Genomic DNA, 144,179 nt, shown 5'->3' with positions numbered 1-144,179 from the left:
TCCAGATTAATCCAAAAATACAGCTTGAGTTGTCTGATTTTCCTATTAAATTCTTCCTCTGATGCTTATTATTCCAGGGATATACCAGAGCAAGCTTGTCTTCACCTAAATCCTAAATTGTATTTCTGTTAAAACATGTCAACCAGAGCGCCGCGCAAATCAATGAAAACAACTTCTTGTAAAAAAATCCCTCAGAAAATGCAATAAACTCAATTTTGTATGTTTATTTTTACACTTATTTTACCACCCTTGTACTTCAAGCTTGAATTATGAGTACGCTTCTCAACATATTTTAAGCAAATGAAAAAACATTCATCTCACTACAAAAACAAATATCCCAAAATATCTTCTATGGTCACAGTTTTCATATCTGAACACTTAAGTATAACTCTGTATATGACCAGTAATGCTTGTTTTTTCAATCATTTCTAATTTGACTTGTAAAACTATTTCTATTTCTGAAACATTGTCTAAAAAAATAAGAACAAGCCTTTCTCTTCAGTGCTACACATAAAGGAGCTTCTTTGTCACCTTCTCTCCTGGAATGGTGACAGGCCGACCCTACCTTCACTCCTCTGAACAAGGTACTGATGGTTTGCGCAATAAATCTAAATCGGGCCGGAGGCAGACGGGTGATTTTCCAGATGGAGGCAGAGGGAGAAAGAGCTAAGAGGCTCTGCATTGCTCAACCGGCGCCTGCAGTCACAGAGCTGGGAGAAGTCTGCCACCTGGTGGAGGATGGAGGCCATGGCCAGTTACCTGCAATGGCAGTTTGGTGCCAGGACCCCATGGGCATCAGGAACTGCTTCTACAAATGGAGTCCTGGGCAGAAGCTTCCATTCGGGACATGGTGCATTGTCAAGGGAACACCCAACAACAACGACAAACAATGTCAACCCCCAGACACAAAATGTTCTTTCCTAGAATGAAAATCACAGAACACTGCCCTATACATATAAAGTGCCTCTTCATAAAGTACTGTTTTATTTAACAAATCCCATCTCATTTCTACAGTGATTACCAATGTACTTGGTGTGCCTTTTCCTACGCAACGGCAAAAACACAAGAAGGGATGTACACTTATTCTTCATTAGAATGATTAAAGTTGTACTTTTAAAATTTCTGTAGACAATATTTTTCATCTGTTCAGATCCGTGCAATAATCTATCTCAGCTTATGGCTGCTTTCAAAAGCGCTTGACATGTCAAGTAAGGTTAAGGAATTTGGAACTGGAGCCCAGGTCAGGCCATGCAGGTATATTTGTGGTCTCTTCTTTTGATTTCACTTGTCGCATTATTCCAGTTTGCTTTATGTTTAAAAAATTGTTTTTAATTTATATTAAAGTCACGCATGTACAGGCATCTGTTTGAGGTCATCAGTCCCCTGTTCCACCCCTTCCCACGTCTAGTCCTGTTCCCTGGAGGTAACTACTTGTAGGTCTGTTGGCTGCTTCTTTTGGTATTTTCTTCCATAATCTCTAAATAAAATGCTTCCGCAGCTATTTCCAGATCTGGTGGTGGTGGACTGCCTCAGTTTGGGTTCCCTCAGAGGCAGATCATTAGACAAGGATCCAAGGGCAGGATGGGGAAGGAAGATGAAGCAGGGAAGGCAGCCAGAAAAGGGCACATCATTAAACCAGCTGCCCAGTGGGGGCACCTGGAGCCAGACCCCCGTGCAGAAATGGGAGGCAGTGGAAAACGGAGACCAGGGTCACTGGTTTAGGGCTGCTCCTATCACATGGGCAGACAAGAGTGCTCCAGCGGCAGGAGAAACTCTGAAGCAATAAAATGCAGAAGCTGGCAACTGGACACAGAGCCACTGGGTGCAGCCATGGTCAGGGTCAGGTGTCTGTGCAGGGCCCTGGTGGCACCTGCTACAGCCATCTTGATGAGCGAGTCACTAGCACACCTCTGCCCCTTCCCATCCTCCCAATGCCACTAGTTTGAGGCCTTCTTTGGAAACCTTTGTGACTTTAAGGGATGTACTAACAGCTTTCTTTTTTGTTCCATGCATGATAGGCTGTATTAAGATACTGACTCTAAGACGAAGACTTTAGGACGCCCCCATACACATGCATATACACACAGCCCCGCTTCCCTTTAGCCTCTCCTCCCCTCTTCTCTCAATTGCTGATTATATTTGCTTTCTCACTTACGTTATTCTATAGCCGTACTTAAGTCCTGGGTGTTCAGCATATAGTTTGATTCTAAACGCACACTGATGGGACTGCACAGCATTTTTCATGGCAGAGCTAATGTTCACTGTAATCACATTTCTTTTGTATTTGAGCTTTTCAATTTTTCCTGAAGCTTCCGACTGCCTTTTAATTCTCCTGTACTTCTTGCCTTTATTTCACATTAACATTTTTTCCTAATCTCTCCTACCCATCAGGGCTCAGGTGTCCTGTTGCGCCCCCTTTCCTCCGTGGAGTTTCTGTATGGGGCCCTCCCTCATGCTGCTCCAACCTGGAGTCCCTCCCTTGTGTCTCTGGTCATCCTGGGACTTCCCGACACTGCTTCCCCAGGTTGGAGCCACTGTTGCCTGTATCGCGTTCCTGCTTGTTTCTTGGTATGCTTACTCTCGGTTTTGCTTGAATATAGCCTAAGTGTGTGCGGGAATCATAGAGTGTGCGAAGTAAATTTCTTTTCTCTTCGGAAATTTATTTTTCTTCTCTTTAGCTTAGTAAACAGTTTGATTGCTTCTAGTTCTAGATCAAACATCACATTTCTACTTTCTAGGGACACCGTTGCAAAATCTGACGCATGTTGATTCTTAGTCCTTTACAGATGTCCTGTTCCCCCCTCCACCTCAGAAGCTTTTAAGATTGTTTCTCTTCATCCTTAGTGTTCTGAACTTCGCAATGGTGGGTCTAGATCTGTGTCTTTTTGTATTTATTGTGCTGGGCAGTATCTGCCAAAGGTGCTTCCAGAAGCAGAGGAAGGAGAAGAAATACCCTGGCTTCTCCAGTCTCCGCCCTCCAGTCTCCTGCCAGTGCCTCCCATTGGCCAGATCCAGCTGGAAGCAGCAGACCCGGGAGCCTGGGAAACAGCCTGGCGGAGCTGGCCCCTGGGAATACAGAGCAGGCAGTGGAAGGGCAAGGAATGGATCTGAGGGCAGACGAGCCCAGGACCAGCACAATTAAGATGACAAAATGTCATAAACAGTATAGTCTCATTTTGCTTTTCATGGTTTTAAAGATTATACAAGTAAGACATACTAGCTGTAGAAATTCAGACAATATGTAGGTCTACATTAAAAAGTGAAAGTCCTCATGCCTACCCCACACGATGACTCCCACCCGGGAGAATAACACCGCTACGTGTGTTTCAATAGAAACCCTTATCTATGCATCTTTATAAACACAAACTTTATAAACACATGTGTATGCGAGGGCTGTTAGCAATACAGTCTCATTGTTTCTTTTCTATCTTTTTTTTTTTTTTTTGAGGAAGATTAGCCCTGAGCTAACAGCTGCTGCCAATCCTCCTCTTTTTTGCTGAGGAAGACTGGTCCTGAGCTAACATCCGTGCCTATCTTCCTCTACTTTATATGTGGGACACCTGCCACAGCATGGCTTGACAAGCAGTGTGCAGGTCGGCACCCAGGATCCGAACCCGTGAACCCCGGGCTGCTGAAGTGGAACATGGGAACTTAACTCCTGCGCCACCAGGCCAGCCCCTCACTGTTTCCTTTACATCCTTTTGCTCAGTTCTATTAGGCTGGTTAAGTTCTCATGTTTCCTTTGTTTTCTTTGAACAGATTAGAAATTATACAGCTATTTCCAGTCTTCTGGTTTAGACTCAAGTATTTCAGTAAATATTCTATACCAAAAAATGATGACTGTGTCTCCATTACCTAGCCTAAGAAACTGCACATCACAACAGTGTTGAAGTACCCATAATACCCCCAATCATAACCCTCTCCGACCCAGCAGTAACCACTAACATGAATTTTGCTTTTCTTAAAACTATATTTTAAAGTATATATTATTTTTAAATAGTGTATTGGTAACTAATTGTGCTGGTTTCCTTTTAACTTTACGTGAAAAGTGACATATCACAAGTATTCTTCTGCAACTTGCATTTTTCACTCAACAAATGGATTTTTGTTAGATTCATAATATTGCTATGAAACTACAAAACTTTACTGAGAGAAATTTTAAAAATTAATAAGTGGAGAGATATATGTTCTTCATGGGTCAAAAGATGTCATTTCTCCCAAATTAATCTATAGACTCAGTGTAACCCCAATCAAATTTCCAACAGGCTTTTTTGTAGATATTGACAAGCTGATTCCAAAATTGATATGGAAATACAAAGGAGCCAGAATAGCTAAAACAACTTTGAAAAAGAATAAAGCTGGATGATTTACAGTATGTGATTTCAAGACTTTTGAAGCCACAGTAATCAAGACAGTGTGGCATTGACCTAAAATACAGAAATAGATCAATGGAACAGAATAGAGTCCAGCAAGAGACCCGCATATGGACTTGACTGATTTTCAACAAAGGTGCAAAGGTGGTTCAGTAGAGAAAGGACAGTCCGTCCAACAAACAGTAGAACAACTGAACATCCATCTGTAAAAGCTTGAACTTCAACCCACACCTTGCGCAATATCCAAAAATGAACTCAAAATGGATCATAAACCTAAGGCCTTAAACTACAAAACTTCTAAGAGAAAACATAGGAAAAAATTTTTGTGACCTTAGTTTAAGCAAAAGTTTCTTAGATACAATACAATAATTCATAAAGAACAAATTGATAAATCAGATCACAGCAAAATTTAAAACTTCTCTTCAAAGACACAGCTAAGAGGATGAAAAGACAAGCACCAGACTGGGAGAAAATACTTGCAAAGTATATACCTGATAAAGGACTCTCATACGGAATACATAAAGAACACTCGCTACTCCACAATAAGCAAACAACCCCCCAAAATGGTGAAAAGATCTGAAAAGACGCTTTACCAGATGAAACTGTCAGCAAGGATACAGAGACTCCCCCCAAATAGAGGCACCATTCTATTGCCTGGAGAAAAATGTCGTCTCTCAGAAGGAGCATATAGTATTTGGATTAAAACTTACGAGTCTAGAGTATAAACTTTGGACCCAACAGCTGAGGTGAACGTGGCCCTGCTTTGGCTGTAGATCACCTTAATCTGAATCAACTGAAAATGAACAGTCTTATCTGGTACTATGTGAAAAGTTAATACAAGATGGACAGGCCATGGTGTTGAAAATCAAATCGAAAACTGGATGGTAACAGTTTATACTCATAGGGCTGCCATGGGGAAAGCTCCCGTGACCAGCACCTGCGAAGCCTTGCTGTGTGGGCCAGGTGTCATTCTCTCACTGGTCCTGTGCTATTGCCAAAACAGGCAAAAACCAGTCTTCCTATTTCACTTTGCATTGGATAACAGACCAAATATAAGGAGCTACTTAAAGAGTTTTGTAATTCCTCTGTTCTCAGTCAGTAAGACAAAGGGTAGAATATAGCAGGAAACCCTTGGAAAATGCATCTTTGGGCTGAGGCTCTTGGCCATTTGCTGTGTGACTATCCATCCATTCGAGAAGGGCTGAGCTTGAGTCTACTAGTGTTTCCACTCCCTGCACTATTCATTTCCCAAGACATAATTTATACAAGCTCAAAAAGGGAAGGCATGAAATGGGCTGCAAAATTCATAAATCAATCCTCTCTCTCTCTCTCTCTTAGAAATTATGTATGTTTGATAGTTGGATTATCTGTATTAGTGAGTAGAGAACCATATTTATGGTCCTTGGTGCCCCAAATGGGAAAATCTGTAATTGAATAACATCATGAGCAATTATCACAGTTATAAATAAGGGCGTCAAGTTCACTTCTCACCTTCAAGGCACGTCCACAGAGCTGTAGTGAACCAGCCTCTCAGGGTCCTTCTGCCCGGCCCTCCTGACCAAGGGGAGCTCCACTATTGGGAATTCTAAAAAGGGGAGGGAAATACCTCACCAGCAGTCACCATCTGATTATGAATTAATAGTACCATCTGACGATTAATAGTACACATTTTTTAATAGAAAAAATAGAACTTTCCTGAGTAAACTTCTGGATCAACGTATGTCTCTTGATGTTCCAAATCTTTCTGCCCATTACCTTCTAAGAAGAACGAGTGAATTCTTAAGACGTGACAAAGAGAGGAGAGTCTTCCGTAATCTCTGATCAGAACTCCCTACAACAACAGCCATACGTTTTACTACTCAAAGAAAACAAACATATAAAGTAGCAAAATTTTTCAAACTACAGCAAAATTCTTGAATTGTCTACTGACTGTTTCCTTCCCTTAATATAGTTTGATTACCTTGTGGAAGATTTTCCCATCTCTCTCCAGAGGGGACATCTTTACAAAGAGGAAAGTGAGAAAGGAACAAAATCAGAGAAGAACAAAATCACAAATGGATGGACTTTAAAACTTCTTCCTCACCTTGACTTTTCTTCCAGAATCTTCTACTTTAAGAGTCTCAAGCACTTGACTCATTAATATTACCTAGCATTCTACACTTGCACTTTGTCAGCCATGTCTTCTGGGAGCTTACTCTCATATTCCCCAAATCATCCAAAATCTAATCAGACTTAGAAACAGTTCTAGACTCCAAGGTATCATCCTTCTTTTCCACATTACAACTATTTTTACTCTATCCTCTACTTCCCATCTCTTCCCAAGTCCTTGAAAATTGTCCATCTCAGTTATATTGTTGACTTTTCAATCTGGACACTGTCCACTGGACTGTCCGGCTGTGAAACTACACTGCCACATATTAAAAGGTTTTTGGGATTCAGAGATTCAATAGGTGGACAATGTGTTGTTTATGTTAAAACAAACAACCCCCACGTGCGCAGAGCCCACTGCTCTGTGGCACAATAAGGAATAGGCTCACTCCTGACACACACAGAACCAAGGGACAGGAGGCAGTGTGAGAGCCTATGGCAGGATAACTGAGTGAAATACTAATTTGTATTTATTCCTCCGATATGTTCTCTTTCATCCCATTTCAGATGAGGAGCTGGGCCTTTATCATTTCCTCTGTCAGTGATATTTAAAACTGGAAGACAGAAGTCACTTTCAATCAAAGACTCTTCTGTCTTTTGCAAACATCTAAATTACCTGCAGAGAGGATGCCAGGGGTCCCAGGGGGAAGAGGAGAGGGGCGCTTTTAAGAGCAAAGATCAAAAGGGGTGAGCCCAGAGGCTGGGAAGAAGACCAAGTGTAGTGGGTCCCAATGTCAACAGAGATTCACCTTTGACTCCTCACCCCTTCAGAAGAGAAAGCCCCGACCCCAGAAACAGATGCCCCATGTCTTCCAAACTACTCCCATGCCAAGCAAGGCACAGCCTCTGGATTCAAGGGACCATGCAGGCTGGAACAAAGGGCCTCTTAGCAGAAACCTGTGGACTATGACAGAGTCCAGAGGGGCCAAGACCCAAGGCTATTGGTACAACACTGAATGGTATAGGAGCTTCCAGCTGGACTTAAGCAGATTTAAAGAAAATTAGGAAATGTCATGTTTTTTACACATCCCAGTTGGTACACTAAGATTCATGTGGCAGCTCCTGTGGGAGGTGAGTGACGCATATTTGCTGCTGACATTGATTATGTGCTGGAATTTAGGATAATTCATCCAGAGCCCGTGGTCGTGACTGTGTTGTAAAATGGGTGTAAAGAGTTGAGTGTGAACTCTTGGAAAACATGGCTGATGAGTGAATACCAAGGGTCTGTGATAAACTCAGATTTGAATGAGTATTTTAGAATCTTTTAAAACCCTGGGCCAGACCAGCACCTCTTTCAAGAGCAAAAAAATACAAATCACTTCTTTGTTACTGTTATCTTGACTTTGTGGAAGTGAATTCAAAACAGGACAGTATCAACTAACAAAAAACAAATACATAAAAGGACTGTTTCCAATATTGAAAGATTTGTATAAATTTAAAACAGAGAAACAAATTAACAAAGCCTGGGCAGATACACAGTGGTCAGAGAAGGAAGTGAGGACAACTGTAGCCTTGTTAATTTGCTGGGATTAAAGTTCTCTGTAGTTCTTAGAAAAGTATCTGGAAAGATTTTAAGTTCTCTAAGTTAATTTCTCTTTTTAAAAATTAAAATTCTTCCTGGAGAGGGAGAGGCATAGAGTAGCCAACAGACACGCCACCTGGGGAAGCGGCCCATATGCTGAGACAGCAGCAGGGAAAACTATCCTGCGAGTGTTGGAAACGACAGTTACGGGAAACTGCGGGGGCTTTCCAACAACATTTGCAAGGCTGAAACTCCCACCCCCAGGGGAGAGACATTGGAACCTTGGTTAGGAAACACCACCAAGAAACTACCGCTACTGGAGACGGAGACGGAGAAGCGCTTGGTTGACCCGGCTCCCTCTCTGGCTTCACGGCTCACTACCCGCACTCTTGCTCACCTCGCTCCAGCCACACTGGCCTCCTGGCTGGTCCCTCCGCCTGCAGCCTTTACCTGCATTCCCTCTGCCTGGAATGCCCTTCCCAGACATCAGTATGGCCCATTCCCATCCCCCCTTCAGGTCTTTACTCAAATAGCACCTTCTCAGCAAGGCCTTCCCCCAAACGGCAACCCCAGCTCCAGCACTGCCTTCGGCACTCATCCCATCTGACATGTGACATATTTTACTTTGTTGTCTGTCTCTCCCCACTAGATAATCTCCATGAGGAAAGGTACTGACTCTTTTGCTCAATGCTGTGTCCCCAGCCCCTAAGTGTCTGGCACACACTAGGTGTTTAATAAATACCTACTGAAAGAACAAATAAGTGCATAAATGCTTATGGAATAAATCTCCAAGTGTCTGCACTTTCACAGCAAATAATGCTATGGTGGCCGTGGCCGAGCATCTGGGTATAGGGCGTGGGGCCCACTGACAAGCAGAGAACACACACATCTGCTTAAAAAAAACCAAACAAACCTCCTAACAGCCGCCAGAGGGCTGTGAGCAGGCGTCTTCAACTGACTGTGATGAGAGGGCAGCAGGGGGTCCAGGCCCAGGGAGCTTGGACTCAGCACAGCTCCGTCCTGCATGGAAGGGAGGCCAATGGAACACTGCGGGGCGTGCCCTCCCGGGGAGGGGTCTGGATGACTTGTGTCCACTCCACGCTTCTCCCAACGAGGGGCTAAGGCAAAGGCGGGAGAGGGGGCTCGCTGGTCGCTCCCCTCCACAAATATCATTACTCCTCTGATGCTCTTCTCGAAAATGAATTCCACAAGAAGAAAAGGGCTGGCAAAATTCCTACTTGGCGATAGGGAAACCGTGCGACATTTTTACACATGTGACCTGATGTAAAGCTCGAAGAACAAAGCAGTACAAAATATGATCCCTGCTCGCAGGAAGCTTCTTCTCTTGATGTGAACACAAGACTAAGAGGCAAGAAATGAATCTGGCAGCATTTTTCTAACAAGGGGTCCCTGAGGGCAGAGGGGGGCAGAGGATATGTTATTCCTGGAATCTGGGTGGCATTTGAGTTGGATTATAGAATTTCTTTGCAGTCTTATGTTTTACTTTATTTATTTTTTGTTTTATTTCATTTTTTAAAATCAAGTTTTGTACAGACTTATAATTTGCATTGTAAAAATTTTTTTAATGACTTACCAGTAAACTTACTTAGCGTCTGTCTCCCACACCTTCAAGGTAAACTGACATTCCACCAAGATGTGCCGAGAAATCCTGCGATTGTGGATCCTCCTTGGCATGGTGAACCCCTAGAGGTGGAACCCTAATTGGTAAATGTGGAATTGGGGTATCCCAAAAACCATCATCTTATACCAAAATGTGTGATACAGACAACAACCGCTGTGACTGTTCAGGAAAGGCCGAAACATCTGGAAAAACTCCATGGAGCCAAATAGGAAAAGTATTATTCTAACCGCAGCCACTGATATAAGCTCCAGGACACAGACATTTTTTTGTCTTAGTTACACTATTTTTTGAAAATGAGGAAACAAGTCATTTTAAAAACAAATACATATATGTTTTTTAATAGAAATGGAAAGTAAATACGCAGTAATGCCAGAGATAAACTATCTTCAACTCTGGGCTTTTTTCAAAAGATACAAGATCATTTTTTCAAAAGATAGAAGAGCATAGGTAAATCACATTCATACTTGAGAAATGTTAAATAGCAGACAATTTAAATTCATAAGGAACAATGACTATTTTTCAGTAGCTTAAAATTTGTTATTCATTCCACAATTTCTATGAGTAAAAAAACAGCTAATCATGTACCTTAATATTGTCATCTACATGTTACTCAAAAGTACAAGCAAACCTGAAGATAGAGTCCCATGCTTGTCATGCCTATTATAAAAGCACTGAGACATTTATCTGGCAAAACTAATACAATGGAAACTACATTTTAGAATACGTTTCACAAACAAAAGTCCAACATTCCTCTTTGGTTCAGAAAATATAAGAGGTAGGTTCGAATAAAGTAAATGCCTATTATGTCACTACATTTTCATTAAAATTTTGGCAATTTATACCAGAAATTACTAGAAATCAAACACATGTTTAGGAACTAAATTAAAAAGTGACAAGAATAACTTCAACTAATAAATGCTTTTCTAAGTCCTAATGACTTAATCAGAAAAAATAGTTAACTCAGAAAAAGATAGTTGACTACAAAAATGGCTTTAGTAAAATAAAAACATGCTATAATAATATAAATTAAGTCTTCTATATCATAACATATTCCTAAAACTTGGGGCAAGAGAGAACATCAATGTATATGTTTATAAATTGGGCCTTTCATTTGAATATAGGTACCTAATATACAAGATTAATATATACTACTGTGAATATGTACTATTCTTCTAAGTTTGTGCTGCCCAAATTAAGAATTGCAGGTTCAAAGAAATTCAACAGTAAGGACGAAATGAGAATGTCATTCACCCATGATCAGCCCACTTCATGCAATTAAGAAATTTCAGATTACCAAGAAGGGTCCCCAGAAGCTTTCCTGATTAAAACAGAATCTGATTCAAGTAGGAAACAAAGGACAAAGAAAAGAGAGATGCTCATCAGAAGCTAATATAAAGAAAAGGGTTTTGTTTCCTGGTGCTTTTCAAAGCAACGACAGAATAAACAATCTTTCAAATAAGTTGCCTTGTATTGATAATTTAACAGTAATATACTGATGATCAGTATGTCATCCCAGGAAGCAAATAACAGTGTAAGGAAAGTGGGAAAGGGCCAGCTGAAATAAATACTATTTCATCACTTCTCCTGACACAAAAATGATATGAATGGACTGCAGTATTCTCATGCCTTGAAATTCTGCCACTTATGTTCACTTTTATTCAGCTTAAAGAAAGATAACAATACAAACACTATACTACTTATTGGTTGCTGTAAGGCATGTTTTCATGCAATGATTTTCTACTAATGGTTCTACAAGGAAATTTTAAGAAATCTATAAAGACATTCAAAACATATAAAACAACTTAAGTTTCAAGGTTTTCTGATCATTTTGCTTTTAAGAAAACGACATTTGAGAATAAAGGAAGTGGCATAAATTTGAACCAACCAAAATAAAGATTACAATTTATAATTCTACCACACAAAACAAATTTAATGCAAGTAAGTACATTTTTCAGATGTAGGACTCAGTGCAGAGATTTGTAGAAAAGGACTAGTAAGAAAAGATAAAATATAACTTTGTGGCCTTTTCAAAATTGTATAAGCTTATCAAAACTATGATTTTCAACATTTCTGTTTATATAAAATTGAGCCCAAACATTTGAAGTGATCATTGAGATGCTCTTCCCTTCTGTGAAAAAAATACGACTCCTTTTGCCATAGATTTGTTGTAATTCTAGGAGAAAAAGTCACTCCAGAGATTGCTGGAAATTTCAACAATCATGCTAAAGCCAAAAATTCGACATGTCATTTCTGGGTTATTCCTAAAGTTTGTTTCATATTTTCATAAACCACATAACTGATGCCCACAGCAGGGAGCACCTTCATGAAGTTTGGGGTGATGCCTCGGTAAAGACCTGGGATTCCTTCTTTGGAAATTATGCGGCGAAAGAGACCAACCATGTTGAGCTGTGGGCTTCCTTCTAACATGGCTAGAAGATAAAAACAGAAACAAGACTACTTTAATATTCCAGCACGTTGTGTTATTATTACTATACACAATTATGATTCAGAATGATATTCTAGAACACAATGAAAAGATAAAATTTACTCCAAGGGGCCCAAGAAATGCCCCCTTTATATAATTCTCCCTGTATAGAACCTAATAGTGAGTGCTCTGATTGTAATAATGATGGTAATAACATTTATTTATTGAGTGATTACTATGTGCTAGATATTGGGTTAATTACTTTATATACCAGTCCTGCAAGGTAAGTATTATTATACCCATTTATTTATTTATTTATTTATTGAGGAAGATTAGCCCTGAGATAACTGCTGTCAATCCTCCTCTTTTTGCTGAGGAAGACTGGCCCTGAGCTAACATCCGTGCCCATCTTCCTCTACTTTATATGTGGGATGCCTACCACAGCATGGCGTGCCGAGTGGTGCCATGTCCGGACCCGGGATCCGAACCAGTGAACGCCAGGCCGAACTGCTGCGCCACTGGACCAGCCCCTATTATACCCATTTTATAAACGGGGAACTGGAGGCTTAGAAAGATTGAGAAACTTGTTCTAAGATACTTAGGTAGCAAGTGGAAGAGCTGAGAGCTGATGGTCTTTCTGACTCCAAAACTCATGCACTTTCTACCACCTGACATGGCCGCCGCCACCCCGTCCTCATTAACCAAAGTGCTGAAGAGAGAATGGTTCAATCTTAGGAAGTAAGAGGAGTATGGGGAGATTAGGGAAAATATGGGGTCCCTAGGCCTTGAAAATAATCCCAATAGGCAGGAAAGAGAGAGGGAAAGCCCACGCTGTTGACACAACAAAGAGGGTGGGAACATGCATGTGCCATGGGGATACCACTGGTTGCTGCATGTGATGATTACACAGAGGATACCAAGTGGCTGGAGCTGGGCAAGGCAGGGGTGGAGAAACGAAGACAGAGCAAAAAAACAAAGTGGGGATTACTAAAGGCTTTGAAATTCCCACTAAGAACTTTGGAATTTATTCTGAAGACACTGAAAAGTCACAAAGATTTCTGAACAGGAGTAAAATGATCAGACCCTGACCTTAGAAACAACCATGCTACCAGCCATGTGGGGACTGGACTAGAGCTGGCAGACAGCAGGGGAAGACTGGTTCCGCGATGGTTTGAATCAGATCGCCTGGGTCTGAAGTCTAGCTCCACTATCTACCAAACATACAACCTCACAAAGTTACTCAATCTCTTTTTGCCCTAGTTACTCATCTGCAAAATGGGGATAAAATTAGTCTCACCCTCCAAAAATGGTTGCGACGTTTAAATAAGAGAATACCCACGAAACGTTTAGTTTACCACTTTGCATTTTTCTCTCCAGCTACATAATCTTCTTTCAGCTCCTCAAATACACCACATTTTCTCCTGCCTCAGTGCCTTCACATATGCTTTTCCCGGGGCTAGAATGTTCTTTCTACGTCCCCTCCACCCCTGCCACCTTTGCCCAGCTAACTCCCACTTGTTTTGCAGGCTCACCTTAAACGACAATGTTCTCTGCCTACCAAGTTAGGTTAGAGCCCCTTGCTCTATGCTCCCCTAACAAAGGGGAGGTGGGTTAATGAGGTTGTTTACTTGCTGAATGTGTGTCTTCTCCACTCCACAACGGCAGGGACCAATCTGACTTGTGGACTGCTCTAACCCCAGCACCTGGCAGAGGGTCCAGCACCTGACAATGGCTCAGGAAGTATTCGTTAATTAAGGATTGACTGCCTGGGTGAGGCAGGAGTGGTTGGTACTTGGACGAGAGGTTGGGGATAGAGCTGAAGAGGCCCAGGGTGTACTATTTAAAGAAATAACAGTGGATATGGTTGGCCAGGGAAAGAGCAATAAAGAAAAGAAAGGCACAACATGCACACTTCAATGTAGCAATAAAAGCCAGCAAATCATAATAAAAGAGAATAATCAATGAGATGGCAGAAGAGTCAGGAGGGTTCAGTGTAGTCAAAGCCAAGGGAGGACACAGTGTCACAAGGGGGGGTGATTGTAGGTCAAAAGTTGTAGGGTTAAACAATAATAAACAATTCCAGGGGCCAGCCCAGTGGTGCAGCAGTTAAGTGCACACGTTCCGCTTCTCGGCAGCCCAGGGTTTGCCGGTTCAGATCCTGGGTGCAGACATGGCACCACTTGACACACCATGCTGTGGTAGGCATCCCACATATCAAGTAGAGGAAGATGGGCACGGATGTTAGCTCAGGGCCAGGCTTCCTCAGCAAAAACAGGAGGATTGGTGGTAGATGTTAGCTCAGGGCTGATCTTCCTCAACAAAAAAAAAAAAAGAAAATTTCCAGCCACCATTTACCAAGAACCTGACAAATGCCAGGTGCTTTACACATATTGTTGCTAATTCTTACAACACTGCACAGCTTTCATTCCCATTTACAGATGAGAAAACAAAAACCCAAAGCGGTTTGGGGCAAGAATCTGAACACAAATCCACCTAGATACTAAAGTTTATATGCTCTTAAAACATGTATTCTCAACAAACAAAAACAACGTACTCTGGTGATGCATAAAGCACAGATATACATCCAGTACACGTGCAGTGAATCTGTGGTTAAAAATTTCATTAAAACAGAGCATTTAGGAAAGAATTTGTCAGATGGTTCCATAGGGAGGCAATAATGAAAAACAGGTTGAGAAACACTATCTTGAAACTACACTCCGCCATCTCAGTGGAACTCGAAGTTCCAAAAACAAGTCCCTGACGCAGTACTATTTATCAGCATGATTCCTTCATCAAAAACTCACCTTGAGCCTGCATGCGCGTTCGCACCAGAGCCAGGGGGTAGCTGGCCAGCTGCCCACAGGTGCTCGACAAGGCACCACATCCCAGCAACACCATCACTCCAGGGTTTACAGAGTCTTTGGCGAAATTATCCAGCCAATGGGACTTCAAGAGCTGCCAGAGAAACAGAAAAGAAGAAAAATAATGAGCTAACTTTACAAGTGCTTTCAATCAACGTGAAGACTTTCACAGCGACTCTCATCCTTATGAGGGGACCATTTCTGCACGATCGGGGGGCACACTGCCAGGAGCAGCAGCCACCGTAGAGGCAGCGGCCTGCAGAGAGGAAGGGAAGCTGCTGGGGATTCAGAACACGTGAGGTTTGCACTCGCTGCTCATCTTCTTCTAAATAAATAACAGCACGCCAAATGTAGGCTCTAAAGAACATTTCCTAGCCGGTACTGATAAAAATAACACAATACGACTGATCGCATCTAATTTTGTACTTTACACATATGTAATTTCATTTAGTCCTTTTACAAAGCTCTGAGGTGGAGCTATTCTTTTGATTTCAGAAATGAGGAAAATGAGTCTCAGGGAGATTTTTAAACAAGCGTGCAATAAAGTGTACTGATCCCCAGGCCATGCTTTTTACCCTATTATCCTAGGTCCCTGTATTTCCATTAGAAGGCAATGATTGAGAGAAATTAGATAAAATATAAATGCTAATATATTTTTAAATATAAAATATTTTAAGTTAAAATTATATGCTAATATGTGGGAAAAATTACATTTTGTATGGTAGCCAAGCATACTAATACACCACCCAGAGCAAACTACACATTCAGTGCAATCTCTATGCAAATCACACTGACATTTCTGAAGAAACAGAGAAAACCATCCTAAAATTCACATGGAATGTCAAGGGACTCTGACTAATCTTGGAAAAGAAGAACAAAGTTGGAGGCCTCACGCTTCCTGATTTCAATATACACTGCAAAGCAACAGTAATCAAGATGGTGTGATGGGGGCCAGCCCCGTGGCTGAGTGGTTAAGTTCGTGTGCTCCACTTCGGTGGCCCAGGGTTTCGCTGGTTTGGATCCTGGGCATGGACATGGCACCACTCATCGGACCACGCTGAGGTGGCGTCCCACACAGCACAACCAGAGGCACTCACAATCAGAGTATACAACTATGTACCGAGGGGAGGGGGAGCTTTGGAGAGAAAAAGAAAGATTAGCAACAGATGTTAGCTCAGGTGCCAATCCTTAAAAAAAAAAAGAAAGAAAGAAAAGAAAGTTGCTAAGAGACTAGATCCTAAAATTTCTCATCACAAGGAAAAAAAAATTTAACAAAAAAAGATCATGTGTTACTGGCATAAAGACAGATAAACAGATGAAGGAAATAAACTAGAGAGCCCCCAAATAAACTCTTGAATATATGGCCAAATGATCTTCAACAATGGTCCTGGGCAAACTGGATATCCACATGCAAAAGAATAAAGCTGGACCCTTACTTTACACCTTATACAAAAATTAACTCAAAATGGAAAGACCTAAACATAAGATCTAACACTATAAAACTCCTAGGAGAAAACATAGGCTAAAAGCTTCAGGATACTGGATTTGGCAATGATTTCTTGGATATGATACCAAAAACAGGCAACCAAAGTGAAAAATAGACAAACTTCAACTTAAAAACTTCTGTGTAGCAAAGGAAACAATCAACAGAGTGAAAAGGCAACCTACAGAATGGGAGAATATATTTTCACACCATATATCTGATATGAGATTAATATCCAAAATATATAAAGAATTCCTACAACTCAATGACAACCATAAAAAAATAAATAACCCTATTACAAAATGGGCAAAGAATTTGGATAGACATTTCTCCAAAGAAGATATATAAATGGACAACAAGCATATGAAAAGATGCCCCTCACTTATCATCAGAGAAACGCAAATCAAAAGCACAATGAGATATTGCCTCACACCTGTTAGGACGGCCACTACTGAAAAAAAGAAAAGAAACAAAAAACAGAAACAAGTGTTAGCAAGGATGTAGAGAAATTACTATTGGTGGAAATGAAAAAGGGTACAGCTGCTATGGAAAATGCTGTGACAGGTCCTCAGAGAGCTTAACACAGAATTACCATATGATCCATCAATTCTACCCCAGGCACAGTGTATACCCACAGGAACTGAAAGCAGACTCTCAGATACTTATATCCAATGTCTATTGCAGCATTATCCACAACAGCCAAAAGGTGGAAACAACCCAAGTGCCCATGAAAAGATGAACAGATAGGGGCCAGCCTGGTGGCACAGTGGTTAAGTTTGTGCGGTCTGCTTCAATGGCCCAGAGTTCATGGGTTCGGATCTCGGGTGTGGACCTACACACTGCTCATCAAGCCATGCTGTGGCAGTGTCCCACATACAACCTAGAGGAAGACTGGCACAGATGTTAGCTCAGGGACAATCCTCCTCAAGCAAAAAGAGGACTGGTAACAGATGTTAGCTCAGGGACAATCTTCCTCACCAAAAAAAAAAAAGATGAATAGATAAACAAAATGTGGTATATCTATACAACAGAATATTAGTCAACCATAAAAAGGAATGGTGTTCTGATACACGCTACAACATGGATGAACCCTGAAACCAATACGCCAGGTGAAATAAGCCAGACAAAAAAGGATAAATATTATATGATTCCACTTACATGAAATCACTAGAATAGGCAAATTCACTGAGACAGAAAGAGGATTAGAGGTTCCCAGCGGCTGGGAGGAGGGGAGAGTGGGGAGCTATTTTGTAATAGTTACAGAGTGTTCGTCTGGGGTAATGAAAACGCGTGGGAAATAGATAGTAATGACGGCTGTACAACAGCGTGAACGTAATTAACGTCCCTGAACTGCACTCTTGAAAATGCTTAAAATGGCAAATATTATGTTCTACATATTTTACCACAATTTTTAAATTATATTTTAACTTAAATTCCAAAAGCCATTGAATTGTACACTTTAAATGAGTAAAAGGTATGTGAATTATATGTTAATAAACCTGTTACAAAAAAAAAAAAAGTAACGTCCTCTAAGAAAGCCTTCATTACACATCCCACCCCTCCACTCGGCTACAGGTTGAGTCCCCTCCCAACGCGCCCAGGCTTGCTTCTATCACGGCACCACACTCTGTGCTTTCGCTGTTTGCATGCCTATCTCCTCCACCACATCTTCAGTCTTTTAAAGGCAGAAACCAAGTCCTTCTGTCAATCTCTAGGTCCAGCATCTAACCCAGTGGCTTGCAAATAGTGTGCGCTCGACAAATGTTTGTCAGAGTCATAAATTATTAAATGGTTTAAACGGCACAGTGAATCTAAGGTTTGTAGTCTGAGCTGTCTCTTCAGTACAAGGGATGAATCTGTGCTACCCACATCAGTCTCTTGGCTTTATCAGATTTCAACAAATCAAAGAAAATGTGCCATTTTTGCTTATTGCCTCTCCCTTCAAAAAAATCCCTAGTGGCCCATCCAGTGGCACAGCAGTTAAGTTCGCACGTTCCGCTTTGGCAGCTGGGGGTTTGCCAGTTTGGATCCCGGATGCGATCCTACACACCACTTGTCAAGCCATGCTGTGGCAGGCATCCCACATATAAAGTAGAGGAAGATGGGCCCGGATGTTAGCTCAGGGCCAGTCTTCCTCAGCAAAAACAGGAGGATTGGCAGCAGATGTTAACTCAGGGCTAATCTTCCTCAAAAACACAAAAAATCCCTAGTACCATCTTCTAAGCTGAACAACTATATCTGAAGATGAGTCCACAGTCTTCATTAGTAAAAATAATTCACAGGGAAATCTAATACAAAAGTGACCACAAGAACATGGGAGAGTCTCATATCCAAGGTACTTGAAAAGAAAGATCAAATAACACATCCTTGCATATACTTTTGCTCACAGAATATTTCCTGGTATATGTGTACTTATTAAAAAGTCAAATTCTAACAATAAAAACTATTGAACTATATTTTCAGATTCAAAAGACTGCTACAAACTCACCTCATACACAGCAAGATCTATACCTGCATAAGGTATGATGCCTAATAAATTGGGAATATAACCTTTGTAAAAAGCTCCCACACCTTCATGTTTCAAAATCTTCTTAGCACAATCGAATATTCCAGAGTATTGTCCAGTTTTGCCTACAGCCAGCCTGGTCTTCATAACCTGGTTAAGAAAGAATATAACAAAATATTATTGTTCATATTAACTCTGTCATCACGGAATTCAAAAGAAGTAATTTTATAGAGAACAAATACCTAGTACATACTGTCACGCAAACGACTGTCTGATTTGTTGATGTGTTCTCCCTCACTTACTATCTCCATTGAGGAGCCAAGACGAGGGCCAAGAGGACCCATTTATGGCAAAGAGGATCTGAATGAGGGCAGTGGCAGAGGAAATAGAGAGAAGATAACCTATTGATGCCTTAACAAAATTGACTGGTGACCAGTTAGATGCAGAGGGTGAGGGAAATGGCAGTGTAAAGGATGATTCCAGTCTTTCTAGCTTGGAACAGAGGATGGGGGCAGCAGGGACGTGGGAAAGTGAAGCTATTTACTGAGATGGAGAATAGAAGAGGAAGACTAGGTATTGAATTAGGACATTTTTTTGAGGGGTGGGTGGAGTAATATGAACAATCATATTAAGATGCTTCAAGGAGGGGCTGGCCCAGTGGTGTAGCAATTAAGTGTGCACGTTCCACTTCGGCAGCCTGGGGTTTGCCAGTTTGGATGCCAGGTGTGGACATGGCACTGCTTGGCAAGCCATGCTGTGGTAGGCGTCCTACATAGAAAGCAGAGGAAGATGGGCATGGATGCTAGCTCAGGGCCAGTCTTCCTCAGCAAAAAAAAAAAAAAAAAAAGATGCTTCAAGGAAAGCTTTATTAATATGCATACCACAAAGGTGAAAATTAAGAGTTTACGTCTTGCTTAGGTCTTATCAGTTATTGCAAAATCCTTTGTCATATCAATAAAGACCAATCACACCTACAATAATAACTTTGTTCTAAAGCAGGAATTGGCAAATTTTTTCTGCAAAGGCCAGATAGTAAACATTTTCGTCTTTCCAGGCCTAAAATATCAGGTCTCTGTTGCATATTCTTTTTGGGGGGATTTTTTTTTCTAACCACCTCTTTAAAATGCAAAAACCATTCTTAGCTCAAGGGCTGTACAAAATAGTCCACAGGTCCATGGTTTGCTGATTTGTGCGCTAATGGAAGGAAGTCTAGTTAGGACTACCATCACCTAATCAAATCCTGAAGTTCCATTAGGAAACTTATGATACAGAAACTCTTTGGAAATGAATGGGTGAATTCTGATCCACATTTGGCAGCCAGCCTCCAAGACGGCTTCCAAATACCCCAGCCTCCTTCTATCCACACCTATGTAGTTCCCTCCCACACTCTACCAGGAGTGACCAACAGGTTGCAGCAGAAGTGATCAAAGATTGCAGCTTCCATCTTGGGGCCTTTCTCTCTCTGATCACTCAGATGTGGAAACCAGCTACCATGTTGTGAGGAGACTCAAGCAGTTATGGAGAGGCCCATGTGACAAGGAATTGACGTCTCCAGCCAATAGCCAGGGAGGCCTGGCAACAAACACATGACTGAGCTTGGAAATAGATCCATCACCAGCTGAACCCAGAGGTGACCATAGCCCTGGTCAACACCTGGACTGTGGGCTGTCAGAAACCCTAAGCCAGAGGCAACCAGCTGAGCTACTCCAACTTCCTGACCCACAGAAACCATGCAATAACAAATGCTTGTTGTTTTAAACTGTTAACTTTGGGATCACCCGTTATACAGCAATAGATAATTAATACAAACACCTTTCATGCAGTCAGACTTCACAATGGTCCTTACCTCCATAGGATAAATAAAAGTCTGTGCCGTTGCTCCAGCCATGGAACCAGAAATAAATCTCTCAAAAGTTCCTATTTTCTGTCCTTCCTCAGTAAGCAGCTTCTTGTACTGTATAAATAAATTTTTAAATGCACATTAATACCTCTTATAGACTTAATTGTGTCCCCTTATAAGTTCATACGTTGAAGCTATAAATCCCAATGTGATGGTATTTGGGTGGGGCCTTTGGAAGGTAATTAGGGTTAGATAAGGTCATGAGGGTGGGGCCCTCATGACAGAATTAGCATCCTTATAAGAAGAGACACCAGAGAGCTTTCTCTCTCTCTCCCTCTTTGTGCCCCCACCCACTGCCACCACGCATGCACCAAGGAAAGGCCGTGTGAGCACAGAGCAAGAGGGCGGCCGTCTGCAAGTCAGGAAGAGAGCCCTCACCAGAAACCAAATGAGCCAGCGCTTTGATCTCGGAGTCCCCAGCTCCAGAACTTTGAGAAATTAATTTCTGTTATTTAAACCACCATTTTTTGGTATTTTGTTATGGCAGCGCGAGGTGACTAAGACAATACCAAAATACAAATAAGCTCCTAGAAATCAATTAATTGCCAATGTGATGATGTTTCTCAAAACGCATACACTGCATTAACACCTAGCAGAAAAGCAAGGCGTAAATGCTAACATCCAATTTATCGGCCAGTGGTTTCCAAGATCGCTTTCCACAGAACACAGACGTCTTCCACAGACGGGACCCAGTTGCTCCTTTGCTAAAACAGAATAATAGCATTCTTTCCCAGGTGTACAGAAAATACACAGTTAATAAAGTGTTGGCAATTTTTGGATATTTTCCCCATCATTATTTCTTTTTTTAAGATGAGTTTCTTTTCACCAGTACAAATAAAACTAACAAGTAAGTGACAAGAAAATATTAACAAAACAATTTATAAAAACAGTTTTTGTAGGTAATACATATAATTATACCAACAAGTCAAGCCCAGTGCCCACCTGGCCCACCAGAACCAAACCAACCGACACAGCTGATCAGGCCAAGGGTGGAATCTGACCCAAATGCAGCCAAAATATCGACAAGGCAGGAGGTCAACATCGCGGGCTCCACAGTCAGGCAGAACTGGGCTGGACCCCCAGAAACGTGTGGCCCGGGGCAAGTTCATGGACACGTCCAAGCTGCGGTTTCCTCATCTGTGATAACAGTGCCTATCTCCCCAGGTCGTTGAAAGGATTAAATCAGATAATACTTGTAACACACTGAGCACAGTGCTGGACTCACGGGAAATGTTCAGTAAATGTTACTGTTATTATTACTAACATACTACGTTTCTACTTGGAGAGAATAGCTCTGCCCAAACACCGACTATGGTAATAAGCCAGACAAACCAGATTCCTTCTCTTAGAAATGGCCAATTTTCTTCACCTCCTGTTTGCTTTAGCTCATTTCAGTATGGTTTCTCCTCTCATTACTTCACTGAAGTGTTTATACCAAGCTTTCCTATCTGTAGGTTGATAAATCCTAAAAGATATTTTTTCTTATCGTATTTACCATTTTTTCTTATCGTATTTGACCTTTCATGAAACCCTTTTCTTCCTCCGACTTCTAGGCCCTCACTCTCTGTGGATTTCCTCCTGTCCCGCTGGCTATTCCTTCTCAGTCTCCTTTGCAAGTTTCTCCTCTGCTTCTCCCGGGCATGTTCCCAGGATTCTTCCCATTCTATAAGGCTTCCTGAGCGGCCACTCCAGTGGCTCCAACACAATAACAACCTCTCTCTCAAAGATCTCTCCCCTAATTTTTAGATGATATATCCACTTGCCTACTGGACAACTCACTGTACATGACAGAGATAGCTCAAACTCAGCGCGTCCGAAATGGAACCTGTCATTTTACCCCAAAATCCATTCCTTTCATTGTTTTCTGTATGTATTTAGTTGCTCCAGTTAGGAACCAGAGTATCATCCTTGGTTCCTCTTTCTTTCTCACCGCCACATCCACTCAATGAATGAGTCTGTTAATTCTATTTCAAAATATTTTTCTGTCCATTGCCTTCTTCTCCAGTCCCTATGGCCACCACCTTACACTGGTGCTCACCATTGCTTACCTTAATGACTGAAATATTTCCTTTAATAGTCTTCCTGCCTCCAGTCTAGCCTCACTCACCTCCAATACATTCTCCACTCTTTTTCCAGGTTGATCTTTCTTAAATGTAAACGTACTCATTTCACTTCCCTACATAAGATGCTTCAATAGCCCCCTCACCATATTCAGGATAAAAATCTAGACTCCTATTACACTGGGCTCCTGCCTATCCGTCCAGCCTGCTTTCATCATTATCTTCCCAGAAATACATTCCACTACAATGTACAGTGAATGATGCTCTCCTGTGCCTACACTTCCGTCAACGTACTGCTGCTTCTGCTTGAAATACCCATCTTTCCCTTCATCTTAATGGGCCTGAGACTCAGGAAAGATCAGGCTCAAACTCCAGCTCTGGCAGTTCTGTGTTTTCACTCATTTAGTAAGGTTTTACTGGCACTTGGCAAGGTGCTGGGAATACAAACCTGAAAACAAATATTGCCTAAGGAAACTCACAGTCTCATTAAGGAGATAGGTAAGTACTGAGATAATCAGAATTCATTGTGAAAGTGTTACAACAGAGGGAAACAAAGGGAACTAGAACAATGAAGGTTTCCTGGAGGAAATAACTCCTGAGCAGTCTTGCAGGATGTCCGCCCCTATTGACATATACAAAGAGGAATGGGGGGTGTGTTCACTGGAGGGGGGTTGGAAGGATGACTGCTGCACTGTGGACATGTTGAGCTTGAGACACTCCCGGGATATGAAAGCAGAGATGCACAGATGAGCAGTACACAAGCGGATGTGTAGGTATAGGGATGAAGAGAACGATGTTAGAACAGAGGCAATTAGTGTTTATATGGCAGCTGAAACCATGGGAACATTGCACCACACTGCCACCCACTGCTATGCTATGGTGCCACTGCACTGCTACGGGAATGACAACCCAAATGGACCACAGCTTTATCCCATATGGATGTGGTTAAGAGAGCTACATACTAAGCTGAAAATATCCTTTTCTTGGATTTCTAAACTATTAGTTATTCAATGAACAAGACCTATCTGAATCCAGAAGTGAGCTAGCCAGGTACTGTGGGAAACTGGAGAATTTATATGGCATAATATCAATCCTGAAGTAATTTACAACTCATTGGGAAAACAATGGGTTTTCCATTATCCAATGGAAAATTGGCTATTCTGTAACTCAGTGCTCTAAGGAAGCTGGGCAGGGGAGGCGCTGGTTTTGGTTGGAGTGCTGGGAAAATGCTTCTCATGGGAAGCTGGTCTTAAGAGAGCAGGGAGGGATGAACAGATCTTCAGCAGGAGGGGAGAAAATGGACAGGCATAACAGCCCCCAGAGACCATAAGAACACTACAGCACACTGTGCAGAGAGCTTTCTCTTGATCTCTAAGAAAAGTTAGCAGGCAGAAATTAGAATACCGTGAAGAGGGCTCGGAAAGAAGGCTGACCAGATGGAAGCAGAGGACGCCTGCTGGTAGTGTCCAAGTTAAGAATTTGACAAGTAGCAAAAAGTGTAATGTACACATTTGCTTGCAATAACACAGACTTTCAAAAACACCAAACTTTCTGCAAATTGGAATAATGATTTTATACTTGACTATTTATTTATTTTAGGCTCTGGCTTCTGTATCATAAAATCCAATATGTGGTCAGTATCTACTGGCAGCTAAAATGCTAGCCCCTCTAGTCATGATTTGAATCCTCAAACATTCACAGAAGGAAGATATCCTTCCCAAACATAGGCTCTAATTCAAGCCCTGGAGGCTGGATTTTCCTCAACCTTTTTCTTTGCTTCTCTGTCTCCTGAGCCAAAGAAAAGGACACCACTAGACTCTGCAATCTTCTCAAGAGTGTTCTGTGGCTCAAGAACTAAACGCTCTCCGAAATAATCAAAAGTCTATTTGAAATAATACAAAATATGAGGTGGAGCTAAATTTCAAGGTTCTTATGGTTGATGATAAACAATGATGGAAGAATTAATGGAAAAAATAATTTTGTGGATGCTCAAGTAGACAGTTCTGCTAATGACCATAAAGAGAAACCAAACTCGAAAACTCACTGCTGTGTTTCCTCTTAACACTAAGTCCCGCTGAAGCAGCATGCTAAACAATGTAATAGAGAAGTTAATTCAGAGGTAAATGCACTCATTCATTCACTCACTCATTCAATCAACAAACACTTACTGAGCACTTATCATATGCCAGGCTGTCTAAGTGCTGGAACACAAAAGAAGCCCAGCCCCTAAATCCACGGAGCTTTCACTCTAAAACCAAACTCAATTTTACAGCCACGTCAAATTACGCAAAGGACTTCAACCTAAAAATTTTCCTTCCAGACGTTAGAGCGGGATACTTTCATAAAACTTATGTTAGTGTTAGTGTTATGTTAGTGTGCAGCTTCTATTCTGAATTCAAAATGAATAAGATAAAATTCAAATTTTCCTTCAAGAGCTACTTAGAAAAGAACATAAAAGTCTTTCTTTACAAATAATAGGAAATTCAGAATCCCAGAATTTAGTCACGAGGAATTTCTGAGTTGATCTTGTCTAATCTCCTGTAAGAGAAATTCCTCATGGAGTATATGTGGTAAACGATCATGTATTAACACAAGAATCCCAAAAGCATGGAAGTTAATTGTTACTGAATCAGTGTAATTCCTCTTTGTTAATAAATTCCACAGGTGATAACAATTACCTGTTCGTATGCCCAGAACTTAACAGCTGTCTCAGGAGCAATTTTAATGACATTTGTACCATTTCCTCTCCAGAGGGAGCGGATACCTCCTTCTTTCACCATCTGTCGAAAGCCATCATATATGTTCATTTTGTGTGATTTTGAACCATGGACCTAAAAATAAAAGAAAAATGATATAAAATACTGGTAGCATGTTACTGTTACTATTTCTAAAGTAACCATACAAACCACTCTCTTTCCTTGAATACTGTTTATTACTGCAAGAAGATGTATTCAAAAATAAAATATAAAAGGTTGAGAAAATATATGATGATGGGAAGAATTATTACCACCATTTTAGAGGCCTGACTTTGAATCTAAAACTAAGAAAAATTTATATCCTCAGCATGGGAAAGCAGATAGAGAGGACATGATCAAAATTAAAATTATTATGAACACCATTCATAAGATGACATGAATCAAATTATGTACTAGGCTACAGAACACCCTTTGGAATGTGAACAGGTTTAGTTTAAGAAAAATAAGAAGATATGCTGCAGGGAATATATAATCCCTCCCCCCAAGAAGTAATACTGGTATGAAATATAAATGGGTCTGACAACAATTTGGATATTATGTACATCAGAGGCACAGACACTGGAATGCACACAGCCTGACACTAAAAATAAAAATTGCACCTTCTATGACTCATCTCAGGGTCTCTCCAGGCAATACGTTCATGACAACATGTAACAACCGCCTCACCCAGTCAGTACTGATGAATTACTTGGTTTATACCACAGATGTGACAGTTGTTTATACATAGCAGACCTTATGATTGCCTCTATATAAAAACTGATTAAATCTAATAGACCTAAATTAAAGAAATCAGCTATTCTTCTGATTGTTTCAGCTTACACAAAATCAATGACTACTATAAAAAAACAATAACAACAACACGGGGGGGCTGAAGACTAAATGCTGGCCATTCAGGCAGTACATGATTGAGCCACAATAAGAACTCTAGACGCCAAAGACAGGTGAGCTTCCCTGGTTGGTTTGCAACACTCTGTGCATATTGTCACACACTGATGCCAGCTAAGTAAGACATCGTGACTCCACGGGTAGAGGACAACAGACACTCTGCATTTGGTACTTCCCCAGACACGACCCTGTGATCTTCTTTCCTTGGCTGATATTAATCTGGATCTTTTCCCTGTGATAAACCATAACCATGAGTATAAAAGCTTCCAGTGAGTTCTGTGAGTCCTTCTACTGAATGGTTGAACTGGAAGGTAGTTTTAGGAACTCCCCGAACTTGCAGGAGCTGAAGTTCAGAGATATCCATTTTATTTTAAATAAACTTTACAATAAAATATGACAGAAGAAAAGATGAACGCTTACTCAAGCTCTCTCAAAGTCAATTTACTATTGTTCCTAAAGAAAAACACACACACTAGTTCTCTCTCCTGTTTCTTTAAAGCACCATCTTTACTCTTAAATATATTTTGAGATTTAGGGACATTCTGAATGGATGCTAGTTTAGAATATTGTCAGAAATCTTTTTTGTACAGAAATCTAAGGAGAAATGCAAAACGTGCTGACCATAGGTATAACAACACAACTTTCTAAAATATTTTAAGCAACTACTATATTCCAGTTTATCAGGACTTTTCACATATCTTACATCATTTAATTCTTTCACCCACCCTTATGAGATAGTCCCATTCCAGCATGAAGGACAACGAGCCCTCATGGCTTTCACGCAGTGTGAGAACCATGAGCTTTGGAGCCAAAGATACTCCATTTATCATCTAATTTGTTGTAAAGTTATTTAATTCTCTGAGCCTCATGTTCCCCACAGATAATATGAGGATAAAATACCCTCCTCAGCGGGGTGCTGTGAGGATTAAATGAGTTACTATAATAAGCATCAAATAAATATTAATTTCTTTCCTTTCTCTCTTTCTTTCCACTCTGACCAGCCAAGTGTACAGTGGTGGTAAGTAGAGAAGTCCGTCTATAAATCCAGGTCTTTTTCTGCTAACCTAAGCTTTGAATAATTTTTAAAATTACCTCCTTATTCCAAGATTCTAGATTTCAGAAATATCCCACTCTTGAGAAAGTACATAAAATAGAAGGAAAATACAAATTATCTAGGGAGACTACTACAATAATGGCTAGAGAATTTTTTTCCTAATTAAACATCTGAATGGTTACAGAAGGCCAAAGATTAAAAGTTCATCACACACATGGACCAACAATTTAAGGTTTGGTAGAAACTGAAATACCTACACGGACTGAATTTAGGGTTAAAAGCAATAAAATAGAGATTTGTTTTAAAGGTATGAAAGACTATTACTGAGAAATTTTACAATTTCTTTTTCAAAGCACCATATTTTTCACTGTTCAGAATATTTAGGACAAACTCAGACAGACGATCATGAGGTTCACCTGCATCATGACTTTCAGCCGGTCCAACGGGGCGGTGCTGGTCCGGGAGACAGCGCCAGCGACACCTCCTGCCAAAAGCTGCCTCCACCACTGTCCAGACTTTTTTTCATCTTCCGTGAATTCATCCGGAATAGTTAAACTATCTCCTATGTCAATACCCTGTTAAAATGGAAAAATGATCCCCATGCCCCTTTAATTAAAGATAGATCATTCCAGAAGGTTGGTTTGTTTCAAAGAAAAATCACATGTTGTTTTATAGTTAAGATCAGCTTCATTCCTTAGAAAGTATACTGAAAGAATCTGAGCATATAAGTGATTATAAATAGCCTATCACACTAAATGAAGTACAGTATCCGTTCACAAGAAATGAAAATTAACAGTAATTACAAATTTACAAAACCAACAATGACAACTTTCTTTCTTAATAGATTCAGAGTAACTTTTCTCCTTTTGATCTATGTCAGAATGAAAGGGCAGCATTTTACCAGATGTAGTGAATCCTTTTAGCTACAGAAAGAAATTAGTTTTTCAATTCTTCAAAGATACTCCCTTTATCTCAAAATTATATCCACGTTACAGTTTGTACCATGATATATGCTTTAAATATGTAAATAAAAATTAAATAAAAACTAAGTATGTGAATACCCCCAAAGTTATTTCTTATATAGATTGCCTATAAATTTTTTTTTTTTTTGAGGAAGATTAGCCCTGAGCTAACTATTGCCAATCCTCCTCTTTTTGCTGAGGAAGACTGACCCTGAGCTAACATCCGTGCCCATCTTCCTCTGCTTTATACGTGGGACGCCTACCACAGCATGGCTTTTGCCAAGCGGTGCCATGTCCGCACCCGGGATCCAAACCAGCGAACCCCGGGGCGCCAAGAAGCAGAACATGCACACTTAACCGCTGCACTACGGGCCGGCCCCTCTATAAATATTTTTCTAAATCTGACTTGTCATTTAAAACACATAATAGATTCTATATAAAAGTTAGCTAACAGGGAGGAGTTGTTTAAAATGATCCATCCTCCAATCTATTCTAAGCATTCCCATAGATCACAAATATAGCTTGAGAGAAACAAAGTTTTATAATGATAATATTTTTATAACTTTATTATTTAAATGATTCTGATGTAACATTTTATAGGTAAGAGTGTAGGGCTCAGGAGCTATACTATCATAGTAACTCTTTCTCTTCATTTTACTGTCAACGAAATAGATACATGATTGTAGCCTCAACTGTTACTATCGCCAAAGATACAGTAAGAATTTGATTATGTAAATGCAACTTCACATGAGTATAAAATTTATATGGGCAACTAAACTAACATAGTATTATTTTATACGCATAGTTGAAAAGACATTAATCACCAATAATTCTACAATGCTCCATGTAAGTTTAGGCATTGTTACTAGTGGCCCTGTGAAGTCTAGGCTTCATTTAATTGATATAAAATTTACTGAAATCCACAAATAAATAAAGAAGGCAAGCCCATTAGGAAAATAAAAATTCCCTCAAAGAGCTTTCCTTGGTTTCAGGAGCAGATTACACAATAAACTGAACTTCATTTATACCAGTGTACTTTAGCAGAATATTAATGAAGTTCCATTAAAATTTGAAAGTTTTGAGGAATACAAACAGACAGGTGTGAAAGGCTGAGCAGATAAGCTAAAGATTTTTAACCTTCAATGATTATTATTCTAAGTACCTCATGCCAGAGACAAATCCAGGCAATTGACTAAACAAGCAAAAGTTTTAGGAGGGGTCTTTGGCCATCATCAATGGCCAAGGAAAGAGACCCTCAGCAATCATGAGGTGCTGAGATGGGGCAATATAATATCAATACAAAGTGAAATTCTATGACTTCTACACTTCCCTATGGCAGCATACTTAAAGGCCAATAAAAGCTGGGCAGCTTATCTTTGTAAGATTTTTGGAAGACAGTACCTGTTCCAAGCTTTGAGAACAGCAAAAACAGGTACTATATCTGCAGTGTTCATGTAGTCTTGGGGTTTTCTAAGATACTCTGAATACACACCTAATACAATAAGCAGAACTCTACAAGTTAGGAGCTACTGGGACTTGGGCACCCTGGCCCCTAAGTGTTAGAGTGTTTTCGGATGATAACTATACCTATGGCTTACAGCTCCAAATAAGTATAAATTAATACAAAAAGCATACTTACAGTAGAATGTTTCCAGAAACGGATAATTTCCTCAATGTCTGTCACAGGATTAAATAAGAAATAGTCCCTCCATTCATTCCAGTCTACTGTCATCGTTCCATCAGCATCAATGCTGAAAATAAAAAGAAGCTGATTAAAGAACGAAACAAGGGGGCCAGTCCCCACAGCGTAGTGGCTAAGTTCAGTAGACTCCACTTCGGTGGCCCATGGCTCATGGGTTCAGATCCCAGGCATGAACCTACACCACTTGTCAGCCATGCTGTGGCAACAACCCACATATAAAGTGGAGGAAAACTGGCAACAGAAGTTAGCACAGGGCTAATCTTTCTCAGGAAAAAAACAAAAAAAGAACAAAAAATTTATAAATAAAACTTACATTATCGGCCATTTTTCAGAATGACAGTTTCTTTTCCAACTTAATATTCTTATTAAATGAAAAAATCTCAATTTACAATAATAGTTTGTGGGAAATGGCAGCAAGCATTTGATGGTCAGTTAGATAATCATTTAGATAAAAATGGACCCCAGGGGCCAGCCCCATGGCCGAGTGGTTAAGTTCGCGTGCTCTGCTTTGGTGGCCCAGGGTTTCACCAGTTCGGATCCTGGGCATGAACACTGCACTGCTCATCAGGCCATGCTGAGGCAGCATCCCACATGGCACAACTAGAAGGACCCAACTAAAATATACAACTATGTACTAGGTGGATTTGGGGAGAAAAAGCAGGAAAAAAAAAAAAAAAGATTGGCAACAGTTTTTGGCTCAGGTGCCAATCTTTAAAAAAAAAAATGGACCCCAAAATTACACAGAGATCTCACTAAAGACTACTTTTGGCATGCTGTCAAACTCTAAGTCAACGAGCTATCAAACACAAAAGCTGGAAGATAAAATACTGGGAGGTAGTAATGAATGGATTTATGATGCATTTTTTCATGCACTGGCTCAGGAAGATTTTTCTTAATGTTCTGTTGTAACATTTGGATATGATTTTTGGAATATACTCAAAATCTGCTATCAACTTCCTTCTCCAACTTCCTGCAAGCTAAGAAAATCAGCAGTGATTATAAAAAAACCAAATTTGGCGATTGGGCCTTTTTTGAGTCTTAAGAAATCCTAGTACCTCATCTTTAACATTTAAAATTAATATACTGTAGACTTGAATATTTTTCATTAACTTTTTGCTTGTTTTACAAGTTACTTGGCAGTAGGGCCATTTGTATCTGTTTTTTCCTAAGATCAACTCTGAACCATGCCAGGATTCTGACTGTTTTGTTCCTGTCTGTATACCCAGCACCTGCAGTGGCTGGCACAAGCAAAGTGCTCATTTATTTGTTGAATTAACGAATGTCTCTGAAAAAACACTTCGGTGTCTCCACCAAATTTTATATTAATTCTATGATTTGTGTGAAAATAATGCATAAAGATGGCAGTCAAATCAAATGCAATTTTTAGATATTATCGTGTTTTCTAGTGCCACTTTTAATTTTGATCTGCATACGTGAAATCACACTTAAACTTTCATTTGTCCCAGCACACAGGTATTAACATTCCATATTTGCATGCAAGTCCTGTTTACTACTTATGTTTATAATATTATTCTGGGTTGCAGTAACTATCACTCTATTTTTACCAATATTTTCTATTATAATGCAACTATTTATTGTCTGACCCCACCGCCCAACCTCCCACACACACATGCATAAGCATCCTCCACAAGGCAAGGATTTTGTTGATTTTCTTCACTAATATGACCAAAGGGTCTAGAATAATGCCTGGCACAGATTAAATATTTATTTAATGAATAAATGAATTGCAAATTCTGTAGCTTAAAACCACAAAACACTTAGTATTGACAAACTTCTTAAGTAAGATAGTCTCACTATGGGTTTAAATTGCATTCCTCTTCTGAAGTTAAACTTCTCTTACCATATTCATTTGCTATTCATGCTTCCTCCTGTGTGAAGGTGTGTGCCTGTTGGTGTCTTTTCCCCCTTATTCTAATGGGTTGTGTGTCTTTTGCTTATATAAGTATAGTTCTTTATATAGTTAATTTTAATCCTTAAAGTTATAAATTAGCAAATACTTTGTCTTTGTCTTTTCACTTTGTTTATGGTGTCCATGAATAACAGATGTTCTTGATTTTAATATAGCTGAATTTATCAACCATTTCATTTATGGCTACTGCCTTTTGTGTGTGTTTTTTTTTAATTCTTCCCTACACTGAGATAAAGACATTTCCTTTTTTTACCCTAAAAGTATTATAATTTAACTTTCACATTTAGGTCGATCTTTGTGTATGGTGTGAGGCAGGTATCCAACTTCACTTTTGTCTGCATTAATAACCAGGTGCACCAGCCCTATTTATTACCTAGTCTCTCCTTCACCCAGTGATTTGCAAAGCCATTTCTCTTGTGTGTCTGTTTCTGGGATATCACGTTCTAAGTTTCAACTTGTCTCTTTGTGTAGCAATACCACTGTCTTAATTACAGCTTAATAACAACTCGATATCTGATAGGGCAGGTCGCCAACTTTGTACAGCTCTTCAAGAATGTCTTGATTATTCTTGGGCCTTTGCTCTTTGATAAAAATTTGAAGCTCAGCTTGACATCTTCCTCCAAAAAAACTGTAGGTTTTTTTTATTCAATGGCACTGAATCATTATCTTCAATTTGGAGAGAAGGTACATCTTTTCTGTACTGAGTCTTCTAATGAAATTTTTTAAGTTGCTCTTTTAAAAGTATTGATTGTGGTGTATTATGCTTTTTATACAGATAATTCAGTTTGCCAATATTTTCTTTAAAATATTTGGGGGCTGGCATGGTGGTGTAGTGGTTAAGTTCACGCGCTCCACTTCAGTGGCTCAGGGTTCACAGGTTCGGATCCCGGGTGGGGACCTGCACACCACTCATCAAGCCATGCTGTGGTGCCATCCCACATATAAAATAGAGGAAGATTGGTACAGACATTAGCTCAGGGCCAATCTTCCTCACCAAAAAAATATATACATTTACATTTATGTCACAAATGGTATTGGCTTGTAATTTTCCTCTTTCATTATTTGCCTTTGGTGTTATGATTATAATAACCTCACAGAATGGATTGGATAGTGTACTTCTGCACTCTACAAATATTTGTAAGTCTGTTCTTTGACAGTTTGTAAGAACCACCTGGTGCTAAAGTTTTCTTTATGGAAAATTGTTAATTTCTGATGCAATATCTTTGCTTGAGTACTACTGGCTATTTCTTCTTGATTTAGTTTTCATAAATTATATTTTTATAAAATCTTCTATTTCTATGTTTTCAAATTTATTGGCATAAAGTTATACAAAATATTTCATTATCTTTGAAACTTTTCTGATGTGTGTATCTGCAGTTGAACATCATTGATTTACATCTCATTTCTCTTTTTTCTTCATCAATCTCTCCAGAAGTTTGTCTTTTCCAGCAGCCAATGCTTGGCTTTGTTGATCCTATTACTGTATCTCTGCTTTCTATTTCCACCAATGTCCTAATTATCTCCCTTCCATCTTCTTTGAGGTTATTCTGGTTTCTCCCCTTAAATTAGCACTTTAATTTTCAGCCTTAATCCTTTTCTAATACAAGCCCTTGTCAGTGTTGCAACCCAATGTACACAACAGGATAGATGCGGAGAGGGCTGATGGCCACTCTGAGTTTATTATAACCAGCGTTTCAATATATACATAGCTTACAGCTGTTAAACATACACAGGTGTTCTGGATGAAGTAATTAGCGAATGCCAAGAATTCTTAGTGATTTCTCAAGGAGCCCTCCCTTGACCTCTGTTTTGATATTATCATGTTATTGCTGTGCTCATATATTTTTATCTCGGAGCAGGCAAGGTCTCTTAGGCAACAGTCCCGCCTGCTCCCGATATCGATATCGTTTCTCCATCTGTGCCCCCAGGCAGCCTCCGCCTGTCTTAGGTTGCCACCCACCCCCCCACCCCCACCCCCGGAGGTCTTACCCGTCATTGGCTAATCGGTCTTCTCACCTCTGGGTCACAGTTTGTTGGCAAGCTTTTTCCAGTGACTATTAACCCTTCCTGTGTCAGGGGTGGCTACAGCCCTAAGGCTATAACATTCCCCTGAAGTACCACCTTAGATATATCCAATTTTAATATGTGATATTTTCATTTTTTTCAAGTCAAAGTATCTTTGAATGTTCATGTATGATTTCATCTTGACTCATGAGATATTAAGAAGTGCATACTATTTTCAAAAACCATTGGAATTTTTAGAAATTATTCCTGTTACTGACTTCTCAGTTAACACACAGTGGACAAAGAAGGTAGTCTTTGTGATACCAATTCTTTGAAATGTGTTGAGCCTGGCTTTATGGCCTACTGCGAAATCAATTTTTATAAATTTTCTATAAGAACTTGAGAAAAAATTTTTTTCTAATTTTTTGGTGCAAGCTTCTGTTGTATGACCATTACCATCAGGCTTCATATTTATTTAAATCTCTGTCTTGACTATATTTTTTCCCTGCTTGTCCATCAAATACAGGAAGATGTATGTTAAAATCTCTCACTGCCATGATGGATTTGTCAACTTATCCCTGGAATTCTATCAATCAGCTTAAAACTTTTTTATGTCTTTGTGGTGAATTTGAAAATGTGATGACACTCTATTTTCATTAATGTGTTTTACCTTATTATCATATCTGATATTAATTTAGCTATCTCAGCAGTCTTTTAGTTAGCAGGATTTTTGTTTTACTTTTTCTTTCATCTGATAATCTGGGTTCTGACAAAATTTATGTTAATTTTTATTTTAACATACATTAAAAGTTCACCATAGTAGGGATCATAAAAAATTTAATATAGCTTCATGTCACTGTGAGGTTAATAACATTTTTCAATCAGTATATTCGGTCCCAAAAATATTAGTATGAAAATACTGATATTTATATGTACCCATCAGATTGTACACCCAACTGAGAAAGTCCTGTCTGATCAGAAGGCAATTACCTTCTAACTTACTCTTTTCCCACCTCACACCCCTGAGGAAAGATACTAACTTTATTTAACCCACCCCACTTGAGAATGGAGGGGAAGGGAAAATAGGACCTAATTACTGCAGGGCACATTTTGGTGAGGTTTTATTGTACTTGACCTTATTTCTCCCATCTTACCTTTCGCTTTCTGTTTATTGCATTCTTTCTTTGAATTTTTTTCCTTTCTTCTCTTTGTTGGATGGTCTGAATTTTGTGCTTGTTTATTTATTTTCTTATTCTATTTCTTCCCTCCCTGGTTATATACTCAATTCCTGTACTTTTAGTGGTTTACCTTGAAATTTGGTCACGTACATATAACAAAATCTAAAATTATTATTTGACCCCACTCTCCAAATAAGATAAGAATCTTAGAACTGTTTAAAACAAATTATCCTATTTAGACTTACATACTATTATTATCTAGTATTTCTGTTGTCCTTTTTCTTCAATCCCACAAATTGGTCATTAGTGTCATATTCATGGCTGTTTCCATTGGACCACTAAAAGAGCCCACAGACCACTAGCTAAGAGACAGACGACCAGTGGTTAGACGGCATCCTGAGAAACACCGCTTGACTCCTTCCCCGAATATGCTGTCGATATGCTTCCGGTCTGCACATGTCCTTTCCTCTACCTACAATGTCCTTCCTCCCGCCCTTTTACACTAGCATAACTTCTACTCATTCTTCAACACACTCTTCAAGATTTTCTGAGGGCACGCTATTGCAAAGTGCTGGGCATAAAATGAGATAAACATGGTCTGTGCCCTCAAAGCTTACAGCTTGGTGGGAAAAACAGCATTAAATATAGCAAGTAATACATTCATTGAGCATTTGCCAGGCATCATTCTAAGCACTTCACCTGTAAACTCATTGAATCCTTAAAACAAGCCTATGTTCTTCGTATCGTCTCCATTTTATTCACAGAAAGAGGCTAAGTATTTTGTCCTGGGTCACAGGGCCACTAGGCAGAGTTAAGTATTCCAACCCAGGCATCTAACTTCAGAAACTATACTTCTAACCACTAAGCTATAGAAATAAGCCCATGGTTACAATCCATAAGAGCCATGAAACAGAGAAACAAATTGTATAAATAAAGAATAACTGCTGTAAAGGATGGGAGAGGGCTAATTTAGATTGGGTGCTAGATCTCCTTGAGATGAGAACTAAAGGCTAATAAAGGATGGAGGAGGCCTTCAGTCCTTTAAGTATTCAAGTACAAGGATCCAAGTTGGAAAAGACTTTGGTGAATTCAAAGAATTGAAAGAAACATGGCTAGAGTATAGTCAATAAATTTCAACAACGCCTATCTTACCTTCTTTGAAGCTATAGAGAATGGCCAGTCACTAAGAGAGCAGGAGGTTGGAATAACAAGGGGAAACATTTGGAATAGTCACTGTGGGAACGGAAGACACAGGTGACCAGGAACAGAAATACACAAAGCTTCAACCCAAAGGTCCAGTTGAGAATAAAGGCTGTACATTTCAGGGGTACTAATCTGTACATTTTTCTTTTTCTCTAGAAATATTTAATAGCCCAAATGTTGGGGCAAAGAAAGCAACTGGTAGGATGCTTCAGGATTGGGGGAAAGCAAGAAGGAATCCGATCAAGAAGAGATGGATGGACTGGTGGAAATGAAGTGGCCAGAGATCTGTAAGTCAAAAAGCAAGTATAGTGGGAGCAAGGCAGTGTAAAATCTGGAAGAAGAAGGGTAAGATACAGCTGTTTAACACTTCCGAGGAGGAGCAGCCTCCAGTTATGATACAATCCTGAGAGGGAGTGGGCTGCAAAGCCAAATGGAGATGAAAGTCTCAGGTGTTGTGGAAGCCGAGGGACACTAAAGCTAAGGCAAAAGATGAGTCACCAGCTCAAACACTCAAGTTTCCTAGGACTTAGGATAAAGAGAAAATGACTGTGTGACAGGTGCCAAGGTCCTCAATAAACGTGGAGAAAGCACTAGAGATAAGAAAATGAGAGGAAAGAGGGATGGAGATGAAAGCCTAAAAGGAAAATGGATTTTTACTTGAGAGCAAAAGATAAAGATACATGCAGCACACATATTTGGGAGAGACTGTCTATTTCAGCTATGCCCCACCCATATCTTTGACTGAAAAAGTCAAACTAGAGGACTATATTTCAACCAAGGGACTCCCATCTCGTGCCCTGATGAGCTAGCCACAGCTGCTTCAGTCAGCACCTTTCAGGTCGCTCTCCCAGGAAGTCAGGTTTGGGACACCAAGAGGCAGTGAAACGGCAGCAAACAAGCCGACACTTGGAGTATATGAGTCACACTGAGGCTGAGCACTCAGGGGAAGGGCCATGATGTCCACTACTGAACACCCGAGTCACATTCTGCTTTTACAACAGGTGAGACAATAGAAAATATATAAATTGGTCTCGGTCCCCTGTTCCTGGCACAGAGCCCTTAAAGCCCTTGAAATTTCCTGGTGATATCTTGTTCTAATGTTTGTTTTTGACCTCCTCCCTGACACAGGGCTCCTAAAACCCTTGTAACTTCCTTAGTGATAAGAGCACAAGGAGCATCCTTTATTCAATGAGTCAACCCTGGGTGGGCTCCTGGATGGCTCCTGGATGGGGGTTGGTTACTAGAAAGATCAGGCCATGATTAGAAGCTTGGAATTTTCAGCCCCACCCCTCCACTTCTCCAGAGAGGGGAGAAGGGCTGGAAATGGAGTTAATGATTGATCACGCCTATGTAAGGAAGCCTCCATAAAAATCCCAATAGCATAGGTTTTGGGGAGCTTCCAGTTTGGCGAATACATTCACACCAGGAGGGTAACACATTCTAACTCCACAAAGACAGAAGCCTCTATACTCAGGACCCTCCCAGATGTCGCCCTATGTATCTTATCATCTGCGTATTTATCTGTCTCTTTTATCGGATCCCTTAATAAACTGGTAAATGTAAGTAAATGTTTCCCTGAGTTCCGTGAGCAGCTCTAGCAAATTAATCCAGTTCAAAGGGGGAGGGGCACGTGGGAACCTCCAATTTGCAGCCAAATCAGACAGAAGTTGTAGGTGACCTGGGGACCTATTACTTACGATTGGCATCTGAAATGGGGTGGGGGGCAGTCTTGTGGGACTGAGCCTTTAACCTGTGGGATCTGACACTATCTCCAGGCAGACAGTGTTAGAATTGAGTTAAATTGTAGGACACCCAGCTGGTGTCGAAGAGAATTGCTTGTTGTGAGGAAAAAATCCCACACATTTGGTGACCAGAAGTACCAGAAGTGAAGTGTTCCCTGTGAGTAACAGGAGACACAAAGGAGGGGAAACTGAGGTTTTTCTAACACAAACCTATTCTGGTATTTTTACTGAAGAAATATAAATGCTGGTAATAATAATAATAGCCCAACAGTGCAAAAGGATACACAACTCATTGGCCATCAGGAAATACAAATTAAAACCATGATGAGACACCAGTGAATACTCACAAAGATAGTTAAAATCAAAAGATAGAAAGTAACAGATGTTGGGGAGGATGTCTCATATAGTGCTGCTAAGATTGTAAAATGGTGCAGCCACTTTGGAAAACTGTCTGGCACTTCCTCAAAATATTAAACATAGAGTTATCACATAATCCAGCAATTCCATCTCTAGGTGTACACCCAAGAGAATTGAAAACATATGTCACACAGAAACTTGGACAAAAATGTTCATAGCAGTATTATTCATAATTGCCAAAAAGTAGAGACAACCCAAATGCCCATCTATTGATGAATGGACAAACAAAATGCGGTACACACTTACAATGGAGTGTGACTTGGCCCAAAAAAGGAGTGAAGTACTGACACAGGTTACAACATGGATGACCCTGAAAACATCGTGCTAAGTGAAAACTTTTGGCCAGGCACAAAAGGCCACATACTGGATGGTTCTATTTTTATGAAATGTCCAGAACAGATAAATCCATAGAGAAAGAAAATAGATCAGCAGTTGCTGGGGGCTTGCAAGGGAGGAGTAAGGAATGACTGCTGATGGGTACAGGGTTACTTTTTGAGGTGATAAAAATGTTCGAAAATTATATAATGGTGGTGGTTGACAACTCTGTGAATATACTAAAACCCACTGAATTGTACTTCAAAAGAGTGAATTTTATGGTATGTGAATGATATGTCAATAAAGCTGTCATAAAATATTTATATATACAATTATATAGCTACTTTTAAATATCCATCGCTCTGCATTACCTATGGTCCATTCTGGAGCTTGGGCTTGGAATGTGCATTATTCCTAAATCTATCAAAATGAATACAGGAATATGATTTCTGCCCGGGAAGGACCAGAGAAAAACCCTCATTTTCCTGGAAGACTGTGACTTTAGAAGCAGAATATTACATGCCTCATATCTCACCGTCAAAATGCTGTTTATCTCCTTTTCATTTTTCAGCTTTTCATTTCCTCAGGAAAGCCTTTCTTACTCACCGTTAACAAAAGTAACATCATGCTCAGCTCTGAGACCTGGGGCCTTCCTACTGAGCAGCTGCTTATAGAAGAAATTCTAAACCGACAAGAAGGAAGAAAATGCTACTGGCACAAATACAAAAGAAGATAAGTTCAATAATAAAGCCATTAAGAAGAAACTCTTTAGACAATGAAGACTGAAAACACTCACAGGAATATTAATATAGGGGCTGGCTCCATGGCCGAGTGGTTAAGTTCACGTGCTCCGCTTCGGTGGCCCAGGGATTCACCGGTTCGGATCCTGGGCGCAGACATGGCACCGCTCATCAGGCCACACCGAGGGGGCATCCCACATGCCACAACTAGAAGGACCCACAACTAAAAATATACAACTATGTACTGGGGGGATTTGGGGAGAAAAAGCAGAGGAAAAAAAGGAAGATTGGCAACAGGTGTTAGCTCAGGTGCCAATCTTTTAAAAAAAAAAAGAATATTAATATAATATAACAGCCCTTTTCTGTTTTCTGTTATCATAAAAAAAAATTAGTTCCTATGGTGTGTTTATAAGAAAAGAGTCTTTCAGAGATTATTGCTCTATTCAGTGAAATAAAACATTAAGTCTGCAGAGGTCTGACTTATTAAATAGTTGAACTGATGACCCTGGCAATAATGTTCGAATTGGCGTCTCTGTTTTCTGAAAGTCTGCATCAGTGTTTCTTTGTCAGTTAGCTAGGAGAGCTCTGGAATTTCCCTCTTACCTAGTCACATATGGGTTAAGTACTGTGATGAACCTGCTAGACTCCTTATTTTGAAACAATGAGTTCCACTATCATATTAAGAACCAAATGGGAAAAACAGCAGCACTAAAACTCTTAGTCTTTTTTTCTATAGATTTAAAACCTTCCTGCCATTCCACGGCCCCTTGAGGCCTCGCAAGAGAGTCCAATCTGAGCTTACATTTCCCATTCTTACACTTCAGACATATGTGTACATACAAAATGAAAAGGAAGAAAAAGAGAAGAAAGACATTGAATGTACGTACTGAGGAAAGGCGAGGCACAGAGAGCTATTCTAAGCCACACTTACGAACGTAGACCTCTAATGCAGGATATTAAAATGAAAGTCAATAAGATGAAGAGCTTACCTTTGAAGAATCAACTCTGCTTGTTGCTCAGAAATAGTCAGACCTAGTATCTGGAGAGACTGGACAATTTCGGAAGCATCAATTTTTCCTTCAAAAAAATAAAAAGAGCATAAACTCAGACTCAGAACTGGTAAGGACCTTAGAATTCATGAATTTTTCAAATCCCTCATTTTATAAGCGAAACTCTTGAACTAATTAGGCAAAATTCTGAACTTAGGTGTTCTAGATTTGCTTAAATACATGTTGCAACACCAAGTCAAAATTTAGCAAATACATTAAACAAGTATGTACACACTATGTCATTCAGAAATCCTAACAGTCGTGTAAGTAAATGATGATATTGCAGAGACTGAGAGCTTACGTGGCCTTACCAAGCAATGACATTAAGAAGCAGCAGAACTGAGAGTCAAAGCAAGATACTCTGACTTTGAGGTGAATTCAATTACACTAGGATCTATTAATTTTTAAAGCATGCATTTCTACATTTAAGTAAAGGACTAGGCATTTATTATGCATAACGATGCTGTGCACTGGGTTAAAAGGAAGTGGAAAATGACTAAATGGAGCCAAAGGGTGTGGACTATTCTTTTGAGGAAGCTGGCAATAAAAATAAAGACAGCAGGGATAGTAGGCTGATAGAAGAGGGAAAATTATTGTGAAAGAAATTAGAGCATGTTTGTAGACAGAAGAACCAGAAGGGAGGAAGAAAGAGAAAATATAAGCAATGACTGTCAGCCATGCTGGATTTCTCTCAAGAAGCTCACAGACTCATGAGGATCCAAAGACTAACATTCATGGAATAGGATGAAATAAAACAAAATAAGAGAGGGTCTGATGGCAAACCAGTATTAACAGCAAAGTTCTCCAGGAAAAGAAGAAGATAAAAACTATTGTTAGTGGTGAAAGGAAAGACTTCTTTTTTATTTATTTATTTATTTTTTTGCTGGGAAAGATTTGCCCTGAGCTAACATCTGTTGCCAATCTTCCTCTTTTTCTTTTTTTTTCTCCCCACAGTCCCAGTGCATAGTTGTATATCCTAGTTGTAACCTGTTCTAGTCCTTCTATGTGAGCTGCCACTACAACATGGCTACTGACAGACAAGTGGTGTGGTTCCACGCCTGCGCTGCCAAAGCGGAGTGTACTGAACTTTAACCACTAGGTCATCAGGGCTGGCTGAGGAAAGACTTCATTTAAGAGAAGGACTTTGAAGAAATTACAGGACTTGGAGAGAATTCTCCTGGGGAGAGGAAAGGAGCAGCATGAGATTCTGGACAACGTAAGGACAGTTAGAGGAATCTCTCTGTCAGCAATGAAATTCCTTAAATACCACTGTGAATACTCTCCTTTATAATTGCACCTTAAGGAAATACAGTCAGTTCTCATTATTCATGGTAGTTACATTCTTGAAGGTCACTGTTAACCCTGAATTACCAAATACTGAACCATTGTTCCTACGGGAAATACAGGGTTATGTTCCTGTGAGTCTCTGGTTAGAACATTTTCATTAACCAATCAACACAAAACCTCGTTCTGGGTGTGCTGCTGTTCAAGGACACCCTATTTAATATATATATTGTTGACTCATTAACAGTGAGCTCACAGCCAACAGCACCGCAATGCATGCCTGAATGAGGCTCATCTAACACACGTGTTGTCTCCCTAAGGCACATCACAGTCTTCCTGCACTTAGGAATGAGAGACAGCACTTTCGCGCAATGCTTGGGAGCCACTTTAAACATCAAAATCACCCCAAAAAAAGCACAAAAATGCAAAAAACATGGCACTAAGTATACTGCAGAAGGACACTTGTTAACAGTAGGAGAACTCACACAAGAAACTGAGCAGCACAGAGCATAGCCTTGCTCTATCTCTGCTGGAAATGTGCTCGTCAAGCAAATGAAAGTTGTTGCTGCTCTGTACATGTCCATGAATGACCGCAAAAGTGCCGCGAGTATTGATTTGGGGTTGCTTTTGGGGTTAAATTTTAGCAAGAAGGCAAGTTCTCAGATACAGAACCCACAAATAATGAGGATGTGACTTTTTGCTTTTCTTTAAGGAAGTCTGATAAACAAAAATATGAACCTATAATGAGAAACTGTTTTAAAATATCCAAACAAGATAAATCACGGGGAAACTATGCATTTACTACAAATGTATCATTAAAATTTCATCTTTAATTATTTTCTCAGCTCATTTAGAACTTTCTGAAATGGACAAGTGATGTGTGCACAACCTATGTACTGGGATGAACAACCTCTACTTATCTGGCAGATGATCCTGAGGTGGCGCCATCTCCAGCTGCTGCCCGACCCAACACTATACAGACAGCCCCGTCCTGCAACTAAACTGTAGAGGGTTCCAGGTGGGATAAAAGTTTGCGGGGAGGAAGTTGATTGTAAGAACTGAGTTTTGCTAGAAGATTGGACTAAAGCTAGACTTGGGGCATAGAAAGTGAGGTTTACGGGAGGTAACGACGTTCCACCAGCACTACTTTCTGCTACAAACTCAGCTCTTCCTGGCTGAGAGTCACAGACTCGAAAGATCATCAAATCCATTCAAAGAGTTTAGTTGTTTGTTTGAATCTAGAAAGAGTTCAGTTGCCTTGACTCTAACTGAAGTGAACGTTCAGTATAAACCAGAGGCCAGCAAACTAGAACCCTCTGGCCAAATAAGGCCTGTTGCCTGCTTTCGTGAATAAAGTTTTATTGGAACACAACCATGCTCATTCATTTACATACAGCTGGTTTTTGTGCTACGGCGGTTGAGTTTTTGTGCTATGACAGCAGAGACGAGCTGCTGAAACTAAGACCATAGGGCCCACGAAGCTAAAATGTTTACTATCTGGCCTTTTGCAAAAAAAGTTTGCCCACCTGTGGTATAAGTCATATTTTCTCTCAATCTATTTACTTGTTTCTCCAATAACAAGTCTGTGAATGGAATGGCCTTGACCACTCATATGTGGGGAAGGGTTTGAGGCTGCATTACAATTGTTTAAAATAAATTCTCTCTTCCTATTAAAGGTTGCCTCTGCTGATAAGGGTTTTGTAATGCCCCCCTTCTCCTTCTGCGGCCGTCGCTTTCTGCTCTACACAATTGGACTCTCACTCCAAGCCATTAACCTAAATTGAGAAACCATAATCCCGATCAGAAGGAATATATTTAAATGTCTATCTGCTATTTTTTTTCCCTAATTTTCAGGATCAGAGAGTATCTTCTCTAAATTACTTCTTTCAAAAAGACTATGAAATGCAAGAGAATCTGAAAGTTTTTTAAATTTTAGAATATACAATTCTTATGCCTACACATGAACAAAAATAAATCTCTCTTGCCAAGGAAGGAAACATAATTATTTTTAACCCATAGCTTTAAGTCAAACCAGCATAATGTTCCATAGTTAATATTCTTTTTTTGTTGCTGAGAAAGATTAGCCCTGAGCTAACATATGTTGCCAATCTTCCTCTTTTTTCCTTCTTTTTTAGCTGAGGAAGATTAGCCCTGAGCTAACATCTGTGCCAATCTTTCTCCACTTTATATGTGGGTTACCACCACAGCATGGCTGAAAAGTGGTGTTGGTCCATGCCTAGGATCTGAACCCACGAACCTGGGCCACCAAAGCAGAGCATGCCAAAATTAACCACTATGCCATGGGGTCAGCTCCTCATAGCTAATATTTTACAAAAAGCCCTATTCACAGTTTATAATTCAGTGGGCAAAGCTGTCTATAAGTTTTCTTCATTAAAATATTCTATATAAAAATCACATTACTAAAAAAAGCAATTACTAACACTAGTAATAATTATCTAAAAAAAGAGAGACTAAACATACATTGCTTTAGATACTTGGAAGTATGAGAAGTGCTTCTTCACAGTTGGTGATGAATAGAAAATAAGACATACCATCATTATTTTTGTCCAAACTCTTAAATGCCAATTTCATTTTTTTCTCATGGTCTTTAAGGTACTTCATAAATTCTTCAAAATCCAGCTTCCCATCTTTGTTGATATCACCGGTAGTAAAAATTTTCTACAAAAAAAGAAAAAAAATAGAGATATTTTTATATGGGCTAAAACATAAATTATTTGCACATACACTTCAAGCAAATTGTCTGTTTTCCTATAAGATTTGCATTTGATAAATCCCAAGCCAGAAGACAAACATTTGACCCGGCATGAAATTTAAATATCTAAAATATTATTTTTCCCTTTGATTTGCAAAATTAAATAATCTTTTCCTGAAGATGACCTTTATAAAAAGCTGTCATATCAAACTACTGTCATATCAAAATCATCACTTTTGAGAAAGAAATAAAAATCACGGTATTTGATATTACATGTAAGCCCTCTCCCACTGCCACCCAAAACATAAATAAACCTTCTGCCTGTTAAGACACTTGCAATCACCCACTCAAAGCTTACAAATTCTATTGGTTTGATGGTCATGCTCTTCTGGGAAAATAATGCCTCATTGTGGCAGGATAGTATAATGGTCAGTCCTCCACGCTCTGGACTCAGAGAGAAAAAAGTCTGAAACTTACAAGGTGCAACAAAATTTATGGCTTAAAATGCATAATTAGAAAAGAAGGAAGGCTGGAAATAATGATGAATCATTGAAGCTTACCTTGATCTCAAGCAATTAGAAAAAAAAGTAAACAAAAAAAGGTTGAAGAAAAGAAATACAAAGTAAAAAGTAATAAAAAGAAAACAAATATACTATTGAGAGGATCAACAATATTAAAAGATGGCTCTTTGAAAAGGCCAATAAAACTGATAAATGCCTGAAACTGGCAAATAACCAATGTCAGAAAGTAATGATGAAAATCACTAGAGACAATAGATATTAAAGATGTTATGAACAACTTTATATCAAAAAATATGAAAATTGAAGGGCCAGCCCCATGGCCAAGTGGTTAAAGTTCCACACACTCTGCTTTGGCAGCCTGGGGTTCACAGGTTCAGATCCCAGGTGCAGACCTACTCCACTCATCAGCTGTGCTGTGGAGGCATCTCACATACAAAGTAGAGGAAGACTGGCACAGATGTTAGCTCTGGGCTAATCTTCCCTCAAGCAAAAAAAGAGGAGGATTGGCAACAGATGTTAGCTCAGAGCAACTCTTCCTCACACCCACATACACACACACACACACACACACTATATATATATATATATGTATATATACATGAAAATTGAGACAAAATAGACAAATGCCTGAAAAAAGAGAACTAACCAAAAATTGACACAAGTCAACAGAAAATCTGAGTAGTCCTATAAGTATCAAAAATTTTAATCGGTAATTTAAAGACATTCCCATGAAAGAAAATTATAAGCAATGTCATTAGTGAAATAGATGCAAAAATCCTAAATAAAATGGCAGCAAGACAAATCTAACAATATATAAAATGGATAATACTATATATGAAATGGACAATACTCTCTCTATATAAAATAATATATGGATATAACAATATATAAAATGGACAATATCATACATACATACACACACACACACACACACACACATACATACATACAAGATGAATACATTCCACTAATGCCAGGTTAGGGTAACATTAAAAACAAAAAATCTTGTCATTTACTACATTAACAGAATAAAAGAGAAAATCATAGATCATCTTAATAAATATAGAAAAAACATTTGATGGATTCAACATCATTCATGATTAAAAACTCAGAGCAAACTAGGCATAGAGTGGTGCTTCCTTAATCTGATAAAGGGTATCTACAGAGAATTCTAGCCTTTTTAGTTTAAGCTAGAGTGAGAAGGATTATCTTATCTGCAACCTAAACAGCTTGATTCCAATACCATCAATTATTATTTACAGTTTTAAAAGCAAATACATTTGTGCTGTGACTGAAAAATAACTATTGCTATTTAATTACTTTCACAAATTAGACTGAGGATGATTTTCATCTGGAAATTATTTCCTGATTATTCAACACATATACTGAGATCTGCCTAATCCAAGAGAAAATGTCACAGCATTCTGGGGCCCCATTTATGTACTAAAGTTTCATCTAAGTAGTTTATATCTTGGTCAATGGAAATGTCAGTGAACACTTTCAAAACCACAAGTTACAAGGCATGACTGACCCTATCTTTGCATAGCTTGACTTTTTCACCCATATTTCTTTAACTTTTCTTATAGTAAATAAGGACTCCCAGAGTTACAATTGCCTAATGATTTCGATTTATAGTAATATGAAAGACTAGGACTTGACTTTTGAATTTTCTTGTGTCTTCCTACGTGGAAATAAATGAAGACCAATCAAATGAGAAAAGCAAAGGCTGAGCTTGCTACAGCAAGGGAGTCAGCCACTGTCCCTTGCGTTTTGGCAGAGGATGGGAAGCCTTATAACGGAAAAAAGGAGGCTTCAGATGTGCCCTGATGAAAGGCCGGTGGCCTGGGGAAGCTGTAGGTGAGCTAACTAGAAGAGGGGCACACTGTGTAATTGGTTAGGGGTCCATATTTGGCTTTCTCTGGTTGGTCCTAAGTTGGAAGTAGGACAAAAATTAGGGAAGCTGTCCGTTATTAATCAACTGCTAGCCATTTTGGGGCTGCCTGTTTCAGAAGTTATTGTTTAGCTTCCCAGATTGTCACTAGAGACAGCAATCTGGTTTCCTGTCAGTCCGACTTATAGCAGGCTAGTTTCCTGGGCTGTTTATGGTAGATAAGGTGTTGGTTTCCTGGGCAGCCTGCTGCAGGTTGTGGGTCAAAGTTCAGTTTTAAATATGGTTTAACCATTGTCCATTTGTATATTCAGTCTCTCACCTTTCAAGGTAAAAAAACAAAACAAAACCAGGGGCCAGCCCGGTGGCATCGTGGTTAATTAAGTTCGTGCACTCTGCTTTGGTGGCCCGGGGTTTGCCTGTTCGGATCCTGGGTGTGGACCCACACACTGCTCATCAAGCCATGCTGTGGCAGGCGTCCCACGTATAAAATAGAGGAAGATGGGCACTGCTGTTAGCTCAGGAACAATCTTCCTCAAGCAAAAAGAGGAAGCCTGGCAACAGACGTTGCCATCAACAGATGTTTCCTCACCAAAAAAAAATCAATTGAATTCTCAATCTATATAAATGAATTTTCTACTAAGGAAGCTGGAGACATGCGGGGGAAGATATCAGAACTTCCTAGAGATGTCACTGTCACCTGAGGAAAGGCCACATCAGTGTTCCCTAAAACATAAGGTTCCCTGCGGTTGGTGCAGGGCCCTCCAGAGAGGCCCCTTCCTCAGTTTTGATATGTGAGCCCTCATCAGTCATCACTGGGTATAAAAGGCCTTTATATGGTCACATCATCTCTTGCCAAAAACAAAAGACGCGTTTGCAAAAACTTTTGTTTTGATAAGGAAAAAATGTGTTTTAAAGGATTGAACTTGTTTATGCACAATCCAGAATTTCTTACGAAAGGTTAGTTTGTATCTAATAAACAAGTCATACTTGAAAATCTAAGTATAACCCAAGTACAAGAAAATCTAAGTATAATAAGCATGAAGGACATTTAGCTTTAAAAGGAAAAACACTTTTGGGGGGAATTTAAAAAACCAAGTGAACTTTACAGAGATAACGTTTTGGACTGTCCTGGTCCACATACAACATCCAAGCCAGGCCTTTGATGTTTCAAATGAGGAAACCAGGACACAGTGCTTGGCACATAGAAAATGTGCTAAAAATGTATACGATCAATTACCGAATGGATGATTACAATGAACACTCCTATACCTCACACAGCTAATAGGAAGAGAGTTACTAAATCCTAACATGACAGAACTCAACCAACAGTTTTTTGAGCACAAAGTACCAATTATCTGAAATGAATTCAACAGTCCTTACTCTCGTGGATCTCCCAGTCTCGTGGGTTAAACATCCAAAGGGCAAATATAATTGGAAAGTAAGAATTATATTCAATAATAACTTCCAAACAGAAAATAACTTGGAAATACAGTGACAGAAACATGTATGAGGCAACACATACTAAGAAGGAGCCTGTAACCTAGGCTTCTGGGAAAAAAGGATTTGCAAAGGAAATGATGCCCAAATTCAGTCTTTAAAAGTCTGATAATTAAGCCTTGTTACAAGGAAACATCAGCACTGGTGAAAACGCAAGAGGACAAGCCACTCAGACAGAATGTCCTCCTTCCAGGAATGGAAACCAAAATATAATATTAGAGAATTTCCCATTACTGCCCTACTCCCAAACACACATATAGTGATTATCTCAATTCCCCATAGTGGGGAAAGAGCACCTTTGGCCAAGATGCCCATCTAGGTTACTAATAACAGGTAAGTACACTGAACAAGGTGACCCCCAAAACAAGGTTGCAATCAACATCTTGAGTGCAATTTGAATTTGGAAGTTTTATTAGAGCCAGGGAGAAAACTAAGAAAAATGCTTGAGAAAAGTATTAACTGTGTTGAGTTATCCTGAATACAGTAACGTTGGTAACGGACTTGAAAACTCTAGTGAGGCCCAGGTCAAACTTGCAATTGCGTAAATTTGGCTTCATCCGTCTCTGCCCAAGTTGTCTCCAGGGCTCCCAGCACCAACATCTCTCTGACCACAGCCCCACTGAGGCCCACCTTCACTGCCCCCTGGAGCTGAATGTTCCCTACATCCTGCAGGCATTCCTGAAGCTCAAGGATGTCCAGGGTCCCGTCTTCATCAAGGTCCAGGTACCAAAAGAGTCCTTTACAGAGGGCATCCATCTGGGATGTCTCTGGTGGCAGAGGTGGTCCTGCAGCCCCCATAAGTCTCTCAGAGGTGGAAATGAGAGGGAAGAAGGGGATATGCGCCCACCACACGTGCAGCTGGCAGAGACCTAAGATAGCAGCATCCTCTGAGGCACCAAAGACAAAGCCACTTGGCAGGTAGAGCGCAGGGAGGAGAGGGGGCATCACAACCGCCCCAGGGCAGAGGCAGGTGTTGCGCAGGAGGCTCGGCCTGGGAGCCTCAGGTGGGGGCCGGGCTGGGGAGCGGGGAGGCCATGGCATTTTGGCTGCACCCCCAGGTAAGCAGATCAGATGCCCTAGTCCCACCCCACTCCAGGAGGAGCCTAGAGGGGACAACTCATGCTCTTTCCCCAGAAACTTCTGGAAAGACCTCTGCACAGGACTGTCTCTAAAGGTAGAGCTTCTTTTTAGAGAAAAGTGCATAGGGGATGTTGGAACAGGGACTGTGGGGCCATCATGACTGGTGGTGAGGTCCAACATTTTTTTAAAGTTGTTTGGTCACACCTTTCGAAGAATTCTTCGAAGGTTGAAGCACTTAATTGTTGTAGTGAAGACTGGGAATTGGGAACCTAACGGAAATCTGCCCACTTGGGCCTTTCCTTCTGCACTCTCTCCCACCTCCATCCCCAGTTCCTTCTCTTCACCCAGCCTCTGCGGTGGCTCCACCAACACCGCTCTAACAGCCAGGGTCCCCGCTCTGTCCTTACAGATGTTGGCAGTGCACGTGGGAGGATAAGCTCAAAATGCACAGAAGTTAAGTCAGCTGGGATCCCAGAGAGAAGTGAGGAGATACTCATAAATGATGTCTGTGGCTTCTTCTTAACCCCATGCTAGGGAATATGCAAAGGGAGGCCACAGAGAGCTCTGGATTCCCTGTACATATACCCGTGGCTCCTCATCCTACTCCACTGGAAACCCGGAGGTATAGTTTCACAGTAAAAACTCTACTTTTTTATGTAATTTATTTTCCTAACTATAGAGTACTCTTTAATTAAAATTCATGTGGAGCAACAAGAAGTCTCATTCCTTGCTGGTGGGAATGCAAAAGGGTACAGCTACTTTGGAAGACAGTTTGGCAGTTTCTTACAAAACTAAACACACTCTTACCATACAATCTAGCAGTCATGTTCTTTGGTATTTACCCAAAAGAGTTGAAAATTTATGTCCACACAGAAACCTGCACACAGATGTTTACAGCAGCTTTATTCATCACTGCCAAAACTTGGAAACAACCAAGATGTCCTTCAGTAGATGAATGGATAAACTGTGGTACATCCAAACAATGGAATATTATTCAGCGCTAAAAAGAAATGAGTTATCAAGCCATGAAAAGACACGGAGGAAACTTAAGTGCAAGTTACTAAGTGAAAGAAGCCAATCTGAAAAGGCTACATACTATATGATTCTAGTTCTATGACATTCTGGAAAAGGCAGAACTGTGGAGACAATAAAAAGATCAGTGGTTGCCAGGGGGTTGGGGAAATGGATGGGAGAATGATTAGGTAGAGCACGATATGCCTATAAAAATAGGCCAAGGAGGGTTGACCCCCGTGGCTGAGTGGTTAAGTCCCCGCGCTCTGCTGCAGGTGGCCCAGTGTTTCATTGGTTCGAATCCTGGGCGTGGACATCGCACTGCTCATCAAACCACACTGAGGCAGCATCCCACATGCCACAACTAGAAGGACCCACAACAAAGAATATACAACTATGTACCAGGGGGCTTTGGGGAGAAAAAGGAAAAAAATAAAATCTTTGAAAAAAAAAATAGGCCAAGGATTTTTTAGGTCAGTGAAAATACTCTGTATGATACTGTAAAGATGAATACATATCATTGTACAACACCAAGAGAGAACACTAAGGTATACTATGGACTTTGGGTGATAACGATGTGTCAATGTAGGTTCATCAGTTGTAACAAATGCACCACTCTGGTGAGGGATGTTGATAACGCATATGTAGGGGAAGGGGCAATATGGGAAATCTCTATACCTTCCTCTTAATTTTGCTGTGAAACTAAAACTGCTCCAAAGAAATAAATTTTTTTTAAAAATTCACAAAGAAGATTTAATCAAGCCATGATCTGTTGGCTCTTGCTCTATTCAGTCATCATGTCAAGTACCGACAAACCAGAGAGGACCATCACGTGTCCTTAAAATGCCCACGGGGTTGCCTTCAGGAGGAGGTTGTGCCATGGTTAGTCATAAGTAATACGGTAGGCTTTGCGATAAACGTTTCCCCCAAGAGCTGTCGAGCAGTGGCAAACTCTAATTCTGTTTGACAAGACGTGCTGTGATCCAGTCAAGAACAAATTCTCCCACAAAAGAGAATTTTACAATCACAGGAGACAGTCCTTCCCTGTGCACTGCAGAGAACGCAAGTAGTCACAAAGAGTCATAGAAGACAGACATCCAGGCAGGGCATAGAGTCTATAGGACCAAGTAGAAAAGACAGAAGTCATGGCCAGCGTAACAAGAAAGACAGATAGCATTTTACAGAACTGATATGAGAGAGCAAAACAGAGTTGATAGTTCACAGTGAAAGAGGTCCGGGAGTGGGCCCATGACCATGGGATCCCCTGGCAATATCACATACCCCTGAAAGCACAGCTGAAGTATCACCTAGGAGGAAATATTTGGCAAAGATGGGTTGCCACCCTTGGCAAGAACCATGAGTCCAAGAATCAAGAGGTGGAAGCAGGAGTGGTTCCCTTACTATTACTCCCAGTGGGAGACGTTTTGCTTCCTGTGCCCACAATTCTGGGCTCTGCAGGGTTAGTTTCTGGTACCCAAACAGGATACACTCTTGCCAGAGAACACAGCAAGGGTCCCATTGAACTACAACTGCCACCTGGACATTTGGAACTCCTTGTGTCCAGGGACCAAGAAGAAAGAAAAGAAGTCACGATCCTTATAGGTGTAAATCGGCTCTGATCAGCACGTGTAGGCTGCTTTTACCCAGGGAGACAAAGAGGTATATGAATGGCACTCAGGGGATCCACACGGATGCTGCCCGCTACTCCCTCGCCCAGTTATAACTCTGAATGGGCACATGCAGCACCCCTGGCCTGAGAAGCTCAGACCCCTCATGAATGAAGGTGTGAGTCACACCACCAGGTAAGTCACAAAGGCCTGCAGAGATTATAGCTGAGTGCGAGTGGAATTTAAAACGAACAGCCAGTAAAGGAAATAATGAGTACCATCTGTAACCAGCTGAAGCAGTGGGGGCTGTAGTCTGTCCCACTGACCTCCCTCAGGAAGAGAGGCTGAGGACCATGAAGGAGCACTCCCCAAATGTACGCAGAGAAGCAGATCTGTGTGGCACAAGGTGTGGTCTGTGGTGCCCAGGTTAGATCGCCCTTCAAGATAACCCCACCCGCTGTGGGAGCAGAGTTGACTGAAAGCCTACCCTGCCACACCTTTGGACCTTTGGACCCGCTGCAGCACTCACACCAAGTCCACACTTGCCTAGGCTGCTCCAACCAAGGACCAGCCACTGCAGGGTACTAGCCCTGGGCCGCCGGATGCAGGACTCCACTAACAGACAGCATTTCCTCAGTGACGCCCCATTAGCCTAGCAGAGACTTTCTAAGAACTATGCTCTGATCTGAGGTTCTTCCTAAACCAGTCCTTCCTGCTTGCACTCTGCTCACAGGGATTAAGCTTGCATCATGGTCTAAAGATGCTCTCGATTTACTCTTGTTCCCTCTCCCTTACCCTTACAGACATTTCCCTCAATAAATCTTTTACACACCCTTCCCATCTTGGTTTCTGCTCCTTGGAGGACCAGAACTGACACAGTTAGTGCCAGGAGTGGTCCAAGACAAGAGGCGGTGACATGGGGTTTGGGAACTGGTTTGCTCACTGCCCAGCAGGCAAAGAGCCCTGTGGGCAAGGATAATGCCTTGTACAAGGCAGGAGCCCAAAAGCTGAAGATTTTCCAGTGGTGACCTGGCAAAATGACCCTGGTTACTGCAATGACTCAGGCATTTGAAAAATATGGGGGAAACTATGCTATAAGGGTAGGCAAGCAAGCATAATGATAAAAGGAGCAATCCAACAGGAAGATACAACAGGCTAAATTTGAATACACCAATAATATAATCTCAAAATGTAAGAGGGCAAAATTGACAATTATAAAGAAAAGTTGGCAAATCTACAATCATAAATTGCGCAGTCTTTCAGTAGGGATTGTAATAATAGTGTTAGGTAATTAAAGGCTAACAGTTAACTGATTGCTTATTAGGTACCAGGCATTCTTCTAAGTACTTTACATATTTTAATTCATTTATTCTTCATAATAACCCTTTGAGGCAGGTAGTCATGTTACCTCTGTCCCAGATGAGGAAACTGAGGCTAGAGAGATTAAGAAAATTGCCCAAAGTTAACTAGTAAATAGCAGAACAAAGATTTAAACCCAGGCAGTTTTGACTAGATTTTTCTTATTTTCTTACAAGCCAATCTATGCGTGTAAAAAGATGTTTGTTTGGCAAAACTACAGAAGCAACAAAAAGATCAGTGGGAGGAGGGGGCGATGAGGCAGAGCACAGAGGATTCTTAGGGCAAGGAAAACAGGCTGTGTGATACCATCATGGTGGATGGATGCCATTATACATTTGTCCAAACCCATAGAATGTACAACACCAAGAGTGAACCCTACGGTAAACTGTGGACTGTGGGTGATTATGATGTGTCAATGTAGGTTCATCCTTGGTAAAAAATGTACCATTCTGGTGAGTGATGTTGACAATGAGGGAGGCTAGGCATGTGATGTGTAGGGACAGAGGGTATATGGGAAACCTCTGTACCTTCCTCTTAATTTTGTTATAAACCTAAAACTGCTCTAAAAGAAAAATAAAGGTATTTTTTAAGTGTTTATCTTATTTTATCCAGCATTTCTAGATATCTTGCAACAGGTGGATTTTTTATTATCTTATCCTACATATGCTGGAACTAGAAGCACTAACAACTGCTTTACAATTAAATTTTGCCCTTTTTCTCTTTGTTTCAAAGGAGCCCACACCTTGTTTAGGGTATTTCAAATCACAGTCCTGAATCTTTTTGAATTACTTTGCTTAGATGAATAAGACATGATCCCCTTCCTCAAGATGCTTGGTCTTAGTGGAGTGCACAGTCAACAAAGATAACAGTATTTGAAAATTCTAAGAGTAGTGACGTGTGAGACAGACAACCTACACACAGCAGGGTGTGATCAACTCGTCTACAGAAGGCGGCCTAGAAAGCCTCATCCCAAAGGAGGTGATATTTATCCAAAATAAAAACTAACTTCCTTTTTTCTCTAATCATAACATAGTGTACAATCATTTTATAAAATTAAAATACAAAAATTGTGAAGAAAAAACTGAAAAAGTGATTTAACTCCTACCATCCAGAAATAACCATTATTAACCTTTTACTGATGAATGTGCCAGTCAAAAAAGAGTACTGGCAATAGTTATTAATATCTGGCATGAGTACAGGGAGTGGTATTATCTATGCGTATATGTACGTATATATATAATATATTTTAGGTATATGTGTGAAATACATTTAGTGATAAATATATGCCATCCTGTTCAATGTGTTTCAGACAGTTTTATACAACTTACTTTATAATTTTAATAAATTTTGGAAAACTAAAGACATTTTTCTATTCCTGATTTTTAGTTCTTCTCTCTTTATCTTAATCAATCTTGCCAGAGGTTTGTGTATTTTATTCATATTTTCCAAGAACCAACAAAAAAATATGGAAATTTAAAGCACATATTTAAATAATTCATGGCTCCAAGATGAAATCATATATGAAATTAGAAAATACTTAGAGTGAAATAACAACAAAATACAAACTTGTGGGAAGCAGCTAAAGAAGAGCTACTGTAGCTCAAAATTAGTGAATCAAGCATTCAACTCAAGGAATTAGAAAAAGACCCAATGAGGAAACCCAAAGAAAGTAGAAGGAAATAATGGAAGAAATTAATGGAAGAGAACTTTAAAAAGAGACATTCAGCAAAATATACCAAAGTTGGTTCATGCAAAGTACAAATACAATAGATAAACCTTTGGCAAGATTGAAGGGGGTGGGGAAGACAGATAGCAGGAATGAAACAGAGAACATAAATACAGATACAGTCAGAACTTATCAAATCGTAAGTGAATATTATGAAACCTTGACAAAATGGACACTTTCCTAAAAATTGTAACTTAGTAACTCTGACTCAAGAAGAAACAGTAAACTGAAGAGGCTGTAACTACCAGAGACATTGATGGGCAGTTAAAATAGAACTGTAGAACAGTTGTCGGCTATTCTAGTTACCTAATCACTTTCCGTCTTGGGACACGGAATGCCAAAATGTCCTCTGAGGTTTCAGTGGGGTTGGAGAGGTTCCAAATTTCTCCACCCCGCTAAGGGACCTCAACTTCAGGGACACACTTAAAATGACTCAGAGAAGCTGAAATTGCTCAGCGACGGGCTAACCCTTCAGATCAATTTATGTACTTAGGGCACTAAGAATGCCTTAAACAATGGAATGTCGTCTGTCCTCCTCAACAGGAAGTTGGGGGAAACATACGATGGGTTTTCAAACAGTTCTGAAACAGCAGACAAAACTAGCTGGTGTAACAAAGCAGCCTCGAAGAGATACAAAGTGTGAGCCTTGTTACAGAACTTGGGGCCCACTGAAGTCTGAAAGCTAAAAAACTGATTAAATGTTTGCAAAGGCTGAGAGCTAAAAAACTTGACTAAATGTTTGCAAAGGCGTAAAAAGGCAGGTAAAAGACCTGGAATGCATTCAGATCAAAAATATTGTGGGACAAGGTTTTCCATTGTTACGGTGGGTGGGCCAGAGTGTTCGCTGCACTAATTTTGTCTGGAAAAACACCGGTAGCCTTTCAGACCCCGACTCGCATCCGTTCCGGGGGTACCTGGCCGCGCGCCCCGTTCCTGAGCTTCTGAACCCCTTCGAGGGCTGGAAGCCACAGTTCCGCCTTCCTCCCGGCAGAGCCGGGGCCGCCCCCCTCGGTCCTGCCAGCGCCGAGTCCCCGCAGCCCTCCTGGCCCTCAGGCTGCGCCCAGCAGCGACCCACCTCCTCGGCGTCCTGGCCCAGGGGGATGCCCAGGCTCCTGAGCCCCTCCTGCAGCTCGCCGATGTCCACCACGCCGTCCCGGTTGTGGTCCAGCTTCTGGAAGAGGGTCTCGTAGCGCGTCGGCGGCTCGGCATCCTGGCAGGCCGCCGCGGGCAGCACGAAGCCCCGCAGCCAGCGCAGCATGGTCCCGGAGGCGCGGGGCGGCCCAGCCGAGGGGAGTCACCGGGGGTCCGAGCGCTGCGCGGGCGCGACGGGGACCTACCCGAGCCGGCTCGGCGCGCAGGGAGTGGCCGCTTGGCGGCTGCGGGGGAGGAGCGCGCCGGCGGCCTGCGCAGAGGCGGAGGGACGGGCCTGCGCTGCCCGGGGCCGGCAGGAAGTGAGAGGGCTGCGGCGGGGACCTGGGCAGGGAGTTCTGCTCGCTCCTGGGGTCCCGCGGTCAGGGATGCGGTAGGAGGAGGAAGCCCCCAGAGGTCGTGGGTTTCAGCATCAGCGTTTTAAGGGGTTAGGGGCGGAAGATTTGAAGCTCAAGCTACTTCAAGCCTCCCTTCCCTTCCGGCTTGGAGCCTTGGCGAACTGCCCAGAGGTGGTTCTCTGCATGGAAATTGGACCGTATCGGGCTTTGTCTAGCACAGATGTATGACTTTTTCGTGTGACTCCACCGACACTACAGTCTCTGGGCCTGTTTTCCATTCACAAAAATGAGGGAGTTGGGTGGTGGCACACCTGGGATGCGAATTCTGCTTTAAGACGCAGAGGCGTTAAATGTGAAAGCAATTAAAAAACAAAAGGAACACCTAAAACTAATACTGTTATATATCAGTTACATCTCAATAAAACCGGCGGAAAAAATAGGAGAAGTGTCTTTTGCGGAAAAAATCAATGTTCATCCAGTTGGGCAGTGGTAAAAAGAGGGATTACAGTACTTTGCTCTACAGCTCAGCACGATCTGCCAACAGCACTTAGGACCTCAGGCCCCTCCCTCTCAAGATGGGTGCAGTAAGGGCTTGGGGTTTATTGCCCAGGTGAGACGGAACTTCTTACTGCATAACATGAGACAGGGGAAGGAACATTGGACTTAGAAAATAGCAGGGTCCTAATCCTTCAGCTGGGTAAACTTGGAGATGTGGCATGGCCTCTCTAAGTAGCCTCTCATCAGTAAAATGAGAGTATAAATATCTGTCTCATAACAAGGTTGTATACTGTATGTGAAAGGTCTTAATACTCTCAAGTGCCAATCAACTGAGATATCATTAAATGCAGTAATTCTATGCTCATCCACAGCTGCTGAATAGAAACTATCATTGTATTCCTATTATCCGCAGGAGATACAACTCTGTGCTTGTCAGGAAGGCTCTTCCCACATCTTCTGAATCACTAAACGGTGGCCAGTTTTTCCAACAAAATCCAGGAACTCAGACCCTGTATCTACCTCCTCTCATATCACACATCTAAGACTTTTTGTGAATCTAGAGTTTGTAAATTGAGGACTGTCCGTTTAGTAAAATAATTTTGAACTTATTCGTTGGCTTATATTCCTTCCAATTTCCAGTCTTGTTAAGCGTTATCCTCTTCCTTTGGAAAGGCCTTCAAATGTCATCAAATTTTCTATCTGTCCTCAAAAACCTTTCTTCAACCCCTACTGTAGATATCCTCTACTTAAAGAGAAGCTGCTTGAAATAGTCATCCCAAACTTAAATGTTTTTATTTTCCTCTTTTTTTTTTTTTTTTTTTGTGGAGGAATTACCTGTCAAAATTTTGATGGAGAAAACTTAAGTTCACACCAAAACTTGTACAAGAATGTTTGTAGCAGTTTTATTCATAACTGCCAAAACCAGGAAACAAGCAAAATGTTCTTAAATGGGTGAATGAATAAGCAACGTGTGTTGCATTCATACAGTGGAAGAGTAGTCAGCAATAAGAAGGAATGAACTACTGACACATACAACCATACGTTATACAACATTCTGGAAAAGGCAAAACTATAGGGACAGAAAACGGATCAGAGGTTGCCAGGGGCTGGGGGGCGGGGTGGGGTGTTGACTGCGTAAGAGCATAAGGGAGCTTTTGAGGGTGATGGAACTGCTCTGTGTTTTGATTGTGGTGATGGCTGCACAACTGTATGAGGATGTTAAAATGCACAGCACTGGACACTAGAAAGGTTTCATTTTACTCTGTGGAAACAACCCTCCTTCCTTCCTGCCTCCCTTCCTGCCTCCCTTCCTTCCTTCCTTTCTTCCTCTCCCTTCCTCCTTTCTTCCCTCCCTTCCTATTCTCTCCCTTCCTCCCTTCCTTCCTTCCTTCCTCCCGTCCTGAATCACCAGTGAAAAGCCATTAGGCAGGCTTGAAGAAAGCTGCCCAGCAGGGGTCAAAGCTCAAAGAAAGAAGCTGGCTGAGCGGGGTAGCAGCCTATTGGGTTGGGAGATTGGTTGCATACAAGGGGATTGAGCAAATAAATAACTACATTGAGGATAACGAAAACTAGGCTTCTTGCTGTCAGAGCATGAGTCACAAATATGCAAAGGGGAAAGCTAGAATGAACCCTATAGCATTGGCTTTGAATTAGTGGTATTGGTGTGTAGTCATGGTTTTAAATATTTTCAGCTATAGAAGTATAAAGGGGTCTCTGTCCTCATGGGGCATACAGTTTACTCAGGGGAACAGAAAATAACTTAACTTCCAAGGTTCTGTAGCTAGAAGAAATTTGCATCATATAAATAATAAAACTAAGAATCTATGAAACAATAAAAAATTGCTCCTCTAACGTTCATTTTAAAAATTATGCTGTGCAGAGAGAAATTTCAAATGCATATTTCTCATTTTAAAGTGTTCATCATTTATTTTTAAAACAGGACTTTTTGCTGTTTATCTTTCATGCCTTTTTGCTACATATACTCAAAAACTGAATGTCTTTTACATTGAAGTTTGTTTGCTTGTATCTTGGTAATATCCTCCAACTCATGATCATTTGTTTCTTTGTAGTAATGTGACCCTACTTGTAGGTAAAGGAAAAGCAGCCGCTATTGGAAAAAATGGCCACAATGTAATGTTGCTAACAGCTCAGTAGAGGGTGCTGTAATGTAAAGATGAAGAATGGCTTTGGGATAAATACTGAAAGCTGAGAGGGGAATGCAGGCTGGAGGGGATCAAAGGAAAGAAGGAAGATAAGTGGGTCTTTATGTTTTTAGTCATCAGTATAGTTAGGGCCCCCTAAAATACACTAATAAAATATACGGAACTAAAATATTATTTAAAACCTGGGTGTAACAGAACATATTTTTTTCTGTTTTAAAAAATATTCTCTGTCTATATTCATTCACTGTGCATTCCAAGAAAACTAAAGTAAATCAATACAAGAAATGTAATATATTTATCTTTAAAAATTATTATATATATATTTTAAAGATTGGCACCAGAGCTAACAACTGTAGTCAATCTCTTTTTTCTTCTTGCTTTTTCTCCCCAAATCCTCCCAGCACATAGTTGTATATTTTAGTTGTGGGTCCTTCAAGTTGTGGCATGTAGGACGCCACCTCAACGTGGCCTGATGAGCAGTGCCATGTCCACGCCCAGGATCCAAATCAGTGAAACCCCGGGCCGCCGAAGCAGAGTGTGTGAACTTAACCACTCAGCCACAGGACCGGCCCCATAAAAATTAGTACATATTCTTTTAAAACAATTTATATCACATCAGCATCCTTCCATCAGTAACAAAATCAAAGGTTCCTCTGGAGTCAGGAACTTCATAATCCCTGTGAATGATTTCTCAGTGACTCAGTCATCTATTTAAGCCATGAAGTATATAACGTAACTTTGTGCTGCAAAAAAGGGTGGGAGATAAAGTTCATTTTGTAACCCTTGAAACTTTGTGTCAAAATATAGCACTTTTTAAAGTTACAGTACTGATTCTTCATTATTGTGGCCGATTTTAATTAACCCTCCCTTTTAACGTCTATACGGCTTCAAATGTCTTCTAGATGTTGACTCTTTATATGACATGTGTGTGTACTGTACATATTATTGTACTCAGTAAATTTATAGTCATATTAAATCCTAATTTTTATATTTTCTATTTTCAATAAAAGGTTTTTTTTAAGAAAGCTTAGTGGGCTATAGAGAGATAGTGTTTGGAGAGTCCAAATGCCAGAAATCCAGTGTGAGTTAACTTAGCCAAAAAGAGAAGCACCACCGCTGGAACTCAGGTCAAGCAGGAACCATGACCCGGAACAGCCTCAGGATTCTCTGCCTCGTGTCTCTGCTCCTGTCTGTACTCCTGCTTCATCTTCTCCCACAATGCAGATCAGTTTTCTTCACATGGTAGAAAACGTGGTTGTAACAGCTTTCAGTTTTCTATCTTACTACCTCAGGCACCAGACAGAGCCTTGCTTAATCTTCTTTCTGGTGTGTGCTAAATTCTCCAAATCCTCAAAAGGGACTCCTTGACTTATCTCAGGTTAGGTACTCACCACTGGAACGATTAACAACGTCCATGGGACAAGGATTATGTCAATGCGTTGCAGTTCTCAGTGAATCCAAATAAAAGGAAAGAGGAGAAGGGCATTTTCTGGAAGAGGATATAGATGTACAGATAGATTTCCCTTATTAAATTTAACTGACTTAAATTTCAGTATATCCGATTACATATAATTTGTCAAATTTTCAAGTCAGTTCCACTTAAAAATAAATCAGAAAAAAACAATAAAGCATCTCTGAAATTATTAAGTCAATGGCAAAATGGGGTTCAATTAACAAAAATCAAATTTACAGGCAACTTCATAGGAACACAGATTTTATATAAAGTAATGCAGAATTAACAAGCCATTAAATAGAAATTTAGATTAAGATACCAAGACATTTATCCTGTTCCAAAATGAGATGCGAGACCGTAATGTAGAATTTTTCAAAGAAGTGGTGGTGGAAAGTCAGTTTTGTGACCCTTGACGCCCTACCTGCATTGAGGGTAAAAGGGCTGGATCACAAAAGGACTTTGAAAGAGCCGCTGCTGTGCTGAGTTCCCCCCTTCCACCCACCCCGCCTCCCGCCCCGGGGAGGGGGACTTGCCCCCCAGCTCTAGCTTAGGGCAAGGAGCTTCAATGAAGCTGCCTAAAAAGTGTGGTGTAAGAATCACGGGTTTTGAGGGCACGGTGGACTGATGTCTGATTCATGCTTAAGAAATGTTTACTAACCATTCTCACGATAAAGTAAAAGAGAAGCTGCTGCCTTAGGCAAGTTACACTCCCAGAGTTCATTGAAACAAAGAATATGTGAATATTTCTCCAATCCCAGATGCGGGCTGTGCAAGGGACCCAGGGCAGGGTTGTCTCAGACCCTGTCTAAAAGGGCTAAAGGGCTATCGGAAGAGATCAACTTCAGCAGCACAAAAACGGTGGAGGCCCCATCACATGCCTAGAGATTGAAAACGGAGACAGAAGTGACCAGCCAAAGGGAGTGCATGATACCCAACAAGAAACCACAGAAGAGAGTTTCCTAGTAACTGGATGGGGTAGGGAGTCTTTAAAGAACCCACAAAACAGCCCCCTGAGAGAAAGAGAGAGCTTTGAAAGATGTCAGAGCAGAGAACCCAGTGTGGCTCACAGTATTAGTCAAGTAGGAATTGGCCTGCCAGCCCTTCCCTCTCCTTTCTGTTCTGTTGTGACTCTGATGGGGCTAGCAAGCTAGAGAGAGAAGAGTCCTAAAAGGGAAAAAAAAGAGAAGAAGGCAAACATACCCATCTCTCTCGCCACTGGCTTTTTGTCCACAGTAGGCCTGAACGGAAGTAGAGTTTAGCTTTAAATCAAGATCGAAGTTTTGATGACTAACTAAGTATGGGCCAAACATACTAATTACTTTTTTGAAGAACCTTTTATTAACTGAAAGTGGTAAGGCAAGTCATGAGACTTGCCCAAAATTTCATCTAAAGCAAGGGAAGAACCAGCCCCACAAAAATAAATTCAAAGTGACTCTGGCAAACACAGTGAAAACTGCCTGGTAATTACATCCCAAGTGTTACACTTGTTTCCACACATAAAATATTCAGCTCCAACTGTCTCAGAGAATATAGAGATATTTAAGAGAATTGACTGGAGACAGCTGGTAGAGACATATCCTAAGGTCTAGATACTTTACATATATTATTCATTGAAGTCTCATAACAACCCTCCAAAACATGAATTAATACCACTTTTGTACATATGTGAAAACTATCAACAAGATTGAGTGGCTTTCCCAAATGACAGCCATGATTCATATTCATATTTATCTGGTTCCAACAACCACGTCCTTTCTAAACACCTTCGTTCCCATTTCCTTCTCTTAAACATATTTAACTTCCAGCAAATTTACCTAAAATCTGAGCTCCAGTTTCTTTGTGGACAAGATTGGATTAATAATGTCTGCTCTGCCTTCCTCCAAGGCATACTGGAAGAATCAGGAGACAATACACTGTAAAGCACTATGTTCAAATATATTATTGGAGGAGGGGAGCAGTACTTTACTGTCCCTTCTTCTGCAGACAGAAGAATTATATTGGAGGTAATCATATTTTGTTTGGGATCATAAATCATAATCATAACTTGTTTGGGAGATTCTACAGCACTAAAAGTCATTATATCTTCTCTGAAAAAAATCAAACTGAAAGTGTGTGCTTAAAAATAAATTTATTTATTGGTCTAAAAACAAGACTGCTACCAATAAAAAACAAAAGTAGAGAATGGAGACTATTCTTTTCCGTTTGTATCATTGAATCAAAAAAAAGTATTTGGACCAAACAAATCATTACCAACCTAATTATGATTTGGCTGCAGTAATCCAGATTGCACATGAATGAATTGGAGTGAGGCTGGCCGCTATGTACACCTGTTTGAATTTTCTTTAGCCAAGTTTATTTGTTAAACCTCAGAAGGAACTTCCTACTGCCCAGACAACATCTTGCACAGACTTCCTGGCAGCCTTTTGTGATTGGACAGAGTGAGTAAATAAACAACACTGTAGACACTTAAGCTTGCCTTGAGCCCGTTACCAGCCTCTCCCCAGGAGAACAAAGCTTAGTTATGAGAGCGAGATGATGACTAAGAAAATCAACTACTATAAAATTATTAAGTTTTAAAAGGTGGATAAAATATGCCTATTCTATTTCTACATTTTTTATTCTATTTAAATGCCATTTAAGGCATTTAATCTTAAAAACGAAGAAGCTTCATTAGCGACCTGTGCTATATTAGAATTTTTCAGCCACCTTAAAATTCTCTCCTTTATACCATTTTTTTTTTTTTTTGCTATTTTTAAATGACTTTTGTGATTTCATTTCTGAATACAAAACTGATACATATTTATTGTATGGAAAATACAGAATATCACAGAGGAAAAAATACTCCTGATCTCATGGTTCAGAGATTTAATTTAAATGTGTAACCTCTTAGTCTTTCTCTCTTCCCTCCCCCTCACTTCTGTATAACTGCTTTATTGTTTTGTTTGTTTCTTCAGAGGAAGATTCACCGTGAGCTAACATCTGTGCCAGTCTTCCTCATCGCTGCCACAGCCTGGGCACCGATGAGTGGTGTAGGTCTGTGCCTGGGGAACCAAACCTGGGCATGCCGAACTTAACCACTAGGCCAGGGGGCTGGCCCCCTGCATATTTCTTCTTTGATTAAAAAGATATCAGATTATATATACTATATTTTCTTAGGAGGTATCATTCACTTATAACATTATATAAATTTCAAGTATATATCATTATATTTCGATTTTTGTGAAGACTACATTATGTTCACCACCCAAAGTCTAAATGCCATCCATCATCATACATTTGTGCCCTTTTACCCCTATCATCCTTTCCATTCCCCACTTCCCTCTGGTAACCACCAATCTAGTCTCTGTGTCTATACGTTTGTTTGTCGTTGTTATTTTATCTCCCACACATGCGTGAAATCATATGGTATTTGGCTTGCTCCGTCTGACATGTTTTGCTTAGCATAATGCCTGCAAAGTCCATCCATGTTGTCGCAGGTGGCAAGTTTTTGAATACTGCTTTTCCCAGTTCATATAGTACAAACAGTTTCCCATGTCATTAATACTCTCCTATGGCTTCACTTCAAAGAACTGTTTAATATTGTACTGTGTTATATTTAAACTAATATTTTGTTAAACATATTACAATTCTTTGTTATTATAAACAATGGAAAATATAAATACTGCAATAGATAAATCTTTTTGAATATCCCTGATGATTTTCTTAGAATCAATTTCTAGAAGTGAAATTGTTGAGTTATGGCTGTTTCTTCTTTTGCTAAGTATTGCCAAATTGTCCTCCAGTAAAGTTTGGACTAATTTCCACTTACAGACAGTGTATAAGAGTGCTTTATTTAATTAAAAAATACACATACTGGGCATTAGAATATTATAAACTTTCTCAATTAAAGAGGTGAAAATGATGTCTTAATTTAAGCTTCAATACTTTGAATAGTATTGTTTTAGCGTTTACATTAAGGTATAATCTATTTCAGCTGACTATTTTGCATCATGTAAGGTAAGGAGATTGAGGTTCATATTATTCCGTATGCATATCCAGTTGTTCCAGAACCATTTGTTGAAAAGACTATCCATTCCCCCATTGAATTACCTTGGCACCTTTACCAAAATTCAATTGACAACATATATGTGAGTCTATTCCTGGGCTCTCTATAATTTGTTTCATTAATCTATATTTACTATATATACTTACTATATATACATTACTATAGTTTTGGAGTGGTCTTAAAAATCAGGTAGTGTTAGTCCTCAAACTTTGTTTTTCTTCAAAATTTTTGGGACAGTCTGAGATATTCACAATAGAGTAAAATTAGAAATTTCACTCCATTGAGATCAGAGAACATACTTTGTATGATTTTCATCCTTTTAAATTTATTGAGACTATTTTATGACATACCATACAGTCTATCCTGGAGAATGTTCCATGTACACTTAAGAAGAATGTGTATTCTACTGCTGTTGGGTAGAGTATTCTATATATGTTCGGTCTAGTTGTATAGTGTTGTTCAAGTCTTCTACATCCTTATTGATCTTCTGCCTAGCTGTTATATCCTTTATTGAAAGTTGGGTATTAAATTGTCCAGCTGTTATTGTTGAATGTGGTCTTCCTTCAATTCTGTCAGTTTTCACTTCATATCTTCTGGGGTTCTGTTGCTGGGTGCATATATGTTTTTGATTGTTACAGCTTCACGATGGATTGACCTATTTGTTATTATAAATTTCCCTCTTTATCTCTAATAACATTTTTTGTTTTAAAGTCTATTTTATCTGATATTAGTATAGCCACTTCAGCTTTCTTGTGATTGTTATTTATGTCATACCTCTTTTTCCATCCTTTTCCTTTCAACCCATTTGTTATCTTTTTATCTAAAGCATGTCTTCTTTTAGACAGTATGTGGTTGGATATTGGTTTTTTGTTCAGTCTGATAATCTCTGCCTTTGATTGGATTGTTTAATGAATTCACATTTAGTGTTATTATTGATATAGTTAGATTTATGTCTCCCATTTTACTTTTGTATTCTAGATGTCTCATGGCCTTTCTGTTCCTCTATTCATTTTTTACTGCTTTATTTTGCATTAAGTGAATATTTCCCACATAAAATGCCCACACCTTAATAGGGTATTAGTCGTATAAAGGATTTTTCTTTCATTCATTCACTAAATACTCAATAAGAGACTTGTATTAGGATAGATTATGTTGCTCTAACAAATAGACCCCAAACCACAACTGCCCCAACTCAAAAGCAGTTATTTCTCACTAACATAGTAGTACTACACAGGTCTTCCAGATCACAGGTAGCTCTTCTCCATACAGAGTTTCAGGAAATTTAATTTCAGGCCCAGAAATTGGACACATCACTTCTGCTCACATTCTATTGGAAAGAACTTAATCACATGTCCACTCTAACTACCAAGGATGCTGAGAAATGTTTAAGTGCATTCCCAGGAAGAAGGGGAGGTTGAATATTTTGTGGACAGCTAGACATCTCTAACTCAGTACTATGCAGAAACTTGAGGAAAATTTTTCCTCTGCATAGTTCAATATTCTGGCATTAACTCTCCAGTTTACAAGCAAAAATCCATAGGAAGTTTTATTAAAAGAAAAGGAATTAAGCAACATATAATTTTTTCAAAAGCAAAATTATACTAGACTAAAGTACCACAATGCCCTAAAATTCTTTTGGAGTCCCACTAAAAATTAGGGTAAGCTTTCCTTTCCAAGAACACCCATATGAGCTCTTTCCATAAGGTCGTCTATGATACCTTCTACTTCACACTGTGTCTGCTGCACCCCTACTTGGTGGTATGTTTACACTGTCCTTCCCTGGTGTGGCTGCTGTACTGAGGTTGTTACACTCAAATGGTGTTTCCCCTGACATAATCTTCTACTTTCTTATGGTATAGTGTTCTCTTGGTTTGACTTTTCCATTGATAAGGTGAAATTTTATATTTTCAGACAGTTCTGTATCTTCCTTAACCAATCTTATTTTAATCATTCATAGAACCCATAGCTTTTATAGAAGCAAGGAACTTTTATATCATTCTCTTTATTTTAAAGGAGATATAGCAAGAAAATATCAAGAGAGAAATTCATTCCCTCCTCTTGAGGCTTTTCCTTTCTGATTATAGATGCATGACCTTTGCTAAGAAAAAGATTCTGCTGGGGCTTAGCATCAAGGTGTATTCTAACAGAATAACGCCAGTTTTCTTAAAGCTCCATTTCTACTCTGGACAGCAAAGAAAATAAGCTACACTAATTACTTGTAGGAAAATCACACCAATGACAGTTTGCTCTTGTCTTTCCAATGATAGGTTTGAGAATCACAACCCAAGTGTATTGCTCTCAACTATTCAGAAGTTAACAAGAAACCCAACTTGCTCTCACCATCCTCTGGAGTTTATTATTAATATCACCATCACCAATGTTATTAATATAATTAATATCATCATTATTACAATTATTAACTGGGCAGCAAATCAAATTACCTAGTGAAAATATTTCACACAAACACAATGGAAAGTGAAACAATGTCCTTACCTATTCCTAAAAAAATGTGTGTCTTCCACTTTACCTTCAATATTTCTAAGTGAGCAAGGAGAGAGACAACGTCAGAGCTTACAGTATGGGACTAGCTCACTGGATTCTCAATGAAAATAATGCCCCAGAAATTTCCATCTCGTTCAACTGTGACTAACAAAAAGGAATATGCTCAGCACTTAGACTAAGGTGTCACAAGAAAAAAAGAACTAAGAATATCAACTTTCCTGTAAAAGAAAACTCACACACACAAAAACGCCTGCTTCGGGTATATGAAAATTGTAAGCTAACATTCCTACATATATTTTTTTTAAAGAGGAAAAACATAAGGGAGGATTTGCAACTGTGAAGGAAGACCACAAAACAGACACAGAAAAATGGGAAAGAGATGGCCAGACAACAGGAGGTTAGGACCAGATAATGTGAAAAGGCAAAGTGTGAAAAGACAGAACTCAACAAGGTAACAAAAGAAGAACAGTTTGGGGTTTTAATGTGAAGGCAGTAGAAAATCAATGAGTTTTCTGAATGCTTTCAAGGTTTTCTCTGTCTTTGGTTTTTGGTGGTTTTGCTGTTATGTGCCTGGGTATGGTTTGTATTTATCTTGCTTAAAGATCACTGACCTTCAATCTATATTTGTCTTGCACCAAATTGGGGAAATTCTTGGCCATTATTTCTTCAAATATTTTTCACACCTTATTTTCTCTCTCTCCTCTTTTTTTGGGCTCTAATTACATGTATGTTAGACCTTTCAATGTCCTGTCACAGATCACTCAAGCTCATTTTTCTCTCAATATTTTCTCTGTTCTTCAAAGTAGATAATTTCTATTGATCTATGTTTAAGTTCATTAACTCCTTCTTCAGTTAACTCTAATTTGCTATTAACCGCATCCAGTTAATTTTTTTTCAGATATTTTTCAGCGCTATAATTTCCATTTAGTTCTTTTATAGTTTCAGCTCTCAGGTAAAATTCTCTATCTTTTGACCCATCCTGTCCATTTTTTCCTTAAATCCCTCAACCTACTTATAGTAGCTGTCCTTCTCCGCTAATTCCAACACTGAGGTTATTTGTGAGTCTGCTTCTAGAGTTTTTCCCTTGATTGTGAGCGATGTTTTCCTGCTTCTTTATCTGCAATCTATATATTTTTTGTATACTGGTCATTATTGATAATACAGTCTAGCAACTCTGCATTTTGCTATATCCACTAAAGAATGTTGAGTTTTGTTCTGATAAGGATTTAAAATTATTGCAGACCACTTTCATCCTTTAGATATTGTTAGAGCAAGTTTATTTTAGCCTTTAGTCCTGCTAGACTAGCATCCTAGACATACTTAAGGTCTGGCCCTTCTGGGATTTCAATGAGATGTCCAAGGACTTTACCCACGCCCTGCTAACTTGGCAAGATTTGAACTTCAGGCTCAGTCTTCCCAGCACTAGGCAGCTGCTAAAACCATTGCTTCACGGATGCTGCTTTCTGCTCCATTACTTGGGGTGTTTCTCTTCTCATATGCAGTTTAGGAATCAACTAAAGATTTAAGTGTAATTTTTATGCAGATTTTGTATCTCTTACTCCATGGCTCCCGACTTTCTGGATTTTCCTTATTTCCAGCTGGTATTTTAGCTGCAAATGCCAACCTCTGTATCTTTAGCCCTGTTTGAGCACTGTGCCCTGTGTGTGTTGCCAGGAACCAGGAAGAACCCTCAGAGGGAATGAAAGATCGTGCTCATCTTAATTAGCTTCTCTTCTTTTAGTGATCACATCCTCCTCAGGTTCTATTTTTGGTTGTTCTCCTGGGCTGTCAAACAGTTACTTTTCATGTTTTATGCAAAGTTTATAATTATCTCTTGGAGGGTTTGTCCAATATAAGCTATTCTGCTATTACCAAAAGCAGAACTCTCCAGGTTCTGGATATATTTTAATGTGAGGTAGAAATGATGAAATTTCCTGATGGATCTAATATGGGGTAAAAGAGAAAGAGAAAACTCCAGCATGAATCCACAGGTTTTGTTTGTTTGTTTTTGTCATGAATTACTGTAAGAAATGAGTTGCAATTAAATGAAATAAGGAGGACTGAAGGGCAATTTGAGTGCAGGGGAAATATCAGGAACTGTTTTTGACAATGCTAAGTTTTAGGTGCCTGTTAAGCATTGAAGTAGAGATGTTAAATACGCAGTTGGAATAACAAGTCTCAAATTCAGGAAAAGATCCAGGTTGGTGATAGAAATTTGAAAGCCATCAGCATATGGATAGCAACAAGAGCTTTGAGACTATATAAGATTTCCCAGGGAAAGAATGCAAATAAAAAAGTAGTCCAGGGGCCGGCCCAGTGGCATAGTGGTTAAGTTCACATGCTTCACTTCAGTGGCCCAGGGTTCATGGGTTCAGATCCTGGGTGTGGACCTACACACCACTTGTCAAGCCATGCTGTGGTGGTATCACACATACAAAATAGAGGGACACTGGCACAGACGTTAGCTCAGGAACAATCTTCTGCAAGCAAAAGAAAAGAGGAAGATTGGCAACAGATGTTAGGTCAGGGCCAATCTTCCTCACCAAAAAAATAGAAAAAGGAAAAGAACTAGTCCAAGGACTGAGCCCTGCAGCACTCCAACATTTAGAAGTACAGAAATGAGAAACCAGCACCAAAAGAAAAAGAGACAGAAACCCAAACCATTCAGGTAAGAAGAAGCAGAAGTACGTGGTATCCCTGAAGTATAGTAAAGAAAATGTTTCAAGGAGAGGAAAGGAATCATCTGTGTCAAATGCAGCTGATAGATTGAGAAGAGAGATCTGAGAATTGAATATTGGATTTATCAATATAAGAGGCAGTAGCGACATTAATAAAAGTAGTTTCAATAGAGTGGTGAAAGAGAAATCTTTGCAGTGTTTTAAACAAGAAATAAATTGAAAACAAAGACTTCGAGAATTTTGCTGTCAAAAAAAGTGGGGAAATGGGATGAAAGCTGGAAGGGGAAGAGGGATTCTTTTTTAAGATGAAAGAAATCACAGCATATTTGTATGCTGATAGGTAAAACCCAGTAGAGACTAAAAATGATAGTAAAGGAAAGAGGGTAGAACCACTATAGCAATGCTTGCAAACAGACTAGAAGAGATGGGATCTACTACACAGGTGGAGATATTCGCTTTGGCCTACAGACAGTTCATAATCAGCAATAGGAGGAAAAGCAGAATACACAGGCACAGATGCAGGTAAGTAAGTAGATGGAGGTTGGGAGCTCATGAACCTGTCTTTACTTCAGCATTTTTCTTTTTTTTGGTGCAACAGGAAACAAAATCATTAACTGAAAGTGAAGCTGGACAGGAGAGGTTGGAAGTTTTAGGCAGAGGAGAAAATATGAAGTCTATTTAAAGAGAATGGAAGAATGAATGGACTGAGGGAAAGGAGTATAATGCTGGGTAGCATTAATGACCCACTGAGATTTCTGGTCATGAATTAAAAGTGAGACCAATGAGCCCATGCTCATTGTGTGCTTTTCTCCAGCCACATTCAGCTATGAGAGTGCCAAAATGGGATAGTGGAAATAAACAGGGGCAGGAGAGGGACAGTTTAGCCAAATGAGTATAACACAGTGAGCTAGGATGAGAATTGAGCATGAATGTAAGGAAGTGATAACAATGATTGTAGAATTTGAGCTTGGTAAGGAGAGGAGTGAGAGATAGTGATAGGATCAATGAACTCAAGTTTTTCCATTGGGTAAAAGGATTGTTGGAGTTGGTATAAAGTGACCTGAAAAGATAGGTGGTGGTGAGAGACTGACATTTTGGAAAATGAGATTATGGGAGGGTTGCAGTAATTCGTAATGGGATATCAATGGAAGGGGGTGACTGTGGTAGATCAACCCGAAGAACTGAGACTAGAATCCTGGAGGCATGGTCTATGTAGATACTGAAATCATCAGATTATGATGGGAGTAGCGCTAAAGAGGGTGCCCATGAGTCAGGAGCTAAAATCTTCAAGGAATGGGAAGGAGTAACCTGGGGAATAGTAGGTGACTGCAACAAGGAGGGATGTTGGGTGGTTTAGTCGGATGACTTAATTCAAAAATGGTTGCTTTTACAAAGAAGGGAAGTATAATTGCCTGGAAGTAGCAATGAAGTGCAAGGAAGACACTTACCTCCAGACCCAGTGATCTATGATGTATAGTTCTGGCTTCCTGGTGCCATCTAGTCCCTTGATCATATACAATCTGGTCCTAACCATTTCCCCAAGGAATTCCCTTGGTTCATCAAGACCACTCTTTAAGCATCCTGCCTGCTGTCCTGGATTTGCCTGTTCTGATTTCTCAATCCTTTCCCCCTACTCAAGGAGTTTAAAGGCATTTTGAAGATCTGTGTCATTTTCTCTGTCAACACTGCCTGCTCTGCTCTTCTGTTCTTACTTGTATTAGTCAGCTGGAGCTGACATAACAAATACCATAGACTGGGTTGCTTAAACAACAGAAATTAATTTTCTCACAGTTCTGGAGACTGGGAAGTCCGGGATGAAGGTGCTGGCTGATTCAGTTCCTGGTGAGGGCTCTTTTCCCGGCTTGCAGACATCCACCTTCTTATGTGTCCTCACATGGTACAGAAAGAGAGATCAATCTCTCTTCCTTTTCTTATAAGGCCACCAATCTAATCAGATTAGGGCTGCATCCCTATAGCCTCATTTAATCTTAATTGCCTTCTAAAAGCCCTATCTCCAAATATGGTCACATTGGAGGTTAGGGCTTCAACACATGAATTTCGGGGAGGACACAATTCAGTCCATAGCATCACCCATCCTTGAAAAGTCAGCAGCCTTCAAAAACAACTTTTCCTAGACTTATAAAATTTATAAAAACTATAAAAATGTATTTAAAAAATTGAAGCAGAGCAAATAATAAGCTGCCTAGCCTCATTCTGTCTCAATGTATTATTATTCTAAGAGAGTGAGACAGCCCCCAAGGACTTACGTGAGACCCTCATACCATCGTGGAAAGAGCATTAGCTTTGAACCAACAGAACTGAATTTGAATTGCCGTGGTACCTTGGACAAATTACTTATCTCTCTGAGTCTGTCTTATTTGTAAAACAGTTGTGACCTATTTTACAGAAATTTTGAGAGAACTGCATAAGACAAAGTATGTAAAAAACCCAGTGGGGCTACAATAAATTGCAATCAGCTTTTGGTTTACAAAGAAACAAAGATTACAAAGAAACAGGTTCCCTTTCTTTAAAGTCAAAATTTAGTTATTCGTGATAAGTGAGCTCAGAATAACAATTTATTTCCCTCGGTCTTTGGGGCATCTTAGGCCCTCTGTCTAAACTGACTGCTGTCTACCTAACATGAGAAGAAACAGAAGAGAAACAGTGCCCCTGAGTCCAAGACTTAGACCTCGGGTTGAAGGAACCTTGCAGAAGCTGAAAGACCGAAGTGTCAGGCTTGACTGCTGTGCCTGCAGAGTAGTCATTATGAACCTGGGAGCCTCAAAGTGGTCCAAATCCAGGACAGCTCTCGCCTGTGCAGCCCAGGCAAGACTTGGCTGCTTCCTGGCTAGACAATGGCATACCAGGGGCAGACACCTTTGTACGTTATATAAATGATTTGGATCATAACCAACATCACAGTTGACTTTTATGAAGTCTAAGCATGTCCTACAACGTCCACCTGAATTCTCTCCATACTGAATGAATTAATAAATTAAGGTTTATATGACTGTTCATGCATTATAAAAGCAATTTCATATCCCTTAACTCATCTGGTTCTGAAAACTATCCTGTAAATAAGGTTTATAAAAGGCAATATTATTGTCCCTGCTTAAAAAATATGGAAATTGAGACTCAAAGATTAACTGAATCTCCAAATATCAAAGATAATGAACGATAAACACAGGATTGGGACTTAGGTCTTTCCGAATCAAAGTATCCTTACTTTCTACCTCACCACAACATACTATTTCTCAAAAAAATTATAATATTCTTACATAAGGTTTGGAGTTTTCAAAACTTTCATATCCTTTATCTCATTTGAGCTTCACCATAGCAGACAAATGGCCACACAGGAAAAGGATATGAGCCCTTGGGTCTGGATGGGGTGAAGGGTTAGAACTGAGACCTGTGCATAAGGCTGTAAACCTCAAAAGGGCTATCTTTGCAGATGTGGAGCCAGGTTCGGTTTACAGCTGTCTATCCAAGATGAAGTCAGAAGTTTCAGAGGAGGAAAGGCTGTCAAGTTCTCTAAAAGCAGGGTAGGCTCCAGCCTGTTGGCTGAAGTACAGGGCTGGCCTCTTCCTAGCCAGAGCGGAGGGGAGTTAGACAGGCAGATTGATCCCTCACGTCCACCACTCCCATGCTGGTATGTGGTAGACAGCTGCCCATTGAAAGAACTTTCGTGCTGACCACTAAGGCTTCTATTGCTCTTTAGACATCTGGCTTAGCAAAGTACCTGACACATGTACGTTGAACTATCAGCTGAATTTGATCTCGGGTGGGAGACCAATGTTAGTGGGGATTGTTCTCCCAGGCATTCTGCCAGTGTGGACTCCTTTTGTTCTGGAACATAGTGAGGCTTCCTATACAAGGCTGATGATCACTGAGAACATCTAAGATCTAAGCATCTAAGATGGGACTGGGACAAGGCAGAGATGGACACCCTATGAACAGCCTCAGGGAAAGTTCATTACTCCAGTTTTATCCATCAGTCCACATGATCATCCCTAAGGATATTCAATCCTTTATGAAAAATGGAGGTGGAGAACTGGGCATTGATTAGTGGGCTGATTAGCTCCCTGTAACTAAAGTTCTCTATTCAAGGTTCTTTCCACATTCCTACAACATATTTACTAACATCTGAAACTGGATCATTGAGAAAATTACACCCTAGCCTAGCTGTGAGGGGAATAAAAATAGTCTCTCTCCCGAAATATTATGCACCCTGAGAACCGATGGATGATTTTTGGTTTTTGCAAGGGTTTATAACCACCCTTCAGCATGTTATGATCAATGTGCTGTGATTTTCTCAACTACTCTCTGCAAAGTGAATGGATTAATAAGTTTGTTTTTTAATATGCAGTCTGAGCAGAGTGAGACTACTGAGTTCTGTAGCGTCTGCAGGACCACAGGCTTGCTAGAAGCTAGAGAAGTGGGTGCTCTGCAACAGGGCTCTGGAGTTCTGAGGCCTTCTTGTTTTGCTCCAGTGGACTGCAAATAAATTCCTGAAAGGCCTCTGTGATTGTCTGGAGAGTCCTTTACCTTTCTAGGTGAAGTCTAGAGATTTCTTGGAGTCAAAAATTCTAATAGGCACTTAATCCCAAGCATCTCCAGATCATCACTTCACTACGGTCCTTCTTTAATTCATCTTACTATGTCTTTTCTGTAACCCACTCCTTAACCTATCCAATAATCTTAGTTATATCCTATAACATGCTACTAACCTCCAGAGACCATAAGACAGAATTTCACTAATTTGTGCCACAGTTCTGCAAGGTAATCCACAAGGGGGCTGATCTTTAAACTTAATAGTATCTGAAAAACTATGCTGAAGAGTGCCTCAGTATTAAATTCATGTTCTGATACCACGGATCTTATAATATTGTCCAGTTTTCTTCTGTGGTGTTCAAACAGGATCTCTGGTGTTTCTTCAAAATTCACTGCAACTCCCAAGATTCAACGTTCAAGTCAGGCTGGGACAACCTATTTTACATAAAGGTTACCCCTCAGGCACCCTCAGTATCTGAGAGCAGGCTTACACTCAATCTAAGAGAACCGAGGGGCTGTCCCCTACAGAAAGTGGGCTAAACCATCACTTTAAGAGATTTTATAACATATCCAAGCCATAGCCAAGGTTCTGGCTGACAACAGGCCTTCATGTAAAATAGATGCCCTGAGGGTGAGGGATGAGCCAATCCTTAATGAGGGAAGAAGTGTTAGCAGATCTGTTCAGGCAAGCGGTTATCTCTATAAACTTGATTTCCTCATCTGCAAATTGGGATAATAATCTCAACCTTTTTTTTTTTTTTTATTAATGTTATGATAGATTACAACCTTGTGAGATTTCAGTTGTGCATTTTTGTTAGTCATGTTGTGGGTACACCACTTCCCCCTTTGTGCCCTCCCCCCACCCCCCCCTTTCCCCTGGTAACCACCGATCAGATCTCCTTGTCAATATACTAGCTTCCACCTATGAGTGGAGTCATATAGAGTTCGTCTTTCTCTGACTGGCTTATTTCGCTTAACATAATACCCTCGAGGTCCATCCACGTTGCTGTGAATGGGTCAATTTTGTCTTTTTTTATGGCTGAGTAGTATTCCATTGTGTATATATACCATATCTTCTTTATCCAATCATCAGTTTCTGGGCATGTAGGTTGGTTCCACGTCTTGGCTATTGTAAATAATGCTGCGATGAACATAGGGGTGCAAGGGACTCTTGTGATTTCTGATTTCAGGTTCTTAGGATAGATACCCAGTAATGGGATGGCTGGGTCATAGGGTACTTCTATTTTTAACTTTTTGAGAAATCTCCATATTGTTTTCCATAGTGGCTGTACCAGTTTGCATTCCCACCAACAGTATATGAGGGTTCCTTTTTCTCCACAACCTCTCCAACATTTGTCGCTCTTGGTTTTGGATGCTTTTGCCAATCTAACAGGTGTAAGGTGATATCTTAGTGTAGTTTTGATTTGCGTTTCCCTGATGATCAGCGATGATGAACATCTTTTCATGTGTCTATTGGCCATATTCATATCTTCTTTTGAGAAATGTCTGTTCATGTCCCCAGCCCATTTTTTGATCGGGTTGTCTGTTATTTTGTTGTTAAGCCGTGTGAGTTCTTTGTATATTATGGAGATTAACCCTTTGTCGGTTAAGTGGCTTGTAAATATTTTTTCCCAATTAGTGAGCTGTTTTTTTGTTTCAATCCTGTTTTCCCTTGCCTTAAAGAAGCTCTTTAGTCTGATGAAGTCCCATTTGTTTATTCTTTCTATTGTTTCCCTCAACTGAGGAGTTATAGTGTCCAAAAAGATTCTTTTGAAAGTGATGTCAAAAGAGTGTACTGCCTATATTCTCTTCCAGAAGACTTATTGTTTCAGGCCTAATCTTTAGGTCTTTGATCGATTTTGAGTTTATTTTGGTGTGTGGTGAAAAAGAATGGTCAATTTTCAATCTTTTGCATGTGGCTGTCCAGTTTTCCCAGCACCACTCATTGAAGAGACTTTCTTTTCTCCATTGTAGGCCCTCTGCTCCTTTGTCGAAGATTAGCTGTCCATAGATGTGTGGTTTTATCTCTGGGCTTTCAATTCTGTTCCATTGATCTGTGGACCTGTTTTTGTACCAGTACCATGCTGTTTTGATCACTGTAGCTTTGTAGTATGTTTTGAAATCGGGGATTGTGATGCCTCCCATTTTGTTCTTTTTTCTCAGGATTGCTTTAGCAATTCAGGGTCTTTTCTTGCCCCATATGAATTTTAGGATTCTTTGTTCAATTTCTGTGAAGAATGTTCTTGGGATTCTGATTGGGATAGCATTGAATCTGTAGATTGCTTTAGGTAGTATGGACATTTTAACTATGTTTATTCTTCCAATCCATGTGCATGGAATGTCTTTCCATTTCTTTATGTCGTCATCAATTTCTTTCAAGAAAGTCTTGTAGTTATCATTGTATAGATCCTTCACTTCCTTGGTTAAGTTTATCCCAAGGTATTTTATTCTTTTCGTTGCGATTGTGAATGGGATTGAGTTCTTGAGTTCTTTTTCTGTTAGTTCATTGTTAGTGTATAGAAATGCTACTGATTTATGTATGTTGATTTTATACCCTGCTACTTTGCTGTAGTTGTTGATTATTTCTAATAGTTTTTCTATGGATTCTTTGGGGTTTTCTATATATAAGATCATGTCGTCTGCAAAAAGCGAGAGTTTTACTTCTTAATTACCTATTTGGATTCCTTTTATTTCTTTTTCCTGCCTAATTGCTCTGGCCAACACCTCCAGTACTATGTTGAATAAGAGTGGTGAAAGTGGGCATCCTTGTCTTGTTCCTGTCCTCAGAGGGATGGTTTTCAGTTTTTGTCCATTGAGTATGATGTTGGCTGTGGGTCTGTCATATATGGCCTTTATTATGTTGAGGTACTTTCCTTCTATACCCATTTTATTGAGGGTTTTTACCATAAATGGGTGTTGGATCTTGTCGAATGCTTTCTCTGCATCTATTGAGATGATCATGTGGTTTTTGTTTTTCATTTTATTGATGTAGTGTATCACGTTGATTGACCTGCGGATGTTGAGCCATCCCTATGTCCCTGGTATAAATCCCAATTGATCATGGTGTATAATCTTTTTGATGTATTACTGTATTCGGTTTGCCAAAATTTTGTTGAGGATTTTTGCATCTATGTTCATCAGTGATATCGGCCTGTAGTTCTCCTTCTTTGTGTTGTCCTTGTCAGGTTTGGTGATCAGAGTGATGTTGGCTTCATAGAAGGTGTTAGGGAGTACTCCATCTTTCTCAATTTTCTGGAACAGTTTGAGAAGAATAGGTATTAAGTCTTCTTTGAATGTTTGGTAGAATTCTCCAGAGAAGCCGTCTGGTCCTGGACTCTTATTTTTGGGGAGGTTTTTGATTACCGTTTCTATTTCCTTACTTGTGATTGGCCTATTCAGATTCTCCATTTCTTCCTGATTCAGTTTGGGGAGATTGTAGGAGTCTAGGAATTTGTCCATTTCTTCCAGGTTGTTCAATTTGTTGGCATATAGTTTTTCATAGTATTCTCTTATGATCCCTTGTATTTCATTGGTATCTGTTGTGATTTCTCCTCTCTCATTCCTAATTTTATTTATTTGCAATTTCTCTCTTCTTTTCTTGGTGAGTCTGGCTAAAGGTTTGTCGATTTTGTTAATTTTTTCAAAGAACCAACTCTTTGTTTCATTGTTCCTTTCTATTGTCTTTTCTGTTTCAATATCATTTATTTCTGCTCTTATTTTTATTATTTCCCTCCTTCTACTGACTCTGGGCTTTGTTTGTTCTTCTTTTTCTAGTTCTGTTAGGTGTCGTTTGAGGTTGCTTATGTGAGCTTTTTCTTGTTTAGTGAGGTGAGCCTGTATTGCGATGAAATTCCCTCTTAGGACTGCTTTTGCTGCATCCCAAATGATTTGGTATGTCGTGTTCTCATTTTCATTAGTCTCCAGATAAAATTTGATTTCTTCTTTAATTTCCTCAATGATCCATTGTTTGTTCAGAAGCGTGTTGTTTAGTCTCCACATTTTTGCACCTTTCTCTGCTTTTTTCTTGTAGTTGATTTCTAGTTTAATAGCATTATGATCAGAAAAGATGCTTGATATTATTTCAACTCTCTTGTATTTATTGATGCTTGCTTTGTTTCCCAAAATATGGTCAATCCTTGAGAATGTTCCATGTGCACTTGAGAAGAATGTGTAACCTGCTGTTTTTGGATGAAGTGTTCTATATATATCTATTAAGTCCATCTGGTCTAATTTTTCATTTAATTCTATTATTTCCTTGTTGATTTTCTGTCTGGATGTTCTGTCCATTGGTGTTAATGGTGTGTTGAGGTCCCCTACTATTATTGTATGGTTGTTGCTGTCTTCTTTTAGTTCTATTAAGAGTTGCTTTACAAATTTTGGTGCTCCTGTGTTGGGTGCGTATATATTTATAAGTGTTATGTCTTCTTGGTGTAGAGTCCCTTTTATCATTATATACTGTCCCTCTTTGTCTTTCTTTATCTGTTTTGCTTTGAAATCTACCTTGTCTGATATTAGTATAGCGACACCTGCCTTCTTTTGTTCATTATTAGCTTGGAGTATTGTTCTCCATCCCTTCACTCTGAGTCTGTGTTTGTCTTTGGGGCTGAGGTGTGTTTCCTGGAGGCAGCATATTGTTGGGTCTTGTTCTTTGATCCATCCTGCCACTCTGTGTCTTTTGATTGGGGAGTTCAATCCATTTACATTTAGAGTGATTATTGAGATGTGGGGGCCTACCACTACCATTTTATGTCTTGTTTTCCGGTTTTCTTCAATTTCCTTTGTTTCTCGTCCCATGGTTTAATCTGTTCTGATGTAGAGCTGCTACTCTCTGTTGTTGTCCTTCTACTTATCTCCTCTGCTCTTGGTTTTGTAGCCCCTTTCCTTTTTTGGATTTTTCAGGAATGAGGGTTTTCCTGAGGATTTCCTGAAGAGGAGGTTTTGTGGCTATGAACTCCCTTAATTTTTGTTTATCTGGGAAAGTTTTTATTTCTCCATCTTATTTGAAGGATATTTTCACTGGGTAGAGAATTCTCGGCTGTAGGTTTTTGTCCTTCACATTTTTGAATATATCATTCCACTCTCTTCTAGCCTGTAAAGTTTCTGCTGAGAAATCTGCTGATAGCCTGATGGGGGTTCCTTTGTAGGTTAGTTTCTTTTGCCTGGCTGTCCTTAGTATTTTCTCCTTGTCGTTGACTTTTGCTAGCTTCACTACTATATGCCGTGGGGTTGGTCTTCTTGCATTGATAAAGTTTGGAGATCTATTGGCTTCTGTCACCTGAAGATCCATCTCTCTCACCAGATTTGGGAAGTTCTCAGCCATTATTTCTTTGAATAGGCTTTCTGCCCCTTTCTCCTTCTCTTCTCCCTCTGGTATACCTGTAATCCTTATGTTGCATCTCCTAATTGTGTCTGATAATTCTCGGAGAGTTTCTTCATTTCTTTTTAGTCTTACTTCTCTCTCCTCCTCTGCCTGCAGCATTTCTATATTGCCATCTTCCAAATTGCTAATTCTTTCCTCCATATTATCGGCCCTACCGTTCAGTACATCTAGATTTTTCTTAATCTCCTCTATTGTGTTCTTCATTTCCAGTATTTCTGTTTGGTTCTTCTTTAGCGTATCAAACTCTTTTGTGACATAGCTCCTGAACTCGTTGTCTATCTGAATTCCCTCTTAACTCATTGAGTATTTTAATGATGGCTGTTTTGAAGTCATCGTCATTTAGGTTATATATCTCATTTTCTTTGGGATTGTTTTCTGTGTATTTGTTATTTTCCTTCTGTTCTGGAGATTTAATGTATTTTTTCATATTGCTTGATGTTGTTGATTTGTGCCTCCGCAGAGAGATAGAGTTTAGTTGCTCCTTCCACTTGTTTCTGCTGGTGTGGTGGGGGAGCAGCTGTTTATACTGCACCAACCAGGAACCCTATCCGCAGTTGCTAACTGGGCCTGGGCCCCTCCTCGTAGTCACAGTGGTCCTTTGGATTCGCTCTTCTGCCGTGGGGGCTGTCATGGGGGGGCTTCAGGCTGCTGGTGCCTACTGTTGCAGCCCACCTAGACATGCTCCCTCCTTGGGGTCTGCAACGGTGTTATGGGCTTTTCCAGCGGCCAGGGGTAGGATCACTTATATTTGCTGCTCCGTCACTGTCGTCACCCACAAAATCTCACTTGTCCACTATGGGTCGCAGCAGAGCTATTGGCATCTTCTACAGTCTGTGGTTAGCTCACCTAGCTATGCTACTTTTGTCCCAGGGTCTTCCAGCCTTGTGGCTGCCGGATGGGTGCTCTCTACTAGTGCTGTGCAGAGGCTTTCCCTGAGGCTGCTGTGAGCCTGTAGGGTTTCCCCCTAGGCTATGGAGCTGGGTCACTGGAACTCCACCCAGCCCCAGTCCCGTTCCCCAGGAACTCGGGGAGCCCTTTGCCCTGTCTGGAGGATAGCCGGAGATCCTGATTTCAGTGGTAGCTGGTCAGCTGCTGCCCTGCCTGATATTCTCCTCTCCGGGACCCTCCCGGTGTTGTGGATGCTGGGCATAGCCCCTCCGCTAATAGCAGACAGAGAGTTTTGTCTGCTGCCCGGGCAGAACTCTGGAGCTTCCCCTCCGGGGTGCGGAGCCAGCCTCTGGAGCTTCACCCAGCCCCAGTCCTCTCCAAGATCTCCGGCAATCCCTAGCCCCACGGGGTGGGCAACGGCAGCTGGGGGTCGCCTCGCCCTCTGGGATTCTCTCCGGGACTTTCCTGGAGTTGTGAATGCTGGGAATAGCCCCTCCGCTAATGGCAGACAGAGAGTTTTGTCTGCTGCCCGGGCGGAACTCTGGAGCTTCACCCAGCCCCAGTCCTCTCTGAGATCTCCGGCAATCCTTTTCCCCACCGTGCAGGCAGCGGCAGCCAGGGCGCTGCCGTACCCTCAGTGATTCTCTCTGGGACCCTCCGGGCGCCGTGAACACTAGGCGGGATCTCCCCGCGGGCTCAGGTGTGTAACTCTAGAGTTTCCCTCTGCGTTTAGGAGTAATTGCAGGGGGTTTAGGTAGGGTTCTGGTCACCTGTTTCCACCGTCACTCCTCTGGTGTGTGCTCGCTCCTGCCCTAGGTGTGTGTTGATCTTCTGGGGGCATCCGTTGGAAGAAAGCTGCTTGCAGGTACTAGGCTGTTCAGTCGGGGTCAGAGAGTTTTCACCTATCTCCACGTCCTCCCGGAGGGAAGTCCATCCGCCTTCCGATGTATAGTCGCGTGGGTCTCTCAGACGTCCTGAGATGCTGTCTGGATATCCTTTGTTAAGCGATGAGTGTCCAAATAATTGTAGACTCGAAGGGGGAGAGACAAAGAGGACTACTCACAGCGCCATCTTGGATCCTCCCCAATAATCTCAACCTTTTAGTATGGTTGTTAGAATTTAGCAAAAGAACATTTAAAAGTGTCTTGAAATAACACCTGGCACACAGCAGGCACTTAATAAAATAAATTTAATGTTTTTATTTTAAAAAAGATAGCATTGGACTTTGACTTCTGATACAACAACTGGGTCTACCTACTTCTAAAGAAGCTCTTACTTGGAAGCCAACATTTTATGACTAGGGCTGTGGTAATAACATCCTAATTGGTCTCACCGGCTCTACTATCTCCTTTTTCAATGGCTTTCTTCTGCTTTCAAAGTTACCCTCTCACACCAGAGCATATCATTACCACATACAGTTCAAAGCTCTCCAGGACCCCTCACCAACCTACAGCAGTAGCCTCATACCTCGCTCTACCTTCCTGTACACCATGTTTGAAAATGACCAGGCGACTTGCGATTTCCCCAATGCTCCATGAACCTCCCCATTTCCACGTTACTCCTCAAGCTGTTTCGTCAATTTGGAATGCTTTTAACAAGTCTGTCTGCACAATTACCACCATTACTCAAGTTTCTTACACACCCACTCCCAGACTCCACATGAGATTAGCTTTCCTCCCTTCTAGTGGTCTGTGGCTTAGTTCAGTTCGAGTTTCACAATTCTCTCCTCTCTCCTATTTCAGTTCTCAGCTCCTCTCCCTTGTATACAAGGTTCCCAGCTCTTCCCACCTTCATCAGGATGTGTCTGGGTAAAACATTCCTCAAAAATATCTTCCACTCCTTGTTCTAATTCCACATCAATCTTCTCCTTACTTATGTGATTCCCCAGGTACTTTGATACCGGGAAACAGTGTTCCCTGGAGAAGGGATGAAAGTATTCTGGTTAATGGAAAGTATTAAGCTGCACTATAAATTAATAACTTTGCATTGTAATATATATGTCAGCCCTGTGAGTAGTTTTATTTAATCTATCACCAAGAAACTGATCATCTTGAGGAAATTAATAAAGTCAAATTTTTAGGTCAGCAAGGCTAAGGCTCACAGGCTGGACTTCAGTCAGTTTAGCTAGGAAGTTCTTTATGGGAGGCCTGTTGTGGCCAACAGCCCATTACCACTCTCTTGCCACACTCCTATTTAATTCTGATAGAGAATAGGATTGATTTTTTCATAAAAGTGAGGAGAGCTATTTAGGATTTCAAAGGGTTTACTGAATCAACTCCTAAGTTGAAATAAGAATTGCTTCAACAAGTATGAAATAATGGATTTAATTTTAAAAGTTCTTCCTCTCACATGTTTTTCAGCAAGAAGATAACAGAAAGAAAATTTGTCCAATGTTGATTTGTTCTCAAGGCTGACTTCCTCGTAATAGCTGAAAATACCAAGAATAAAAATGAACCAACAGCGCTTATATTTACAAATAAAAGTACCCAGAGAAGTAAGAAATATGTTATTATGTTATCATTATTCCATCCACAATCTGACAGAAGGAATTGTGAAGGAGTTAGGAAACCAACTTTCCATTTTGCTTAAAGAAGAGAAACAGACCCTGATCATTTGTTATAACATTAATCTTAAATGCACTAATTTTTCTTTTAATATATAAAACATTTTTAAGCTCAACTTTGTAAGAAATTATTTAAATACAAAAAGGTTAACACAAACTGCTACAATTGACCAAATATTTTATGATGTTACTACGGTATGTTCAAACCCAATAAAAACAAGTTTCAAGTTAAGATTCAAGTGGGAAACATAAATAGAATTTGGTGAATATTAAGGATTTTAAATTATTAAAGAACTTTACCAAAATTGTTATTTAATTTATAGATTTTGTAGTAGATAAAATAAAGAGAAAATGTTTTAACAATTATGTGATACTTCTTTCCTTTCAGGAAAAGACAAATTTCTCTTTACAACCCAGGTATTATCTTAAAATTAAGTGATTACAGTAAAGACAACAATTTGACTTCTAAATTAACCCCAGATGTTGTTTCACTTTTTCATAAGCCACACAGCTGAAGCCTACTGCAGGCAGCACCTTTATGATGTTTGGGGTTAGACCCCTGAAAAATCCTCGTTTTCCTTCTTTGTTATATATATCCTGAATGTGCTGAATGATAGAAGCTGTTGTTCCTTTTTCTTCCAGTGCTATAAGCTGAAAAAAATCAGTGCAATTCAATATTTAATCTTTATACATTAAGATAGTTCAACGATTAATGAGAATTTACAGAGGTTAAAACTACTTCAGGGGATACCTCTCTTCCTACCTATAGAACAGTCCTGTGCTGTCCAGTACGGTAGCCACAAGACACATGTTGCTATTTACGCTTAAATTAATTAAAATTGAGTAAAACTAAAAATTCAGTTTCTCAGTGGCACTAGCAATACTTCAAGTGCCCGACAGCCCCGTGTAACTAGTGTTGTATGAACAGCACAGATAGAAAATATTTCCATCATTGCAGAAAGTTCCATTAGACAGCACTTGAAAGTCTTTCACAAGGGACCGCAAAGGAGCACTAGGAATTGGGTACGACATAAATAGTTTGATAGGGGCATGGAGGGGTGATGGATGGATAGAGAGACTCCCCAGCTGGATTGCAATATAAATTAAATCTAAAGATCTTACTAAAAAGAGGAGGAGAAAAAGAATGTAAAAGAATATCATTTACCACATGACCCCTTAAACATTTACTCAGGAAGATAATAATAGGATTATGTGGGGTTTTTCCTTCTTGAAAAGTGATAAAGATATTTTCTTAAAATCTAAATTCCTAAATTTCACTTGAGAGGAACAAAGTAGATACCTTTCCTTCTGCTTAATATCTCCTTGCTAATTGGATTGGAATACAAAACAATTGCACTCAATTCCACAAATGTATTAAGTTCCTGATGCAGAATACAACAACGATAGCAGAGCCAGAGGAAAATCACATGTTCATATTGAGTAACAGTTGACCTAATTTGAAGAAAGCGAAATCTTTTCTATTGTTCTGCATGGTACATCCTAACTGTAAACTCCTTAAAGAGATCATCAGTGACTGAAGGAAATGTGAAGAGTTCCAAACAGAACTTTGGAGGAGAAATAAAACCTAAAATTCACAAAAGGTTCTACAATGAAACAATAAATTCAAGATTCATGCTTTCTTTAAAAATCAGAGTTAGCTTTTGATTTATTTATGAATTCTACAGTTTTTCTGTTTTTAAAATCATTAATTTCTACTCATTTAAAACAACTTAGTTATTTTAACTTTTTTAACCTAGTTTTCATTCTTTCATTAAAGTTATTTTAATAACTTTTTAACTTGGTTATTACTTCACTTAAAAAAACGCAACACCTCACCTTGAGCCTGTATGCGAGTTCTAATAAGGTTGAGAGGGAAGCTGGCTATCTGACCACAAGTGTGAGCCAACGTACTACAGCCCAGCAAAACCACTATCCCAGGGTCTACAGAGTCTCCTGCAGAATTTTCTAGCCAGTAATTCTTCGAACGCTGGTAGAGAAGAGAGTAGTAAATATCCTTTAACTATGATGCAAATCTAAGTAGAATAAAGTTCGTTGCTCACTCAATTTCAATAAACATTATTAAGTAGCTTCTTGATTCAAGAATTGCACTGAGCGCTTTCACAGATGTTACTCATTTAATTGCTACAGAAACTTGACAAGTCAACATGGTTGCTCTATTTTATACATTTTATAAATGAAGAAACTAATTCAGAGAGACAAAGTTATCAGGTCACCAGGGTGATAAATGGAAGTCGAACTTGGTCATTTGACTTTAATAACTGTTCTCTCCAAAGTCTTCACAGAAGATTGTTCCTACTCCGTGTACTGAGGGGGCTCTCCCTGCTGTCCTATCTGGGTCAGGGCACACAGATGTTTTCAGATAAACATATTCATACAACCTCAGTTCGAACTCTCCTAGTTTGTGTCTCTGAGTGTGTTTTGCTTATTTTGTTTTTTGTTTGTTTTGTTTTGCTTGATTGTTTTGGTTTGTACTGATATTCAAAGATGTGCCCAAAATTCTGGAGACTCTCAGAGGAATTAACAGATTATTGTAGAGAAGACTGCATAATACACTCTAAATTAACAGAACCACATTTTCTCAACTTTTAAGAAAGATTAATCTCCTCAAATTTGCTGTTCTTTGAATAAAAGCGGCTAGGAGAAATTATTTGGAAATAGTGGGTTTAAAATATCACTAGATGCTCTTAGAATTGTTCATTTATTAAAGAACACAAATTCACACTATATACTGGGGCAATTACTATGAAATGTATGATTTGATGCTTTTGAAAAAACAAATTTCAAAATGTCTTTATTCAGTGTACATTTATTACAGTCATGCAACAATAAAGAGAGAAATGTGTCATGTCACCCTAGCGGCAAAGCAGAAGATGTTGAACTGTAGAAATAAAAGAAGGAGGGAGCCCAACATTAACAGAAGCAATGAATTACTTTAATAAAACCACAGAAGCAAGAAAACAAAAAGGAAAAGGAATGCATGCTATACTATTCAATACTTTGAACTTCTACAAAAAATATAAGCACAATTTTTTTAAGTGCTAAATGAAATTGGCTATCTTTCACATGATGGTGGTACCACTTGCCAAAAATACCACTGGGCCTGTGCCTTGAGAACTGTTCTTCCTGGACTGAGGATGAATTTAAGTTACTCTAGTCATATACTCTCACCTCATTCTTAGGACCCCATGGTATATATTGTTGAGACAGTCTACCTGAAACGGATATATGGTCATAAAAACGAAATGATCAGCTGAAAGGTGAGTAACCTGGAATCCTGCCTGATGAGCACCATACTATTAGGATATTTGCCCTATCTCCATGCTGCCCCTCCTCCTGTAACCCCCAATTACTCCTCTCCTCAATCCTCATTTTCACAACTGCGCAATAATATCTCAGTTTTTTCAATCTTATCTGTACATCACATTCTTCTAGGGAGTTAAAAAACCTGAACCCCAGGACTCTCCCCAGAATAATTCAACCAGAATATCTTGGCATGTAGCCCAAGAATCTTATTTTTTAAAGATCCAGACACAGGTGATTCTGATATGCATCCAGAGTCGAAAACTACAATCTTACCAGCATTTAGGTCTATAATTATTATTACCAAAAACTAATTCACAAAAAAACAAACAAAAAATTATTATTAGAATACCAGACAATTAACATATAAAATTAAATGCCAAACAAAACCATTCAATTCACTTCTTGGTCAGAAACTATTTCATGAAATTCATTTATAATCAGATTTTTAGAATAAAAGCTTATTATTATACCAAATTTTCAAATCTAACATATAATGTCGTATTATGAGAATAAACTCACCTCAAAAACGGCAAGATGTATGCCTGCACAAGATATGATACCTGGCAAGTTAGGAATATAACCTTTGTAAAAGGTTCTAACACCTTCTTGTTTCAGAAGCTTCTTGCCACAATCAATAACCCCTGAATACTGTCCAGTTTTACCTACAGCCAGTCTGGTCTTTAGAACCTAAATGTGAAAGAATATAATAAAAACATATTGCTCAGATTCACTCAACTCATCTAGCTATCCAATAAGTTGCATTATATCGCAATGTTCACTAATTATCAGAGAAATCAAAAAAAGAAAGCAATCATAAACATATTTTTAACTTCTCACCAATTGACTCAATTATGAACAACTGATACAGTACAGAGTTTTTCAAATTACTTAAATAGGAAAATATAATTAATCATTGTGGCTTTGATTGATACATCTACTCAAACTCCTTTGGTGTGCTGTAAGGCAACATATTCTTAAAGAAATTCATTTGAGATAACATTATTGCTTCAAAATAAAGCAACTATAGCCAAAACCCAAGTTTAAAAAAAAGCATATGGTCATGTTAAAGGGAAGGACCAATATGAAGAAAACATTCTATATATGCTCAAAATACATACCCTGGGAACAATTATAACAGTGAGGCCTATAAACTGTAATTTAATATGACGGGCTCATTTTGTGCTCATAAAGCACAGTCACGAGCCACAACATTTTGGTCAATGGTGGACCACAACAACGGTGGTCCCATAAGATTAGCACCATATAGCCTAGGTGTGTAGTAGGCTATACCATCCAGGTTTGTGTAAATATCCTCTATGACATTTGCACAATGACAAAATCACCTAATGATGCATTTCTCACAACATAGCCCCATCATTAAGCGATGCATGACTGTAGGCTTCAGGGCTATGAGGGCAATAGCAGGCTTCAGCAGGTTGTCTGTGATCAGTATTCCTATATTCAAGGTATATTCTGCTGATAAACCTCACTCCTTGTCCTCTTAATTTCCATTAGTTTAATTTAAGGGAGCTCTATATATACTTGAAGAAATGGCTCTCTAAAACAGCCAAGACAAAAACAGTAAATACTTCATCTTAATTGGTAGACTGTGTCTCTTGATGGAGCTGCCTCTGAGTAGTCAGTTGGGAGCCCTTGGTTTTATGAACTTCTCTGCAGGACCCCACCCTTTGGATAATCCATTCTTAAAACCGTCTGTCCTCTCCAGGGCAGTGCATTTTCTTCTTACCCAAGTAGGTCTTTTCTGTCTGCCTCACTGGCATGTTTTTTCCCTCTTACTCCTTAAATTAAGGTCTTCTCAAGAGTTTTCTTCTCAGCATTGAAAAAGAAAAAACAAAACCACTACTTTTTTCTAAGCAATCTCACGGCTTTAAGTAACACTTCTTTGCAGATGACACATCAAGACTTGAAACCTCTCAAATCTCAGTATCACATCTGCTGAAAATCACAACTTGGTTGTCCATCAGCAACTCAAACGCAAACCTGAACTCATCATCTCTCAGGGTCTGGCTCACTTCCTCCGTTCTCTGTCTCTGTTAGAGACATAACCCAGACATAACTCTCCTAAACACTTAGACACAGAACCCAGATATAACTTCACCTTCTTCCCTTCCCTTTCTCCTGCTTTCCACTTCTCAAGTTGTCGGTTCTGAAGACAGCTCTAACATGAATCAATTTCCCCTAGTCAATAAGATATTTCAAGCCCTTATTATCACTTTCCTGACTGATGGCAATATCTTGTATCTAGTCATCTCATTTCTCTAGCCTCTCCCAATCTAAAAAATTTTACCAAGATTATATTTCAGGCTCCAAAGTCTTTACGGCTTCTTATTTTTTAAGAAATTAAAATTAAAATTTTTAAGCTGCATTCAAGAGCCTTTCTCATCGGGCCCCGACTCATTATCCAATACCATGGATAGGCCACACCTAAATGCTACCTGCTCTTTTACCTCCATGCTTTTGCTCCAGTTGTTATTTCCACCTAAAATGCCCTTCCCCAGCATCTCTGACTGTCCAAATTCTAAGCCAAACTCCACATTCTGTTCATGTCTTTCATGAAATCCCTAACTGGAAATAATCTCTCCGTCTGAATTTCCATAGCACTTTATATTGATCTCTCTTCTAGAGTTTATATTTTCTATTTTGGATCATCATTATTGATGTTCATGTTTTATCTCCCCTTCTAGACTATAAGCTCCATGACCAAAATGTCTATCTGTCTCGTCTCTGGATCTAGAAAAGTACCTTAAATTTAGTGGGTATGCAATACAAATCCGATTTGATTAATAAATAAGGGATTCTATCAATCAATTAAACAATCAATCAATGAAACTGTTTAGCTTCTTGGTACATTTACAATACTACCTTTATCCTAAACAAACAAAAAAAAGCTACTAAGGACAACCAACACTTGATATGAGATTTAAATCCTATAGCTATAAAGCTTTTTATTGCACAAAATCCTAGTCGGTAATTCATTTATCTTTAAAAAGTTCTAACTTGCATCAAAAGCATTACTTTAGTTAAAATTTTATACTAATACGTACCTCCATGGGGTAAATACAAGTCTGGGTAGTTACACCAGCCTATGAGCCAGATATAAATCTCTCAATAACTCCTATTTTAGCACCATCAAAACTAAGCCATTTCTTATACTGTATAAATAAAGGTATTGAAATGTATGTTACTGAAATGGAATATATATAGTTTCTAAGTTTGTAACATTAATTAGTAGCATAAAATTATTTGAAAGAGTAGTCCAGACACCCGACATTAGCATCTAGTAGAATAATTGATTTTAATTTTTATGCAATTAATTGTCTAAGATAATAAGTAAGACCCCTCTATTTGGTCTCTGTTTTCCTTCTTGTTCTGTAGAATAAGTTAGCAACATCAAGTCACGTAAGCATATTCATGAATGTAGTATGTCCAAAAGGGCATGCAAATGACACAAAGGGGGCAGGGACTGTATCTTTTCTCTCTTTTTAGCCCCACTCCTTACACAGGGAAGGTACTTAATATCTTTTGGTTACTGGATAATCAGAAATAGGAACTTAATGTGAGAGCCTTTTTTTGTTACAAGGAACAACAGTTGACTCTCGTTAGCTCAAGTAACAGGGAGGTTATTGCAACAACACATGAGCAAGTAAGGAAAACAGAACTATCAGCCTAAAGGTCAGGCTTCTCAGAAACTAAAGTAAGTCAAGTTTCATGGAGATGGAAAACTGAAAACTCATTTAGGATCCAACATGGCCTTAGCAAACAGACTATCTTGTTACTTCCCTAGGCAAGATGTTTTTCCGTTTGCCTTTTCTAGTGGTCTATCATCAATATGATTCAGCTACTGTCTACGAACTAACTCTGTTCTCATATCATTAACTCCCCGTCAGAAACGATTGGTTCAGTCAATATGGCAGAGATGGCTATCTGTTCCCAGTACCTGTTATCTTCTTTCTTTTAGTAACAGAGCTGACTCAGCTACAAACTACATTTCCCTCTTCTGCCTTACAACTAGGTTGTCTGGCTAAGTGACTAGTTTTGGCCAATGAGATATGAGGGAAGTTGGGTATGCAAATTCTGAGACATCTCCTTAAAGATGCTTGTCCTGGACTCCTCCTTCCTTGACCTGGGAAATGGCAAAGACAGGTGCAACCTTTGAAGCCATGTATTGAAGACAGCAGATCTGTACAGTTAGCCCTGGATCACTTGCCTCTATCCTATTTAAGCTACTGTATTTTGGAATCTCTTTGTTACAACAGCTTTGAATGAACCCTAACAAGTACAGAAATTGGTAGGGTGCTGCCATAATAAAACCTAAAAGATGCATCACTGGCTTTATTGTTAGGACACAGATACTACAGTCTAAGAAGGTGATGGCCTTTCTCAAGCTTTGTGGAAATGCTTGATAAAACTTCCTGTGGGCTAACTTGGAAGGTAGACTGTGTGCTTATTGAGCCTGAAGTTCCGAGAAAACTGACTGCAAAATCCCAGAATGTTGGTCAGTGTTGCCAGCTCCTTGCTGCTTCGAGCAAGATTTATGAGACATGAGCTAAAGCATCTCTCTGCTTTTCTGCCTCAAGGCCTTCTCCAAAGCCAGTGTGCAAGTAGACGGAGGGGATTAGAGCTCTGCTAAGGAGATTTTCTTCGCCTGGCTTGATAATCAAGAAATGCAGGGCTTCCGAATTGGAAGAGCCACCTGCTTCCATACCCCAAACGAAGGAAATAAGATTGTCCTAAAGAGCTTGCCTATCTGCAAAAATCAGATTAAGGGTGTTGTCATCTGATTTAAGCCTATTGTTTCCAGTTGACATGAATGTAGCCTGCTATAAAAATGAGAGACAGAGGGAATAACTGAGCAAAGGAGCTAGAAAATAAAATATCAGAAGAGAGATTTTTAGATGTCATTACTTCACAGGGTATTGACTGGAAGCAGACCAGAAATGTAAGAAGTTTTTGAAAGAACTGTATTGCTAGAAAACCCATAAGCCTAGCCTACAGAATCCTGTGCCTCACTGATCTCTAAAGCAACTCTCAGGCCCCCAAACCTAAGCACACCATGGCAGACTCTTCGAGAGCCCAGCATCACATCTGGACAGTTCTGTGCAGCCTCACACTGACAGAGCCCCATCTACAGCAAAAGCCTCTCACCTCTCTACTTTTCTACCTCAGGCCTTCTCCAAAGCTATGGGAGCTTGTCCAGCCCAGAAGTCTTGGGAAGTTAAAGTTCCAAGAGCAATCCTCATATAATATGGGATAGGAAATGGTAGATAAATGCCTCAACTCCTTTCCTTCAGACAGACAATTCTGGGAGCTATTCTGTACACTTCTTAGATGTTCCAGCAGAATCAAGTGCCTCCTGCCTACAGCCGAAGCCTCATTTATGTACCTTTATCGGCTTTTCTTCCTTCCATGTCTCACTGTCCCCGTTTCCTCACTCCTGCTTCTTCCCTAATAAACTCCCTGCACCCAGACTCTGCTTTGGGGGAATCCAAACTAAAACAGTTGGTGCCACTTCAAAAGTGGTCCTATGCACCCAGTAAAAGGCAGAGATTGTCAGAGTGGATCAAAAAACGAGACTCAACTACATGTTGTCTACAAGAAACCTACTCTTTAAAAATTGAGGTATAATTGACATATAACATTATATTAGTTTCAGGTGTACAACATACTGATTCGATATTTGTATATTTCATGAAATGATCACCACAATAAGTCTAGTTAATATCCATTACCAACCACACATTTGTAAAAAGTTACAAAATTTTTTCCGTATGATGAGAACTTTTAAGATTTACTCTCTTAGCAACTTTCAAATATGCAATACATAATGACTACAGTCACCATGCTATACATTACATCCCGTGACCTATTATTTCATGACTGGAAATTTGTATCTTTTCGACACCTTTACCCATTTCACTCCCCCACCACCCTTCTGGCAACCACCATTCTGTTCTCTGTATCCATGAGCTTTTTTTTTAGATTCCACATATAAGTGAGATCATGCGGTATTTGTCTTTCTCTGTCTGACTTACTTCACTTAGCATAAAGCCCTCAAGGTCCATCCACGTTGTGGCAAATGGCAAGATTTCATTCTTTTTTATGGCTGAATAATACTCCATTGTATTTATATACCACATTTTCTTTATCTAGTCATCTATGGGTAGACACAGGCTGTTTCCATGTCTTGGCTATTGTAAATAATGCTGCAATGAACATGGAGGTGCATATATTTTTCAAATTCCTGTTTTTGTTTTCTTCAGACAAATATCCAGAAATGGAATTGCTGGATCATATAGTAGTTCTATTTTTAATTTTTTGAGCAACCTCGATACTGTTTTCCATGGTCACTGCACCAATTTACATTGCCACTAGCAGTGCACAAGAGTTCTCCTTCCTCCACATCCTCGCCAATACTTGTTATTTCTTGTCTTTTTCATAATAGCCATTCTAACAGGTGTGAGGTGGTATCTCATTGTGGTTTTGATTTGCATTTCCCTGATGATTAGTGATGTTGAGTATCTTTTCATGTACCTATTGGCCAACTGCATGCCTTCTTTGGAAAAATGTCTATTCACATCCTCTGCCCATTTTTTAATTGGATTGTTTGGGGTTTTGCTACTGCATTGTATGAGGTCTTTATATATTTTGGATCTTAGCCCCTTATCAGATATATGATTTGCAAATATTTTCTCTCATTCAGTTGGTTGTCTTTTCATTTTGTTGATGGTTTCTATTGCTGTATAGAGAAGCTTTTTAATTTGATGCCATCCCATTTGCTTATTTTTACTTTTGTTGCCTTTGCTTTTCACGTCAAATCCAAAAAATCATCACCAAGACTGACATCAAGGAGCTTACCATCTATGTTTTCTTTAAGAGTTTTATGGTTTCAGGTCTTACATTGACGTCTTTAATCTATTTTGAGTTAATTTTTGTGTATGGTGTAAGATAGTGGCCCAGTTTCACTCTTTTGCTTGTGGCTGTCCAGTTTCCCCAACAACATTTATTGAAGAGACTGATCTTTCCCCAGTATATATTCTTTTTTTGGTTGAGGAAGATTATCACTGAGCTAACATTACCACCAATCCTCCACTTTTTGTTGAGGAAGATTGGCCCTGAGCTAATATCTGTACCTATCTCCCACTATTTTATATGCAGGATGCCTGCCACAGCATGGCTTGATAAGCAGTACACAGGTCCACACCCAGGATCCAAACCTGTAAACCCTGGTCCACCAAAGCAGAGCACGTGAACTTAACCACTACACCAACTGGTCAGCTCCTCCATTGTATATTCTTGGCTCCTATGTCATAAGTTACTTGGCCATATATACATGGGTTATTTCTGGGCTCTCTATTCTTTTCCATTGATCTCTGTGTCTGTTTTTGCCAATTCCATACTGTTTTGATTACTATAGTTTTGTAATACAGTTTGAAATCAGGGATCATGACGCCTCCAACTTTGTTTTCTTCCTCAAGATTGCTTTGGCTATTTGGGTCTTTTGTGGTTTCACACAAATTTTAGGATTGTTTGTTCTATTTCTGTGAAAAATTACACTGGAATTTTGATATGGATTGCACTGAATCTGTAGATTGCTTTGGGTAGTATCGACATTTTAACACTATTAATTCTTCCAATCCATAAGCATGGAATGTCTTTCCAATTATTTGTGTCTTCTTCAATTTCTTTCTCTAAGTTTTCAGTGTACAGGTCTTTCACTTCCTTGGTTAAATTTATTCCCAGATATTTTATTCTTATTGATGCAATCGTAAATGGGTTTTTTTTCTTAATTTCTCTGTCTGATAGTTTGTTATTAGTGTACAGAAACACAACAGACTTTTGTATATTGATTTTGTATCCTGCAACTTTACTGAATTCATTTATTAGTTGTATGTTTTTTGGTAGAGTCTTCAGGGTTTTCTATATGTAATATCAACTCATCTGCAAAGTGACAGTTTTACCTCTTCATATCTTGTTCTGATAATTTTTATTTCTTTTTCTTGCCTAATTGCTCTGGTTAAGACTTCCAAAACTATGTTTAAGAAAGTGGCAAGAGCGGGCATCTTTGTATTGTTCCTGATCTTAGTGGAAAAGCTTTCAGCTTTTCACCATTAAGTATGATATTAGCTATGGGCTTGTCATATATGTTGAGGTATATTCCCTCTATACCTACTTTGTTGAGAATTTTTATCGTAAACAGATGTTGAATTTCGTCAAATGCTTTTTCTGCATCTATTGAGATGATCATGTAATTTTTATCCTTCATTTTGTTAATGTGGTGTTCACACTGATTGATTTGAAGATGTGGAAGCATCCTTGCATTCCTGGAATAAATCCCACTTGATCATGCTGTATAATCTTTTTAATGTATTGTTGAATTTTGTTTGCTAATATATTGGTGAGGATTTTTGCATCTATCTTCATCAGGGATATTTCCTGTAATTTTCTTTTCTTGCAGTATCTTTGTCTGGCTTTGGTATCAGGGTAATGCTGGCCTTGTAAAATGAGTTAGAAGTGTATCCTCCTCTTCTATCTTTTGAAAGAATTTGAGAACGATTGGTATTAATTCTTCTTCGAATGTATGGCAGAATTCACAAGTGAAACCATCTGGTCCTAGACTTTTGTTCCTTGGGAAGTTTTTGATTACTGATTCAATCTTCTTACGAATAATCAGTCTGTCTAGTTTTTCTATTTCTTCATGATTCAGTCTTTGTAAGTTGTACATTTCCAGGAATTTATCAATTTCTAGGTTGTCAAATTTGTTGGCATATAATTGCTCATAGTAATCTCTTACGATCCTTTATATTTCTGTGAAGAAATATACTTTAAATATAAAGACACACATAGATTACATGTAAATGAATGGATAAAAATATACCATGCCAACACCAATCAAAAGAAACCAGGAAGAGATCTATTAATTCAAACAGAACAGACTTTAAAACAAAAAACATTATCAGGGATAAAGAAGGGCATTACATAATGATAAAGAGGTCAGTTCTCTAAGAAGGCATAACGGTCATCAATGTGTATGTGTCTTACAACAGACCATCAAACTACATGAGGCAAAAACTGATAGAACTGGAAAGAGAAATAGATGAATCCATCTATCATCGTTGGAGACTTCAACATCCTCTATTAGAAATGGACAGATCTAGCAGGTAGGAAATCAGTAAGGACATAGCTGAACTCAACAACATGATCAATCAATTGAATGTAACTGACATCTATAGACTCCTTTATCCAACGACAGCAGAATACACATTCTTCTCAAGCTCACATGGAACATTCACCAACATAGACCTCATTCTAGGCCATAAAACACACCTTAACAAATATAAAAGAATAGAAATCATACATCTGCTCTCAGACCACAATGGAATTAAACTAGAAATCAGTAACAGAAAGATTATTGGAAAATACCGAGATATGTAAAGATTAAGTAACACACTTCTAAATAATAAATGAGTCAAAGAAGAAAGCTCAAGAGAAATTTAAAAAACTTTTTGAACTAAGTGAAAGTGAAAATACAATTTACCTAAATTAGTGGGATGCAGTAAAAGCAGTACTTAGAGGGAAATTTATAACATTGAATGCATATATTAGGAAAGAAGAAAGATCTAAAATCAATAATATAAGTTTCTACCTTGGGAAACTAGAAAAAGAAGAGCAAATTAAATCCAGAGTAAGTAGGAGAAAAGAAATAAGAATTAGAGCAGAAATCAATGAAATTAAAAATGGGAAACAATAGAGAAAATCAATGAAACCAAAAGCTGGCTCTTCGAAAAGTGGTCCTAGAAAGTAAGTCTGCTGATGGATCTGGAAATGGATCACTCACCAGTCACTTGACACCAAAGACCCCATTGCTCGTGGCAAATGGGATGATAACCTATCATATTCTATGGCATTACAATTACTAAGATTCTTAGTCATGGCAGTTTGGGATGAAGTACTGGTAGAAAGGAAACCATTACATTATGCAGTTGCTGTAATACTTGAACAGTATGGGGACAATTACAAGGATTGTGGAATTGACTGGCTCTTATTCACTGCCTTAGAACTTTGAAGAAAGAGAATGTCAAGGTCAGGTCAGCCAATTATCACCTTAAAATGTATCATGAACATTATAAGGCCTTCATGGCAGCATTTAAAGAGACCCTCATCTCCTGCAGCTACAGAATAGACTGCTGAAAATCAGCCCCAGCATATAAATGTAAAAGTAACAGAGTCACAAAGGAAACTGGATACATAGCTTCAAAAGGTCTCCTATGCTAAAGTGAGGACCCTCATTGAGAAGGAGTGGGACCCTGATACACGCGATGGGGACATTTGGGTGTATGTGCCTGAGGAACCTGAACTCGCAAATTCTCCAGCATCCTCCAATTTGGCAAAAAGTTGTCCCTTTCCCACTGCTAGAGCAGAGCAGCCTCTCCTCGTCCAGACGCCATGTAAAGGCCTCAGAGAGGAAGATACCTAACAAGATGATGTCTGTCTTCCTCACAATCTGCTCCCCACCTCCTCCTATTGCCTCCCAACCAATAATTTTTATAGGTCAGGCCTCAGATAGCCAATGAAGAAATAAAATCCATGTTCTGGGAAAAAATAGCATTCTGAACAAAGAGTTAGAGGACCTAGCTAATATGGACTGGAAGGAACCAGTGAAACATGTGTGGGAGTGGGTCATAAGAGTGTTGAACAGTTGGGGGTACAGGGAGGGGAATATAATGCTGTATAGGGGAGAATTTTCGATGTGAAGCACTCTCCCATGACACAGGACACCTGAAACCTGAGCTCGTATACTGCTAGGATGGCTCTTTAAAGCTTAGACATAATTATGGCTGACAGCAAATGAAGTGAAGATGCCAAAGTCCTGATGGACTATTGAAGAAGGGATCAGTAGACTTAGGAAGGTGGAAATATTAGAATGAATTTTATCCTGAAAATGGAGAAACTACCACTTGACTATGTTTCTAGCATAAGAAAAGAGTCTTTGTTGAGAGACCCAGTGATGGCTGTTTCCAGGTTTGACAGCAGGAGATGTTGCCATAGAATAGGTTCACTAGTATCAATGGGGATGGAAAATTCCAGAAGAGCAGGTCGTTAAGTGGTGGCACTTAACCATCAGATGCAAGATAAATATAATTATCTTAAGAGACAACAAGGCCAGAGTTGCAACCAGCAAACCCTGACCCACAGGGATAAGTTGATGTCTAATTACCCTGGCCTTCTTAGGGGCAAGATAATTGGATACAGTCAAGCAGTACATAAATACAGAGGAGGGCATTGTTTGTTTTGTAATCAGATAAAAGAATTTCACCTGGACCCTTTACTGCCAGCAATCTTATTTCATTTCCTCTATCTACTTGCTTTCCCACTTTCCTGGAATACTATTTCATACTGTCTCCTCTTTCCTCATACTTCCAAAATGTCCTTGCTTCCTATTTCATTAAAGAAATTGAAGCACTAGGAAGAACGCTTCCACAAACCTTCCTGCTCACTTAGTAGCGGTTCTCCTCTAAGTATGTATGAAGTGCCCAGCCAATGCCAAACCCTCCCATGAGCACCAGTTCCCATCCCCTTCACCCACTCAAAGACTCAAGGATAATCTCCTTGCACTACTCTCTCCTCTTTCCTATCATCCAGTGGTCCCCTCCCTACTGGATCATTCCCCTAAGCATACAAACAGGCTGTTGCTTCTTTCATGTTTGGGAAACTCTTTGTTGATCCCACGTCCCCTCTAGTTACCACTCCATTTCCCTCTCCTCTTCATGGCAAAACTCCTTCAAAGAGTTCTTGATTCTTCCTATCTCCAATTTCTAGCCTCTATTTTCCCCATAGCAATGATCACATTCTGATATACCAGCTATTTTACTAGTTTATTTATTGTCTCCTCCAATTTATACGCTCATATAAATTCCATGGAGGCAGGTAGGCTTTTTTTCTCTTTTCTGTTTTCTTTGCTGCTCTACCCCCAGCCCCTCAAACAAGGTCTGAAACACATTAAGTGCTCAAGAAACATTTGTTGATGAAAGAAATATTTGTTGAATTCGTAAGCAAATCCCCATTTAAGTAAGATGTATGTTTTTAAGATATGCATTACAAATAAGTCTAGGGTTCTACTCATCCATCTACTTGCTTTTCAACTGTTTGGGTTGAGAAAGGACATTACTAATCTTTTATATTTTCTTAAAATTTTGAGGTCTTCTGACCTTGTGAACCAAGGTTCCACAAAAGAAGCAGTTTACCTCACACTGCTGGTGGGAATGCAAACTGGTGCAGCCACTATGGAAAACAGTATGGAGATTTCTCAAAAAATTAAAAATAGAAATACCATATGACCCAGACATCCGTTACTGGGTATCTATCCACAGAACGTGAAATCAGCAATTCCAAAAGTCCCATGCAATGTTCATTGCAGCATTATTTACAATATCCAAGACGTGGAAGCAACCTAAGTGCCCAGCAACTAATGATTGCATAAAGAAAATATGGTGTATATATACAACGGAATACTACTCAGCCATAAAAAAGGATAAAACCATCCCATTCACAACAACATGGATGGACCTTGAGGGTATTATGTTAAGTGAAATAAGCCAGATAGAGAAAGACAATCTCTGTATGACTCCACTCATATGTGAAAGTTAAACACGTGGACAAAGAGAACAGATTAGTGGTTACCAGGGGAAAGGGGGGTTGGAGGGTGAGCACAAAGAGTGAAGTGGTGCACCTACAACACGACTGACAGGCAGTAATGTACAACTGAAATTTCACAAGGTTGTAAACTATCATAATCTCAATAAAAAATTTTAAAAAAAGAAGCACTTTACTGCTATGTGCTATAAAATGTTTAAAGAAAAAACAATTACTATGAGATTTACGGTGAAAATGGAAAACTTGAGATGCACATAGAGCACTCTTTGACCCTTAATGTGATGCTAATAACTTAGTTACTTGAAAATAAATATAGCTCATCTCAAAGTGAATTATTTAAGCAAAAGTAACATCCTAAATCATATTAACAAATCTTAAATAAAATATCACAATTGTTTAAAGGAAAATAAATATCAAAATTTTTTTGAGGGCTTCTTACACTGTGATATTGAAATTAAAAGACTACTGGTAGACGTCAGTTATGATAATATAATATAATCCGTGAAACGTCTCTTGTAAACAAAAGCAACATGAAAACAGCAAAAATAATCAAATGAGAATAAACAAAGTCACTTACATTTACATTAACATCTATTGCTTATGCACACTCCAGTTTTCTCTCTCATGAAAGCTTAAATTTTTTAAAATTAACTTTAAAATGGACTCTTTGTTATAAAATAACACAAACAATAACATTTTTACCTGTTCATAGGCTCCAATCTTAAGCACTGTCTCTGGTGCAATTTTAAAAATATTTACACCATTTCCTCGCCAAAGAGAACGAAGCCCTCCTTCTTTGACCATCTGCTCAAACCCACCAATCAATCTCATTCTCCTTGACTTTAAACCATGAACCTAGAAATTAACAATTTACTTATTTTGCTGGTATTATGGCATTGATATCATTATTGCTGATAAAATAATGATACATATATGTATAAATTTATGATCCTCAACACCATTTTCATTTCCTTTAGAGACACATGAAATTGATATATTATTTTTTGTTCTCTCCAAATACATACTTTAATTAATCTAATACATCACAGAAAAGAAGACTAACTTAAAGAAAACAGGAATAACTTAGTTACCAGAGAACTTCTGCATTCACAAGATGTGTTGTTGCTGCTAAAATATTACAAGATTATGACAGAGTGCACTGAAATATGCACTGAAAAAAGAATGGATGAAAATACACCAAACTTCTGACAGTGGATCCTTCTGGGTAGTGAGGCGTTGTGGGTTGAACTGTATCCCCCCAAATTCATATGTCGAAGTTCTAACCCCCATTACCTCAGAATGTGCCCTTATTTGGAGATAGGGTCTTTACAGAGGCAATCGAGTTAAAGTAAGGTCATTAAAGTGGGCCCTAAAATCCAACACAGTGATGAATACCATTGTTTATGAATCTTTTTTCATATTTAGGATTAATTGTTTAGAAAGAACTTCCTAGAAGTTTAAGTAACTAAATGTTCATTTTTAAGGCTGTATATATATTAAGTTGTTTTCCAGACTTTTTCTACCCACAGGAGATGAGAATGTACATTTCACCTTGCTCTCCCATTATTATTCTATTCTAGACAGGTGGGTATTTTATTAACGTCATAATTTCACTTTCTTAAAATAACATTTTTTTGACTATAAAATAATACATTAGGAAAATATGAAGGAAGACATTAAAATGACCTGTGTTAGTTTGCTAGGGATGCTGTAACAAAGTATCACTTTGATGAGAGAAATTTATTTTCTCACAGTTTGGAGGCTAGAAGTCTGAGATCAAGGTGTGAGCGGGGTTGGTTCCTTCTGAGGGCTGTGAGGGAAAGTTCTGTTCAGGCCTCTCTCCTTGGCTGGTAGATGGCCACGTTCTCGCTAGGTCTCTTCACATTGTCTTCCCTCGGTGCAAGTCTGTGTGTCCAAATTTCCTCTTTTTACAAGGACACCAGTCCTTTACCCCCTATTTGCTCCGTACTTCTTCACTCTCCCTAATCCACTGACCTATTTTCATCCACGTGGAGGACGGATCACCCCTACCTTGAGTCCCTAAAATACCCATATACATTTTTCTATCTGGCACATAGTAAGCACTCATACATGACAATTATTATTTTCAGTATCACCATCATCACACAGATATGTTGTTCATATCTCTGTAAGGTTCTGGAGTATAAGAAATATGCTTTTCATCCAACATCTAGCATAGGATGGGCACAGAACAAATACATTTTCTTTCCTTATTTTTCCTCTGGATCCCTTTCCCATCTTTGTCATCTCCCTATATGTCTCCATCCCTGGGTAGCTCTGTACTGTGTCCACATATTTTTCCCTTACACCTCATTTTTTATTTTCTGACAGGCCCAGTCACCGAGGAAGCTGGATTTTCTATTTCTACCTGCAAAAGAGGATTTTAGTTCCTGTTCTTTCCCAACAGCTAACTGAATTTATTCACCTGACTGAATAAAACATAGGTTACACATGCACCCAAACATACAGAAGGATGGTGGGCTATCTTACTATCTCATACCATTCAAAGTGTGTTCTCTACACTTACCTCATTGAATTAAAAGGTCTTTACTTCCATTGAATGTACTGAGCAAGATATCACCATATATTTGTGTGAGAAATAATAGGCAGAGGGGAAGTGATATTTATTCCTTTTTGGTGTTCCCTGGCATTACGTGTATCCTTTGTGTGGGTAGACAGCACTTATATCACATTTTATTACTATTTGCTTAATTATCTATTTTCCCTGATAGACATTACAGTTATTATACAGTTAACTCACATAGTATAATAACAACTATTCAGCTTTCTTTTGTGGCACCTCGGAGGTGATCAGCTGCTTCAAGATGAAGCTGAATGTCTCCTTCCCAGCCACTGGCTGCCGGAAACTCATTGAAGTGGATGATGAGCACTTTTTTTTTGAGAAGTGTACGGAAGTTTCTGAGAAGCCCACAGAAGTTACTGCTGATGCTCTGGGTGAAGAATGGAAGGGTTACGTGGCCTAAATCACACGGAGGAACAACAAACAAAGCTTCCCCATGGCTGTGGCCACCTGCTACTGAGTAAGGGGCATTTCTGTTATAGACCAAGGAGAACTGGAGAAACAAAGCGCAAGTCTGTTCAGGGTTGCATTGTGGATGCCAATCTGAGTGTTCTCAACTTGGTTATTGTAAACAACAAGGAGAAGAAAATTCCTGGAGTAATTCATACTCCTGTGCCTCATTGCCTGGGGCCCAAAGGAGCATGCAGAATCCGCAAACTTTTCAATCTCTCCAAAGAAGATGATGCCCACCAGTATGTTGTCAGAAAGCCCCTGAACAAAGAAGGTATGAAACCCAAGACCGAAGTCCCAAGATTCTGCATCTTGTTACTGCACGTAGCCTGTAACACAAACATCAGCATGTTGCTCTGAAGAAACAGCATACTAAGAAAATTAAGGAAGAGGCCGCAGAATATGCTAAAATTTTGGCCAAGAGAATGAAGAAAGTTGAAGAAAAACGCCAGGAATAGATGCCAAAAAATGGAGGCTGTCCTCTCTTAGAGCTCCCACCTCTAAATCTGAGTCAGTCAAAAACAAGATTTTCTAAGAGTAACAGACAAATAAGATCAGACATCAACCAATAAAAACTATTCATAATTCATTAACAAATGTCACCAATGTTATTAAAAACCAAAAGACAATAAAACACCCAGGTATGTAAATTTAATTACAAATTTAAATTCATTAGATTGTGGATTAATCATTTTTGTATCCTTCCAGAGAAAGTATTAAGCAAATATTGAATTATAATTATGATACTCCAATTAAGCCATACACTATTTTATAACAACTGCTGACAATCCATTACTCAGTAAAATAAAGGTAATTAGACTTTACTTCTAATGAACATTAGTCAATAACACACTCAAAATAACTTACTTTTCAATTCTTAGAAATATTCTTAGTACCTAAATAGCAGAGTAGAACCATGCTATTATGTTGGTGTCAGGGAGCAGAGATAACCAATACATTAGACCAATGTATTTAGTGGTATCCTATCATTTCTTTAATAGATTTAGTTATATTTCTGAAAAAACTTCTAATAGAGTGGTTCTATTATTATTTCAAACAAAAATTAATTTAAACAGCATATAAGCATCTTTAAAAAGTTAAGAAATCTTTTAATATTAAAATAAGAAAATTTACATTTTCAGAAAAATGTAAAACTTTAATGAGAAGGAGTATGAAATGTGCCAAAGTATTTCTTTTGAAAATTATCAAGGATTCTTCAGGTTAATTTAATGCTTACGGGGTAGCTGAAGTGTGCACACTACCTGCATCATGACCTTCAAGCGGTCAAGAGGAGCCGTGTACATCCTTGAAACTGCGCCAGCTATTCCTCCGCCACCAATGGTCTCCACCAATCTCCAGAACACTTCTCTTGTGCAGTAAATTCACCTGGAATAGCTATACTTTCCCCTATGTCAATTATCCGATAAAATGTAAAAAACAATAAATAAAAGTGTAAACACTTGATAAATTGAAAGGATAACTTTTTACAAAAGCCAAAAACCCAAAGATTTTTTTTCATATCTCACCTCCTGTTAATGAAGATTAACAATTTTCTTACCACTTGTGCTACACCAGGTGTTTTTTTTGTTGGTTTTTTTTTTTTTTTTTTTGGTGAGGAAGACTGGCCCTGAGCTAATATCTGTGCCAACCTTCCTCTATTTTGTATGTGGGACGGCACCTCAGCATGACTTAACGAGCGGTGCATAGGTCTGGACACAGGTTCCGGGCCTGCAAACCCTGGGCCACCAAAGTGGAGCACACAAACTTAACCACTATGCCACCAGGTCAGCCCCAGACCAAGTGATTTTTAAAAACTCATTCACACACAGAGTTAACGTAAAATCAATTCCCATTGTTTACTTATTAATTTAAAATTCTCAAACTATTTAGGGAATTCTCAAATTATTTAGATTAATCTCTTCCAAGAAAAATGTAAACACCCAGTGCAGAAACCACGTCTCAGTCACACACTACAGCACCTGCCATACAATAGATAATGAATAAATGCTTAATAAATTTTCCCTACTTTATTCCAAATTCTCTCAAGCTCCACTGTGCACTTACTTAGCCTAAGTCAGAATTCAAGACTAGCATTTTATACACTTTGATTCATTTCTTTCTCTGTTATTTACATTGATTCTTCCTTCAAAAGTCAATTTTCTTCTTAAAAATTTGCATTCTAACAAGTTTTGCATTTCACTTTATTTTCAGTAACTGTACATGCTTTTGCTAAGACTATCCACTTTTGCTAAATGTTGAGGTCTTGTGGCTCAGAGGCAAGAGTGCCAAACTGGACTCAGAGGCACTGGGTTCCATCATTTGTTCATCATAGTGGACAAGTCACTTCTGTGCTTCTTAGTTTTCCCACCCTTCATTTGTTCATTCATTCAATGCCCCCCTTTCCTAGCACCCTCCCACTTCAAGATTTTTGTACTTGATTTACCCTCTGCCTACAACATTTCTCCTTGGCTCTTTCCATGGCTTCCTTCATAATACTTAGCACAGTCTTAATTAGTTCATTTCTGTCCATTGCTTGCTTCCTCCTCTAGAAGGTAAGCCTGAAGAGAGCATAACCTGGTCTCCCTTGTGCACTGTTGTAAACCTAGCACCTTGGTCATTGGAGATAAAGGTGTGCAATAAATATTTGTTGAATTAATAAATTAACATGCCAGCCTCTCAGCTATGTATTAGTAATATAAGGTGCAGAAGTGAGTTTCTGCCCTCTAGGGGCTTACAGTGTAAGAAGAGAGATAGGAAAGGAAAGAAGCAATATAATACAGAGTAACAAGTACAATAACAAGGGTAGAAAGAAAGTGTCTTAAGAACACAGTACAGAGGCATTTAATGGAGTGTAGATTTGCAGCGGGGCGGGAGGGTGCGGAAATAAGTGGAACTGTCAGGGACTTGGAAGTAGCAAGTAAAGTGACTTACAAGTAGCAAAGCCTCAACATGAATCCAGGTATTCTGAGCTCAGAGGCTACCTTCTTGTCCCTCATACTCTATTATCTCCCTAGAGAAGGAGGGATTAACCAAGGGGATGTTCTAGGCAAAGAAAATAGTTTGAAGATGTTACATATTCTAAGAACTGCAAGACTGTATTCAGGGGTGGAAGGAGGGTAAAGGAAAGCTCAAGGTCTCAGAATAACATGGAGGTTTCCAGCTTGGACGACCAGGAAGGTGGTGGTACCATTCAATGAAATAGGAAAAGAAGGTTTGGGGGACAGATGATGTTGTGTTTGTGTCTGAGGTGTCCCAATTGATGCCCAATAGATATTTGCATATGCAGAAGGAAGGTATGGTCTAGAGACGTAAGATTTTGAGCAATCAATTGGCCTATATTTGGTAATTCAACCTGGGAAAGTAAGTGGGATTGCTGAGAAAAAAATGAGTGAGAGACAAAGAAAGCTGAAGATAGAACATAGAAGAACACTAATATATAAGAGACAGACTGAGGAAGAAGATCCTCAGGGGAGACAGAACAGTAAAACAGAGAGTTGGGAAGATAACCAGGAGAATGCAGTATCAAGGAAGCCAGCTGAAGACAACATTTAAAAGGAGAGTGGTAAGATCTAGAAACTTAACAATAGGGAGCCTGGATTGGTGAATAAATTTCCATGAAGTGGGGAAAGCAAAGCCAGACTGTAGTTGGTTGAGAAGTGAATGGGAAGTGTAGCTGTGAAGAGAGAAGAAAAAGATAAGGTGTCTAGAGGGGACATCAGTACGATTATACTTTTTTTAATGGTACTGACTTAAATATGTTAAATCTTGTTTTTAAGACAATATATTTAAATACAAGAAATAAAGGAATAATGGAGAGAATAAGGCCTCTGAGAAGCAGAGAAAAGGGATTCAAAGTTCGGGAGAGATTTCAGTTTTAAAAGTGGAAACATCTATTTGTTATGACAGGAAACGGAAAAGGAAATCTTAGGGGTAGGTACAGGTACATGCCTGAGAAATGGCAAAGCTAAACCAACCCTGGAAGCCATATGTTGAAGATTTCACAACTACCCAAGAGAGAAATAAACCTCTATTTCAGTTGAGCCACTGCATTTCGGGGTCTCTTTACTACAGTAGCTTAGCCTGCACCCTAAGACAGCAGAGATAGGTATTTTAGATTGGGCAAATGGGAAGGGCTCTTTGAGAAGGCGGACATTTCAGCAGAAAGCTGGTTGAAGTGAAGGAGAGAGACGTGCAAATCTGGAAGAAAAGCATTCCATGCAGAGAGAAAAGGAAGCGTAAGGCTCTAAGGCTTCCATAAGCATGGCAGATTTGAGAAATGACAAATACATATCAACAAATGTGACGCACCACATTAACAGAATCAAGGATAAAAATCATATAATCATCTCAATAGATACAAAAAAAGCATTTGACGCAATTCAACATCCTGAGCCAGCCCTGATGGCCTAGTGGTTAAAGTTCAGGGTGCTCTGCTTCGGCAGTCCAGGTTCGGTTTCCAGGCACAGAACGACACCACTCGTCTGTCAGTAGCCATGTTGTGGTGGCAGCTCACATAGGAAAACTAGAAAGACTTAAAACTAGAATACACAACTCTGTAGTGGGGCTTTGGGGAAGAGAAAAAGAGAGAAAGGAAGATTGGCAACAGATGTTAGCTCAGAGCAAATCTTTCCCAGAAAGAAAAAAGTTTCAACATTCTTTCATATTAAAAAATCTCCCCCAAAATTGGGTATAGAATGAATGTACCTCAACATGGTAAAGGCCATATATGACAAGCCTACAGCTAACATCACAGTCAGTAGTGAAAGTGTGAAAGCTTTTCCTTTAAGATCAGGACCAAGACAATGGTGACCACTCTCATCACTCCTCTTCAACATAGTACTGAAAGTCTTCACCACAGCAATCAGGCAAGAAAAAGAAATAAAAGCCATCTAAGTCAGAAAGGAAGAAGTAAAACTGTTTCTGTTGCTGATGACATGATCTTATACATAGACTAAAGACTCCACAAAAAAACTGTTAGAACTAATCAACAAAATCAGTAAAGTTGCAGGATACAAAATCAACATACAAAAACCAGTTGCATTTCTATACACTAACAACAAAATATCTGAAAAAGAAATATAGAAAATAATCACATTCACAATAGCATGAAAAACAATAAAATATTTAGGAATAAAGTTAACCAAAAAGGTGAAAAATGTGTACACTGAAAACTATAAGACATTGATTAAAGAAATTGAAGAAGACACAAATAAATGGGAAGCTACGCCACGCTCATGGATTGGAGGAATTAATATTGTTAAAATGTTCGTACTACCCAAAGCCATCCATAGATTCAATGCAATCCCTGTCAAAATTCCAATGGCGTTTTTCAGAGATAGAAAAAACAACCCTAAAATGCACGTGGAACACAAGACCCCAAGTAGACAAAGCAATCCTGAGACAGAAGAACAATGCTGGAGGCATTGCACTCCCTGATTTCAAACTATGTTACAAAGCTATAGTAATCAAAACAGAACAGCACTGGCACAAAAATAGATACATAAACCAATGGACTAGAATCAAGAGCACAGAAATAAACCCTCACATATATAATCAATTAATATTTGACAAGGGAGCCAGAAATACCCAATGGGGAAAGGATAGTCTCTTCAATAAATGGTGTTGGGAAAACTGGATAATCACATGCAGCAGAATGAAATTGGACCCATATCTTACACCTTAATCTCACAAAAATTAACTCAAAATGGATTAAAGACTTAACCATAAGATCTGAAACTGTAAAACTCCTAGAAGAAAACATAGGGAAAAACTCCTTGATATTGGTCTTGGCAATGATTTTTCGGCTATGACATCAAAAGCATAAGTAACAAAAGCAAAAATTAATAAGTGGGACTACATCAAACTACAAAGTCTATGCACAGTGAAAGAAACAATTGGCACTATGAAAAGGCAACCCACAGAATAGGAGAAAATATCTACAAATCATATAAATGATGACGGGTTAACATCCAAAATACATAAGGAATTAGTACAACTCAATTTAAAAAAAAACACTCTGATGGGAAAATGGGCAAAAGAACTCAATAGACATTTCCCTAAAGAAGACATACAAATGGCCAAAATTTATATGAAAAGATGGTCCACATCACTAATCATCAGGGAAATGCAAATCAAAACCACCATGAGATACTGACTCACACTTCTTAGTATGGCTTTTACATAAAAAACAAGATGTGTTAGCAATGACGTGGAGAAAAGGGAACCCTTGTACACTGTGGGTGGGAATAAATTGGTAAAGCCACTATGGAAATCAGTATAAGGTTCCTCAAAATATTAAAAATAAAACTATCATATGATTAGCAATTCCACTTCTTGGTATATAGCCAAAGGAAATGAAATCAGGATCTCAAGGAGATATCTGCATCTCCATGTTCATTGCAGCATTATGCACATAGCCAAGAAATGAAAATAACCTAAGTGTCTATCTATGGATGAATGAATAAAGATGTGGTATATAAATACAATGGATTATTACTCAGCCGTGAGAAAGAAGGAAATCCTGCCATTTGTGACAGTACGGATGGACCTAAGGGCATCAGGTTAAGTGAAATAAGTCAGACAGAGAAAGACAAACACTGTGTGATTTCACTTATATATGGAATCTAAGAAAGCTAAATTCATAGAAACAGAGAGTAGAATGTTGGTTGCCAGGGGCTGGGTAGTGGGGGAAACAGAAGGATGTTGTTCAAACAGTACAAACTTCCAGTTATGAGATGAATGAGTTCTGGGGATCTAATGTACAACGTGGTGACTATAGTTAGCAATACGGGATTATATACTTGAAAGTCGCTAAGAGAGTAAATCTTAAATGTTCTCATCACAAAAAAGAAATGGTAATTATGTGAGATGATGGAGATGTTAACTAACCCTACTGTGGTAATCATTTCCCAATATACAAGTGTATCAAATATCATGTTGTACACCTTAACTTACACAATGTTATATGTCAGTTATATCTCGATAAATCTGGAAAAAAATAGACAAAAATATAAACAGACAATTCATGGAAAAGAACATGTGAATATCTAATATTTCTATGAAGAGATGTTTAAAATGCATTAGGAATCAAAGAAATGCACGTTAAAACAACAAGATACCACTTTATATACAACAGAATGGCAAATATTAGAAAATTGGATAATACCAAGCAACAATAATATGTAGAAAAACAGGAACCTTCATGAATTGCTGGTGGGAGGGTAAGCTGATATGCAAGCCATTCTGGGAAACAACATGGCTATAATTTATAAAATTAAGAATGGATACTCTAGGGGCCGGCCCTGTGGCTGAGTGGTTAAGTTTGCGTGGTCCACTTCGGTGGCCCAGGGTTTCACCAGTTGGCATCCTGGGCGCAGACATGGCACCATTCATCAAGCCATACTGAAGCAGCGTCCCACATAGCACAACCAGAGCCACGCACAACTAGGATATACAACTATGTACCAGGGGGCTCTGGGGAGAAGAAGAAGAAGGAGAAACAAGATTTGGCAACAGATGTTAGCTCAGGTGCCAATCTTCAAAAAAAAAAGAATGGATACTCTAGTAAAATTTACAAATGCACATTCGTCTTGACTCAGAAATCCATGTGAAATTCTTTAAGGTACATGAGAGAAGAGCATTTTTTGTGGGTGGAGAGTTGGAGAAAACCTAGATGTCTATTACTAGGGAAATGGATAAGGAAGATGTGTTAAATGTATACTATGTAGTAGTTAGAAGCAATAAACTATATGAATGCATAACAACAAGGACAAATCTTAAAACCATAATGTTGAGTGAGCAAAGCAAGAAATCAGACATGACCTTTAGCACAATACCATTTATATAAATTAAAGACACACACATGAAACAATACTATATGACTCCTAAGAATATATACATGTTCAAGAACACAGATGGAACAGAATAGGTGCCTATCATAATAAGTGACATCTCTATTGAATATATATATTACCTGCTCTGCCTTTTTCTAAATACACTAAGGTACTAACTAATTTAATTATCAAAACTCTTACCATATCATCCTCAGTATATAATTGAGGAAATTGAGGTACAGAGGGGCTATATAGCTGGTGGGTGGAAGATGCGGGATTGAAACCTAGGCAGTCTGACTCCAAAGCCTACGTTCTTAGTCCTCCCCTAGATTGTCTATGAAGAGGAGACAAAAAGTCACGAGGGTGGATGCAAACAGTACGCCATGAATTGAATGATTCACTTAAGCCCCTGCATCCGAGATCTAAAAAAGAAAAAAAAGTTTTTAATTACAAAATCTCATTTGTTCCTCTAGTCAAGTGCTTATATAAAAAGAGTAGGTAGATTATATATTTGATCCTTTCTGATTCTAAAATTGGGAATCTTAATCTTTGACTTTACATTTCCTATGATAGAAGGCTGAATTGAGTACATCATATCTGTGGGGAAAAAAGTATATTATTTTTCCACTTTTCTAGGACAGTTAACTATATCAAAGTAATTTATTCTCAACACAAAGTAAGCCATTTCAGCAGATGGGTATCTATTTTAAGTTCTAGGTTTTAGCAAACAAAGAAATCCGAGCTGTGTTTCTATCTATAATACTAACACTCCTTGCTAAATCAGTAGAACGTTATTAGGAGAGAATACTGTTACTTCAGCCACTGAGGCTGGAAGTATTATAGGGATTATGTGATCACAATAATGCCTATGACATTTACAGCAAAATAAAAATAGAGTAAAACACAAAGTAATCTTACAGTAGAATGCTTCCAGAAACGAGCAATTTCATTGATGGTTGTTGCAGGATGAAACAAAAAGTAGTACTTCCATTCATCCCAGTCTACTGTCATTGTTCCATCACTGTCAATGCTGAAATTTTTAAAAAAATAGTGCTTATAACATTTATAACAAATTTAGCACCATTATAAAAATTAATTAAAAGCTTCTTACATATTAATTATAGAAGTTGCTCCTTTGGGCTTCATGAATATTGCTATTTTTCCATATTTTTAATAGACCTTATTTTTTAGAACAGGTTTAGATTCTTGGGAAAATTGAGAACAGAGTTCCCACATACCCCTGTATCCAGTTTCCCCTAATGGTACATCTTACATTATTGTTGTATATTTGTTACAATTAGGAACCAATCTTGATACGTTATTATTAACTAAAGTTCCCACTTTATTCAGGGTTCCTTAGTTTGTTTGTTTTTTTGAGGAAGATTAGCCCTGAGCTAACTACTGCCAATCCTCCTCTTTTTGCTGAGGAAGACTGACCCTGAGCTAACATCCATGCCCATCTTCCTCTACTTTATACATGGGACGCCTACCACAGCATGGCTTTTGCCAAGCAGTGCCATGTCCGCACCCGGGATCCGAACTGGTGAACCCCAGGCTGCCAAGAAGCAGAACGTGTGAACTTAACCACTGCGCCACCAGGCCGGCCCCGGGTTCCTTAATTTTTAACTAACGTCCTTTTTGTTTTAGGATCCCATCTGAGACACCACATTCCATTTAGTCATCCTGTCTCCTTAGGTTCTCTTGGCTATGACAGTTTCTCAGACTTTCCTTGTTTTTACCAGCTTTGATAGTTTTGAAGAGAAGTGATCAGATATTTTGTAGAATGCCCCTCTAATGGAATTTACTCTGTATTGTTTTTCAATTATTTACTTGTATATATTTCTCTCAAACTTGCCTATAATCTATTAAGGAGAAGGACCATTTCTAAGTCACCTTTATATCTCCAGCACTGAGCACTCAATAAATGTTTGCTGAATGAATGAATAAATGAATAAAATTCACTGAAGGTCAACCTTATAGCTTTTGATTCTTCTAGTAGCATTTTTTCCTCTGACCCTCTTCTCCCTACTTAAGCTTTTAAGTCAATTTTAAAGTAATCTTTTACTTATGAATTTAAAAAGAAGACTCACTTTTACCATGCAAAATTCAGGATTTACACAACTTTTAAGCATCTCAAATCACAAAAAGCATTAGATGTAGTTTCTACAGTCTGAGTAAAAGGTGGAATTAAGTGAAACGCTTTTTTCAATAGCATTTTTCTGAATGGAAAGTCTAAAAAACAAATTCCATTCTTTCAACAAAAAGATTAGTACAATTTTCAGTTCCAGCCAAGCCGATATAATGGGTGTAGAACTTATCCTCCCCCTATCAACAATTATGGAACTGGACACAATATATGAAGTAACTGCTTTCAGGCACTGGACTACAAACATGACATGGTTATGATACTTGAGATAAGGAAAACCCATGAGTTTAGCTCCCCATTCACTCTGGTCCTGTCTGGGGCCACTTTCCAAACTGTAGCACAAAGAGTAGAAGCCTAAACAGAGAGCAAGTAGCTAGAATAAAAACAGATTAGAGCTGAGGGCTGCTGACAGGGCAGGAATTTGCACAGCAAATTTTGGAGGATGCTCCAAAACTATACAGGTATCTCTTTGCAACTTTGGCCAAATACTAAGCTATGCATGACTCCATCAGTCTGACCAAAATAACTACTGGAGGGCTGTGAGCTTAATGGAAATTCTCTATGTGAGCAATGTTGGAGCTCAAGAAAGAGAGGAAGGAAAGAAGGGAGGGAGAGAGGAAAGAAGGAAGAGAGGGTTACATACAAGGAGTAAACGGAAAAAACAACCACTGACTTTTCACCAGAAACAATGCATACTAGCAAACATCATTAATGATAACTTTAAAGCACCAAAAGAGAAAAAGCTGTCAATCTAGAATTCTATATACAACAAAATCTCCTTAAAAAATTAAAGTGAAATAAAGATATTTTCAAGTGAATAAAATAACCACCACAGAATTCACTAGTGAGCAGTCAGCACCCCCTCATCCTGCTTTCACTTATGACGCTGTATTGTAATCAGCTGGTACTAGCTCCCCTGTTGGCCAGAAACCCTAAAGCAGGAGCTTTGGCTTGTTCACAACTGCATCCTTTGCACCTAGAGCTATAACTAATGTTTACGGAAGTTATATAAATAACTTTTGGATAAATCATTGCTATTGGAAATCTATAATTTATCTTAGAGTATGACTTAGCAGCATATCTTAGCAGTATGATTTAGAATTTCCAATTTTCCAAACAATGTAGCAAGATATAATTTAGTGTATAATGGTTTATAAAACGTCTCTTGTCACATCAATAAAAAATGCATAAACTGATGAAACTACCAAGATTGTATCAAACTATCTTATCAATCCTGAAAAAAAACTTTTATTGTAAGAAACCTTATTTTCCATTTACAACTGCAACAAAAGGAATAAAATATCTAAGGATTAAACTTAACCAAAGAGGTGAAAGAGCTATTGACTGAAAATTATAAGACATCATTGAAACAAACTGAAGACAAAGAAACGGAAAGATATTCCATGCTCATGGGTCAGAAGAATAAACACAGTTAAAACGTCCATACTGCCTAAAGCCATCTACCGATTCAATGCAAAATAAACTACAAAGCTATAGTAATCAAAACAGTGTGGTACTGGCACAAAAACAGACACACAGATCAATGGATCAGAATTGAAAGCCCAGAAAAACTGGATCGCCACATCGGCAAAAGTGTGAAAGCAGACCATTATCTTGCACCACACACAAAAACTAACTCAAAATGGATTAAAGGTTTGAATGTTAGATCTGAAACCATAAAACTGCTAGAAGAAAATATAGGCAGTACACTATTGGACATCAGTCTTAGCAATATCTTTCAAATACCATGTCTACTGGGGCAAGAGAAACAAAAGAAAATGTTAACAAATGGGACTACATCAGACTAAAAATCTTCTTCCAAGCAAAGGAAACCCTTAACAAAATGAAAAGACAACCCACCAACTGGAAGAAAATATTTGCAAATCATTTGTCCAACAAAGAGTTGATCTGCAAAATATATAAAGAACTCATACAACTCAACAACAAAAAAACACCCTGATCAAAAATGGACAGAGGATATTAACAGACATTTTTCCAAAGAACATATACAGATGGCCAATAGGCACATGAAACGATGTTCAACATCACTAATTATTAGGGAAATGCAAATTGAAACTACAATTAGATATCACCATACACCTGTCAGAATGGCTATAATTACCAAGACAAAAAACAACAAATGTTGGAGAGGATGTGGAGAAAAGGGAACCCTCATGCACTGCTGGAGGGAACACAAACTGGTGTGGTCACTATGGAAAAAAGTATGGAGATTTCTCAAAAAGTTAAAAATAGAAATACCATACAATCCAGCTATCCCACTACTGGGTATTTATCCAAAGAACTTGAAATCAATGATCCAAAGAGGTTTATACATCCCAGTGTTCATTGCAGCTTTATTCACAATAGCCAAGACGGGTAAGCAACCCAAGTGCCGGATGAATGGATAAAGAAGATGTGGTGTATACATATATACAATGGAATACTACTCAGCCATAAAAAAAGACAATATCGTATCATTTGCAGCAACATGGGCGGACCTTGAGAGTATGATGTTAAGCAAAATAAGCCAGATATTTCTCTGACAAATACTGCATGATTTCACTCATGTGTGGAAGATAACAAATACATGGATAAAGAGAACAGATTAGTAGTTACCAGAGGGGAAGGGGGTTGGGGGTAGACGAAAGGGGTTAAGGGGCACATATGTATGATGACAGACAAAAATTAGACTACTGGTGGTGAGCACAATGAAGTCTATTCAGAAATTGATAAATAATAATGTACACCCAAAATTATATAATGTTATAAACTACTATAATCTCAATAAAATTACTGGGAAAAAACCCCGTTATTTCTTGTTTAACTGCATTAAGGTTAGAGAACATATCCTGTATGATTCCAATTCTATTTAATTTTTTACATTTCCTTTATAACCCACCATATGGTTGATTTTTGTAGATTTTCTATATGTTCTTAAAAGATTGCATTCCCTGTAGTTGTTGAATGCAATATTCTACGTATGTTGCTAGGTAAAGATTGATGGTGGTATTGTTCACATATTCTGTTTTCACTCATATTTTTCTGTCTGTGTGTACTAGCTATTACTGAGAAGTCTGTATTAAACTTTCCTACTAGAATCATTGATTCATCTATTTTTCTTTGTTGTTTAATCAATTCTTGCTTTATAAATTTGAGGTTATATTATTAGATCCACACAAATGTAGAATTGTTACATATTTAGGTGAATTAAACCTCTAACGTTACAAAATTCCCCTTTTGATTTTTGTAGTGAGTTTTGCCTTTTCTATTCCTTTTCTTTCAACAAAAGGAGAGATTAGTGACATCAGCAGGCTGGTGGAGCAGGAGACACCAGCCATCCTCCCCCCACAAAAAACAATAATTAGACAGCTATCCACAAATGAAAACAGCCCTGAGAGGGCTCAAGAGTCCAATTAAGAATCTACCGCAACACAGTAAGGCAAACAATGGAGAATAACCACACAGAAAGGATCACTGGGGAGACTGGCTTAGCTGAAATGTCTGGAGATGGCAAGGAACAGAGAAGAATGGTGGGGGCTGACTTTATCAGCCACATGGCAGGTGCCATCATGGTTCCCAGGGGTCTGCTCTGTGGAGGGCCCCAGCAGCCTTTACAGTCCCTGCAACAACCACAGACTCCCCACAGCTTTCATAGTGAAGGAACCTGAGGTGTTTATTGGTGCAGACCCCAGGGACTGCTCTGCAGAGAACACTGGCAGCCTTCACCACTAATGTACCCCACAGCCATTGCTGCCATAGACCCCCTGGGGAGAGAAACACTGCTGCACCCCCTCCCAATAGGAGTTGCTGTTGCAGAGACTCAGGACCAGGGCCACCACCCCCATAACCCTGCACATACCCCAGAACCATGGCTGCTCCCAGCTGGCAATAACAGTACAGGACTTCAGTACCCCACTTTCAACAATGGATAGATCATCCAGACAGAAAATCAAGAAGGAAATATTGGACTTGAACTACACATTAGACCAAATGGACCTAATAGATATATACAACAACAGAATACACAATTTTCTCAAGCTTACATGGAACATTCTCAAGGATAGATCATACCTTGGGTCTTCAAACAAGTCTTAGCAAATTTAAGGAGACTGAAATAATTCCAAGCATCTTTTCTGACCACAATGATATGAAACTAGAGATCATAGGAGAAACACTGGAAAATGCCCAAATAAGTAGATATTAAACAACACTTTCCTCAACAACCAATGGGTTAAGGAAGAAACCAAAAGAGAAATTTAAAAATATCTTAAGAAAAATGAAAATGGAAACACAACATACCAAAGCTTATGGTATGCAGTAAAAGCAGTTCTAAGGGGGACGTTTATAGCAATAAACACCTACATTAAGGAAAAAAGAAAGATCTCAAATAAACAACCTAACTTTACACCTCAAGGAAGTAGAAAAGGAAGAAAAAACTAAGCCAAAAATTAGCAGAAGGAAGGAAATAATAAAGGTCAGAGCAGAAATAAATGAAATAGCGGCCAGAAAAACAAAAGAAAAGATCAACAAAACTAAGAGCTGGCTCTTTGAAAAGATAAACAAAATTAGTAAACCTTTAGCTAGACTAACTAAAAAAGGAGAGAGAAGACTCATAAATAAAGCCAAAAATGAAAGAGGACACATTACAACTGATAGCACAGAAATACAATGGATCATAAGACACTACTATGAACAACTATACACTGACAAACTGCATAATCTATAAGAAATAGATAAATTCCTGGAAAGATCCAACCTATCAAGACTGATTCATGAAAAAATAGAAAATCTGAACAAACCAACAATGAAGAAGAAGATTGAATCAGTAATCAAAAAGCTCCCAACAAAGAAAGCCCAGGACCAGATGATATCCCTGATGAATGCTACCAAATATTTAAAGAAGATTTACTACCAATCATTCTCAAGCTTTTCAAAAAAATTGGAGATGAGGGAACACTTCTAAACTCATTTTATGAGGCCAGCATTACCTGATACCAAAGCCAGACAAGGATAATACGAGAAAAAAAATTACAGGTCAATATCCCTGATGAACACAGATGCAAAAATCCCCCCAAAAATAACAGCAAACTAAATTCAATTGTACGTTAAAAGAATCATACACCATGATCAAGTGAGATTTATTCCTGAGATACAAAGATGGCTCAACATATATAAATCAATAAATGTGATATACCACATTAACAGAATCAAGGATAAAAACCATATGATCATCTCAATAGATGCAGAAAAAGCATTTGACAAAATTTAATGCATTTGCATGATAAAAACTCTCAACAAATTAGATATAAAAGGAACGTCTCTCAACATAACGGCCATATATGACAAGTCCACAGCTAATATCACACTCAACAGTGAAAAGCTAAAACCTTTTCCTCTAGACTCCAGAACAAGAAAAGGATGCCCACTCTTGCCATTTCGAGTCAACATAGTCCTAGCCACAGCAATCAAGTAAGAAATAAAAAGGCATCCAAATCAGAAAGAAGTAAAATTGTCTCTGTTTGCAGATGACACGATCTTATATATAGAAAACCCTAAAGACTCCACTAAAGTACTGTAAAACTAATCAACAAATTCATTGAAGTTGCAGGATACAAGATCAACATACACAAATCAGTTGCATTTCTAACAGTAACAACGAAATATCTAAACGAGAAATTCAGAAGGCAATCCCACTTACAATAGGATCAAAAGCAATAAAGTACTTCAGAATAAAGTTAACCAAGGAGGTAAAAGATCTGTACACTGAAAACTAGAAGACATTGAATGACACAAGTTGAAGAAGATACAAAAGATGGAAAGACATGCCATGTTAATGGGTTGGAAGAATTAATATTGTTAGCACGTCCACACTACTCAAAGCCATCTATAGATTGATTCAATGCAATCCATCTCAAAATTCCAATGGCACACTTCACAGACATTGAAAAAACAATCCTAAATTGCATATGGAACCACAAGACCCCAGCTAGCCAAAGCAGACAGAAGAACAAAGCTGGAGGCATCATACTTCCTGATTTCAAGTATACTACAAAACTATAGTAATCAAAACAGTATGGCACTGGTATAAAAAGACACATAAACCAATGGAACAGAACCAAGAGCCCAGAAATGAACCCTCGCATATTGATCAATGCAAATTTGACAAGGGAGCCAAAAATACTCAGTGGAGAAAAGACAGTCTCTTCAATAGATGATGGGAAAACTTGATAAATACATGCAGCAGAGTGAAGTTCTGATATCTCACACCACTCAGAAAAACTAACACAAAATGAATTGAAGACTTAAACGTATGATCTGAAATTGTAAAACTCCTAGAAGAAAACAGATCAAAATCTTCTCGACACTGATCTTGGCAATGATTTTTTGGATATGACAGCAAAAGCACAAGCAACAAAAGCAAAAATGAATAAGAGAGACCACATCAAACTAAAAGGCTTCTGCACAGCAAAGGAAACAAGCAACAAAATGAAAAGGTGACCTACAGAATGGGAGGAAATATCTGCAAACCACATATCTGATAAAGAGTTAATATCCAAAATACATAAGGAACTCCCACAACTCAATAGCAAAAAAAAAAAAAAAAAAAAAACACCTGATTTTAAAATGGACAAAGGAACTGTACAGACATTTCTCCAAAGAAGACATACAGGTGGTCAACAAGTATGTGAAAAGGTGGTCAACATCACTAATCATCAGGGAAATGCAAATCAAAACCACAATGAGACACCACTTCACACCTGTTAAGATGGCTACTATCAAAAAAAACACAAAAGACGAGTAACAAGCGAGGATGTGGAGAAAAGGGAACGCTTGTGCACTGTTGGTGGGAATTTAAGTTGGTGCAGCCACTATGGAAAGCAGTATGAGGTTGCTCAAAAAATTAAAAATAGAGCCACCATATGATCCAGCAATCCCACTTCTGGGTGTCTATCTGAAAGAAATGAAATCGTTATCTCAAAGAGATATCAGCATTCCCGTGTTCATTGCAGCATTATTCACAATAGCCAAGACATGTAAACAATATAAGTGCCTGCTATCAAATGAATGGATAAAGAAAATATGGTGTATACATACAATAGAATGTTATTCAGCCATGAGAAATAAAGAAACCCTGCCATTTGCAACAACACGGATGAACCCAGAGACATCATGCTAAGTGAAATAAGCCAGACACAGAAGGATGAATACCACATACCACTTAGATAATTAATCTAAAGTAGTCAGCTCCTAGAACCAGAGAGTAGAATAATAATTGCCAGAGGTTGGGGGCAGGGGGAAACAGGGAGGTATTGTCAAAGAGTACTAAGTTTCAGTTATGCAAGATGAATAAGTCTTAGAGATCTACTGTACAGCATAGTGCCTATAATTAAGACTAAGCTATTGTATACTTAAAAAGTTGCTTAGAGGGTCGATCTTACATGGAAACTAAGTGTCTACCAACAAATGAATGGCTAAAGAAAATATATGTATACCACATGGATGGAATATTATTCAGCCACATAAAAGAATGAAATCTTGCCATTTGCAACAACATGGATGGACCTTGAGGGCATTATGCTAAGTGAAATAAGTCAGACACGGAAAGATAAATATCATAGGATCTCACTTATATGTGGAATCTAAAAAGAAAATGAGCTCATAGATACAGAGAACAGATTGGTGGTTGCCAAACGCAGGGATTGAGGGTGGGTAAAATGGGTGAAGGGGTCAAAAGCTACAAACTTACAGTTATAAAAGAAATAATTCATAGGAATGTAATGTACAGCATGGTAACTATAGTTTTATTACTGTACTGCATATTTCAAAGTTGCTAAGACAATAAACCTTAAAAGTTCTCATCACAAGAAAAAATTTTTGTAACTATGTATGGTGATGGATGTTAACTAGACTTCCTGTGGCGACCATTTCACAATACATACAAATATTGAATCGTTACGTTGTACATCTGAAACTAATATAATGTGATGTCAATTATACCTCAATCAAAATTTTTTAAAAATTGTTTTAACTACAAAAAGGAAGTTTTCTTATCAAAAATAATAATAATAAATAAGAAGGTGGGAGGAAACTTTGGAAGTGATGGGTATATTTACGGCATAGATTGTGGTAATCGTTTCCTGGTATACACTTACCTCCAATCTCATCAAGTTGTATATATTAATTATGTACAGTTTTTTTGTATGTCAAAAAAAGCTAAAAATAAAAATTTTTTTAAATCAATTGCTTAAGAGAATTACAACTATTCTTTGAACTAGAAGCAGGCAGAACTTTATCCTGGGGACTTTGCAAAGAGAACACTTTGTGATTTAGTCATCAGCATTCTCACAGTTCAATAAATTTCTTAGAGTTCTTTCATTTAACACTGTCAATAAAAGCTGATGTTATCAAACCTAAGAAGAAATGAAGGAGCTACATTTATAGCAATTATTTTCTAACATAAAATGTTAAACAAAAATAAAAACTATTAAAAATAAGGATAAGGGCTGACCTTTGTAGAATCTTTTTTGCCTGAGATTCAGAAATATTCATACCCAATGATTTCAAAGCAGCAATTACTTCTGAAGTTTCTATTACTCCTTTAAAAAGTGAAAAATGTTACATTAAAGTATCTGAAAAGATAACAAGGCAAAATATACTTAGAATACAGTAGTCTTAAAAAGCATACATGTTTTATAGGCCTATAATCCCATATTCACAACTGAAAGCTTAAAAAGCTGTAAAAACTAAAAGATGTTTTGTAAGTTTGGCACCAAAATTCATTTGGTGGCAAAACTTGGTTTAAACTGATATGAGGTTAATTTCAGTCATTTATCTAATTTAGTGTGATTATTCATTTGTTCCATTGAAGAAATATTCATGTACATAATTGCACAGTGATACCCCAGCCTCTGCTTGGAGTATTACATTATATATCATACATGCACTGTATTGCTTTTCTAATATCCAAATTCTAAATTTCTAAACATATCCAGCCCCAAGGATTTCCATAGGAGATTGCATATCTATAATAGATCTTGATTATTGTACCTACATGGAAAGAATTAAAAAGCTAGTAATGAAGATCTGATTTAGGGGCACGAAAATAAGGCCACTCAACATTTTATAAGGTAAGCTTCAACAGAAACAATATACTTAAAATAAAATACAACACCAAACTTTTTAACACAACTATATCCTATGTTAGCTACATTAACGAACTGCTGGGTGTTGTAAAGGAAAAATTAAGTATTCCATATTCTCCTGGAACTTTAAACACATAGCTAATCAGGAGAGGCAGCAGGATAATAGCTACTTTGGAGGGTGGTAGGGATTTGGAGGGGATACCAAAGAGATGCTTCTGAGATGCTGTAATATTCTACTTCTCAATCTGGATGCTGTTTTCAGGTTGTATGTTCATCTTGGGAAAATTCACGGAGCTTTTACTTATAATTTATGTACTTGGTTATGTATGCTACATATCAATGAAATCTTCCACTAAAAATAGTAAATTAGGGTCAAACTTGAAATGCCATATTAACCAGCTCTGACCTTGTCTGGCAATTGCCCAATTCTGCCTTTGTTAAAGCTATTCTCCTTGTTCATGAAACCCTTTCTTTTCAATTATTTATATATTGACCCAACACAAATATAAATTGCCCCTGGGCACAATTAAGCTTTCCCTGTATCACTTTTATAGCAGTGATCATCGTCTACCTTCTGTACAGCTATGTATGTTTATTCTTACTTCACCCAAAACTGTGTGCTTCTGAAGACCTTGGTTAACGTAGTTCCTAGTGCACTAGCTCACATACATTGCTCAAAAACTGTTTACTTCATTGAACCAAAATATATTAAGTACTCCTTACCCTAAAAAAGTTAAAAATTCAAGCTACGGGGGCTGGCCCCGTGGTCGAGTGGTTAAGTTCGCGCGCTCTGCTGCAGGCGGCCCAGTGTTTCGTTGGTTCAAATCCTGGGCATGGACATGGCACTGCTCATCAAACCACGCTGAGGCAGCGTCCCACATGCCACAACTAGAAGGACCCACAATGAAGAATATACAACTATGTACCAGGGGGCTTTGGGGAGGAAAAGGAAAAAAATAAAATCTTCAAAAAAAAAAAAATTCAAGCTACAATGTAGAAAAAAATTAGGTAACGTGATCCAACATATAGTCAAGGCCTATGGACTGAAAGGGAAGATTCAATGTTGTCTTTAATTATATGCAACAAGCTTTCATTGAGAAAATGGACTTGAAATGGATCTAGTGGAATAATAGTAGATGGATGAAGAGAAGGATTATAACCATTCCAGCACTAACAGCCCTCCTGGGAGGACTGTAATTCCAGGGAGAAATACAAAATATTCCCTTCCTGTACCAGTGATTTGTTGGTAAATAACAAACACCCCAAAATTTAGTGGTTTAAAAAGACTGTATTTGACCACGACTATGCAATCTGAGCTTGGTGCAACTCATTGATTCTTCTGTTGGTCTTGCCCGGGTCACTCACACGAATTCAATCATCTGGAGGTTCAACTGTAGCCAGAAATCCAAGCTGGCTTCACTCACATGTCTGCGACCTGAGACGGGAATGTGGAACAGTTGGAGACTAACTGGGCATCTCTCTCCGTGTAGTCTTTCCAGCTGAGTAGCTAGACCTCTTTTCTGGTGCCTCAGGGTATTCAGGAGGGAGTATTACAAGAGGACAAGCCCCAACAGGCAAGTACTTATCAAGCCTTGCTAATGTCCCAATGGCTGAAGTAAGTCAAATGGCCAAGCCCAGGTCAATGTGGTTCAGGGCTACACAAAGGCAGAAATCCTGCGAGATGTGGTTCACTGGATAGCCAGCGTAAAGCAAAATTACTTAACCTTCCTCAGCCTTAGGTGTTCTCATCTGTAAAATGTAGCTGCTGTGAGGATTGCGTAAGACAAAAATAAGACTTAGAAGATAAAGTAGCTAAACAGACATGGTAGACAGAAGAGTCCAATAAATGTCAGTTCCTTTCTCACCACCTCCTCAATCTCCAAAAGACTCCATCCAAAAAAGAATCTTAATGATGAAATTATGTTTAATAACTACTTCATTCACATATTTATAATAGCATTCCATGAACGTTTTGGCTGAACAGGAGCAGGGGTGCAAACACTTCTTGGTGAGAGAAGTTAAACAGATCAGTTCCCACTGGGGCTTAAACGCTTCCAGCTAGTGAGTTTGATATTAAACCAGCCCACATGCATCCTCTTGTCTCCACTGATCGGCATAAGGCCTGGAAAGCCTCCTGGGGGATAGACAGGGGGTGGTAAACACTGAATCCTGTCTATATTAATATTTAACACATACAAACATGTGATGAACTGGGAGAGTCCTAAGAGGAACAGTGATGTTGGGAAGGACAAGAGGGGAAAAGTCTGACGCAGTGAGCCAGATCCAGTGATAGGATTTGGGGGGAAATGGCTCCAAGGTCAACGACACACACCTGATACCAGAAATTACCCTATCCCAGCCAATCCGGGATACACTTGTACATTCTGGGAGGAAGTGGCCGCATGTTCATATGAATTGAAAAAGCTGTACTTTGAAGTCCAAAATATTCTGATATTAAATAGATACTTGCTGGTTAAGCATGACAAGAGGGCGGAGTGTCTTAGCTTCCTAGGGCTGCTGTAGCAAAGCACCACAATCTGGGTAGCTTAGAAAAGGAGGAATTTGTTGTCTCCCAGTTCTGGAGGCCATAAGTCTGAAATGCAGGTGTCACCAGGGCCACCACACTCCGCCTGAAGATGCTGCGGAAGGATCTGTTCTATGCCTCTCTCCCAGCTTCTGGCAGCCTTACATCTTCCTTGGTTTGTAGATGCCTCACTCCATTCCTGACTCCATCATCAAACAGCCACTTCACATCATCTTCCTGTGTGCGAGTCTGTCTCTGTGTCCAAATTTCCCCTGAATATGACACTAGTCATTTTAGATATTGGGCATAACCTAATGACCTCATTTTAACTTGATTACTTTTGTAAAGACCTATTTCCAAAGAAGGTCACAGTCTGAGGTACTAGGGGCTAAGGTTTCAACATATCTTTTTAGGGGGACACAATTCAACCCATAACAGAGGAGGTATTGCCTTTCCCACCCACAAAAAGCCTGCTGGCCAAGGTGAATCGACTGAGCTCTGCACAAAGGTGGTCACTGAGGCAGCAGCAATGACGACACAGAGAGCAGGCCGCTCAACCAGAGCAGCGCCTCCGCAGGGCTTCAGAGCCTAGCTCTGCCATGCAGGTGAGGCAACAGGAGAGCTTCATAGCTACTGTCACAGCTCAGGCGCTCCAAACAAATGAAGCCCGCGGGAATCTGGACAGTAGCCCTACCACAACAGTACTTCTGCAGGACTTTGGGGGCTGAGCTGTGATGTTCCAGTGTGACTAGTTGAGGCAGCAATTAAAAGATCTATATTGCTAATCACTATTACTTTGGGATGTCCATCTTGCCTCAGAAGGAATATTCTCTATGATTACCAAGACCTACAAGCACTGATTTTCAGTTTTAGCAAGGACAATAGCAGCATTATACTTTTACTGATAGCACTCTGATTTCACTGATTATCTGACCAAGTGGATTTTCAGTTTACAAATGATGATCACAGTGGTAACCATCAACAACAGAGTGAAATTCCAGAAGAGCACAAGAGCAGAACTATCAGTCTTAGATCAGCAGCAAAGGATGACCAGGTCTAGCTTACAGACATTAGTAAGCAGTACTTCTAAAGCTTCTGGGTACTGCTTCAGCACGAGGGCCCAGAGAGGCCTCAACTTCCTTCTGGAAAACAAATGGAAGCTTAGAGCCCTGCAATAAGAGAAATGTAATCACTTTTATGCTCACAGGTCACTAAAGCCTTGACATTCAGGTTACACTTTGTTTTACCCCAGAATCCATCAGCAGAATCCTTTAAATAGCTGTTTTGGTACACTTCGAATTTTTCAATTAATAAAAATTAGATTTCATAAAACTTAAAAATTAACGTATATGTTTCTTAAAAAGGGTATAATTAGATTCTAATTACCCACAGTGGATTAGCCACTTATGGATACAGAAGTGGTATTCTACTTTTACATTCAGTCTCTCTGATTTAAGGGTTTGTAACAAAACAGAGTATACCTTTCCTCTGCAGATCAGCACAGATCCTGATCGCAGTACTAGCATAAGAGTAAAAGACTAGAAACATCCAATATCTAACAATATGAGAATGAGTAGATAAGTCTACTCATAAATGGAATATGTCAGAGTCATTAAAAGTTATGTTTGTGAAGAATATTAAATGAAGTAAAAATGCTTACATTATGACATTAAAAGAAAAAAGTAGGACACCAAACTATACGTAGAGTGTGATTGCAATTTCAATAAAGAAAAAGAGAGAAACCAAGAAAGAAACAGACAAAAAGTCTAGAAGGAAATATAAAAATATATTCAAATGCTAAAGTTTATCTCTAGACAGCAAGGTTACATATAACTTTTGCTTTCTTTCAGGAGCTTTTCTGTGTTATCTAACCTTCCTGAAACTGAAATATTTTCAAAATCAGCAAAAAAACAACAAATGTAATTTTTTAAATTACCATGATACTTTCAGCTAATATATTGCAAAAGAGTAGAGACGCCTACTCACTAAGCCAAGAAGCTTTAAATTCCGAGGACAAAAATTATTATATTAAAAAGATGGTAATAAATTATAATACTAATAAATACGATATACATTATTCTTAGAAATTAAAAAATTACTGGTAGACAAGTAATGAAAATAACTGACTCTTTGAAAATAGGAGTTAAAGACTATTAAGGAATATTAAAATTATTCTTTAGTACTGACAGTTATTACTCGTGTTAAGCTAATTGTGGATAAAACACGCACACCCACCATCATTATTTTTGTCCACACTGTTAAATGCCAGCCTCATTTTTTTCTCGTGGTCTTGAAGGTACTGCACAAATTCTTCAAAGTCCAATCTTGAATCATTGTTGGTATCTCCAGCTTTAAAAACGTCTTACAAGAAAGAAGAAACTCATTGCAGAGACATACTGCAAGTCAAGTCACTATACCATGCTAACATTGGCACATTTCACTCATACTAATTATGATTTCCATGGGCATCCATTGTCCTAGTTTTTCAGTCACAGTTGCAAGGCCAAGTACCTTAAGTGATTTTTTTTTTTTTTTTTTTGGTGAGGAAGATTGGCCCTGAGCTAACATCTGTTGCCAACCTTTCTCATTTTTTTGCTTGAGGAAGACTATCCCTATATTCTTTTTAGGGGACAGAAAATGAGAAGCCGTCACTATCTTTGGGTCATCTTTCTGTTCTGTAAAGAAAAAAAATCCTACCCTGCACTTAAGTCTCTTGCATCCTTGCTTTTAGAATCAGTTTCATTCAAGTTGCCTTCCTGGGAGGATTTCAGGAAACGTATTGTTAACAGGTGTGCACTCATTAGATCTTGTTGAATAGCTTGAAGGTGCATCTCCTGACCAGACTCACGGTTCTCAAAATTCAGAGGCAGGAAGTCTTGACTGCTGATGTGACGTGGTGGTGCATTATTTTTCCACCTAAACTTGGCACGGCCTTTATATATATTTATCAAACATTTCATTGTCAGATGCCTCATTTGCTCACCCTTTAGCAGTACCAGCCATTAGATGAAAGTATCTGGCAAAGATTTCCTTGGACTGTAGTGCAGAATCATTCTGAGTGATGGGATCAAAAGGTAAGAAATTCTTCACCCACCAGTTTTAATCCATTTCTTTGCCACCTTAAATGTCTGCTCAAACATGGGATCTCAAGCTGACTTAGATCCTTCTAGTTGAAAGGTCTCTTAAAAGTCATCAAGCCCGCCCTCTCCCCACAGTTCTATCCCTGAGGAAGCAAAACCCCAGGGAAGCTGAAGCGTTTTTGTCCCCCTCACACTGCAGGCTGGGTAGGGGCAGAGCCACAACTCCACTCATGTCTCCCCTTCCTTGTGCCAGCTCTGCGCTCTGAGGCAGTCAGTGAAGGTAACTGGGTGGTCTGACTTCTTTATTTGGTCAACATTTTGATAAGATTTCTTTGTAATTTGCTGGAGGTCACATTTAGTTTTATTTTATTTTGAATGAGAAGAATCTTATTTTAAAACCCATTTATGTGAATTACCATCTTGTTTCTTTAGAACTATGAAACACTGGTTTATACTAGCAGGGAAGACACTATAGCAACCCAGAATTATTCTTTTGGACTGTAGTAGTAATCATGAAGCAGAACTTGGGGGTCTTTTCTTAAAATTCCCAATTCGTATACACTTTCTGGATCCTAAGTCCAATTGCTAAATTTTTAAACCTAATATTTTAACCTAACACTTTTATTACCAACTTTTCTTTAATAGTGTTTCTTTTCTAGTTTAGTTATTGATTTTCTTGGGTTTGACATATTAAATCTTCTACAAGATGACACATATGCTTTTTTTTTTTTTTTTTTGGCAGGCAAAGATTAGCCCTGAGCTAACATCTGTTGCCAATCTTCCTCTTTTTTCATGTTTTCCTCCCAAAGTGCACAGTTGTATATCCTTGTAAGTCCTTCCACTTCTTCTATGTGAGCCACTGCCACAGCATGGCAACCAACAGACAGGTGGTATGATTCCATGACTGGGAAATGAACTTGGGCCACCAAAGTGGTGAGCGTGCTGAACTTTAACCACTAGGCCATCAGGATTGGCTCACATACGGTTTTTTTCAAAGCTGATGCTCATGAATTGAAGCAGTGAGTTCCTTTATGTTTGTAATATTTACTAAAGCACCTGGCACAAAATGCACCAAAATCTAGAGCAGTAGCTTTATGTAAGTTCTCATGAGCTTGTAATATAATTGTCAATCCACTTATAATTTGTGAAATACTGTACATATATAGAGATTAAATTGGCCAGTAAAAAAAAAATTGGCCTTGGTGCTGGCCCAGTGGCACAGCACTTAAGTGCGCACATTCCACTTCAGCAGCCTGGGGTTCTCCAGTTCAGATCCCGGGTGCAGACCTACGCACCACTTGTCAAGCCAAGCTGTGGCAGACATCCCACATATAAAGTAATATAAAGTAGAGGAAGATGGACACAGATGTTAGCTCAGGGCCAGTCTTCCTCAGCAAAAAGAGGAGGATTGGCAGCAGATGTTAGCTCAGGGCTAATCTTCCTCAAAGAAAAAAAAATTGGCCTCAAAAAAGCCCAGTAAGTCCTATCTGCCATATTTATAAAATATATCCTGAATCCATTCTCCATTCTTGCTGCCACCACCTGTGTCCGAGTCATCATCATCTCATTTGTACTTCTGCAGCAGCTTCCTAACTGTTCTCCCGTCTCTCTCCATTCCCCCCCAATACACTCATTTCCTTCTTATAATCTATCCTCTATACAGCAGCCAGAATATTTCAAAGATGCCAGTCAGAGTATGTCAGTCTCCTCACCCCTAAGAGCTTTGATTTTAGAATAATATCCAATCATTTTACATGACCCAAAAAGCTCAGCTGCTTCTCTGACCTCATTTCCTACCACTTTCCCCTCATTATTACACCCTCCTAGCCCATTCCACCTCAGGAACTTGCACTGTTTCTTCTGCCTGGAGACGATTGCCCTAAATCTTCACACCACCAGTTCCTTGTCATCACTCGGCCTTCTGCTCAAGGGTTACCTTCTTGTTGAGACTTTTCATAATCACCCCATGTAAACAGCATCCCTCCCAGTCCCTTTCAACTGTATTACACTACATTCTTGGCTTTCTTTCATTCCCTCTACAAATATTTATTCAGCATCTACCATGTGCAAGGGTCTGCTCTAGGTGCTAGAGACACAGCAACGAACGAAACAGACAAAAAGTCCTTCCCTAATAAAGGTTACATCCTAATGGGGAAGCCAGTCAATAAGCAAGGTAAATGAGTAAAATACATAGTATGCTAGCCAACGAAGGGTGCTAAGGAGAAAAATAATGCAAGGAAAGAACAGAGAGAGGGAAGGGGACTAGCAATTTAAATGGTGAGTCAAAGAAGGACTCCACAGGAAGGTGACACTTAAAGAAACATCTGAAAGAGAGGAGAGCGGTGCAGGTATCTGGGGAAGGGCAATTCCAGGCAGACAGCACAGCAACTGCAAAGGCCTCTAGGCAAGAGCCTGCCTAGTATGTGTTGGAAACACCAAGAATGTCGACACTGATGGAGCAGAGTAATAAGTGAGCAAAGGAGAGAGTGAGTGGGAGATGGAAGAATAACAGGAGATGAGGTCAGAGAGGCATATGTAGTCAGACAGCATTATAAAATTACCTTGTTTATCTGTTTACTGCCTGCCTCTCTCACGAAAACAGAAGCTCCAAGAAATAAGGACTTTGTCTGTCTAGTTCATTGCTCCGTCTCAGGCACATAGAACAGCTTCCAACACACAACAGGCACTTGATAAACACTTGTTGGATAAAGTTTTAAAATGTGGAGGGAGACACAGTATAAAGAAAATACATTTTGTGGATTTTATTTAATCATTCTAAGAATGGTTCACCTATTCCCAAATTTTTACTACTACAAAACATGCTACAATGAATGTTCTTGTGAAATTACAATCTTTGAATTTCAATTATTAGTAACATAGATTCCTAGAAAGAGAATTGAATCAAAGGATATGTACATTTTCAAGTTTGATACTGCCAAATTACCATCCAAAAGGGGAATGCCAATTTATGTTCCTCTCAAAAATTTTAGGGTGCCTGCTTCCTCATATTATGACAAATACTGAACACTAGCAAACTTTTCAAATGTTTGCCAATCTTACTGACAAGAAAGGGAGAAAGGAAGGAGAAATTAAAGTGTTTCCTTATTTCAATTTGCATTATTAATGAAATCAAACATCTTCTCATGTTTGTTGGCTTAAATATTATTTCCCATACCTGAACCTACTAACCTGTACAGGTAGAAATTGGATGCAAAGCACTTAAGGGTGAAAATTACACAGGAAGGTTAAAAACTACTGTTGACATTTAAAGTTAACTATATTGAACCAAAATAAAACAAAAGAAACCAAATCAAAAAGACTGATAGATTTGAGCATATTCAGAAGAAAAGAAAAAAAAAGTATAGGTCAAAAAACATTATAAGCAAAAAGTAACCTCTGCTATTAAGCCCAGATGGCATGATAAAGTAATTATATCATTTGAAATTATAGCCATAAAGTATATTAACATGCTGCTTGTCATACTGAATTGGAAATAATTTTTTTAAACTACCCATTGTTGATGGGAGTGTAGGAAAACAAGCACTCTCAAAAACGGCAACAAATAGGTACAATCTAACTAGATAATAATTTTGCATTATGTATTAAGATCCTTAAAAATATTCATACCTTATGATCTTTGAATTATTCACCTAGAAATATGTTCTAAGGAAAACAAAGATGTAGGGGGAAAAAATTGTACACATCATTTATATAGTAGGAAAGTTTGTTGGAATAATGTTTTGTTCTCATAGCATAAGAAGATAACTAAGTCTTTCTACTTTTAAGAGGTGAAGGGGGAGGAGATTTATTATTTAGAATGTCTTTCATTGATTCCTCATGCTATATACTACTAAAATTAATTTTAAAGAGGCGAAGCATCCTGTTACTTATCATGATATGGTAAGTATCATGATACTTGTTTCTTGTTTGCTAAGTGAAACAAAACACATTTCAACTAGTTTTTTCCTTTGCTTTAAATTTCGGCAAACTTCTTAGAAATCCAAAACATCTAGAAAAACATAAACATAAATTGGCAAAATTACCATTATATGTCACTCTAAAGTTCTCAAATTTTTAAATTTCACATTAACTCTTAGGATATCACAGCCAAACTTTAAAGTGTGTCCCTAAATTCTGCCATACTTTATAAATGTATGCTTGATATATTTATAATGCTGAAAGAAAATAGTATTATATAAGATTGGAATTTTTCTTCCATTTATTTGTTCATTTTCCTGTAATTTTTAAGCCTCCTCTACCAATTTCACTTAGCCCTCTTCCATCTCTTTTGCTGGACAAGTCTTCCAAAGCAATTTACAACTTTCTGCTGTAGTGTTTGTTTAATGAAGTTCCAAGATGTACATATATTTTTTCCTTTGGAAAGCAGGTCAATTTGTAGCATTCCCAAGATGCTACATTGTGCAAACACCATGGAATTTAAATGGGCATAGAGGTTGTTGGAGTAAGATAGATCAAAACATATTTTCTTTCACTGGAACCTTTTAAATGCTTTTATATCAGAATTGTTAAGTAGTATCTTCTACCAACTGGCTTCAACTTCCTCCTTTGCCAATAAATGCTTTTTTATTCTACTACTGTTAAATTTCCAGAAACTATTCTAATCAATGAGTAATTTTTTGTCATACCTTATTTGCATTCCACTGATAATCACACCTCTCCCTCAACACATTTTTACGGTAGAATAAAGTCATACATCAATGCTAAGAATACACGTATGGGAACCACATGCTTTCCTATCCATTACATTTGCTAACAAGAAACAAAACTAGAGGATAAAATGAGGAAAGTTTTTTGAAGTCGTACAAGAAAATCTTATTGTGAAGGACAACAGTTTTACTTTTTTAAGGCATATAAAAATGAAGAAGTTTAAGTTGTTTTTAAGATAAGAGTTTGCTAATTTCTCCAAGGGTCAGTGAGGTTCATTTCTCCAGGTGATTTACATTATTCTGAGAATTCAAATTAGAATCTGAATTTTTTTTTCCTGAAGAAGATTGGCAACACACATTAGCCCAGGGCCACTCTTCCCCTTTTTGCTTGAGGAAGATTCACCCTGAGCTAACATCTATGGCAATCTTCCTCTATTTTGTATGTGGGTCACCACAGCATGGCCACTGATGAGCAGTGTAGGTCCATGCCCAGAAACTGAACCCGGGCCACTGAAGCAGAGCACACCAAACTTAACCACTAGGCCATGGAGCCAGCCCCGTAGAATCAGAATTCTTATTAAAGGCAAACTTAGACACTCTCTTTTATTCTCTCGTTCTTTACACAAGGCACAGAAAACATAAATTTAAAATGAAATGGAAATTGTAAATAAAGTACCTAAGGCAGTACCTAGCTCAAAGTAAATGACCAATAAATGCTAGTTCTGTCACTCTTCTGCCTGCTTTGTCAATGGTCATATGACTAGCCAGTGGCTTATCTGTATGGTTTGTAACATTATTGGACAAGAGGCTGCCCTAATTCAAAATTTTATACCATGTATGTCATTTCAAGAAGTTGTGGGTGAGTTTTTCACACTCAACTAATTTTAAAGTGGTGTGTGTATGTGATTGTGTATGCAATCAAAGGCTCTCAGGACCTGAAATTTCCTTAAAAGAATTAAAAAGATGATAAACAAGAGCTATACAAAAGTTGTAAGATATCTTTTTTAATTCTGGAATTTAGCATCAAATAATTAATATTGTAAGTTAATTTACGGTTTTAGAAATGGATCCACTATTTTACCAGGGTACCCATAAGAATCATTTTTGTAGTCACTCTGAGTCATTTAGAAACAGGGTAAACAATGAACATCAATAACACAAAAAATTAACAGCTTAGGATAAAGAAAGCATTTTAAGTGTCTGTACACAAATTAAAAGTTAAAAAAATAAAAGTGTAACGATTCTCAAGTCTGTATTTTCCAACAGGAACTGTCCTGGGAAGCAGAAGTAAATATCTGGGAAACTGTGTGTCAGTCAAGGAGCAGTTCACCTGTATGGAATGGCTGCTATAAATGTCTCCATGTCGGTTGATCAATGTACTGCTATCCTAAGCAACTCACAGTAAATGATTAAGGAAAAGGGTTATCCTAATAGGCTATTTGCTAACATGAGAGAGTAAACTTTAGAAAAGTCACATTTTTCTAACAGACCTCAGCAGGTTTGGTAAAACAGACTAAAGGATGCATCTACCAAAGCTAAAAAGGAAAGAAAAATAATTTATGTTTGAGTTCTTTAAAGACAATCCCGCCCGTATCAACGAACAAGCACCGCCCCTTCACCATGAAGCCTTGGAGAGAAGGGTTAAAAATCTCCGCCATGAGGCTACGCCTCTTCACCACCTCCGTCTCTGCATCAGGTTCTTTTATTACACTCTCCTTGCCTCAGAGTCCTGGTTTTCAGCCTGGAAAAAACATCCATGGGCTAGGGCTAAGCGGGAAAGCGGCTTTTGCTGGCAGCATCCCTTTTCACTGAGTCCCCGGCTGCACCTGTGGTTCCCACTTGCTCAAACATAACCACTTCCTCACTGTGGGCCAGGACCGGCTCAGGGCTGTCACTCTTTAAGAAGACCTCCTTCTTAGGGGATATTTTCCTCTTTGTGACACACTTACTCTTATTTTCTCCTCCATTCTCCCCTTCCATGTCACGGGGGCCAATACAATCGTGTTTTGCCAAGTTGCTCCGGGATGTAAACATTTTTCCACACTTCCAGCAGACGGGAGCGACTAGGGGTAAATGCGGGCCCGTGGTGCTGTCTGATGCGCACTCTGAGGAGCTTGACATTGCGGAAGGCCTTGTCACAATGACCACAGTTAAGATGCTTCTCCCCAGTTTGGGTTCTTTTGTGTAAGGCCGTGTGCCGTTTCTGTTTGCACGCATAATGGCACTGGTCACAATTGAAGCGCTCCTCGTTTTCACGGGATTTGGTGCTGGCAGAAGGCATTCCCGTAGCTGGAGCAACACGGAAGCACAGTCAGGGCACTTCTTGCCCTGCTCCATCGGGGAATGCTGCTTTCGCAAATGGGCGCCCAAATCGTGTTTTCGGGCTAAGACTATGTCATAGTGCGGACAGTAAAATGGGCCACATTCTTAGTGTGTTTCTGAGCCATGTGCATTTCCATGGAACCACTCTGGGTAAACCAAGTGTGGCAAATGGAACACTCGTCGGGTTTCTCGCCCGGGTGGGTGACCATGTGCCTCTTCAGCTTGCATTTGTCCCTGCCAGCGTGGCAGCCCAGGGCCCGGCAGGAGGTCCTCTCGCCCAAGGGCGTGCGGCACTCGTAGCGCTTGAAAGCACTCTCGCGGGCACGTGGCCTGCCCCCTGATCCCCAAGGCCATGTCGCAGCGGGAACTTTTAGGAGCACTACCTTTCGACGCCTGCAAAGTTACTCTGTGGAAAGGGAAGACACGGTGGAAAGGGTCTTGATGCTCACTTAGACATCTCGCGGCCTCGGGCGGGACGACCCTGCGCTCCTCGCGCCCCCCGCCACCCCCTCACCCCGCCACCCTCCGGGGCGCGCGCCTCCACGCCCACCCGGCTGCTCCAGCCGCCGCGAGCCCAGCCACCCTGCGCACCTTTCTGCCGCCCGGCGGCTGCGGACCGAGACGGCAGCGACGCAGCGCGTCTGCGCGGGGCCCGGCGGGGACTCCGAGCGCCTCCCGGCGGCACCCAGGAAGCGCTGCAGGGAGGGAGCCGCGCTCACCGCCCGTCTTCTCCGACCCTCCCCAGCCACGTTCCCTCTCCAGTATCTCCGAATCTCCCACACTCCCGGTAAAGCCTGTAAAAACGGAAATCTTTTTGCCCTGTTTCCACCACCCTCCAATCCTAGGGATCTAAATTGGTGCAATAATAACAGTTAACATTTACTAAGTGACAATTATTATGTGTCCTCACTGTACTAAAAGTCTTACCTCATTAATCTTCACAACTACCCTATTAGGTGGGCTCAAAGCTTACTAGGGAAATTTACCCAAGTGGGGCCATGAGGGTGATGCTGAAAAGGTGTGGAGGCGAAGGTCACCGGACATACAAAGTCAAGGAACTTGGAAGCCTGCCTGTTGCATGGATCATCTGTGAAGTGGATGCGGAAGTCGCCCAGGATAATGGAAGGATCTGGAGTTGAGATGAAGACTGCGAGCAGGTGCCAGGTCTTCAGTGAGCAAGAGGTATAAATAGGAGGTCAGCAAGTAGCAAAGAATTAAATGGTTGGGTCAGATGGCAGATGGCATGGGCCTCAAAGAAGCAGTTGGTTTTCTAAGGAGGAAAAGGAGGAGGGACTCCACCCCTGAGAGCTCTGCAAGAGGGCTCCTCAGAGGAGAGCTGCTTCAGTAAGAACAGGAGGGGAAGCAAGGCCCTTGAAGAGGTTTGAGTGCTTGGAGAGGTTGTTAACCATAGAAGGAGAGTCCCGGAGGTGACAGGAGAAAGGGCTGGTGGCAGGGAGGGAAGGAAAGCTTTCTTCCCACTGCTTTATTACCTCCTCTTCCTCAAGGAGTAAGAGCGCTGATAGGACCAGGACAGGAGAGTTTTACTGGGAGGAATAAAAGGATTATAAATAGAGCGCTGACAAACGCACCTTTCTTTCTGCTTGGTAAACTCTACAGCTCGTGTCCTACGTCCTGCCCTCCACCCCTTGCCTCAGAGGGTCCTGTAGGAAACCGGGTAGAACCCAGATGAAAAGAGACAAGGCCCAGGCAGCTTAAGTTTGCCTATAATCTAGCTCACAGTTTCTCTGCCCGAAATCCACAAACTCCGAGGGTTCTGAGTGTTTTCTATGAGAATTTTCTAATTTTGTGTTTTCCTTTTGCAGATAATCTGAAGACAAATAGCATAAGCAACCAGATAGCCACCTTATAACTAATGATGAACATCGATTTCCTTGCCCTTGTGTATTGTGTTTACACACTAGCATCAAGTAACACCAGACTGTTGAAGCCTAAGGAAAAGAGAACAGAGGCTCACCCCATAGGTAATAATGCATTTTTTTGCCAAGTGAAATCCGGTGACATCAGAGGCCAGCATATGAATGACAGTCTTCACAGTATTCAAAAAAAGAAAGTGGGGGAGAATTGAGCAAACACATGATAATTTAAGCATGCTTAACTCAAACAGATTTACCAATCAGTAGAATATTCATAAGAAAGTGGAAATTTCGTTTTAGCCAAACACTATTTGTTGTCTCATTAAGTCAATGTTATTAATGAGAATTTCAGTGGTTTTTATAGCCTTCTTTGTGTTTAACTTGTATATTTGTTAGGATTTATAGTTGTATAAGAGCTATAAGCATAATGATTTTATACTTTCTTTTATATTTATAGACAGATAAGTAAAGTGAGAACTACTTAACTCAACCTTTGGGAGTACAAGAATAGTTTTTCTTTAAAAGGTATTATATAGGCATATATATTCAAGTTTTGAGACACACTGGCCTAGATTTAGGTCAGAAGGCAAGAAGATGGAAGCTCACCTATAGTCCAGCACAGCTTCTCTCATCACAGAAAGGAATAGAATAGGGATCTGGGACCAAAGCCCCAGCTCGGAGAGTCCTCTGCATTGTCTATCCCTCATGACTTGAACGTGTATACTAGCACAGGAAGTGGCCAAGCGTTCAGCAGTTCAGGATCCTGGCCCTCTCACTTTCCTCAGAGACACACCAACAATAAGGTACACACATACACAAAATTACTCAAGGTTGGACACTTACCTCCATCTCCACAAATCCCACAGTTAAATGCAGTCTTCGTCTTACAAGACCTTTCAGCAGACCTCTATGTAATAACTTCCTCCTTGGCTTCCAAGAGACCATACTCTCCTGATTTCCCTTCTACTTCATTCATTGCTTTTATTCAGTCTCCTATGTGGGCTCTTCCTCTTCCCGACCTCAAAATGTTGCAGTGATCCAGGACTCAGTCCTCAGACCACTTCTCCATACACACCCTCTCCCTAGGGAACCGCATCCAGTGTCAAAGCTTTACATATATAATGCTGGGGATGCATATCTCTAACCATGACATCTCCCCTGACATTTAGACCCAGATACAAAACTACTACTTGATATATCCACTTGGATGTTTAGCAGAAACCTCAAGTGTCCAAACCAAGAACTCTTGATTAACCACTGGCCCCACCTCACAAGTCTCCAATTCTGCCTGATCTCAGCAAATGGCACCACCATCCATCCAGTTGTTCAAACCAAAACTCCTGGAGTCATTCTTGAATTTTTCCTTTACCTCACACTCCAAATCCAATTAATCAACTAGTTCTATCAGTACTACATTCAAAATATTTCACTATTATCACTATTATATATCTCTATTAGTAGATTCTGTGATGCACTGCCCACATCTCCCCAGGACTGAGAGTAGCTGGGAGTATTGGTGATTGATAGCTCTCAGTTGAGCCCCTCCCTTCATGCTGCCCTGGGCTGAAAAGTCACTTCCTGGAGGCAGCCTATGTTTAATAATTGGGGGAGGGAGTGAAGGAGGAGGAGGCAGGTAGTAAAGGCAGGACAACTCTGAAAGGCTATCCCAGATCCAGAGCTTCTCTTAAATTGCGTGAAGCCTTGGTTGTGATTCCATCAAGGTTCAAATTTTCCCTCTGCCCACTCCTGCTTCCTTCAGCCCTCACAGATATTATCCCTGGGAGCACTCCCTAATACACTTCTTGCACACGAGCCTGAGTATTAGAGGTTGTTCTCATTGAACACAACCTATGACACCTGGCACCAGAAATGGTCATAGGAAGCAGTCTCCACAATGAGACACCATCATTGTGAGAGATGGTGAGTGGGGAAGAGAACACACTGGCTGATGCACTATCTCAGCTTTTGAGAAATTCAGGAGAAATACTGATTGTAAGAACCATGGAATTGGATGGATGTTGCTGGAGGCCATCAATGAAAGGCTGAGAATGAAATAGCACCAAAAATGTGGTATATACATACAATAGAATATAATTCAGCCTTAAAAAGGAAAGATTCTGACATATGCTACAACATGGATGAACTTTGAGGACATTATGCTAACTGAAGTAAGCCAGTCACAAAAAGACAAATACTATATGATTCCAATTATATGAGGTCCTTAGAATAGTCAAAATCATGGAGACAGAAAGTAGAATGGTGGCTGCCAGCGGTTGGAGGGAGGGAAGAACTGTACAGAGTTTCAGTTTTACAAGGTGAAAAGAGTTATGAAGAGAAATGCTGGTGATGGTTATACAACACTATGAATGTTTTAATACCACTGAACTGTACACTTAAAAATGGTTAAGATGGTAAATGTCATGTTATCTGTATTTTAACACAATGAAAAAAAATTGGAAAAAAAAGAAACCAATATCACATCCCAGAGTAAACAGCAGAGATTAGTGCCACTTTTAAAGACCTACTAAAGATTTCAGAGGTTGGGACCGGCCGGGTGGGGTAGTGGTTAGGTTTGCATACTCTGCTTCAGCAGCCTGGGGTTCACGGGTTCAGATCCCAAGTGCAGACCTAGCACCACTTGTCAAGCCACGCTGTGGCGGCGTCCCACATGAAATAGAGAAGGATTGGCATGGATGTTAGCTCAGGGTCAATCTTCCTCACAGAAAAAAAAAAAAATTCAGGGGTGGTGGTTCCCATCATATAATTCACCAGTCTAAGCCTTACAGAAGCTAGATGGATCATAGTGGAGTGTGACAGTGTACTACTTCAACCTCATAGTAGAAGAGCCAATTGCTACTATCGATCCAGATGTGGTATCTTTACTAGAGCAGATTAACATAGCCTGAGGGACATAGAATATGGCCATTGAGCTGGTGAATGCATTATTTTCCATTTACTAAGAAGGAGGACCAGAAGCAGTGGGCATTCACATGGGATGGGCAGTAATATACATTTAAATCTTCCACCCTCTGTCATAAAGGGACCTGGTCCATCCACACATCCACAGAACATCCTACTGGTCCACTATACTGATGACATCATGTTAATTGGACTAGATGAACAAGTTGTAGCAATATGTTGGAGGCCTTAGTAAGATACATGCACTCCAGAGGGTGGGAGATAATAGAATCAATGAGGACTCAAGGGTCTACTGCATCAGTTAAGTATTTCCAGGAGTAGTGATCTGGGGCAGGTCAGGACACGCCCTCCTGCACCACCAAAATAAAGGGCAAATGATCTGACACCTCCTAAAAAGGAAACATAACACCTGAGGTCGCTTTAAGTTCTGGAGGTAATATATTTGAAAACTGAGAAAACTGTTCTGACCCATTTCTGAGAAACAAGAAAGGCTGACAGCTTTCAATGGGACCATAGTGGGATAGAGCTTTTCAGCAGGTCCAAGCGATGCAAGCAGCCCTGCCTCTTGGGCCACCTGATCCAGCAGACTCTTTGGTATTAAAAGTATCAGAGGTAGGAAAAGATGTTGCATAGAGTTTACCACAAGCCCCAGAAGGAAAATATGCAGCAAAACACTGTCACAGTTCCTAGCATGCTAGGGGGCCCTGACAGACAGAGTGCTTAAATATGGGAGATCAAATGACCATATAGCCAGAGTTGCCTGTCATGAGTTGGGTTCTCTCAGACCCACCTAATCATAAGTTTTGGTGAACTCAGCAGCGATCCATGTGATGGAATAATGCATCTGAGATCAAGCACAAGCAGGTTACACAAAGAGTGGCCCAGCTCTCCATGCCCCACCACTGCTATAGCATTACCTCTCCCTAAACTTACACCTTTAACTACATGGGGGTTCATCATGACCAGCCGACACAGGAGGAAAAAGGACAAGCTTGGTTTGTGCATGGATTACTTAGTATGTGAGTACAAATTGAAAATGGCCTGTTAGGCACTACAGCACCACTCAGGAATAATCCTGAAAGACAGCAATGAGGGGAAATCTGCCCAGTGAGAAGAATCTCAAGCGATGTATCTGACCATGCACATTGTGTGGAAACAGAAGTGGCCAGAGATAACAATACATATAGACTCATGGACAGTTAGGAATAGCTTGGTTGGATGATCAGTGGCCTGAAAGGAAAAGATTGTAAGATCAGACACAAAGAGATCTGGGGAATATGCATGAAGATGGATCCATGGGAATAGACACAAAGTAAAAGTATTTTTATATTGTATGGTCACTATATGGGAGAGGTACCTAACAACCAAGTAGACAGAACGCCTCAGCCAGTTGAAGTCAGCCCGACTCTTTCATCAGCTGACGTAAGGAACACAAGGGCTGACACAATGGGCTCATGAATGGAGCAGCCATGGTGGTGGAGACAGAGGCTCTCCAAGCCCCAAACAGCAGGAGCTTCTACTCACCAAGTAGCAAGCTGATTACTCGGAAATGACTCCACCCTGAAAGGTGCAGTGTGTCATCTTGACTGGAATTGACACACATATTCTAGGTATGGCTTTGCCTCACCTGCTTGCAGAGCCTCAGCCAGCAGGACAACTCAACCGTTAAAGAGTATTTGATCTTTTGACATAGGATCATGCATTACATTGCATTGGACTGAAGGTCCTATTATACAGCAAAAGGGATGTAGAATGACCATAGGAGTCACCAGTCCTATCACATACAGCACCAACCAGAAGCTGCTAGCCTAATATAGTGACAGAACAAATAAGTGGTTTTCTTCCAAGTGAAGCTTAGAGATGTTACCCTTCGAGAATGGTATCCAATTCTCGAAGACATAGTAGACACCCTAAGTCAGTATTTGTGCTAACGTTCCGATATCCCTACCACTTCTGTCTGATTGCTGCCTCTCTCTCAGGTTTCTTTTCTGATATCCCTTCTCAGGTGAGCAGGAGCCTGAGATGCTTGACCGGCTGAGGTGCAGTGTCCTGCAATTCCAGGCTAAGAGGAGGAAGCAAAACCAGAGACAGGGCCCAGGGACAAAATAAAAATAAAAACCATGTAGATGGTTTGATTAAGTCACCACTCTGAAGGGACTAAGCAGAGTGGGAGGATACAGGTAGGAGATGAGATAAAAATCAAATCAGAGCAATAGATTTTGGAGCACAGAACTCGTAAGGAATTTCCTAAGCAATGGGAATGGTTTGGACTTCTAACACAAACATACACAAAAACCTCACTGGCAGAAAGCTGAAACAAGTCGGGTATTATCTGAAGACTGTTTAGCAGTGATGGAGGAGAAATAGAATAATTGTTTTCTCTTGATATCGTGAAACTTCCAAATAGTTTTAAAATAATCAAGTCAAGACCAGTCTAGAGGAGGACATCCCTAATTTAGAGGAGGCGCTAAAACATCAGCTGAGGTGTAAGCCCATGGATCAAGGTCCGTCTCCCCCAGACCTGAGGTGCGGACGTCAGAAAGAGCAGCCCTGGGTCACCCATCTGTGCCTGTCTTCTGGAGAAGACCCCGAAGCATGAGCCCTGGGCCGTGAACGTCCTGAGAAAAGAGGTGGTCTCTTCCTCCCACATTTACAAAGGCTAGCACCGTCCCTGAAATTCCGTGCGGGCTCAGTGTTGAACGAACCACCAGAAACCCACTCAGCATCTCCCAAAAAGCCCAGGAGAAGGCTTTGGTCGTTGTGGAGAAAGTTGAGAACGTGTTTCTCCGGGCTGCGTTATCCTGCGTGAGGAGGCTCACGGAGGAGAATCCCACCCTTACACCATGGGGCTTTGAAAGATGCTCTGGAAAGCGCAAGTTAGGCTTCACCCTCTGCCGGGCGTCTCTCCACGCCCCCGGGGCCACGTTCTCTCCGTCACTCACCGTCTCCGAGTACAGGTCAAACGAGGAGCTCCAGTTTTTCAGCCCCTCCTGGAGCTCGACGATGTCCACCACCCCGTCCTCGTGGCGGTCCAAGTCTCGGAAGAGGCTCTCGTAGCGGAAGGAGTCATCGTCCTCCTGGCAGGCCGTCTCGGGCGGCACGAAGCCCCGCAGCCAGCGCAGCATGGTCCAGCCGGGGCTGGCCTGCGGCGACGAGGGCCGCAAGGCCTCCTTCCCCTCCCCTCCCAGCCCAAGCAGGGGCGTCCCGGCCGCGCCCCCTACGGTCGCTTTGACCACGCCCCGGCTGAGCAGGGCGGCGGGTCAACGGCCAGCCGGAGCCGCCCGGGGCGAGGGGACCCGCGCCTCTGGGCTCTCGGGCGCGCCTCTTGGACCCCGGCCGAGGCGCCACGCGGGGGTCGGCCCGCCCTGGATGTTGGAAGTGGGAGCGTCAAACGTTGTGGCAACCTGCACGCAGGACCATGCGCTGTCAACCCGGGAGCCGAGGGGAGTGCGGGGAAGGGGAGCGCAGTCCCCAGGCGGCGTCGAGACAGCGCTCGGGTGGCTAGGATCTCCCGGGGGCGCAAACTCAGCGCCTGCGGCGGGCCCGGCTACTCCGGCCCGGACCCCTGAGGTGAGCGTCCAGTGCCCTGGGGCCACCCCTCCTCTCCGGGAAGGTCATCGCCTTGCAGTCGGGACCCCGCAGACTCTGCGGGGAGATCTGAAGAGGCCAGCCCGCCCAGAGGAGCCTCCGCCCTCAGTTCATCTCTCTCTCTCTACCCCTGCCTCACCGAACCTGGAAACCCAAGAGCCCGCCTCCTCCTCACCTCCCACTTTTCTCCTAGATTCGCTGCAGTCTCATCTCAGCCACCACCACCATCACTACCTTACTGGACTTCCTTGTCACAAAATCCCAAGGACACTTTAAAATCCTTGCCTTATTTAATCCCAGTCCTGTGTAGACTCTGCTGACCACGCCCTCCGTCCTGAATCACCTTTTCCTTTGTCTTCTGGAACACCACACATTTCTGGCGTTCCTCAGCCTCTCCTACAGGCTCCCGCAAAGGAACCTGAGATCTTCTCAAGTTGAGGCACTAGAGAATTGCAGGAAACAGAGTTGAGAGATCATCTAAAAACCTAGTTCTGTGTGTAATTTGTTGCAGTGAAACTTTGTGCCTTCAATCTCTGGTCACATCCTTTGAAAGTCGGTGGTACAGTCTAAAAACAGACCCAGATCAGTGTTTTAAAAAATACTTTTTCTTATAAAACCCCAAATCTTGGACCACAGAGTAAAGTTCACTTATTGCTTAAAATACCAGTTAGATATATTTTAAGATGTTGTTTATTTCATATAGTTTTTTATACCAGATATTTTGTTAAATGCTAGAGATATAAAAGTAACGTTGAACCTGCTCTCATAGATTCTCACCATCTAGTGTGCTCTAGGTTTGTAAACAAATACAATTCAACTTAAGTGCTGCAATAAAGATGTGAGCAAATGTCATAAAATATGTATTACTTAAATGAATGCGTTTTAAGAATTGATACAACAGAAAGCTACTAAAAAACATTTAGAAAATATTGTAAGTGCTGGGCATTTATAAATATAAAAGACTTCTTTCTTTAACAGATAATTAACTGTCAAAAGTAAATATAATAATATATTGTGGAGCTTATATCATGTAGAAGTAAAATGTTTGACAGCAATAATAAAAAGGATCAGAAAGGGGACATGGAAGTATACTGCTAAAGGCTCTTGTATTATATGTGAAGTAGCATACATCTGAAAATCTGTGCCAGAAACCCTGGAGCAAACGTTGGAAAAAACATGAAGTTGTAGCTAATAAGCCAAAAGAGGAGATAAAATAGAATACTAAAAAATACCAAATTAATCCAAAACATTGTAAGGGGAAAAAAGGAAAAAGAACAGTTCAG

At 39.6% G+C, this 144,179-nt stretch overlaps 2 protein-coding genes and 2 pseudogenes across 2 annotated transcripts; 1 reads left to right on the top strand and 3 right to left on the bottom strand.

Annotated features, from left to right (window-relative positions):
- Positions 1–9,994: 9,994 nt before the first annotated feature.
- LOC103550101 (mitochondrial adenyl nucleotide antiporter SLC25A24) lies at positions 9,995–57,206 on the bottom strand. The gene is made up of 10 exons (XM_008518841.2): positions 56,622–57,206; positions 44,694–44,820; positions 40,798–40,885; positions 30,217–30,328; positions 28,032–28,190; positions 25,599–25,751; positions 20,807–20,914; positions 18,943–19,110; positions 14,915–15,065; positions 9,995–12,114 (listed from the first exon to the last, which is right to left on the bottom strand). Exons 1-10 carry the CDS (start codon positions 56,802–56,804, stop codon positions 11,930–11,932), a joined length of 1,434 nt encoding a protein of 477 aa, XP_008517063.1. The 5' UTR covers positions 56,805–57,206; the 3' UTR covers positions 9,995–11,929.
- Positions 57,207–84,088: 26,882 nt separating this feature from the next.
- LOC103560941 (mitochondrial adenyl nucleotide antiporter SLC25A24-like) lies at positions 84,089–143,950 on the bottom strand. Its single transcript, XM_070608135.1, is given in 11 exon segments — positions 84,089–84,397; positions 85,590–85,740; positions 87,597–87,764; positions 90,143–90,250; positions 100,452–100,604; positions 104,064–104,131; positions 104,134–104,222; positions 111,553–111,663; positions 121,289–121,376; positions 126,682–126,807; positions 142,247–143,950. Coding segments are annotated over 11 exon segments (1,428 nt in total). The 5' UTR covers positions 142,434–143,950; the 3' UTR covers positions 84,089–84,218.
- Positions 102,596–103,336, top strand: LOC103560940 (small ribosomal subunit protein eS6-like; annotated as a pseudogene).
- LOC139081574 (transcriptional repressor CTCF pseudogene) lies at positions 133,850–134,916 on the bottom strand (annotated as a pseudogene).
- Positions 143,951–144,179: the final 229 nt, after the last annotated feature.

The sequence above is a fragment of the Equus przewalskii genome, unplaced genomic scaffold (genome assembly GCF_037783145.1).
Source record: "Equus przewalskii isolate Varuska unplaced genomic scaffold, EquPr2 ChrUn-13, whole genome shotgun sequence".
Classification (NCBI taxonomy): Eukaryota; Metazoa; Chordata; class Mammalia; order Perissodactyla; family Equidae; genus Equus; species Equus przewalskii.
The sequence above is the reverse complement of the archived record's forward strand: the minus strand, read 5'-3'. Positions and strand labels throughout refer to the sequence as shown.

Bases quoted from the DNA above. Each gene is read 5' to 3' on its own strand.
- LOC103550101 (XM_008518841.2), bottom strand. From the start codon at position 56,804: ATGCTGCGCTGGCTGCGGGGCTTCGTGCTGCCCGCGGCGGCCTGCCAG. The intron at 44,821-56,621 runs GTGGGTCGCTGC...CTTTTTTTGTAG, and splicing joins TGGGCCAGGACGCCGAGGAG to AAAATTTTTACTACCGGTGA. The intron at 20,915-25,598 runs GTAATTGTTATC...TTATTTATACAG, and splicing joins AGTTCTGGGCATACGAACAG to TACAAGAAGCTGCTTACTGA.